Genomic DNA, 106,711 nt, shown 5'->3' with positions numbered 1-106,711 from the left:
CCTGCTTAGACTTGTTAGATTAAACAATTTAATTATTGAATACCTCAGGAGTCAATTTATTATAGTTTTTTATTATAGCACTATGAATGACTTTACAAATCATAGGCTGGCGCCACCAACCGTAAAAGTTAGTGGCATCAGTAACACCAGGGGAAATGTTAGTGTAGAGCCCTGTAATAGTAATTAACACCTAGGGTAAGTGTTGATTCAGGGGAGCACATATGACAGCCATTAATTTGCAATGGAGCCTAAGTCGTTAGGTTTAATTTTAGAACGTGTATGGCTTAAGCGTACAGACAGAGAACAAGAAGACGTGTGGCTAAAATGCCAGGGCCAAATTCTTGTCCAAGTCCGCCCATGCCTCCTGTACAGTTAAGGTGGTTGTTTCTAGTGAGGGGATGATTGATACATACAGGAGCTCCTCCTCCTTCTTCTTCCATGGTGCTTTATAGGTGCTTGATGCCACCTACTGTATGGGCTGTGTCTTGCCTACTGTCCTGGAGTGTAAATTCATTACACTATGTGACACAAAAAGTGGAGGGAAAAAGGAAAGAAAAATTGCCCTACCAACTAACTCTACACCCATTAAAACATCACCACTATTCCACTACTTGGCCCTATTTGATCCTACACCAGACCTGCACACTATCATTTAACACACCTTGTAACTCTTCTGCAGTAAAATCTTGTACACTCAAGTATTTCTCTGCAGCTGCCACCACAAAATCTATTTTCTATCATTTACGTTCCATTTCTGCAGTACAGTTGATAACCATGACTTTGAACGCTAAGAAGCCAACCTTACTGAATCACATTATTATTCCTATCACTCTCTATTGGCCTCTGCCTACTCACAGGGAGCCTCTTAGGATCCCCTACGCTGGACCCATCTCCCTCTACTACTCTCTTCACTGCCTCAGCATACAATATATTCTGTACTACTCTGATCCTTGCAACCTCAACCTGCTTTTCCCTCACCGGACACTTCTGATCTCCAGCAACATGGGTACCCCTACAGTTAACACACACAGCTTTTTCCACCGATACTACACATTCCTTTGCATCATGTCTTCCTGCATACTTCTCACATCCAGGAATCTCCCTCCTACAAATTGCTGCAATATGCTTGGCACTTAAAACACTGTAATGGGTTCGGGACAAAGCTCTCACGGTATAACTGGCACATCCTAACTTGACTTTGTCAGGTAAAGACTCTGCTACAAAACTCAGCAGGACAGACAGTGTCTTCTCTGTTACACCACACTCTCCACCGGGTCTGCTTCGCACCAAATGGCGGGTGTCACAGACACAGGGAATCTTACATTTCAGTTGGTCCTTCTCAACACTTAACACCACCCCAGTTATCACTTCTTTCAATGGTGCCCTGCTCTGGAGAGCAAACCCAGCTAACATCAAATGTTCCCACAACATTACAGAACGTTCCCTTATTAAGAGTCTCATTAGGTCATAAACTAACATTTTCATAGGAATGTTTCCATGAATTCCAAGGAATGTTTCCAAGAGACCATTCACTTAATGCCAAATATAACTTACCCAGAATGTGGTTACCATGTTCTCAGAACTTAAGATACTCATGTTCTAGACACGTATTATGGTAACATTGCAAGAACATTCATGTGTCCAGTTTTTTGTGGGTTAGGAGAATATTCCATCAACGTCCCACCTAACATACACAGAACAAGTGTGTAGACATGTGTCATGGGAATGTTACAAGAATTCATTACACATCACATATTGTTACTGTTGACAAGCCAATCAAGGCCCTGATTGGTAAACCACTGATTCATTCATAGCTTTTTATCTATTGGCAAGGTTAGTGATACTCAACAACATTGTCTCAGAGCATTTCGTATTATTCTGTACGTAATTCCGATGACCCTTAATTTATAGTACTACGATATGTTACTCTTCATATGGTATGTATTAATTTGTGGATGTTCATCACCCATCTAGTTTGATATGTTACAAATTACAATTCGTATTATAAGTTACGAATTTGCAAACGTATGATATGTTATGAATTCTAGCTAGGTGGCTAACGTTAGCTAGGCTAGGGGTTAGGGTTAGGATTAAGGTTAGGGTTAAATTTATGAGTTAGGTTAAAGGGTTTTACGGTTAAAGGGTTAGAGGAAGGGTTAAGATTAGGGGAATGGTTAGCTAACATGCTAAGCACTTGCAAATTAGCTAAAAATAAGTAAGTAGTTGAAAAGTTGCTAATTAAACTAAAGTTGTCCGTAATGATTTTCTAACTCACAACCTTTGGGTTACTAGACATTTGTGATATACATCCACCCAACCACCCTACTTTTGTTTTTTTGCCTTAAGTAAGCATCTGTCTTATGTAACCATACCAAAATTTACATACTAATTTGAGTGTCCCTGGATTTACATTTACTATGTAACATCTAGTCTATGACGCCAGGTTGTACTCACACAGTGTTATCAACTTACACATTTGATACACATACATGATCACATTATGCATGTTCATTTATACAGTAATTATTTTTCAACATGTCCTCATCTGGGAGTTGAACTCACAACTTCTTGGTTCATGACATTCTGATGTTCACGCTACACCACCATGTAGCAGGTAGCAGAAAATCGGACTATTCTCATCATTGATTTCATTGACTTATTTCAGAAATTAAAGGGCTTTCTGTATAGTTGCCTAATGTTGGCGGGGCAAATAACCTGTCCTAATGATGTTCCTGAATCATTATGATCAATCAAATATTTTCTTGAGTGCACTTTTAACAGAGCTGAGATTTACTTCAAAGTGTATTCACCCTATTGCTTACATCTATCAAGTTGTTTCATAACTACACTAGCGCATAGGGAGGTGGGTTTATGGTTTCTTCTGGGCAGGGCCTAACTATACTGGCCCAATAAGCACATGCCCTAGAGATATCCCTTATTGGGACAATGGTTAGGGTGTTCACCACTTGTGGTGGCCTGGGTCTGAGACCAGCAAGGGGTGTCAGCCTACTCTCACATTTTTAGCAATATATGTTATTGTCGTTTTGAACTGCCTTTATCAGACATTTCGATTGTTGATATGGAACGTTATTTATAACACTTGGTAATATTATTTATGCATCTTTGTTTATAATCATAATCTGTGTTTAGATTACTCCTCTCACTCATTTCTGGAACTTTGTGTCTTTGTGCACGATCTCCAGATGCTTGTTCAGATTTGATGTGATGTTTCTGGATGAAGAGATCATTCAATGTTTGCATTTGACTAAAAATGTTATCTTTCTCCTCGATTAACTCAAAATAATAGGAGCATTTAGACAAAGAAAAGGTTACGCGGGGTAACAAAACAGCTGCCATTTTTCTTTGATTTTTGGCTTGATTATATCCTACTGGAAACGGGTTAGCCTACAGCATGAGTTAGTGTGAGACAAAACGTAAATATATATGTATAACACAACGGTAGAGATACGCTTCTGAAAGTAATATACGGGTTACTTGAAAAGATAACTGTAAAATACAACTATATTTGAAGACAGTACCTCATTATAGTACTCTGTTACTCATACAAGTAATATATACTGAACAAAATATAAAACGCAACATGCAACAATTTCAACATTTTTACTGAGTTACAGTTCATAAGGAAATAGGTTAATTGAAATAAATTCATTACGCCCTAATCTACAGATTTCACATCAGTGGGAATACAGATATGCATCTGTTGGTCACATATACCTTAAAAAAGGTATCAGACAACCAGTCAGTATCTGGTGTAACCACTATTTGCCTAACGCAGCACAACACATCTCCTTTGCATAGAGTTGATCTGGCTGTAGATTGTGGCCTGTGGAATATTGTCCCACTACTCTTCAATGAAGTTGTTGGATATTGGCAGGAACTGGAACACATTGACATAGACGTCGATCCAGAGCATTCCAAATATGCTCAATGGGTGACATGTCTGAAGAGTATGCAGGCCATGAAAGAACTGGGACATTTTCAGCTTCCAAGAGTTGTGTACAGATCTTTGAGACATGGGGCCGTGCATTATCATACTGAAACCTGAGGTGATGGCGGTGGATGAATGGGCCTCAGGATATCGCCACGGTATCTCTGTGCATTCAAATTGCCATCGATAAAATGCAATTGTCTTTGTTGTCCGTAGCTTATGTGCCAGCCCATACCATAACACCACCATCTCCATGGGGCACTCTGTTCACAATGTTGACATCAGCAAACAGCTCACCCACATGACGCCATACACGTGGTCTGCGGTTGTGAGGCCGGTTGTACACACTGCCAAATTCTCTAAAGCGATGTTGGAGGCAGCTTATGGTAGAGATATGAACATTAAGTTCTTTGGCAAAATCTCTGGTGGACATTCCTGCAGTCAGCATGCCAATTGCACGCTCCCTCAAAACATAAGGCATCTGTGGCATATTTTAGAGTGGCCTAATATTGTCCCCAGCACAAGGTGCATCTGATCATGCTGTTTAATCAGCTTCTTGATATGCCACACCTGTCAGGTGGATGGATTATCTCTTGGCTAAGGATAAATAATCACTAACAAGGATGTAAACAAATTTGTCCACAAAATTTGAGAGAAATAGCTTTTTGTGCATTTAGAATATGTCTGGGATATTTTATTTCATCTCATGAAACATGAGACCAACATTTTACATGTTGTGTTGATATTTTTGTTCAGTGTATTGCTATTTTTCCACATTAACACTTGGAGATGGAACTCTGTGTTGTGTATTATTTTATATAACTTGCATCATCATTGTTTAAATGATAAATGTGAGAATGTTCAGACATGCTACTGTAAATATAGACATTTTTCATATTCTGAGAATATGGCAACCATGTTCTGGGCATGTTTCTGAAGAAACACTACCACCTGGGCCATGTTTCAGCAACAAATTAGGAATGTTACAGATAGAAATGCAATTACAAGAGCTGATGTGATTCCTTATCAGAGACACATGTTTGTGCTACATGATATATGTGGTGAGGATTTCAAAAACAATAGAAAGTTCTCTTTGAGATGCTCAGCAACAGTGCCCTCCAAAAGTATTCACACCCCTTGAATTTTTCCACACTTTGTTGTGTTACAGCCTGAATTTGCGTGACAACAATGTCAAAGTGTAATTATGGTTTGAGAATTTTTTATAAAATAATTTACAATGAAAAGCTGAAATGTCTTGAGTCAGTAAGTATTCAACCCATTTGTTATGGCAAGCCTAAATCAGTTCAGGATTAAACATTTGCTTAACAAGTTTCATAATAAGTTGCACTCACTCGGTGTGCAATAATAGTGTTTAAGATTATATTTGAATGACTTCCTCATCTCTGTACCTCAGACATACAATTATCTGTAAGGTCCCTCAGCCGAGCAGTGAATTTCAAACACAGATTCAACCACAAAGACCAGGGAGGTTTTCTAATGCCTCGCAAAAAAGGGCACCTATTGGAAGATGGGTAAAGAAAAGGCAGACATTGAATATCCCTTTGAGCATAGTAAAGTTATTCATTACACTTTGGATGATGAATCAATACACCCATTCCATTAAAAAGATACAGGCGTCCTTCCTAACTCAGTTGCCAGAGAGGAAGGAAACCGCTCAAGGATTTCACCATGAGGCCAATGGTGACCTTAAAACAGTTAGAGTTTAATGGCTGTGATAGGACAAAACTGAGGATGGATCAACAACATTGTAGTTACTGCACAATACTAACCTAAATTACAGAGTGAAAAGAAGGAAGCCTGTACAGAATAAAAATGTATGTATCCTGTTTGCATTAAGGCACTAAACTACAACTGCAAAAAATTTGGCAAAGAACTTAATGTCCTGGATACAAAGGGTTATGTTTGGGGCAAATCCAAATAACACATCTCTGAGTGCCACTCTTCATATTTTCAAGCATGGTGGTGGCTGCATCGTGTTATGGGTATGCTTGTCATAGCAAACTGTTCAAAATGGTTCTTGTATCTTAAATTTGAGTCCATGTTGCTTCAACTCAGAAAGCTTACCAGCCTCCATTACTCCTCCATCACTGATTTGACACAATGGTCGAGTTTCCCTGCTCAGACGTTGCATGCATCAACCAATGGTCATGTGCTACCTCATCAACTGTGTCATCAACTGACAGATTGCTATAACATAATGATGTGCTTAGCTGATACTTCAAAAGGCACTCGCATATCTGAGCTATCATTTTTGCAGGTGCATGGTAACAGTTGAGAAAAAAGAAGAAACCCGCACACTGCTCTTGATAGTATCACTGCTCTTTAATAATCTTTACATATTAGCCTCACGGCCTTCGTCAGAGCTTTTAGCTTTTAGTTGATACGTAAAATACCTATCCAGGCATGTTAAGATATGGCATGGGTCAGCAAAGCCTTGGCAAAGGATCAATGCTTGTGTCAACATAACATTACGACGTGATCAATGACGCTTAGTTTGATCATGCGATTTATCAAACCGTGTGTTTTTTGTTTGTATCTTACCCTCTTTTTTTCCCCAATTCCGATCTTGTCTCATCGCTTCAACAACCCAATGGACTCACGTGCTATCTTCGAAGTTGCTTTCAAACGCCGATCTCTAGTGGACACCATACTTACAATGAAGTTAGGATTTTTTTCATGCAGTGTCACCTGAACTAGCTAAGCAGGTAATCGGGACCAAAGAACACTGACAAACAACAGGGAATGGTGTTGACTTCCGGCGATGGAATATTCTTTTGAAAATCATTTTAGGTGGAACCACACTTTCTGCACAAAGTGAGAACAATTTGTTCAGTCAACTTTCAAATCAAAACTAATAAGTCAAATAAACTAAAACAAGATCCCAGTTGTGTTGACAAAAAATGACATGTTATAATAACTACAAGTCATTGTCTTAACTTATAAAATCAAGTTGAATGAACTTTGTGTTCCTTCCTTCCTTCCTTCCTGAAATTAGATCCAATAAGTCAAATGAAGTAAATGAAGACAACAGTTGTCTTGACTTTAAATGTCAAGTCAGGATAACTACAAATCTGTACATTGACTTAACTTACAAAATTAAGTTAAATTGGCTAAGACCTATGTGTTTCTTTAACTTTTAAGTCAAAACCAAGAAGTCCAATCAGTGGTCTGTGCAACTGCCTCCAGTGCACATGTACTGTTGTGTGGGTTTGAGTCTGGGTTTGAGCTTCTTAATTATTGACCTAATAGTGAACCTATTGTTTAAAAGTGGAAACAATTTTTTTATTTTTGAATTTGTGAGTGTTTTTGCCTTTCCACATTGTGATTGGTGAAAAATGCTTTATTTTTATACCCCAGTTAAAGGGAGCCAAAGGAAGTGCATTTCTTCATAAGTAAGAATCCCTATGGGGTGCCAACAATTGTCACAATTGTCATTTTGTGGATCGGTTTGTTTTAAATGGAATTTGATGGGTGCAACTTTGCTGGAGTGACTTCCTCCATATTCCTTGCAGCCAATAAATTTATTTTTTTGTCTCTGTTGAATTTTACAAAAACAAAGATTACATGAAATAAGTCATGATTGGCTTGATTTAGTTACACAATTTTGATATGGACAATTCAGGGATGTTTGGTTTTGTCCTCTTGATCAGAAATAACCATAGTTAATAAGACAAGTTGTAATTAATGGACAACATCATATGCTATAACCTGTACAATTTATTGCCACAGTATAATTTCTAAACAAGAAAATGCTTTATTTTAGTTGCACTGAATTATTGTGAAATAGTTCAATCACCCCTTAGTCTGCTCGGTTTCCAGGTTTTATTTCTACCGAAGATAATAAATAGCCTGTCTTGGAAAATGTTTGAATAAAGCGAGGCTAAGTTAACACTGACGTCACATGTAGCTCGGCTTTTAGAGAACAGTACATTTTGGAAACAATTAAGATCAGCTGTGCGGGTGATCTTAGTGTGTATTGATAGTTTAATGAGAGATAAAATGGTGGCCAACAGTGGATGCAATAGGCCCATAGTGTTAATTTCCACCTCCCATATGATCTCAGGTAGACTGTATATCTTATAGAGGAGGCCTGTGGGGAGTGATGAGAGACTGTGTCTGGTATAGAAGGTTGTTAGTAGGAGAACAGTGACAGACAGAGTCAGTATCAGACTAGAGGAGGCTCTGGTTCTGCTCTCTGGTTGTGGCGGCATCCTGGTCCTGAAGGGCTGGGCTACACGCTCCCACTGGGTGAGGATGGCCTGTCGGGCTCCGTCCCACTGTCCTGGCCCTCTCAGACGGTACTGGTACGGGGTGCAGGGCCCCAGTAGCACACGCAGCCCTACACCAGGCTCCCTCAACAGGAGCCCTAGGAGATTAGGACGAACCCCCAACTCCTCTGCCATGGAGTCCATGTAGGGGATATGGTCCACCTGGAGAGGGTGACGCTCCAAACAGGCAAACCTGGAGGGAGAAGGAGGGTATACACACGCAGGTGTTTTGAAAGTGCTTATACCTGATTTAAAAAAAATAATTTACCTATTGGCAAACGAATTACAGTATGAGTGTAATAACACATGGATGTTGTCCCACCTGTTTTGCAGCGTGCTGGTATCTCTCTTTACGGCCTGCAGCATGGCTTCTTGTGAGGGCAGTGTTAGTAACCCTGGAGCAAGAAATCATGTAGTCCACACATTACTATTGACACAAACCTCAAATCTTCCATCGCTCGCATTCAAATACACTAGGCTACCCAACTTCAGACACAGAGCTCTGGGATGAATCAGGAAAAGGGGAGTTAGTGAGGGAGTTGTTATTTATTTATTTTACCTTTATTTCATCAGGTAAGCCAGTTGAGAACAAGTTCTCATTTACAACTGCAACTTGGCCAAGATAAAGCAAAGCAGTGTGACACAAACAACAACACAGTTACACATGGAATTAACAAACATACAGTCAATAACACAAAAGAAAAGTCTATATACAGTGTGTGCAAATTAAGTAAGATTAGGGAGGCAAGGCAATAAATAGTCCGTAGTGGCGAAATAATTACAATTTCACAAAAACACTGTGTTGATAGATTTGCAGAATATGCATGTGCAAGTGAAGATACTGGGGTGCAAAGGAGAAAAAACAAAAAACAAATATAAATATACAAAATAATATGGGGATGAGGTAGTTGGATGGGCTATGTACTGGTGCAATGATCTGTAAGCTGTTCTGATAGCTGATGTTTAAAGTTAGTGAGGGAGTCTCCAGCTTCAGTGATTTTTGCAATTCTTTCCAGTCATTGGCAGCAGAGAACTGGAAGGAAAGACGACCAAAGGAGGAATTGGCTTTGGGGGTGACCAGTGAAATATACCTGCTGGAGCGCACGCTACGGGTGGGGACTGCTATGGTAACCAGTGAGCTGAGATAAGGCGGGGCTTTACCTAGCAAGAACTTATAGATGACCTGGAGCCAGTGGGTTTGGCAACGAATTTGAAGCGAGGGCCAGCCAACGAGAGCATACAGGTCGCAGTTAGTTGTTACCTTTAAAGACCTGGGTGGCCCAGCGGGCCTGCATCTCAGCCAGAGGATTGATGGCTCCCAGGTTACAGATGAAGCCCACTACAGCCAGACTGGGCCGAGCCAGCCCCGGGGGGAACACATGACGGTACAGACACAGGCAGTGACCACCATTAGTCAGCAGACCCGAAGGCAGGAAAGTCATAGTTGTAGCCAGTGGCAAACACCACAACATCCACCTAGGGAAGAGAGGGATGGTAGGGTAGAGGGGATAAGGGAAGAGAGTGTGTGTGTGTGTGTGTGTGTGTGTGTGTGTGTGTGTGTGTGTGTGTGTGTGTGTGTGTGTGTGTGTGTCTTCACCTTTTCCACGACGCTCCCATCCTCAAACACCACACTGGAGCCTTTGATCTCCCTGATGTTAGGTTTGACCAGAACACGACCAGAGATGATTCGACCAAGTAGATCATCATTCACCACTGGGATCTGGGCAAAGAACCTGAAATAGATGGATGGATCAATGGATGGTTCAATCAATCGGTCAGTAAGTCAGTCAGATATGTAGAGATTTTACCTGTGTTTTGGTTGTAGGCCGTACAGTCTGTGGTCGAAGGTTCTGTTCAGTTTCTTCTCCATCATCATGGTAATCCAGGAGGGGAAGAGCTTCTGCACTAGCCTGTCCAATCTTGAAGTGCCCACCAGGTCACCTGGCAGTCCCCCCGCCCCCACCCTGCTGACCACCCATGCCCCTTTCCGCGTGCTGAGGTACACCTGTAGACCAGGAGAGAAAGGGTTAATAATCTTTGGCAGAGATGGCCAACTCTATTCCTGTTCATCTAGCTAGTAGTTTATCATACTTCCGTCAGGGTTTCTTCAAAGACGGGACAATCTCAACTTGGCTACGCCATTTCCTGGTTGCTAAAATTCGAATAGTTTGCCTAATTTATCTTTATGTGACAAAACAAGCAACTATAGTGTAGCTCAGGTATTCCCAAACTGGGGTACGCGCAATGCAGTCCGGGGTACGCCAAATAAAAATGTGATTCAGATTTAGTGTTCAGCGAAATAACAACACATTGTCAAATACAGGTAGCCTAGTCAAATAATTAACATCCAATCACATCAACTGTTACTCTCTCGCGGGAATTCCACTAACGGTCCGTAATGGATAAAAAGTAAGGCCTGCGTCCATAGAGACACATACCAGCTCTACTGGTATTACTGCTACTACCTGCAGTACTACACCTGCACCTGTCGGCGACACAAGTTGTTCTGCTTCTGTAACGGGTGTGAAACGCTAGCTTAGTTAGCGGTGGTGCGCGCTAAATTTATACCACTTAGCTAAGAATGATGTGAATAATCAAGTCAATAAACGTTGGGTAGTTAATTAGATGGCAAATAGTTAATATACTGCCTGGCAAGTTCAATGTAATAGTAGCCAACAAACATTAGGTAACTCGCTAACATACCAGTACATACTGCTGTAATGCTATGCGGTACGTAACTTATTTGAAAAGTCATTACTTTATTACATTGCTCAATATTTTCTTAACATTTGTCACAATTAGTTAAAGCATTGAATTTGTATTTGCTCTCGTCGGACTCCGGCTGCATATTTTCCGCAATTTTCTTCCAATCTGAAAAGTTATGAAGCCACACCCTTTTCAGAAGAATTGGATTATGGGCCCTAAAAGTACAACAGTGTCCACTGCATGTATACTTCGCATTTTGGCAAATTTAGTACGACATCCGGGAACTTTTGGCACGATAAGTATATATCCATACTATGACAAAAAAAACTTTTTTTTATTAACAACAAATCAATACATAAAGCACATGAGGGAACACAAGCAGTCCTACAAGTCCGGCAGTTCTACAATCTAAGCTAGATGCCCTCAATCTCACACAAATCATCAAGGAACCCACCAGGTACAACCCTAAATCTGTAAACAAGGGCACCCTCATAGACGTCATCCTGACCAACTGGCCCTCCAAATACACCTCCGCTGTCTTCAACCAGGATCTCAGCGATCACTGCCTCATTGCCTGTATCCGCTACGGATCCGCAGTCAAACGACCACCCCTCATCACTGTCAAACGCTCCCTAAAACACTTCTGTGAGCAGGCCTTTCTAATTGACCTGGCCCGGGTATCCTGGAAGGATATTGACCTCATCCCGTCAGTTGAGGATGCCTGGTCATTCTTTAAAAGTAACTTCCTCACCATTTTAGATAAGCATGCTCCGTTCAAAAAATGCAGAACTAGGAACAGATATAGCCCTTGGTTCACTCCAGACCTGACTGCCCTCGACCAGCACAAAAACATCCTGTGGCGGACTGCAATAACATCGAATAGTCCCCGCGATATGTAACTGTTCAGGGAAGTCAGGAACCAATACACGCAGTCAGTCAGGAAAGCCAAGGCCAGCTTCTTCAGGCAGAAATTTGCATCCTGTAGCTCTAACTCCCAAAAGTTCTGGGACACTGTAAAGTCCATGGAGAACAAGAGCACCTCCTCCCAGCTGCCCACTGCACTGAGGCTAGGTAACACGGTCACCACCGATAAATCCATAATTATCAAAAACTTCAACAAGCATTTCTCAATGGCTGGCCATGCCTTCCTCCTGGCTACTCCAACCTCGGCCAACAGCTCCCGCAGCTACTCGCCCAAGCTTCTCCAGGTTCTCCTTTACCCAAATCCAGATAGCAGATGTTCTGAAAGAACTGCAAAACCTGGACCCGTACAAATCAGCTGGGCTTGACAATCTGGACCCTCTATTTTTGAAACTATCCGCCGCCATTGTCGCAACTCCTATTACCAGCCTGTTCAACCTCTCTTTCATATCGTCTGAGATCCCCAAGGATTGGAAAGCTGCCGCAGTCATCCCCCTCTTCAAAGGGGGAGACACCCTGGACCCAAACTGTTACAGACCTATATCCATCCTGCCCTGCCTATCTAAGGTCTTCGAAAGCCAAGTCAACAAACAGGTCACTGACCATCTCAAATCCCACCGTGCCTTCTCGGCTGCGCAATCTGGTTTCCGAGCCGGTCACGGGTGCACCTCAGCCACGCTCAAGGTACTAAATGATATCATAACCGCCATCGATAAAAGACAGTACTGTGCAGCCGTCTTCATCGACCTGGCCAAGGCTTTCGACTCTGTCAATCACCATATTCTTATCGGCAGACTCAGTAGCCTCGGTTTTTCTAATGACTGCCTTGCCTGGTTCACCAACTACTTTGCAGACATAGTTCAGTGTGTCAAATCGGAGGGCATGTTGTCCGGTCCTCTGGCAGTCTCTATGGGGGTGCCACAGGGTTCAATTCTCGGGCCGACTCTTTTCTCTGTATATATCAATGATGTTGCTCTTGCTGCGGGCGATTCCCTGATCCACCTCTACGCAGACGACACCCTTCTGTATACTTCCGGCCCTTCCTTGGACACTGTGCGATCTAACCTCCAAACGAGCTTCAATGCCATACAACACTCCTTCCGTGGCCTCCAACTGCTCTTAAACGCTAGTAAAACCAAATGCATGCTTTTCAACCGTTCGCTGCCTGCACCCGCACGCCCGACTAGCATCACCACCCTGGATGGTTCCGACCTAGAATATGTGGACATCTATAAGTACCTAGGTGTCTGGCTAGACCGTAAACTCTCCTTCCAGACTCATATCAAACATCTCCAATCTAAAATCAAATCTAGAGTCGGCTTTCTATTCCGCAACAAAGCCTCCTTCACTCACGCCGCCAAACTTACCCTAGTAAAACTGACTATCCTACCGATCCTCGACTTCGGCGATGTCATCTACAAAATAGCTTCCAATACTCTACTCAGCAAACTGGATGCAGTTTATCACAGTGCCATCCGTTTTGTTACTAAAGCACCTTATACCACCCACCACTGCGACCTGTCTGCTCTAGTCGGCTGGCCCTCGCTACATATTCGTCGCCAGACCCACCGGCTCCAGGTCATCTACAAGTCCATGCTAGGTAAAGCTCTGCCTTATCTCAGTTCACTGGTCACGATGGCAACACCCGTAGCATGTGCTCCAGCAGGTGTATCTCACTGATCATCCCTAAAGCCAACACCTCATTTGGCCGCCTTTCGTTCCAGTTCTCTGCTGCCTGTGACTGGAACGAATTGCAAAAATCGCTGAAGTTGGAGACTTTTATCTCCCTCACCAACTTCAAACATCTGCTATCTGAGCAGCTAACCGATCGCTACAGCTGTACGTAGTCTATCGGTAAATAGCCCACCCAATTTATCTACCTCATCCCCATGCTGTTTATATTTACTTTTCTGCTCTTTTGCACACCAGTATCTCTACCTGTACATGACCATCTGATCATTTATCACTCCAGTGTTAATCTGCAAAATTGTAATTATTCGCCTACCTCATGCCTTTTGCACACATTGTATATAGACTCTCTTTTTTATTTTCTTTTTTCTACTGTGTTATTGACTTGTTTATTGTTTACTCCATGTGTAACTTTGTTGTCTGTTCACACTGCTTTGCTTTATCTTGGCCAGGTCACTGTTGTAAATGAGAACTTGTTCTCAACTAGCCTACCTGGTTAAATAAAGGTGAAATAAAAAAATTTAAGAAGCATACATAGATTACAAACAATGGACAATCGAGCTAGGGGGTACAATATCACATTAGAATTACACAAGGACCTTAAGGGACATACATATACTTACAATTCTAACAGCTTTTTGTTAGTAGAGCATTTAACCGTCTTAAAATACAGTTCAATTTCTTTTTGTAGGCTATGAAAAATGTACATTTGTGTATATGAAATTTGGCCAAAAGAATAACGAAATGAATTACATAAATGTTTCAGCTTATTTCTATTGTATGTAAAGAATCCAAACAGTACATCTCTCCACAATAGTGTAAAATCTTCATACATGTGTTCAATTATAAACCTACTGATGTCTTGCTACTACAAATAAGCATACTATACAGTGCCTTGCAAAGTATTCGGCCCCCTTGAACTTTGCGACCTTTTGACACATTTCAGGCTTCAAACATAAAGATATAAAACTGTATTTTTTTGTGAAGAATCAACAACAAGTGGGACACAATCATGAAGTGGAACGACATTTATTGGATATTTCAAACTTTTTTAACAAATCAAAAACTGAAAAATTGGGCGTGCAAAATGATTCAGCCCCCTTAAGTTAATACTTTGTAGCGCCACCTTTTGCTGCGAATACAGCTGTAAGGCGCTTGGGGTATGTCTCTATTAGTTTTGCACATCGAGAGACTGACATTTTTTCCCATTCCTCCTTGCAAAACAGCTCGAGCTCAGTGAGGTTGGATGGAGAGCATTTGTGAACAGCAGTTTTCAGTTCTTTCCACAGATTCTCGATTGGATTCAGGTCTGGACTTTGAATTCTAACACCTGGATATGTTTATTTTTGAACCATTCCATTGTAGATTTTGCTTTATGTTTTGGATCATTGTCTTGTTGGAAGACAAATCTCCGTCCCAGTCTCAGGTCTTTTGCAGACTCCATCAGGTTTTCTTCCAGAATGGTCCTGTATTTGGCTCCATCCATCCTTCCATCAATTTTAACCATCTTCCCTGTCCCTGCTGAAGAAAAGCAGGCCCAAACCATGATGCTGCCACCACCATGTTTGACAGTGGGGATGGTGTGTTCAGCTGTGTTGCTTTTACGCCAAACATAACGTTTTGCATTGTTGCCAAAAAGTTCCATTTTGGTTTCATCTGACCAGAGCACCTTCTTCCACATGTTTGGTGTGTCTCCCAGGTGGCTTGTGGCAAACTTTAAACGACACTTCTTATGGATATCTTTAAGAAATGGCTTTCTTCTTGCCACTCTTCCATAAAGGCCAGATTTGTGCAATATACGACTGATTGTTGTCCTATGGACAGAGTCTCCCTCCTCAGCTGTAGATCTCTGCAGTTCATCCAGAGTGATCATGGGCCTCTTGGCTGCATCTCTGATCAGTCTTCTCCTTGTATGAGCTGAAAGTTTAGAGGGACGGCCAGATCTTGGTAGATTTGCAGTGGTCTGATACTCCTTCCATTTCAATATTATCGCTTGACAGTGCTCCTTGGGATGTTTAAAGCTTGGGAAATATTTTTGTATCCAAATCCGGCTTTAAACTTCTTCACAACAGTATCTCGGACCTGCCTGGTGTGTTCCTTGTTCTTCATGATGCTCTCTGCGCTTTTAACGGACCTCTGAGACTATCACAGTGCAGGTGCATTTATACGGAGACTTGATTACACACAGGTGGATTGTATTTATCATCATTAGTCATTAGATCCTCACTGAACTTCTGGAGAGAGTTTGCTGCACTGAAAGTAAAGGGGCTGAATAATTTTGCACGCCCAATTTTTCAGTTTTTGATTTGTTAAAAAAGTTTGAAGTATCCAATAAATGTCGTTCCACTTCATGATTGTGTCCCACTTGTTGTTGATTCTTCACAAAAAAATTAAGTTTTATATCTTTATGTTTGAAGCCTGAAATGTGGCAAAAGGTCGCAAAGTTCAAGGGGGCCGAATACTTTCGCAAGGCACTGTATACTCAATTCACATCATAAATAGTATGGTTAAGTTTGAGTATTCGAACACAGCTATAGAGAAGGGGTCCTTATGGTATATCTGACCCTGCTCATTCCTGATTCATTTTAGACAAATCTGACGGAGTTGACCAACTCTTTGGGCATATTTTTTAGGATTCAATAATATTTTAAGCCACAGAGGGCTATTTCAAGAAACTACACAATATCCCTTTTTCAGTTAATATTATTGGCATAATTATATATTTTTTATTTTTTTATATGAGAGTTTGAAAACTGGATCCTTTGCGCTGAATAAGGGCATTTATGGGCATAGTGTTGACATGAAATTAATAATATTGAAAATATTTAAATTCCCAAAACAATTACTTTCCCTTATAAAATTATACTAAATTGAATGTTTAAGCTCAAATAAAGCAAAAAAAATGCAGATATTTTTACTATTAAAATGAAGTTTCCCTGCTGGTCATGGATTGTCCCAATTTTCAAGAAACCCTGCGCTGCATAATATCTGAAAGAATCACTTCCAGAAGAATCAGAGGATTTCCCACTCACCTGCTCCGCTACTCTGCTGGCATCCACAGCGATGCCACCTCCAGAATTCCCAATCCCAACCACCACCACCCTCTTCCCCTGCAACCCCTCAGCACTGAGGTATTCCCAACTGTGAAAGTACCTGCCCTCAAACTCTTCTATACCTGGGAGGATCAGATAATCAAATTATAAATAATGATACTTGTGGTAATTGATTGATGATGATGATTGAGCATGATATTCAAATTATACTTTGTGAGAGCTATGAATGGGATATACAGTGCCTTAAAAAATTATTCATACCCTTTGACTTTTTCCACATTTTGTTATGTTACAGCCTGAATTTGAAATGCATTAAAGTAATATGTTGTGTCACTCACCTCACCAATGTCAAAGTGGAATTATATTTGTAGAAATTTTTACAAATGAATAAAAATGAAAATCTGAAATTTCTGTATTGACTACCTCATCTCTGTACCCCACACATACAATTAACACGGGTACAACCACAAAGATCAAGGAGGTTTTCCAATGCTTCGTAAAGAAGGGCACCTAGTGGTAGATTTTTAAAAAAGAGCATAGAATATCCCTTAGAGCATGGCGAAGTTATTAATTACTCTTTGGGTGGTGTATCAATACATCCAATTTACCCATGACTCCCTGGAAAATAGTGGCAGTTGTTACTGAGTGAAGTATCCTGGCTAAATAAATTAAATGAGTCACTGCAAGATACAGGCATGTCATGTTATGGGTATGCTTGTCATCAACAAGGACCAGGCAGTGTTTTAGGATAAAAAGAAACAGAATAGAGCTGAGCTCAGGCAAAATCAGAGGAACACCTGGTTCACTCTTCTTCCCAATAGACACTGGGGAACAAATTCACCTTTCAGCAGGACAACAAGGCCAAATATACACTGCACTTAACTTACCAAGATGACATTGAAAGTTCTTGAGTGACCTAGTCACAGTTTTTACTTAAATTGGCTTGAAAATCTATGAGCAAAACTTGAAAATGGCTGTCTAGCAATGATTAACAACCAACTTGACGGTGTGAACACTTATTTCTGAGATATAGATATTTCTGTATTTCATTTTCAATAAACTTGCATTTCTAAAAACATGTTTTCACTTGTAAATGATGGGCTATTGTGTGTAGATCGCTGATAAAAACATTTTTTTAATCAATTTTGATTTGAGCCTGTAACAGAACAAAATGTGGAATAAGTCAATGAGTATGAATACTTTCTGAAGGCACTGTGCACATGATGTATGTATGTATGCATGATGTGAATAGGATTTGAGTCTATATATCTCCAGTGATAGTAGCATATAATCAAATACACAATGACAATGGGGACTATGATAGGGATAGCAAATTTAAAGTTACCTGGGAAGTCATTGAGAGGCAAGTGTGGTTGTGTAAAGTGACCGGTGCAGACCATCACAGCATCAAAGACCTGAATCTCCCTCTGACCTTCTCTCTGTCTCCACCTCCCACTGGCCTGACACTGGGAAGTCTGGCCTCTGACGCACACTCACCACAGTGGTCTGACACATGCAGGCACGCACGCACACACACATTAAATTAATCACTATTTACCGTTGAAAGGGATCCTAACATAAGATGTGACTGAATAAACATCCACTTCCTTCCTTCATGCCCTCTGACCTGGAATTAGATGTGCTTGAAGAGGTCAAAGGTCTGAGCGTAAAGTCGTAGGTAGCTCAGCAGCTGGGGGTGGTGCATGTTGTTGGGCAGGTGAGCAGGAGGAGGGAAATCGCTGTATGACATCATCTCCTTGGAGCTGTTGATGATGACAGACTGGTAGATGTTGACCCTTCCTGGGTCTGGATGCTCCTAAAGGACAAGGACAGACTGAGGATAAGCACTAATATGCCCAATACATTAGATATTGGAACAAAGCCAGAGTAATTTATACTGGATCAACTTTAGATATTGAAAGAGAGCCGGTGTCATTTAAATATGGATCTCCAGCAGTAGCGGACACACACTCTCCCAGTGACTGAGATGTTCTCCCTGTATCTTCTTACTGAGACGAACACTCTAATCCACTATACTGGTTAATCAGGCACCAGGTTCCTCAACCAGCTCCCTCACCTTGAACCTCCACAGTCCCCCGATGTCATCACTGCTCTCGAAACAGGTGGGCTCCATACCCTCATCCAGACAGCTCTTGATGCTGGTCAGACTTGAGGGACCCGCTACATACATACCAAGACAAGACAAGACAAGACAAGACAAGACAAGACAAGACAAGACAAGACAAGACAAGACAAGACAAGACAAGACAAGACAAGACAAGACAAGACAAGACAAGACAAGACAAGACAAGACAAGACAAGACAAGACAGACAGACATGGTTAGTACCAATGAAAGTGTCATTGGAATAACTACAACCAATAACGAATACATAAGTTACAATATCACTCTCACTTCTGTCCACGCACACCATCACACATGTCCACTTGTGACGAGATTGAGGAACCCTGGCCTGTACAGGCAGGGGAGGGTCATGGTCAGACCAAATCAGTGTCTTATTGGTTATTGGAGAGTGGCAGTGTCTCAGGGGGATGGTCATGAAAATGTTCAGCTAGGTGCCAAAGTCTTGACCCCTTGACAATAGGCCGTGGTGGGGGGAAGGGCATTGGAGTGAGGTGGGGATGAGAGAAGCACAGCACCACTGGAAGTGGAATTGTCAATGCTTTCTAATTAGTTGTATTTTAACCATGTCGTTATATTTTAACTGTGAAACAGAGAAACAGGGGAAAAAAATTGAAACAGTCATTTGCTTTTCTCTGAAGGGGCTGATTGGCTTTTCAACCCATACACAATTTTCAATCAATAAAGGATTGTCTTAGAGACCTACAGCTATTTAAGTGGGTTTGAGTAAATCTGTACTATAACTGTACTCACCCCTTTAACCTTCATCTGAGAGAATGTATACCTTAACATGTAGTTTATCTACAGAGAGAAGCAGCAGTTATGTGAATGTGAACTTTGGGCTATTTTCTTTTATAGCTTCTGTCCTGGTCTCCACTCCTTGAGGGCATGAGGCAGCGGGAGGTTAAGGGGCAGTCTCTATTGCACTCCACACTGCCCTCTCCCACCTGGACAAGAGGAACACCTGTGTGAAAATATTGTTTATTGACAACAGCTCAGCTTTCAACATCATAGTGCCCTCCAAGCTCATCACTAAGCTAAGCACCCTGGGACTGAACACCTCCCTCTGCAACTCTCTCACTTTATACACAGAAGATATCTGCTAAACAAAGAATCAACATGTTTATCTGTCTCTCTGTGACTTCTGGTAGCTTCACAATGAAGCTCACTACAAATAGAAAGTTGCCAATGTCTTTGCAATTATTACATTTTTTTATGAAAACTGAGAGATGACTGCATTAAAAGATAAATAGCCGGCCCTACAATATTGTCACGCCTACTCCCGCTCCGGCGCTCGACGTCACCGGTCTACTAACCATCGCCCCTGGCAACCATCATTAAGCACACCTGAACATCATTATTTCCATGATTAATCTCCCTTTATTTAGCCCTCAGTAGCCATCAGTCAATAGTTAATATTGTTTTTATTCACGCTCTGTACGCTTCTCGTGTTTTGTTTCTCTGCTTTTGTCATTATTAAACTCACCTTCTGCACCTGCTTCCTGACTCCCGGCATATACAGTACCAGTCAAAAGTTTGGACACACTTCCTCATTCAATAGTTCTTCTTAATTTTTTTGTATTTTCTACATTGTAGAATAATAGTGAAGACATCAAAACTATGAAATAACACATAATGGATCATGTAGTAACCAAAAAACTGTTGCACATATCAAAATGTATTTTATTTTTGAGGTTCTTCTAAGTAGCCACCCTTTGCCTTGATGACAGCTTTGCGCACTCTTGGCATTCTCTCAACCAGCTTCACCTGAAAAGCTTTTCCAACAGTCTTGAAGGATATGCTGAGCACTTGTTGACTGCTTTTCCTTCACTCTGCGGTCCAATCCATCCCAAACCGTCTCAATTGGGTTGAGATCGGGTGATTGTGGAGGTCAGGTCATCTGATGCAGCACTCCAGGGTAGCCTAGTGGTTAGAGCGTTGGACTAGTAACCGGAAGGTTGCAAGTTCAAACCCCCGAGCTGACAAGGTACAAATCTGTCGTTCTGCCCCTGAACAGGCAGTTAACCTGTTCCTAGGCCGTCATTGAAAATAAGAATTTGTTCTTAACTGACTTGCCAGGTTAAATAAAGGTAAAAAAAAATCTCCGTCTTGGTCAAATAGCCCTTACACAGCCTTGAGGTGTGTTGGGTCATTGTCGTGTTGAAAAACAAATGATAGTCCAGCTAAGCCCAAACAAGATAGGATGGCGTATCGCTGCAGAATGCTGTGGTAGCCATGCTGGTTAAGTGTGCCTTGAATTCTAAATAAATCACAGACAGTGTCATCAGCAAAGCACCCCCACACCACTTCCATGCTTCAAGGTGGGAACCACACATGCGTAGATAATCCGTTCACCTACTCTGCGTTTCACAAAGACACGGAGGTTGGAACCAAAAATCTCACATTTGAACTCCTCAGACCAAAGGACAGATTTCCACCAGTCTAATGTCCATTGCTCGTGTTTTTTGGCCCAAGCAAGTCTCTTCTTCTTATTGGTGTCCTTTAGTAGTGGTTTCTTTGCAGCAATTCGACCATGAAGGCCTGATTCATGCTGTCTCTGAACAGTTGATGTTGAGATGTGTCTGATACTTGAACTCTGTGTAGCATTTATTTGGGCTACAATCTGAGGTGCAGTTAACTCTAATGAACTTATCCTCTGCAGCAGAGGTAACTCAGCGTCTTCCTTTCCTGTGGGGGTCGTCATGAGAGCCAGTTTCATCATAGCACTTGATGGTTTTTGCAACTGCACTTGAAGAAATGTTCAACGTTCTTGAAATTTTCCGGATTGACTGACCTTCATGTCCTAAAATAATGATGGACTGTCATTTCTCTTTGCTTATTTGAGCTGTTCTTGCCTTAATATGGATTTGGTCTTTTACCAGATAGAGCTTTCTTCTGTATACCACCCCTACCTTGTCACAACACAACTGATTGGCTCAAATGCATTAAGAAGGAAATTAATTCCACAAATGAACTTTTAACAAGGGACACCTGTTAATTGAAATGCATTCCAGGTGACTACCTCATAATGCTGGTTGAGAGAATGCCAAGAGTATGCAAAGCTGTCATCAAGGCAAAGGGTGGCTACTTTGAAGAATCTCAAATATAAAATAGATTTTGATTTGTTTAACAATTGTTTGGTTACTACATTATTCCATATATTCATAGTTTATGTCTTCAGTATTATTCTACAATGTAGAAAATAGTAAGAATAAAGAAAAACCCTGGAATGAGTAGGTGTGTCCACACTTTTGATTGGTACTGTTCGTAACAAGTATAGGCTACATAAGCCTACGCTGTATAATTCAATAATATTGAAATCAATTTCATGTTCATTCCATGTAGTTATTATTTTGCTAATTGTAGGCTACTGTCTGTAATTTTGACTCATATATTGATGTGTAACAACACAATTATGTGCCAAATCTTGATTCAGTGCATCATTATAGGGTAAGCATTAGAATAACCTCCCTCAGTATTTGCAGCCATAGGTGATGATAGCTGTGATGATATCTTTAAAGGAGCTGATCCATCATCAGTATTGTAGAATAATTATAATGTTCATTCTTTGGAGTCTAAGACGTTGGGGGAGGGAGGAGGCAGTCCTAAGCTGACATTATTGTTTTAAGACAGTCATACCATGGATCCTTTAGCTATTTGATTTGGAATTTTATGACCCCTTTAGGTATAAAATGTGTCATTTAAACATTTTTATTTGTTAAAATATTGATTTAGGCTTTTACTACTAAAGCCCATAGTAATGCATTTAATAACACATTTATAAATGGAAAAAAGGACAGTCAAAACAATGTATCATAAGAAACAAGGTTTTGAAGTGTCTGTCCTAAATCTAGGAGATATTTTTTTATTTTTAAATCAGGAAATATACATTTTTGACACATATTACACCTTCATACCCCTTTCTTCATAGTTGTATGATTTTTTTTAAAAACGGTACCGGTTACCTTCAGAGGAGTCCTGTGACACGTGGGGGTCCTAGAGACAAAGGGAGAACACCATTTTGTTTGTGAGAATCTACCCTTTCCACAGTGCTGTCACAGTACTTTTGTAGCCCTAACAGTATGAACGTTACCAAAACAGAAGTTGGCACATCGACGGTACTGACTTCAGACGACTCTCCTGACACTTGTGGAGGTCGTATAGCAGAACAGAGAACACCACCATGTTCGCGAGTCTCTATTTCCATAATAATGTAGATCAAACCGTTTGGACGCTACAGACATTTGCATGAGAAGACCGATTGATTCCGTACAATTGTACAATTGATTGAGATGCACAATGCAAACCCCCGATATCTCTAGCTTAAACTTGACAGATTTTGATGGGGATTTTAATATTATGTAACTTACATTGACGCACCGGTGCGTCAATCGACTCTAAGGGATTTAAGGTAAGATTTGAATGGAGAAAGTTGATCCGAGATTCAGTAAGCGATCGACACATGCCTCAACGTTCCCTCTGTGTGGTGTTTTGGGAAACGCATGTTACATCTTCGGACGTCGTAACAAAGATGCATCCTTAAAAACACTGATAAGCCTAAATTCCGGCATGCACGGCATCAGGCATGCACGTCACATTATGTCACATGATGCTGGCTTGCAAGTGATGTGCTATTCCTATTGGAATTACAGCCAGAGTGAGGATATTGAACAATTGGAACTTACAATCACAGACAAACTGCATTTGGAATGGCTGCTAAGGTAGAAAGGATTGATAAATGAGACCTAAACTGGAACAACCATCTCAGTAACGGGTGCAATAAGTCCAACTTCTAACATTGGATGGAAACATTAGACAATTTTATGTTATTGTATGTTTGTGTAGCATAAAATCAATTAATGTAGATGTAAAGCACAGATTTTGAAACAAAAAAAAATGATCTACCTGAAATAGATCATAACGGTTATTAACACCAACACATGGGTTCTTATACACCACTAAGAGTTCATTTAACTTCTGAATCAACTCTAGAAATGTTATAATGAACATTCATCACTAGGTAACACTGGTCAATTTGTTGTGTACAAATATTCCCATTTTACAGTCAGGTCAAAAATTATTGGCAAAGATGAGCAAAAAAGCTTCAGTTTTCCCGATGTCAAACTCACTACTAGTGTGAGCGACCAAAGAGCATTTGACCTTAGCACTGCCTTTGGCCATGCACACCAGTGGCAGGTTTGGTGTCAAAAAACTGAAGCATATGCTGAAAGGTACCTCAGACCCACTGTAAGAAGATCCCTCCCAATGTGTTCTCCAATCTCATGACTAGAGTATTTAAAACAGGGGTGCCAAGAATGTTTACTCCTTCGTCTTTGAGATTTGTATTACTTATTAAACAAAATCTCTTTCTCTGAGCAATTGTATTAATATATAAAAAATATTCCCCAATTCTTTGGAGCACACAATATACCTCAGTATTTATATTATTTATTGTATAGTCTTTTTTACTCATCTTTATCAAGGGTAGCAATCATTTTGGACCTGACTGCAGGTACAGTTTAAAACATCTTTTAAAACATATAAAATTACTTCAACCTCTGATGTTGAAGTTAAACACAGAGATACACTAATCCCTAATGCTCGGTCACCATTTACAAAATGTGAAAAAATACAATGAAAACACATATTCAGATTCAGAAGGTGCCCTTGTCCTACATACAGACAGACAGGGATATGACACAGGAAGTTGCTATCGGGAGGACGGCTGATAATAATGTCTGGAACGAAGCAAATTACGTATTAGATTCCATTACACTTATTCCACTCCAGCCATTGGACTAGCCCTTCCTCCCTAATTAAGGTGCCACTTACCCCCTGTGGGATAGGATTATGCTGCCAAGAGAGAAGGGGGAGAGAGAGATGGCCAACGGAAACAAAAGCTGTTTTGCAGACAGACCAGAGATACTGGAGACTGTCGGTGTAAGCCGAAGAGAACATGGCACAGAGCCAAAACAACACACATTTCCTGGAAATCTTATATGGCAACTCAACTAGCAGTCTTTCAATCTTCTCGGTGAAACAGTTTGTATATTAGACCATTCCTCCATACAGAATCTTTCCAGATCCTTGATATCCTTCCTAAGCACTTATGGACTGCCCTCTTCAATTCAAAACACAGGTTTTCAATGGGGTTCAAGTAAGGAGACTGAGATCACCATTGCAAAATGTTGATTTTGTGGTCAATTAACCATTTCTAAAAATGTCCTGGTACTTGTTAAAGTTCATGACACCGTTGACCTTAATGCCCCCAGGATCAGTGGAAGCAAAATAACAACATAACAAAGATCCACCGCCATATCTTACAGCTAGCAGTCTTTCAATCTTCTCGGTGTAACAGTTTGTATAATAGGACAATTTAGAGTAAAACGCAGTTCTCATCCCTATATTGTGGTACGTTTTCAGAGCCATATCTCTCTCCATCTCCGCAGTCTTAATCTACACAGGAAGCCTGTCTCACCCTAGTACAACTCTTAGCAACCAGGTCGAATCTACTAATAAACATGCTTACCCAGAATATTTAAAAGGGAGAGTTGCTCTTGTTTGATTAGTCTTCAAGAGCAAGAAACACAATGGACAACAGAAATAACTTTGTCAAACAGTAAACATTGATGATTAAGAAGTTGTGCTTACCTCTCTATTCCAGTAGACAAAAGGGTGGAAATGAGCCAAAATACAAACCCCAGAGCTTCTTGCCTCTCAACCCCTCCCCCAAATCCTCCAGCTCTGTCACTCAAACCAGCACTGAATGGTTCATTTCACCAGCCGTGTGGTCAACTGTGTGAGACTGATTAGTCAACAGAGTGAATCAAGTCAAGAGATGAGACAAACCCCGAACTGTTTTACATTTCCTTTGTTGCTGTTTAAATGCCAAAGACATATCTTTCTAAACTGCAGCAATGCCTCCTTCAGTAGGACGTTGCTTTGGTTGAACGTTGAACAGGTACAGACAGAGGCTGGACATAGCTTCAAGAGTACAAACTAGAGGGTAAAGGCTAACAACTATGAAGGATGGTTTAATGTTATTTATTTTCATTTAACTTTTATTTAAGCAGGGAGTACCATTAATCTCAAATGTATCTTTCTCAAGGGAGCCCTGCATGACAAGATCAGCAGCAATTACACAAAAATGTTAGACACAGATAATACAATCAAGGGAGCACAAGAAACACACACATTGGCAGTGGAAGGCGAATAATAATAACTAGAAAAGTACATTTCCTGAAGAAAATATGTGTGCTTGCTAGCTTGTCTTGAAGTATTGAACGGTCCAAGAGTTACAATTGGTTATTTATGCTAATTTAGGCCGATTTTAATAGTCATCATTTATAAAGTTTGAAAATGTTAAAGTTGTGTTCATGTTTGCAGTGGAAATGGTTAAAGAGCTGTTTCATTTCAATTGTCTACCACTGTGTTCTTAAATTTGGAATAATACTGTGAAATTGTGAAAATGATGATAATGCCCTTTTAGTGTAAGAGCTGATTGAAAAATAAATGAGTTAATAGACCAATATGAAAGAGTGTTACAAACCTCTCTGCCAATAACAGCTACTTCATTTTTCCCCTCCCCACTGAGACCACTCCCAGACAGTCCAAACAAAATTCTAGCTATTTTTGTTTCTTTTTGACCATTTTCATTTACAACAATCACAGTAAGGTACTTAATTGTTACCCAGAAATAATTTGATACTGAGATAAAAAGAAAAAGGCATCATTGGACCCTTAAAAGGATGGAGGAATTAAATAATCTATGAATGTGTGAAGTGTTTCCATCATCCTGAAATTGGTTTTGGTGTTTCTTGCTTGAATGGTTAGAAAGCAGTGTTACTGTGAATATCTACATCTCATAGAAACCACTGACTGTAATGTAAATGATGCACATTTTAAATGATTATAGGTCAAAAAGTATATAAAGTATCAAAATGTAGTATGTAAACAATCTAAATTGGGTCAGTCTGCACATTTCAATGTTGGTTTGGAGTTGATGGTGGTTCCAGAATAGTAGCGTCTCCATTTTTATGATTTTTAACATTAAAGTCTATGGCCCCTTGATTGCCATTCAAATGCATTGTGGTTGATTTTAAATGTTGATGTAGTTAAATTATATATGGTAATTTCCATGTAAAATGACTCATGAGCACCAACATGTGAAGTTCACAGGAGCATATCAAATTGGGTGTCAAATGAAAGCTAAGAGTCTATATTTTTGGGAAATTAAGGCATTTCTATTTTAAAAATTAGGCATAAGTAATGGCCTTGATTTCTGGTCAAAAAGATGGAAAAGGGGTCTTAGAAAATATCTACCAGAAAAAGTCTTAAAAGGTATTAGAAATACATCAAAACCCAATAATGTTGAAGTAAAGACCCCTCACAACTAATATCAACACATTTCGTTTGAGAAATTATTTGCCTATACGTTTAAGAAACATTGCTTTGTGCCTTGTAATTCCATTACCAAAACCCTACATATCTATAAGATTTTTAATTTTTTCTCCCTCATGAGTTCACGGAAATAACATGTAAAGGTAGACCTACCAATTAGTAAATAGTGTTTTTACTGTTTCTTACCAAATCGGTCAGTCCACAGATGTCCTTTTTTGGGCTGGTCCAGAACCGCGTGGATTTTAATTACCACAAATGTAGATTTTTGGTCCGGTCCATACCGGCCTTAATTTGGCCCAAACATAGACATCCATGATTGGTGACCTGTTAATTGAAATGCATTCCATTCTCCAACCATGCTGGTTGAGAGAATGCCAAGTGTGTGCAAAGCTGTCATCAAGGCCAAGGGTGCCTACTTTGAAGAATCTCAAATATAAAATATATTTGGATTTGTTTAACACTTTTTTGGTTTCTACATGATTCCATATGTGTTATTTCATAGTCTTGATGTCTTCACTATTATTCTACAATGTAGAAATAATAAAAATAAAGATAAACCTTTGTATGAGTAGGTGTGTCCGAACTCTTGACTGGTACTGTATATATACAATCAACAAGATAAAAGCTAGACAATCAGGCCCTCGTTGATTTTTGAAATAATATTTGAGCATAAGAAAACAGCATTAGCCATGTCAAAATACTTAGAACTGCTAAATGTTCTTTCAGCTCCATTACAGGATATGTGGAATTGCAGGAGATTAGTTTTGAAATTGCAACATTTTCTCTCCGCTGCAAGGATGATATTGTTGACTTATTCTTTGGTCTGTGTATATTTCTTCACCACTCAACGCGTATGGTGGGTTGCTACTCAAAAGACACCTCAATTGGTGGGTCACAAAGCAAAAAAGTTTGGGAACCCCTGCAGTAGAGTATCGTACAGCAAAGACAAGTAAAGTTGAGTATAGTTCCATACAGTAGGCCTACAGTCGAGTAAAGTTCAGTATAGTACAGCAGAGAACCCTAGAGTCCACTATAATGTATTGTACTATACTCCACTGAACTATACTTGACAATACTATACTGTGCTGTGCTGTACTCTACTGTACTGTGATGTCCAAACTTGTGAAACATAGATGTCTATAATTGGTTCAGATTTGGTCTGGTCTAGACCAACCAAATATGGTATTGTTGTTAAGGGCGGAGCTCATTAGAATAATAGCCAGTGTGTAGAATAATACCCATATGATATTGCATATTTCTACCTTTATGTTCCTATTCAGGATACATCATTATCCATGTTGTATGTGTAGTACAGATCAGGGACCCATGATGTAATTCTGTTACCGGGTGTAAATCCACTTCTTACTGGAGTTCAATTATCAAAACAGTTTTGAAACTCAAGGTGTCATGTCATAGCTGACACCCCATTTTTTTCTGCAAACATTTTTGAATCTTAAGATATTTATTTATCAAAAATAATTTCTCAAGCACGCTAAGTCGGGTCTGTCTGCACATTTTAAAGTTGGTTTCATGTTAATAGCTCAAGCGGTTTAAGTGTTAGAGCTAACCAAAGAAATCAAATAAGAGTAAGAGTTTTAGAGAGGACTTCCTTTCAGCAAGCACACCTAATGAGTGTTTTTGTAAGACAACAAAAGCAGTCTGTTAGGTCAGATACAGCCTAACCTAACGTAGCAGGCGTAAAAGAAACGCTTGAAATCCCATACTGGTCTTGACGAGAAGAAAACAAACAAAGAGCCTGGTCGATAGTGGAGGCAATAGAGTATTAATGTAGATCCTAGATCTGTTGCTATATAGGATGCTTCTACTCCGAGCCTCACAGTAGTGCTGAGAACCAGTCCAGCAGGTGAGTTGAGTCCTGTAGTAGGTCCTGTAGACATAAGGTCAGTTTACACTGGGAGAAGACCACAGCTAGCATCACAGCTCCCACAGACAGCGTGATCAGCAAGGGGGACAGAAGGACCAAGGGCCTGGGGGGTTCTGGCTCCAGCCTGGAATAGAATGAATACATACAAAATAGGAGCTTATATTCTATTGATTCCCAAGGGGAAATTAATCTGCCTGTCTACCCTTTGGGCTACCTACCTGGTTCTGAAGGGCTGGGCTACGCGCTCCCACTGAGTGAGGATGGCCTGTCGGGCCCCGTCCCACTTTCCCGGCCCTCTTAGGCGGTACTGGTAAGGGGTGCAGGGCCCCAGCAGTACACGCAGCCCCACACTAGGCTCCCTCAGCAGCAGCCCTAGGATGTTTGGACGAACCCCCACCTGCTCAGCCAGGGAGTCCAGGTATGGTATATAATCCACATGGAGAGCTGCCTGTCTGGGACACAGGTAACTGAGAGAGAGAGAAGGGGAGAGAATGGATGAGAGGGAGAAAGAGAGAGAGAGAAATTGGGAGGAGAGAGAAGCTGTTTGTGACCTGTAGGCCTTCATTTCACTTTGAACAGCCTAGGCCCTAGATTTGGGAACTGACAAGTCTGCAGTTCACAGGCAAGGTAATCACTCATGACAAAGCAAGGCAAATGGCCACTGGTATTGAGGCAGATCTTCTTCATGTTGTTTACCTCTTCATGTTCCTCTTCGTCTCCGTCTCGATTTTGGAAAGCATTGTTTTCCGTGGTGGGAGCTGGGTCAACCCTTCAACAAACAATCATGAAGAATTGTAACTTTGCTGTGTTTGCCAGGTATGTATGTGTTTGCCAGGAATTAATTTTGAGACAGGTTTGTGTCATTCCAATGTGTGTGTGTGTTTAAACCTAATCTCTTGTGGACAGACTATGTAAAATAATTGGTATTGTAGTTTGTGAGATTTTAGGGTTTGGGTTGCCAAGATTAGTTTAGACCAGGTGTGTGTGTACCTGCGATGACCCTCGTGACCCAGCGGGCCTGCATCTCCACAGCAGGAAAGATGGGTCCTTTAGTCTGGAACAGACCCATGATGGCCAGCGTGGGGCGCTCGAGAGCTGGAGGGAACACCCGTCTCGAATAAAAGAAAACAACCCCTTTTACCTAAAGCAACGTCAAGTTAATTATACAGTATGACACCATTTCCTGCCTGGCATCTACTAAGTGTTGATCTATCTTCTGTATCTTAAAGGTGCAAATCCTAACATCCACTTAGGGATGGTTAGAAATGTACTGGGAGGGGAGAGAGGGGATAGGTAGGCTGGTCCAACTCGAAGTGTCATTAAAAAAAGTGTCATTAAAAAAAATATATACTCATGTGACCCTCCCATTGTACTGTAAAATAAATTCCCCCCTCATGCTCATTAAGCTCAGCGCTAGTTCATACAGGGAACGGGTGCATCAGCTGACGTTGCACCAATCATTTTCTACAAACACTTCCTACCTTCAAATGGCGGTCAATTTAGCTGATCAAGTTTTACTCACTCATTCTCTGCTACCTCTACTGCTGTTTGTTGATGGATAGTATGCAGTTGCATTTTCTTGCACCCACCCACCACCACCACAGCCTCCACCTGTTTGGTTCTGTGTTTCCTTCCTGCAGGGAGATTGGTACAGCGTAGCTTGCTCAGTGCCTGCAATTATTATTAACTTAACATGATTAATACTCTGGTGGTGAGCTATCACGAAGGAGTAGAGCCTATTGCCAAGACTAACGTATTGCATGTTATAATCTTTTTATAATAAATGGTTAAACAAATACGTGGTGTTTCCTATCTGAAATAGAATTAACTCAAAATGACGTTTATGACCACAAATAACAAACCCTGTGTTTATGAACGTGGATATCTACTTTGCCACTTCAGCATGTTTTCGTGGCCCAGTCGATGCCATTTTTTAAAATTGGAAATATATCACATTACGCATTTAGTGAAGACAGAATGCACTTTGAATTGTTACATTGTGTGAAGTTTTCGATAGGAGTATGAAAAAAGGTGCTTGTGCATTGGTAAGCACACCAAAGACGGCATTAACGATAAGTAATTAGATAAAGACGGCACTTCTGAAAGCATATTTCACACCATAGCTTGCTGAATTTGTAACTTTTCTTTCATTTTGGTACAAATGAAAATGTAGCACTGTCTCGCCCATGCACGTGCAGTTACAAGCTTGCTAGAGTTCAGTTAGAGGCAGGTGGACAAGCAATATCCACCGGCGTAGTACAGATAAGCCTGAGCTGGAATGTGAAACTAACTGAAGCTGGTTAACTTTAGAAAACCCTGAGTAGATATAGCTTGCTTCATTGGAATACCCCTCTTTACAAACTATCCACCTATACAACTATTGTCACTTTGAATGGTGGCTAGAGGGCAGGATAGAGAGACTGGTAGACTATATTGACCTGCGGTATAGTTAGCATGTGGAAGAGCGTAGTGTATATGGCAGGGCATTTCAACTATATTCTTACATGGGTGTCGTGTCTTTGGCTATGCCGGATTAAGTGATATGACATGCTATTCTATAAAATCCTTTTTCCGTAATTAATATTACCTGATTGAGCTAATCATGTAAATGTAAATAACTAGAGAGTCGGGCACCACAAAATATTATTTATAAAGCTGTTATCTTCCAAATAAACTCTTAAAGACCTAGTAATATTTTACACCAATAGCAGTCGATATTAATTGTCACCTTAATTCAGTCTCATCTGAAAGTTGTAAATTCTTGGTTATCTTCACGAACCCTGGCTAACAAGTTGAATCAGCAATACAAAATTGGGTTTAATTATTTATTTACTAAATAGCTAACTAATCACACAGAATTACATATACAAAGAATGAATCATACCTTGACTACAAATTGCGTTATAAAGGAAAACGTCCCGAGCGGGCGGAACAGATATGGCAGCTGGTTACACAAAAGAAAAGGGTCTGGGTTTGAGTGAAAGAGCGGGAAGACTGAGGGACAAAGAGAAGCTGTGCTATCGTAAATACAGTATCTTATGCATTCTAAATTACCTCCCATTTGGAAAAGGAAAATGCAATAAATATTTACTCTGAGCTGCGCTTCGGTAGGTTGGTGGTAGATGGAAGGTGTTGCCAAACTGAGTTCTTTGAAGAATGTCTCTGGTGGTCAATTGGATACGTTGTAGTAACGTCGTTGTGTGGTAGACGGGATACTCTGTCTGTTCTTTCCTAGCCCGCGTTTGCAGGTGCTGTGGCTAACTCAACGGCTAGGAGGTATCACTTCTGTAGTGAATAAGAGTTCAAAGTTCATACCATTCGCAACCAAAGCTCAAGCTGAGGTTGGCTTAGTTCTGTAGTTGACATGTTAGTACTTTTAACGCAGAGGCTGCAGACCTCACGTACTTGGAACAGGAGGTTATATTGTCGTCAAGGCTTTATATAGGAAGGGAGAGGAGAGCGTGTTTGAAAAGTTTTATAACCCATGTTTTTTCACAGGGGCAGGCCACTGATTGAGCAGAGCCCAAATCTGCTCACTGATTGAGCAGAGCCCTAACCTTATGAAAACCCAAATCTCTCATTTGGAAGCTAAAATTCCATTTCATCTCTTCACCAATAATTTCATATTCAAACATTTAAATTGAACAACAATTCCATGTGAATCCGATAACTACAATGTGCAGAGGAGTTGTAGAGTTTATGTCATCTTATCATTGATGAGAATGTCTCAGATGACAACCGAACTGACAGCATATTCATTAAGTACCACCGCATATGTTCAATTGGTCGGATTACCAGAATATAGTTCATTTCCCCCACCTTCTGATGTTCCCAGAATCTCTATGTTAACCAAGGGGTTTTCAAATGTCACATCAGTAGGGTAGAGAGAGGAAACAGGGGGAAGAGGTATTTATGACTGTCATAAACCTACCCCCCAGGCCAACGTCATGACAGGGGCCAGATGAATTGCAGGGGGGCCGGACATTTTCCACATGTGATTATTCTTCAGAAGAACTGTATAAAAAATCTATGCACACACACACACCAATAAAGCAGTTTTCTTACAATGAAATGATGCTAAAAGTAATTAGGAAGGAAGTGGAGGGCACTCAACCAGAGTCGAGGTGGGCACTCAACCAAAGTCGAGGTGCAACCCCAAAAATTGTTGTAGCTTTAAGGAATGGGGTCATAATATTTTGTTGCTTAATCCAGTCAAACACTAGAGCCAAATTAATATAAAGCAACAATTATCAACATGCCACATAGGCGCTAGAAACCACTAAAAACGACACTATAGACAACTACAATAGTGCTTGTCATTTTGGCACAGAAAGTCCGATTTTGGCGGGGATTTATTTGCAGATATTTTACTCAAGGGTCAGAATTTATCAAAGGGCTAGTCTAAATGAATGAACGAGCCAATCCTGGCACACAGGCCGCCAGTTGAATAGCCTGGGCATAAGGGAAGTACTAAAACACCTTGATATAGGGTGGGAGCATGCAAGCAGATGAGGAAATTTGGCTAGGATGGAAGACATTACATCGACAACCTGCAGAAGGGTGAATGCATTACCCTTCCCTGTGCCCGATAAAAAAAACACGCAACCCTCCCAAAAAGGTTTGACAACCCTGTCCTATGTTCGACCAAACCCCCCGCCCCACTAAATTTCAAACTGTACCTAAAGTTGAAATGTAACTTGCTCTATTGAGTGAAAATTTCACTTAAGTGGAAGTAAGGATTTGACGACCTGTTCAAGCCAGTATTATAAAAGGTACCTGTACAGGTTGAGATCCCCCCGAGGTCCTGAACATAGTGACGGGGGCAGGAAGGAGAAGGTGCCATTGTATCCAGTACAGAAGACCACTGCATCGATGTCCCCCTCCGTGGTTCCATCCTGGAACAGCAGTCCGGACCCCTGGAACCCTCTCAGGTCTGGCTTCAGCACTACTGCCCCCTGCAGGATACGGCCTGGAAGGTCATCGTTGATCAGCGGCTTCTGCTCTAGCAGCCTGGGAGGACAGAGAGAGAAATTAGTGATCTTTTTTTTTTGGCTTCGTTTTTTATATTTTCAAATGTTGCCATAGTGCAAACTCTCAAATCCAATCTGATATTTGTCACACCTATGTTTCGGGCTGTAGTAGGGTGCTGGTCACCTGTGTGTTGGCTGTAATAGGGTGCTGTGCACCTGTGTGCGGGCTGTAATAGGGTGCTGGTCACCTGTGTGTTGGCTGTAATAGGTAGCTGGTCACCTGTGTGTTGGCTGTAATAGGGTGCTGGGCACCTGTGTGCGGGCTGTAATAGGGTGCTGGACACCTGTGTGTTGGCTGTAATAGGGTGCTGGGCACCTGTGTGCGGGCTGTAATAGGGTGCTGGGCACCTGTGTGCGGGCTGTAATAGGGTGCTGGTCACCTGTGTGTTGGCTGTAATAGGGTGCTGGTCACCTGTGTGTTGGCTGTAATAGGGTGCTGGTCACCTGTGTGTTGGCTGTAATAGGGTGCTGGGCACCTGTGTGTGGGCTGTAATAGGGTGCTGGTCACCTGTGTGTTGGCTGTAATAGGGTGCTGGTCACCTGTGTGTTGGCTGTAATAGGGTGCTGGTCACCTGTGTGTTGGCTGTAATAGGGTGCTGGTCACCTGTGTGTTGGCTGTAGGCCATAGAGACGGTGGTCATATCGGTGATTAAGGGTTCTCTCTGCAGCCCAGTTGACCAGCGCTCTGGGCAGCAGGGAGGTTAGCAGGACCGTGAACCGTGAGATGGCCATCATGTCCAGTGGGAGACCGCTACTGGACATACGAGCTAACACCCACGCCCCCTTACGGGTACTCAGGAAGGTCTGGGATGTAAGAGAGAAAGGGTAGGGAGAACAGAGAAGTAGAGAGACAGACATGAATGGCCAAACTCTCTTTACAGTATGAGAACCACTGGGTTTGAACCTGGGTCGCTTTTGTACTTCAAGAAAGTATTAGCTTAAATATGTCCTCCTGTGACAGGTGAGCCCCACCTTCTCTGCAGCACGGCTGATCTCCACAGCGATATCTCCTCCAGAGTTCCCAATCCCCACTACCACCACCCTCTTCCCCCGGAACGCATCAGCATCCTTATACTCCCAGCTGTGTAGGCAGCGGCCAGGGAACGACTCATGGCCTGCATGGGAAAGAACACTCAGGTGGTTGAAGAGGTGTTGTACCTGTTGGCTACACACATCCAAAATACTTCACAGATGTAACAAAAAAAACCCACACACAGTATTGTCGAGGACCTTATGGTCAAAACGTTGACACATCTATGGGTTGTCATGACTTTGGCCTGGGGATAGGTTTATTACAGTCATAAATACCTCTTCCCCCCTTTTTCCTCTCTCTACCCTACTGATGTTACATTTGCAAACCCTTTGGTTAACATAGAGATTCTGGGAACATCAGAGGGGAGAAATGAACTATCCGACCAATTGAACATATGCGATGGTACTTAATGAATATTATGTCAGTTCGGTTGTCATCTGAGACATTCTCATCAATGATAAGATGACAAACTCTACAGTGTAAAGTCTACACATGAGAGTTATCAGATTCACATGGAATTGTTGTTCAATTTTAATGTTTGAATATGAAATTATTTGTAATGGGATGAAATGTGATTTTAGCTTCTAAAATGTGAGAATTTGGTTTTCATAAGGTTAGGGCTCTGCTCAATCAGTGGCCCGCCCCTGTGAAGGGACATGGGCTATAAAACTTTTCAAACACGGCCTCCTCTCCCTTCCTATATAAAGCCTTGACGACACTATAACCTCCTGTTCCGAGGATGTGAGGACGACGGTCCGATGTCAGAATGGTTCAGATAATAACTACAGAACGAAGCCAACATCAGCGTGAGCTTTGGTTGCGAATGGTATGAACTTTGAATTCTTATTCACTACAGAAGTGATACTCCTAACCTCCTAGCCGTTGAGTTAGCAACAGCAGATGCAAACGCAGGTTAGGAAGGAACAGACAGAGTATCCCGTCTACCACACAACGACGTTACTACAACGTATTCAATTTACCAGCAGAGACATTCTTCAAAGGACAAAGGACTCGGTTGGGCAACATGGCCTTCCATCTACCACCAACCTACCGAAGCGCAGCTCAGAGTAAATATTTATTGCATTTTCCTTTTCCAAATGGGCGGTAATTTAGAATGCATAACATACTGTATTTACGATAGCACAGCTTCGCCCTTTGTTCCTCAGTCTTCCCGCTCTTTCACTCAAACCCAGCCATTTTCTTTTGTGTAACCAGCTGTCATATCTGTTCCGCCCGCTCGGGACGTTTTCCTTTATGACCTCATTTGTAATCAAGGTATGATTTAAATATGTGTATTTCTGTGTGATTAGTTATGTATTTAGTAAATAAATAATTAAACCCAATTTTGTATTGCTGATTCAACTTGTTAACCAGGGTTCGTGCAGATAACCAAGAATGTACAACTTTCAGATGAGACTGAATTAAGATGACGATTAATATCGACTGCTATTGATGTAAAATATTACTAGGTCTTTAAGAGTTTATTCATAAGATAACAGCTCTATAAATATTATTTTGTGGTGCCCGACTCTCTATTTAATTACACTTACATGATTAGCTCAATCAGGTAATATTAATGACGGAGAAATTATTTTATAGAATAGCATGTCATATCTTGCAGACTTGTTTACGTGTTGCTGTGCGTTTTGTTGCCAACCTATTTTGCTACCTGACAACTTTACGGTTTTTACTTTTTAATTACCGTTTATATTTTTGTTTTTTCCCTCAACTTTTTCACTCCGGACGTTTTATCTGGACATGGTTCGTCAGGACCTCCGACAGCCGAAGCTAAGTAGTAACATTAACACGATACCTTCGAATTGCAGTCGCTGTACTCATAATATACAGGAGAACGATCGCCTTACGGCGAGGATAGCTGTGCTACAAGCCCAGCTTCAGACGCAATCGTTAGGCAAGGGTAATTTCAGTGTAGGAAAGGATGAAACAGCGTCTGTGCCACCAGTAAGTACAGATAGTAACGTTAGTATAAATCCCCTCGCACGGTCCCCGCAGCTGGACAACTTTCTCACGGTTTCTGGAAGGAAATGCTGTAGGAATGCTCAACCGGTGTCGCTCATTCAGCCGACAGAAACTTTCAACCTGTTTTCCCCATTAAGCAGCGAGTCGGAGTCAGAGGCCGAGCCTTCTCTTGTCTCTAGTCATTGGCGACTCTCTTACCCGCAGTATTAGACTTAAAACGAATCATCCTGCGATCATACACTGTTTACCAGGGGGCAGGGCTACCGCCGTTAAGGCTAATCTGAAGATGGTGCTGGCTAAAGCTAAAACTGGCGAGTGTAGAGAGTATAGAGATATTGTTATCCACGTCGGCACCAACGCTGTTAGGATGAAACAGTCAGAGATCACCAAGCGCAACATAGCTTCTGCGTGTAAATCAGCTAGAAAGATGTGTCGGCATCGAGTAATTGTCTCTGGCCCCCTCCCAATTAGGGGGAGTGATGAGCTCTACAGCAGAGTCTCACAACTCAATCGCTGGTTGAAAACTTTTCTGCCCCTCCCAAAAGATAGAATTTGTAGATAATTGGCCCTCTTTCTGGGACTCACCCACAAACAGGACCAAGCCTGACCGGCTGAGGAGTGACGGACTCCATCCTAGTTGGAGGGGTGCTCTCATCTTATCTACCAACATAGACAGGGCTCTAACTCCACAATGAAATAGGGTGCAGGCCAGGCAGTAGGCTGTTAGCCAGCCTGCCAGCATAGTGGAGTCTGCCACTAGCACAGTCAGTGTAGTCAGCTCAGCCAACCCCATTGAGACCGTGTCTGTGCCTCAACCTAGGTTGTGCAAAACTAAACATGGCGGTGTTCGCCTTAGCAATCTCACTAGGATAAAGACCTCCTCCATTCCTGTCATTATTGAAAGAGATCATGATACCTCACATCTCAAAATAGGGCTACTTAATGTTAGATCCCTTGCTTCAAAGGCAATTATAGTCAATGAACTAATCATTGATCATAATCTTGATGTGATTGGCCTGACTGAAACATGGCTTAAGCCTGATGAATTTACTGTGTTAAATGAGGCCTCACCTCCTGGCTACACTGGTGACCATATCCCCCGTGCATCCCGCAAAGGCGGAGGTGTTGCTAACATTTACGATAGCAAATTTCAATTTATAAAACAAAAAAAAAGACCTTTTCGTCTTTTGAGCTTCTAGTCATGAAATCTATGCAGCCCACTCAATCACTTTTTATAGCTACTGTTTACAGGCCTCCTGGGCCATATACAGCGTTCCTCACTGAGTTCCCTGAATTCCTATCAGACCTTGTAGTTAATGGTTGTACAGTCGTCTCAAATAAAACTGGGAAGGACCTCGGCGTTACTCTGGACCCTGATCTCTCTTTTGAAGAACACATCAAGACCATTTCAAGGACAGCTTTTTTCCATCTACGTAACATTGCAAAAATCAGAAACTTTCTGTCCAAAAATGATGCAGAAAAATTTATCCATGCTTTTGTCACTTCTAGGTTAGACTACTGCAATGCTCTACTTTCCAGCTACCCGGATAAAGCACTAAATAAACTTCAGTTAGTGCTAAATACGGCTGCTAGAATCCTGACTAGAACAAAAAAAAAAATGTCATATTACTCCAGTGCTAGCCTCTCTACACTGGCTTCCTGTCAAGGCAAGGGCTGATTTCAATGTTTTACTGCTAACCTACAAAGCATTACATGGGCTTGCTCCTACCTATCTCTCTGATTTGGTCCTGCCGTACATACCTACACGTACGCTACGGTCACAAGACGCAGGCCTCCTTATTGTCCCTAGAATTTCTAAGCAAACAGCTGGAGGCAGGGCTTTCTCCTATAGAGCTCCATTTTTATGGAATGGTCTGCCTACCCATGTAAGAGACGCAAACTCGGTCTCAACCTTTAAGTCTTTACTGAAGACTCATCTCATCAGTGGGTCATATGATTGAGTGTAGTCTGGCCCAGGAGTGGGAAGGTGAACGGAAAGGCTCTGGAGCAACGAACCGCCCTTGCTGTCTCTGCCTGGCCGGTTCCCCTCTTTCCACTGGGATTCTCTGCCTCTAACCCTATTACAGGGTCTGAGTCACTGGCTTACTGGGGCTTTTTCATACCGTCCCTGGGAGGGGTGCGTCACTTGAGTGGGTTGAGTCACTGATGTGATCTTCCTGTCTGGGTTGCCCCCCCCCCCCTTGGCTTGTGCCGTGGCGGAGATCTTTGTGGGCTATACTCGGCCTTGTCTCAGGATGGTAAGTTGGTGGTTGAAGATATCCCTCTAGTGGTGTGGGGGCTGTGCTTTGGCAAAGTGGGTGGAGTTATATCCTTTCTGTTTGGCCCTGTCCGGGGATGTCCTCGGATGGGGCCACAGTGTCTCCTGACCCCTCCTGTCTCAGCCTCCAGTATTTATGCTGCAGTAGTTTATGTGTCGGGGGCTAGGGTCAGTTTGTTATATCTGGAGTACTTCTCCTGTCCTATTCGGTGTCCTGTGTGAATTTAAGTGTGCTCTCTCTAATTCTCTAGGACCATGCCTCAGGACTACCTGACATGATGACTCCTTGCTGTCCCCAGTCCACCTGGCCGTGCTGCTGCTCCAGTTTCAACTGCTCTGCCTTATTATTATTGGACCATGCTGGTCATTTATGAACATTTGAACATCTTGGCCATGTTCTGTTATAATCTCCACCTGGCACAGCCAGAAGAGGACTGGCCACCCCTCATAGCCTGGTTCCTCTCTAGGTTTCTTCCTAGGTTTAGGCCTTTCTAGGGAGTTTTTCCTATCCACCGTGCTTCTACACCTGCATTGCTTGCTGTTTGGGGTTTTAGGCTGGGTTTCTGTACAGCACTTTGAGATATCAGCTGATGTACGAAGGGCTATATAAATACATTTGAATTGATTTGATATCACTTAATCCGGCATAGCCAAAGACACGACAGGGTGTATCAAAACTGTATATATAGTATAGTCTATAGATAGTGTATAGTGTTTAGATGCTTTAAACTGACCTGGGAACTGGTCTAGCGGTGAGACAGGCTGTGTGTAGTGTCCTGAACAAACCAGTACCCCGTCAAAGACGTGTCTCTGCTCCTGTCCCTCCCTGTTCTCTGTCACCACCTCCCACTGGCCTGAACGACTGAAGTCTGGCCTCTGTCTCACAGTCAGCACGCTGGTCTGAAACACAAACAGTAACAGATCATAGAAAGTCGTGTAGAGGCTAAATGACTGGGAGAGATCCATCAAGGTGAGGAGAAGAGAGGGGGAGAGAGAAAATACTAAAGAGAGTTGTGACCTGGAAGGTGATGTGTCTGAGGAGGTCAAAGTGTTGAGCATAAAGCCTGAAGTACTGCAGCAGCTGGGAGTGCAGCATGTAGTTGGGGTAGTCAGCTGGCATAGGGAAGTCACTGAAACACATCATCTCCTTGGAGGTGTTCACCACCAGAGAGCGGTAGATACTAGAGCGGCCCGGCTCAGGGGTTTCCTGTGGACACACAAATTACTTTAATTTCAATTAAAATGGCCTTTTCCCCCCCAAATAGGGCTCTGAGTAAGGTGTAATTTCAGGTGCAACCAGGAACACTGCTGGTGATGCAGTTATGAGGGGTGCATCTCTATAGTCCAAAGTGGGTTCCTTTCCTCATATCCTCACCTTGAACCTCCACAGCCCCCCGATGTCATCACTGCTCTCAAAGCAGGTGGGCTTCAGACCCTCATCCAGACAGCTCTTGATGCTGGTCAGACCTGATGGACCCGCCCCGATCACTGCCACACGTTGGGACATACTACCTGTGTGTCGGTCTGTCTTTCTGCAGAGGACTGGAGACACAATAGGAAGCTGATGTGACAGACGCTCTAATTCAGTTTCCACTGACTGAGCCTATTGAGAAACCATTGCATCACCCCATAGATCCCTGTTATCTTTCCTCTGTCTGCAGTGGCAGGTTAAACCAACAAATGTCCAACTCATTCTACCAACAGAATCACTACAGATTTTTTTGAATAAGAATGCAAACTCATCAAAATCAGTTGACTCTCAACCAGCGACTGTACTCACCTGATCCATAGACTCCCTCTCAGCTGGAGTAGTTCTAACTGGAACTGTGTATTAGCAGAGTAAAGTTCACAAATTAGGAAGTGAACCAAAAGCAGGGGAGTGTCCTATAGGTTAACCCTTTACTTGACACAGTTACATAAAACCTGAGAGTTTGTTACTAGCCCACAGAGCTCAATTGAATCTACCTGAGATTCATTAACATGACCTCATCTCACCATCCACAATGTTGCCTTTAACGTGTTTTGACAGAATAGTGCTGACAGCAGGGAGTTATCATTTATTTATTAATGTTTCTTTCCACACAGAAATATTGGGAAGATCTTTATGGGATTCAAAATGAGGTGAAGCAGCATTAAATACATGCTTCTTAGTTACTTTGGCAACTAAGAAAATATTTTCTAAACATCCCACTTTGGGCTGGATGTGTCAATGTGTAGTTCATACATGCATAATCTATGAGCAGAATTGCTGTTTTACATCAATTAGCCACAAAATTCCTAATTTGAAAGTGACTGTTTTCTTGAAGCTGTGCTGCATCATTTTACATAAATTTCCCCTGGGCCAACTCCCTAGCAATTTGAGTTCTAGCCTCGCATTTGAGTGACAGCTAGCAAGAGTCCACCCCAGCGTATCCAAAGAGGTTGCAGGGCGGGCCCAACGGCTCAGGGGACGGACGGACGGACAGACAGAGAGAGATAACATGGTGCACATATCTGCACATATGTCACATAGTATGCAATTTTCGGGGACCACTTTCAGCTCATGAGTACTACTTTCAGAACTACATGCTAAAAAGTATACAAAAGTACCGGAGAATCTCTTTAAAGGTTTGTCTTTCTACTTAGTTCTCATGTACAAATATCATACACACAGTCCATTTACATTACATTCGTTGACAGTCTTGACTCCAATATAAACTTCTCAGCAAAGGAATGACAGAATAATGTTTGCAGATCATGTAGTACAGGAGAGGAAGGGGGTGGTGTCCGGGTGGTATTCAGGCTCTCTGTGGGTTGCTGAGGAGAGGAGGGATGTGGGTGTACGGGTGAGAGGAGGGAGGTGTTCAGGCTGTCCTCGAGTGAGGTTGGAGATAAGGTAGATGAGGGAGAAGGAGGATAGAGGTTGAGGTAATAGGGTGAGAGTAGGCTTGGGCTGGAGACCGCAGCCAGGGACTTTTTTTTTTTAATACCATTGAAACTATTTATTTTATGTTTTTCAATTAATGTTAATATTAGTAGATACATTTTAAGTAAATACCTGCAGTCAACTACGGGTAATACGTTAGGAGATAAAGCAGATCACATTCTTAATTTCACCTGTCACATTATTTTATATCATGAAGCTTACCGTAGTTCCCCAAAACAGTTGAACCATGTGTTTGTTTGTAAATAGCACAACTGGAGAAAACGGGAACAGGTGAGTCAAGCTGTGTATTGACAGGGGTCGCATCCCCTGGTCTGCTCCCCTTCTCCAAGCAGAGCAGGTAGGCCAGTTGCCCTAGCGACTCCAGACTCCACAAGGACACAGCGTGTACACATGCTGCTCCAGAGCCAGTGCTGCTCTTCCTTCAGAAAAGCATGGGTCAAAACTTTGTTTATTTGCACAATGTCTCTCATTCACATTTGCTTGTAAATGTCCAAACTCACCAAAAATGACATTCGGTAGCGCCTACCTATATGTATAACTTATATGTATATATGTATAACTCAGCTGGATTGCCTGTCTTTGCAATTTCTTTATTTTCTTTTGCACTTGTTAGCATATTTAGCTACCTCTCACCATCATCCTACTACCTCCCTCCTCTCACCATCACCCTACTACCTCCACCTCTCACCAACACCCTGCTACCTCCACCTCCTCTCTACCTCTACCTCCTCACCAACACCCTGCTACCTCTACTTCCTCTCTCACCCTACTACCTCCACCTCCCTCCAACACCCTGATACTTCCAGTACTGGAGGTATCAGGGTGTTGGAGGGAGGTGGAGGTAGCAGGGTGTTGGTGAGAGGAGGGAGGTGGAGGTAGTAGGGTGATGGTGAGAGGAGGGAGGTAGTAGGATGATGGTGAGAGGAGGGAGGTAGTAGGATGATGGTGAGAGGAGGGAGGTAGTAGGATGATGGTGAGAGGAGGGAGGTAGTAGGATGATGGTGAGAGGAGGGAGGTAGTAGGATGATGGTGAGAGGAGGGAGGTAGAGGTAGTAGGATGATGGTGAGAGGTGGAGGTAGTAGGATGATGGTGAGAGGAGGGAGGTAGAGGTAGTAGGATGATGGTAGGAGGTGGAGGTAGTAGGATGATGGTGAGAGGTGGAGGTAGTAGGATGATGGTGAGAGGAGGGAGGTGGAGGTTGTAGGATGATGGTGAGAGGAGGGCGGTGGAGGTAGTAGGATGATGGTGAGAGGTGGAGGTAGTAGGGTGATGGTGAGAGGAGGGAGGTGGAGGTAGTAGGATGATGGTGAGAGGAGGGAGGTGGAGGTAGTAGGATGATGGTGAGAGGAGGGCGGTGGAGGTAGTAGGATGATGGTGAGAGGAGGGCGGTGGAGGTAGTAGGATGATGGTGAGAGGTGGAGGTAGTAGGATGATGGTGAGAGGTGGAGGTAGCAGGGTGATGAGGAGAGGAGGTGGAGGTAGTAGGGTGAGGGAAGGAGGTGTTCAGGAGTTCTGAAGGGTGAGTTTGGAGAGGAGGGAGGTGGAGGTAGTAAGGTGATGGTGAGAGGAGGGAGGTAGATGTAGTAGGGTGATGGTGAGAGGAGGGAGGTAGAGGTAGTAGGATGATGGTGAGAGGTGGAGGTAGTAGGATGATGGTGAGAGGAGGGAGGTAGAGGTAGTAGGATGATAGTGAGAGGTGGAGGTAGTAGGGTGATGGTGAGAGGAGGGAGGTGGAGGTAGTAGGGTGATGGTGAGAGGAGGGAGGTGGAGGTAGTAGGATGATGTTGAGAGGTGGAGGTAGTAGGATGGTGGTGAGAGGTGGAGGTAGTAGGGTGATGGTGAGAGGAGGGAGGTAGTAGGGTGATGGTGAGAGGAGGGAGGTGGAGGTAGTAGGATGATGTTGAGAGGTGGAGGTAGTAGGATGGTGGTGAGAGGTGGAGGTAGTAGGGTGATGGTGAGAGGTGGAGGTAGTAGGATGGTGGTGAGAGGTGGAGGTAGTAGGATGGTGGTGAGAGGTGGAGGTAGTAGGATGATGTTGAGAGGTGGAGGTAGTAGGGTGATGGTGAGAGGTGGAGGTAGTAGTGTGATGGTGAGAGGAGGGAGGTAGTAGGATGATGGTGAGAGGAGGGAGGTAGTAGGGTGAGAGGAGGGAGGTGGAGGTAGTAGGGTGATGGTGAGAGGTGGAGGTAGTAGGATGATGGTGAGAGGTGGAGGTAGTAGGATGATGGTGAGAGGTGGAGGTAGTAGGATGATGGTGAGAGGTGGATGTAGTAGGATGATGGTGAGAGGAGGTGGAGGTAGTAGGGTGATGGTGAGAGGTGGAGGTAGTAGGGTGATGGTGAGAGGAGGGAGGTGGAGGTAGTAGGGTGATGGTGAGGAGAGGGAGGTGGAGGTAGTAGGGTGATGGTGAGGAGAGGGAGGTGGAGGTAGTAGGGTGAGAGGAGATGAGGTAGAGGTAGTAGGGTGAGGAGAGGAGGTGTTCAGGAGTTATGAAGGGTGAGTTTGGAGAGGAGGGAGGTGGAGGTAGTAGGGTGAGGAGAGGAGGTGTTCAGGACTTCTTAAGGGTGAGTTTGGAGAGGAGGGAGGTGGAGGTAGTAGGGTGAGGAGAGGAGGTGTTCAGGAGTTCTGAAGGGTGAGTTTGGAGAGGAGGGAGGTGGAGGTAGTAGGGTGAGGAGAGGAGGTGTTCAGGAGTTCTGAAGGGTGAGTTTGGAGAGGAGGGAGATGGGTTGGTTGGTTGAGGAAGCAGTAGTATGAGGCTCCTTCTCCCACCATGGATGTGAGGCTGAGCTTCAGCAGACGCCACCCATGTCTTTCCTTCACCTAGGACAGGCATGGACAAACATAGCATAGTATAAGAACCTTTTCAAAATCAATAGAAAATGATATCTGCTTAGTATGATTATTAAATACACAGAAATATACACTACCGTTCAAAAGTTTGGGGTCACTTAGAAATGTCCTTGTTTTTGAAAGAAAAGCAAATTTTTTTGTGCATTAAAATAACATCAAATTGATCAGAAATACAGTGTAGACATTGTTAATGTTGTAAATGACTATTGTAGCTGGAAGCGGCTGATTTTTAATGGAATATCTACATAGGCGAAAATAGGCCCATTATCAGCAACCATCAAGCCTGTGTTCCAATGGCACGTTGTGTTAGCTAATCCGAGTTTATCATTTTAAAAGGCTAATTGATCATTAGAAAACTCTTTTGCAATTATGTTAGCACAGCTGAAAATTGTTGTCCTGATTAAAGAAGCAATACAACTGGCCTTCTTTAGACTAGTTGAGTATCTGGTGCATCAGCATTTGTGGGTTCGTTTACAGGCTCAAAATGGCCAGAAACAAATAACTTTCTTCTGAAACTCGTCAGTCTATCCTTGTTCGGAGAAATTAAGGCTATTCCATGAGAGAAATTGCCAAGAAACTGAAGAGCTCATACAACGCTGTGTACTACTCCCTTCACAGAAAAGCGCACACTGGCTCTAACCAGAATAGAAAGAGTGGGAGGCCCCGGTGCACAACTGAGCAAGAGGACAGGTACATTAGTGTCTCGTTTGAGAAACAGACGCCTCACATGTCCTCAACTGGCAGCTTCATTATATAGTACCCCCACAAAACACCCGTCTCAACGTCAACAGTGAAGAGGCTTTTCCGGGATGCTGGCCTTCTAGGCAGAGTTGCAAAGAAAAAGCCATATCGCTGTTCCATGTCAGTGTTCTTTTGCCCATCTTAATATTTTCTGGCCAGTCTGAGATATGGCTTTTTCTTTGCAACTCTGCCTAGAAGGCCAGCATCCCGGAGTCGCCTCTTCACTGTTGACGTTGAGACAGGTGTTTTGTGGGTACTATTTAACGAAGATGCCAGTTGAGGACTTGTGAGGCGTCTGTTACACATATATACTGTATTTATAAAAAATGTTTGCAATGCAATCATTCTGGAGTATACCTCCACAACCCATAGAATAAACAAACAGTCACATTTGCTACCATATACAGTCAACCCATTATAATATCAAGCGTTAGATGAACACAAAATGTACATACATTGACATTCCACTTCATTAATTTGACATTACAGATGAAGGATTACACAATAACACAACAGATTAAAGTTAGAATTCAGTGTATCAAGCTGGTGAGATCTTGTGAAGTAGCGTTTGAGTCTGCAGACTTTGTCTTTGAATGTACAGAGGCGGAGACGCCCAGACTAGTGGGCACAGTTCCAAACGGACTCCTAGCTCCAACCCCTGGGCCCATAGGGCTCTGATCAAAAGTAGAGCATTATGTAGGGAATATGGTGGCATTTGGGACACACATTTAGCCTATACTGTAGATCTGAAAAGTCTAAACTTTCCCTCTGATAGGGTGGAATGTCAGCCATATTGCTTTGATTGGGCATAACATGTCCAGACATTCCCTGGTGAGTAGATAGATAACAAAAAAACTGAAGAACAACAATGCGTTCTTCCTTATTGCGATGAGAACCATGATTGCTTTTGGCTGGGTACAGGAAGCAGTTTCTGGGGAAGCCATGCCATTGGTCAAATCGTACCAATTCAAGAACCACTGACTGGTTAGCTCTAGTCTCTACTACTGGATTATTGCAGAATAAATACAGTATGTATGAAATAGATCAGAGAGAGCTACTCAATGGATTATTTACAACAGTCAGAGAAATAGAGCTGCTACTGATGTAGACCATCCCTCAGAACAGTACTGAAGACTAATCAAGATCAGCTGATCATGTGTAGCTACACTCACTGCATGGCAACATATGACCAAATCCTCCTCAGCTAAAGACTTCAACAAATGCATGTTTGGTGTGGAGTCATACTTGAGCCTGGATGCTACAGAAGACTAGATGAGCGAGGGGAGGTAGAGTTCCAGGAAAGAGAGGGGCGGCTGAGTCCGGGGGAGTAGAGGGAGGAGGTAGTGGTTCACCAAAATGAAAGATCAACAGTGAATCGCAACTGAAGAACGGAGAAGAGGTAATTGAGTCTGACTCTTCTGTGAGCACAGAGAGAGAGGAAAAGACAGTAAAGAGAGAATGAGAAAAGAGAGACAGCGAGAAAAATATTAAATAGAGTGAGGATGAAAGAGAGAGACATGGCTAATAAGCTGCTCCTCCATATTTAATCAGAGCGGAGGTGTTTGAGTGGTTGGTCTCAACACACACCTCTTCCCAGTTTCTCTCAGCTACAGCATAATCCACTCATCTGAGAGGAGATGAGAGGAGGACAGGAGAGAGAGAGAGAACGAGGAGAGAGAGAGAAAACGAGAGAGAGAACAAGAAAGAGAGAACGAGAGAGAGAGAAAGACTATTTATTATTAATCCGAGTCAACAATAGACTGTTGATTAGTGTCTGTGCGGGATATTTACAATGTGCCATCAACAACAGCCAAACGTCAATACCTGCTATGGCATAAAATTGCTGCTGTCTGTGTAAACACACAGAAACACATTGTAAACACCCAGGACAGCTGAGAACTGGCTCACACGCACATTGCACCAGAGAATGTACATTCATAGAGATTGGAGGCCATGGTGCAGGTGCACCAGAAGTCAGAGCAGAGAGCAGTTTAGCAGTAGGGCAGTTAAGGACAGGGTGCAAAGTACTTCGCCACAAGATCCACCCCACACCCAACTTTTGTTCAGGGCACACAGCATGATTACACCATTACTACAGCTGGCCTCACTCAGTAAAATGTCTGTGTGTGTCAGTTACACCTGTAAACAAAACAGTACAGAAGAAAACAGCAAACCGTCTTTGACATTCACTGTGTGTTCTCTTCCTGAAAGGTAAAAAAGTCTATTCTACTTCAATCTCTGGGCAAGAACTAGAAAACCTGCCCGCTCTCCTGTCTTCCCTCCAACCTGTTCAACCGGTTGCAACCCTGGCCGTTGCACAACTAATCAGACAGTCACAATAAAGCTTCAACTCTCAATGCTGATATGAAGAGGATCACTATGTACCTCCAGGATGACGTCTCAGAGCCATGGATACGGAGAGATGACGTGGTCTGGTCAGCCTAGCCAGAGGTTTAACACATTAAAAGGTCATGGAATAATCAACTACAGGTTTGATGTCAGCGTTGCTGTTAAGTTGTTGGGGAACCTAATCTGGAGTGAAAACCATGCCTCCTGTCTCTGGTTAAACCATCCTCACCAGGTAATTATTATTGAGCATGCAGCAATCTGTAGAAAACTGGAATTATTTCTCAAGACCCGCAAAAACCCATTCAGGGTATATATACTGAACAAAAATAAAAATGCAACATGTAAAGTGTTGGTCCCATGTTTCACAAGCTGAAATAAAATATCCCAGAAATGTTCCATACACACAAAAAGCTTATTTCTCTCAAATTTTGTGCACAAATGTTTACATCCCAATTAGTGGGGATTTCTCCTTTGCCAAGATAATCCATCCACCTGTCAGGTGTGGCATATCAAGAAGCTGATTAAACAGAATGATCATTAAACAGGTGCACCTTGTGCTGGGGACAATAAATGGCCACTAAAATGTACAGTTGTGTCACACAACACATTGCCACAGATGTCTCAAGATGGAGCATGCAATTGGCATGATGATTGCAGGAATGTCCACCAGAGCTGTTGCCAGATAATTAAATGTTAATTTCTCTACCATAAGCCACCTCCAACATCATTTGAGAGAATTTGGCAGTACGTCCAACCGGCTTCACAACCGCAGACCATGTGGCCTGCCCAGGACCTCCACATTCAGCTTCTTCACCTGTGGAATCGTCAGAGAACAGTCACTGGACAGCTGATGAAACTGAGGAGTATTTCTGTCCATAATAAAGCACTTTCGTGGGGAAAAACATATTCTGATTGGCTAGGCCTGGCTCCCCAGTGAGTGGGCCTGGCTCCCTTGTGTGTGAGCCTATGCCAGGGTTCATCAATTAGATTTAGCCGGGGGTCGTTTTTTTTCCTGAAGCGAATGGTCGGCGGGCCGGAACACAATTACAAATCATTTGTAGACTGCAGATTGACTAAACAGATATGTTTGACTAAAACATAATGGTTTCAAACCTGGCTCACATTTGTATAACATCACGTCTCTCTATTATGCGTGGGAATACTTGGGAACAAATTTCTTCAATTAAAATCACTTGGGGCTGATTTCCTTTTTATTTTACACAGTCTTTTGTATCCAACCATGCAAATTCAAAAAAAATTTGCTCAGAAAACTTAGGGGATAAAATGTGTCCGCCTGCCGCCAGTTAAGGAACCCTGGCATATGCCCTCCCAGGCCCACCCATGGCTGCGCCCTTGCCTAGTCATGTGAAATCCATAGATTAGGGCCTAATGACTTTATTTCAATTGACTAACTTCCTTATATGAACTGTAACTCAGTAAAATCGCTGAAATTGTTGAGTTTATATTTTTGTTCAGTGTATATTTCACAGTGGGAAATAAAAAAGACATACCATTCAATTTTCATCCTTACACACCTTAACATTTTAAAATAGGTCAATACAAAATTAATCCTCCATAAAATATGCTCTTTTCAGAGCGACCCGCAGACACCATAATCAATTTAAGTTTTAATCTATTGCTGTCATTTTCCCCTCTAAAAGAACACGTCTCTCTCTCTCTCTCATATCACTGCAGAGCCCCAAACCTCCAAAGCTGGAAGAAGAACAGAAGACTGTATTGGGGGTAACACTACCCCCCCGGCTTATTACACCACATTAATATTCCACACACACTTTTTTTTTCAACAGCGAATTACAGTAGAGTGGAAAGTGTTCCAGGTCTTTGCAGCAGTGCTGTGATGCAGTGTAGAGGAGCATCCTGCTCCTACTGTAGGTGCTTCTGATTGCAGTTCCATGTGGATGGATGATTAGTGGGTGGCAGCCATTGTTGTTGCCGTTGTTAGTCTTGATATGATGAGTTACCACAGTGTCAGTATGGGGCAGGATCAGTCAATGTTTCAAACATATTGAGACAGGGTCTCCCACCAACCACACCCTCTTTAACCCTCCTCAATATCCACTCCTCCTCCTCATCCTCACCCCTGGATGAGTCCCAGCAGCCCCTGAAGGCCCAGTGATGACACCCAGAGCATTTCCACCAGGTTGTACTGCCAGTAGCCCATTAGGAAGCCAAACAGCACGTCGGTCACGTTGTGTCTGCCCAGCAGCACCCGGCTCAGCCCCACCAGACCAGACCACAAGAACACCAGCACCCTGAGGGGTGCGGCCAGGACCAGGTGGGCCAGCAAGAAGCGGGCACACATGGCTGCGCGGGTGGCGTGCCCCGAGGGGAAGGAGAAGCGGTCCACGGAGAAGGTGGCGAACATGTCCATGCGGTTGTGGGACGGGCGGCGCCGACGGACGACAGCTTTCACGATGCCAACCAGGATCAGGTCTATAACGAGAGCTGAGGGGAGGGAGGAGAGAGTTGGGGGGTAAGGGGTGGTTAAAAAGGGAGGTGAGGAGAGAGAGGATGCAGAGTGGGAAGGGAGATGAAAGAGAGATAGACAGTCAGCAAACAGTAGGCCTACACAGCACACAGTTGGAAAACAAACAAATGTATGCACACAGACACTAATGAATACACAGACATCCAGCATTAGCAGCAAAACACTTTGCACACACTAATAATATCCCATCATCTTTCCACCAAAATAAAAAAGAACTAGGACAACTATTTTTCCCCTGGGACAAGTGGATTGATTGAGTGTCATCTCTCTCCATCCTACAAACCGTAAAGGGATCATGAACAAGCTGTGGCTGATAATAAAGTAATCTTAATTCTAGCAGACATCATTGTGAGACACCATTAACCTCTACACCGGTTTGATTCTCACCTTTTCCCACACATCACGCTGTCTCACACACAGACACACATGCAGTCTCACACACACATTCTGTCACATACACACACAAGCTCAGTGACAGCTTTGGCCTTTTGCCAGAGAGAGGAGAGAGCTGCGGTCTTCATCTTAGAGGTGTCCTCCTCTGGGCTGTAAAGGAGCAGCTGTCTTTGGCTCCTGCAGCTCCTCTGGCTGCATCACACTACCACTGACTACCACTCAGTCGGCACACGCTGCTACTGTACTGATCAGACCCCGTATACTGCAGGGTCATTCCATGTCATTTCAGCACACCATGACACCCAGCATCTCAGATTGTTCTGAAATTGTTTCTATAGTTCGAAACAGATAAGATTAGCATTCCTGAAACAATATTTTGTTGAAATATAATTTGATCATTTGAAATATAGCTAATGGATTGGACCCAATTTGGCCATTTTAAATGATAGGACTCATATAATATTCAATAAGTATAGCACATAACATCCAATTTGGACAAAAACAATGAGTAAGACATGAGGATTCCAAAGAGTTGGTCAAAAGACACCCATGGACTCCCCATAACAATGCCAACAACAAGTATCACAATATCACTTCTCTGTGTTCTCTGAGTATTGTTTCTTCATCCTACGTGACACATTCTCAGTGAGTTTTATATTTTTCCCCCTGTTCAGAAAAATTAGTTGCTAGGTTTATGTCCCATCCTACATCCTGATATTTAAAGCATCCCCACAATGTTAAAGGGATAGTTCACCCAAATCCCAAAAGGGACATCAGCAACCCATGCTTTGGTTTTGTTTTCCTAGCTACTGTTTTAAATGCTGGTCCATGGTACCTATATCAGCATTTTCATTGGATTTGTGTCAAAAATTCTAAAAACGTTTGCATTTTAAAACAGTGGCAACGTAAACAAAACCATTTAAAGCATGGGTTGCTGTCGTACCTTGTCCATAGACTGCTGACAGGTTAAGGAAACCAATATGTAATTTGAGTCAACTATCCCTTTAACATTGAAGATGTGGGATTATTTTCTTTTATCCCTTAAAAGCAGGAACAGTACTATCTAGTGGTCTGAACTTGGTAATATTAGGATGCAGGAAGGAACATAAACCTGACAACTTGAATGACACATTTATCTGAACAGGAGGGGAAAAAAACATCTCAAATTCACTGAAAATGCATTACAGAAACAATACTCCAAGCCGCAGCTCCATACTACTTGTGAAACACAGAAAACTGATACTGTATACTCGTTGGCGGCTTTTGACTATTTCCTCATGTCTTACTCATTGTTGGAATTTTTGGGGGTCCAAATTGCAATTAATTAACGAATTAGAGATCTAATTATATTTCAACAAAATAATGTTTCAGGAATGCTAATCTTATCTGTTTCTAACTACAGAAATGATTTCAGAACAATCAGATGGTGATTGTCGAAATCCTCTTTCTTGTGCTTTTTGATATGGAACAACCCATGCACACTGCAGAGGACCTCTGGCTGTCTTTCTGGCTGGCTGTTTATTTTTCTGTCTGTCTTTCTCCCTCCCCACCACCACCACCACTACTACTACACAGCAACAGGGGAGATTGTCTGTCTCTTCAAGAGTGCCTGACTGTTTATAGAGCTGGAAAACGCCAGATGACAACTCTCTGCCTACTCTCCCCTGTGTGTGTGTGTGTGTGTGTGTGTACACGTGTATTTCTAGCATTAGCATTGTTAGTGTGTGTGCGTACACGTTTACTCAGTGTGTGTGCACGCATCTGGGATCAGAAGAGTGTGAGTGTGTTTACTGAAGTCCCTGAGTCAGACATCTGAGTTCTAGGTGTCTGTCTGGCTTGGCAACCAGTGTCTGCACCACAATCTACTGTACGACTCAGCTAGGCCTAATCCCAATAATCTCCTAAATATTGCCTCAAGAGGAGAGAAACAGTGGAGGAGAGAAACCAGTGGAGCCCAGGATGAACAGTGGGATGACAGTAACAGGTAAGAAGGAGCTGGCACCGAAGGAAGGAAAGGAAAAACAGAAAGAGATAAGACATAAAATATTGGAGGGAAGGATGAAATTGGTGTATAGTGGGTGTGTCAGCTGTAAGGCTGGACTGGGGTTGATGAGGGGACGGATGCATGCTAATTAGGATAAAGGAGGTGCGGGCCAAATCCTTTCCTTCCCTAATCACACCAGACTTCTCTGTACTGATATTCATCTGAAAGCACGAGATGGGTGAAAAACAACAGGGTGGATGCATTCCAAGGATGTGCATACATCTATCTACCTGTTCTAACATTTTTACAGAAAGACAAGAGAGGAAACCATTTCAGAATATTTCTGTAGACTACCCACAGATCTAATAAAAACACCAACATAGACATTCATTATTTAGAGGTTGAGTATCACGCCTTCCTGGCAGGGTGAGTCAGCGTTTGTGTGTGTGTGTGTGTGTGTGTGTGTGTGTGTGTGTGTGTGTGTGTGTGTGTGTGTGTGTGTGTGTGAGCAGTAAAAATGGCTGGGGATGGAGATGCATGACAATAAGAACAGGAGGAGGCATTCTATGGAGGCAACATAATAGGAGCATTCCGGCTATGTATGGGAGGCTTCCTGTTAGAATGAGGCCATTATGAATAATACAATTAATATGATATCATATTTACCCATGAAGAGGTTTAGCATAACCTCCTGTCCTGCTGCACTGTCAGCCTTGTACAGGCCGTAGGCTGTCCCGACCAGCCATGGTATTCCATGTCCAGAAATCTCTATCAGTTTCATCAATGGTCTAATGCTGCCCCAGGAGGAATCTTCACAGGCACACACCCCCAGCCGCTTGGAAAGCCACAGGTCTATAGCGAGGAGGGAGCTGAGGGCTATCCCGATAAATGAAGGGTTGAGCCGCATACAATCCTCTTCGGGCATGCCTGTGTTGGAGGAGGTGGAGGACCCGGAGCCCCTTCGCCGGGTAGGGCTCTCAGATGCCCGCAGTCTGGCTGCAGCGGTTGGGTCGGAACCCTGCCGTTGGAGGAGAGTGGGTGGAGGGGTTCGGTTCAGCGACATGAACTCGTAGCGTCCGTTGCCGTTGGTGCTGCCACTGAGACCTGCGCTTCCACCTGCGCTGCGATTTGCACTGTTTTTGGTTTTAGGAGAAGGCATTTTGTTTCGTTTCTGGTTATTAAAATCAGGTGTTAATAAATCGAAGGGGACGTTTATCAAAATAAAGGTTTTTGTGCCGCTCAACTCATCGAGTTACAGGTGACAATTTCTCTAACGTCCGCTAACAGTTTCCTGAATTGCCATCTTTGTTTTCTTCATCTTCTTCATCTTCTTCTTCGTCTTCTTTCTTCGTCTTCTTTCTTCTTCTTCTTTTTTATTTTTCTATGGTATATTCTCGATCGCACAATTTAATATACATCCTGCCACCTACTGTGCGGGATGATAGCAAATTATTATTTACAATGACGGCCTACCACAGTCAAACCCTCCCCTAACCGGGACGTCGCTGAGCCAATTCTGCACCGCCCTATGGGACTCCCGATCACAGCCGGTTGTGAAAGTGACAACAGGTTTTTTGAAATATCTTATTTACATAAGTATTCAGACCCTTTCCTATGAGACTCGAAATTGAGCTCAGGTGCATCCTATTTCCATTGATCATCCTTGAGATGTTTCTACAACTTGATTGGAGTCCACCTGTGTTAAATTCAATTGATTGGACATGATTCAGAAAGGCTCACACCTGTCTATACAAGGTCCCACAGTTGACAGTGCATGTCAGAGCAAAAACAAAGCCATGAGGTCTATTGAGTTCTGAGAATATGAAAATATACTTATTCATGTCACTGATGGAGTGCTAAGGTTTAGAGCATGGGTGTCAAACTCTGGCCCGGGGGCCAAATTTGGCCCGCGGGGTAATTATATTTGGCCCGCGAGACAATACCAAATTACTACTAGAGCTGGCCCGCCGGTATTATACAGCGCATTCACCACTAATACTACGAATCCCATAATGCTCTGCTGTTTTCGCGCGCCAATCAGGACAGGACCCAGAAACGCTCTCTCCTCTGTGACAGTAGTCATAGCAACATAGACACTACAACTGTCAGCGAGCTAACCCTTCCCAAAAATGGCGAAAAGAAAGGCAGAAAACAGGAGCTTTCTGGACAAGTGGGAGGCAGAATATCTGTTTACATATGTAAAAGACAAACCTGTTTGTCTTGTTTGTGGAGTCAACGTGGCTGTAAGTAAGGAGTACAACATTAGACGACACTATGAAACGAAACACCATGACAAATACAAGGACCTGGACATGACTCAAATGAGCCAGAAAGTAGAGGAGATGAAAATAAGTTTGGTTTCACAACAGAATATGTTTAAAAAAGCCACATCACAAAGCGAGACTGCTGTAAAGGCTAGTTATATAGTGGCAGCAGAGATCGCAAAATCAGCCCGGCTCTTTAATGAGCGAGAGTTCATGAAAAAGTGCATGATGAAGGTTTGTGACCTCGTATGCCCAGAGAAAAAACAAGCATTTTCAAACGTGAGCCTGAGCAGGAACACAGTAGCTGATCGCACATGTGATCTTGCCACCAATCTGTATGACCAGCTGATGGAAAAGGGAAAAGATTTTGTTGCGTTCTCCCTCGCTGTGGATGAGAGCTGCGACGCATCTGATACTGCTCAGCTGTCAGTCTTCATCCGTGGAGTGGACTCAAATCTGTGTGTTACGGAGGAGCTATTAGGATTCAAATCAATGCATAACACAACCACAGGAAATGAAATCTTTGAGGAGGTTTCCAAATGTGTAACTGAAATAAAGCTGCCGTGTGATAAACTCGTTGGATTAACGACAGATGGTGCGCCAGCGATGTGCGGTAAAAAGAGTGGACTGGTGGGCATGGTTCGGGAGAAGATGCGGGAAGAGAACTGTGCAGGTGAGCTAACTGTTTACCACTGCATCATACATCAGGAAGCACTGTGTGCCAAAGCCCTAAAGATGGAACATGTTATGACCACAGTAACACAGGTAGTTAACTTTATAAGAGCCAAATGTCTAAATCACCGCCAGTTTAAATCTTTTCTGGAGGAGTGTGGTTCGGAATACGCAGACGTGCCGTATCACACAGAGGTGAGATGGCTAAGCAGAGGAAAAGTACTGAACAGATGTTTCGAGCTGCGTGAGGAAATATGTCAATTCCTGGAAACCAAAGGGAAGGATACAGCAGAGCTCCGGGAGCAAAAGTTCCTGTGTGAGCTGGCCTTTCTCTGTGACATCTCGAGCCATCTCGATGCGCTGAACCTGCAGCTTCAGGGGCGGGGGCGCATCATCACAGACATGTACGCTGCAGTGAGGGCCTTCAAAACTAAACTGTGCCTGTGGGAGAATCAGATGCTGCAAGGAAACCCTTGCCATTTTCCTTGCTGCCAATCCATAAAAGCGCAGATCTCTACCGCCGTGTTCCCATGCGCACAGTTTGCTGAAAAACTCAGTGTTCTCGCCGCTGAGTTTAGCCGGCGATTTGCCAACTTCGATGCCCAGAAATGCAAGTTTGAACTGCTTAGTAATCCCTTCGCAGTTGATGTGGAAAATGCACCAACCAACATCCAAATGGAGCTGATTGAACTCCAGTGCAACGACACGCTGAAGTCAAAGTATGATGCTGTGGGCGCCGCACAGTTTCCACGGTTCATCCCTGACACAATGCCTCAGCTCCGCACCCAAGCTGCTCAGATGCTCTCCATGTTCGGCAGCACTTATCTATGCGAGCAACTTTTCTCCTCGATGAAGATGACCAAAACAACTCACAGGAGACGTCTGACTGATGAACATCTTCGCTCGATACTGAGGATTTCTTCAGCTCAGAGCTTGAGCCCAGACATTGATGAACTAGCATCCAAGAAGAGATGCCAGGTATCTGGCTTGGACACATCAGATTAGACCAGTGTGCAATAATTAACGTTTTCTTTATGCACTTTTTCTTGCTACAAGGCATGGGCTTGAATGGTTGATTGATTTATTATCATTTCATTTGTAAAATTATTAGCCAGTGGAAAAAGTTTATTTTGGTATTTAAATCAGAAGGCTGCAAATAGAAAAGAGGCATACAATTTTTATTTAAATTGTATTTATTTAATAAATGAATGCCATTGATGTGTTTTTTCATTTGAAATTCGATTTTGCATGTCTCCACTATTAAATTATATATTGTATGGTAATAAGCGATGCTTGTTCCATATTCAATGTTAAAGCAAAACTTGTTTGGGTCCATATTAAAAGGTTAATTTGTTCAATGTTGGCCCGTGACTTTGTTCAGGTTTTACATTTTGGCCCACTGGGTATTTGAGTTTGACACCCCTGGTTTAGAGGGTCTACACCAGAAGCTAATGGTTATAGGAGGAAGGTATATAGTGTGGGCAACTAAGCTTGGAATGTGTTGAGTGCAGGGAAGAGATTACACGTAGAAGGCATTTGATAAGGGGAGACGGGTGGAGATCTTAGAAACTAACAATGTCACTGAGGGAGAGAGGGTAATGTATAACGTTTACATTATGTCAGGATATGTTATTGTTAGCCATCAGGGATCCCCTGGGAGGAGAAGAGACACAGTCTGGTATCAATAACCATGACAGCCTTGAGTTCAGGACGAGCGAACACTGGGGTAGAGGTCAGGTTAGATGAAGTGAGGAAGAACAGATATCACTAAGGTTCTGTCTAGCAACACAGATGCATTGGCTGTTCAGTTGTGGAGGAAGAGACTCAGCCTAGGAGAAAGGGTTAAATATCAGTGCTTGTGTGAAATGTTTTTTGTCTGAATTACAGCTGTATCGACCCATTGGGAAAAATTCAACTTGGTTAAGTTGACTAGTGTCCGTGAGTTATTTACTCAAAATTAGAACCTAACAGGTCAAAGGAATTGTCCGTAGAGCTCAGAGACAGGGTTGTGTCGAGGCACAGATCTGGGGAAGGGTTCCCAAACATTTCTGGAGCATTGTAGGTCCCCAAAAACACAGTGGCCTCCATCATTCTTAAATGGAAGAAGTTTGGAACCACCAAGACTCTACCTAGAACTGGCCGCCCGGATAAACTGAGCAATCGGGGGAGAAGGGCCTTGGTCAAGTAGGTGACCAAGAACCCAATGGTCACCCTGACAGACCTCCAGAGTTCCTCTGTGGAGATAGGAGAACCTTCCAGAAGGACTTATGGTAGAATGGTGAGATGGAAGCCACTTCTCAGTAAAAGGCACATGACAGCCCGCTTGGAGTTTTCCAAAAGGCACCTAAAGGATTCTCTGCTCAGATGAAACCAAGATTGAAATATTTGGCCTGAATGCTAAGCATCATGTCGGAGGAAACCTGGCACCATCCCTACGATGAAGCATGGTGGTGGTAGCATCATGCTGTGAGGATGTTTTTCAGCGGCATGGACTGGGAGACTATTCAGGATCGAGGAAAATATGAATGGAGCAAAGTACAGTGTTCCTTGATGAAAACCTGCCCTGCTAGAGCTGCCCCAGTCAACTGTAAGTGCAGTTGTTGTGAAGTGGAAACATCTAGGAGCAACAACAGCTCAGCCGCGAAGTGGTAGGCCACACAAACTCACAGAAAGGTACCGCTGAGTGCAAAAGCGTGTAGCGTGTAAAAATCGTCTGCCCTCGGTTGCTTCACTCACCGAGTTCCAAACTAGCTCTGGAAGCAACGTCAGCACAATAACTGTTCGTCAGGAGCTTCATGAAATGAGTTTGCATGGCCAAACAGCCACACAAAAGCCTAAAATCACCATACGCAATGTCAAACGTCGGCTGGAGTAGTGTAAAGCCCTCTGCCGTTGGACTTTGGAGCAGTGGAAATGCGTTCTCTGGAGTGATGAATCACGCTTCACCATCTGGCAGTCCGACGGGCGAATCTGGGCTTGGCGGATGCCAGGAGAACGCTACCTGCCCGACTGCATAGTGGCAACTGTAAAGTTTGGTGGAGGAGGAATAATGGTCTGGGGCTGTTTTTCATGGTTCGGGCTACCACCTCAGTTCTAGTGAAGGGAAATCTTGGTGCTACAGCATACAATGACATTTTAGACAATTATGTGCTTCCAACTTTGTGGCAACAGTTTGGGGAATGCACGTTCCTGTTTCAGCATAACAATGCCCCCGTGCACAAAGCGAGGTTCATACAGAAATGGTTTGTCGAGATCAGTGTGGAAGAACTTGACTGGCTTGCACAGTGCTCTGACCTCAACTCCATCAAACACCTTGGGATGAATTGGAACACCGACTGCAAGCCAGGCCTAATCGCCCATCAGTGCCCGACCTCACTAACGCTCTTGTGGCTGAATGGAAGCAAGTCTCTGCAGAAATGTTCCAACTTCTGGTGGAAAGCCTTCCCAGAAGAGTGGAGGCTGTTATTGCAGCAAAGGCGGAACCAACTCCATTATAATGCCCATGATTTTGGAATTAGATGTTCGACGAGCAGGTGTCCACACACTTTAGGTCATGTAGTGTACATGTTGGCAAGTATCCGGCCAGCAACGTTCACCTGTCAGCGGCAACAGCTTTCACAGGCTCATCATTTGTACAAATACAGAAGGTAAAACACTTCATTATTTTGATAAATTGTTTCACAATTGGGTTATCAAATTTGTGTAAACTGACATTATTTTCTACTTCTTAGATGCATATAATGTCCAGGGCATAACCTATTCTGGTGGAACCAACCTGATCACTGTGTTCACCATTCTATTTCACTTCACATCTTATGATATCTTTTTGTGAAAAAGAAAGGTGAACGCAGTGATAAGGTTGGTTACACCAGGCTAATCATAACCTCCATTGGTAATGTAATCAGTGGTGTGTGTCTTTATGTGTGACAGACCAGTATCTTTGATGAGCGGCCAGGAGCTGATCCATGCTCATCAATGGGGCTCTGGCAAAGAGCCTTCATCCCCACCTCTTTCTTGCCTGCTCACCAACCGTTGTCCATGGAGAGAACAGAATTAGTTAAGTCTGACTTGTTCAAACTTCAACATAGTATATGTTAGTGTCAGATATCACTTATCCCTAACTGCCACTGGTAATAGAACAATGATGGTGTGTATGTGTTCACAGATACATGAGATGCAGAGAGGCCTGGCACTCAACACATCCACTCAACACATTCACAATGAGGTGATTACCAGTAGTACAGTACAACACACATGTCCAGTAATAGCAACACCCTTTTCATTCCATGTGTCACTGCTGAACTCTGCCTATTTCTACAGATGGACAGGAGGTGCTTTTGCCAGACGGCAGCCTCAGTCGTTTGATGGGGAGACCATAATTGAGTAGGTTTTATCTGACCTGTTTGAACTTCAGCATTGTGCCTGTTTGTGTGTCATATATTACCAATCCTAACTGCCATAGGTAGTCGAACAGTGACTATGTGTGTATGTGTTCACAGAAACATGCATGGGGCAAACCTTGTGTATTGTGCACCAGGATCAGGGAACATGGGGAAGGTAGCCCTACTACCACTAGACAAAATGCCAATAGGCACAGTATCTGTATCGGCTTGGAATAACAATGAAAGATGAAAGGTGCACATCAAATAAAATAAATGTTTTGTAACATATACATGGTTAGCATATGTTAATGTGAGTGTAGCGAAATGCTTGTGCTTCTAGTTCCGACCATGCAGTAATATCTAACGCGTAATCTAACAATTTCCCCAGAACTACCTTATGCACAAGTGTAAAGGAATGAATATGTACATAATGATATATACAGTGCCTTGCGAAAGTATTCGGCCCCCTTGAACTTTGCGACCTTTTGCCACATTTCAGGCTTCAAACATAAAGATATAAAACTGTATTTTTTTGTGAAGAATCAACAGCAAGTGGGACACAATCATGAATTGGAACGACATTTATTGGATATTTCAAACTTTTTTAACAAATCAAAAACTGAAAAATTGGGCGTGCAAAATTATTCAGCCCCTTTACTTTCAGTGCAGCAAACTCTATCCAGAAGTTCAGTGAGGTTCTCTGAATGATCCAATGTTGACCTAAATGACTAATGATGATAAATACAATCCACCTGTGTGTAATCAAGTCTCCGTATAAATGCACCTGCACTGTGATAGTCTCAGAGGTCCGTTAAAAGCGCAGAGAGCATCATGAAGAACAAGGAACACACCAGGCAGGTCCGAGATACTGTTGTGAAGAAGTTTAAAGCCGGATTTGGATACAAAAATATTTCCCAAGCTTTAAACATCCCAAGGAGCACTGTGCAAGCGATAATATTGAAATGGAAGGAGTATCAGACCACTGCAAATCTACCAAGACCTGGCCGTCCCTCTAAACTTTCAGCTCATACAAGGAGAAGACTGATCAGAGATGCAGCCAAGAGGCCCATGATCACTCTGGATGAACTGCAGAGATCTACAGCTGAGGTGGGAGACTCTGTCCATAGGACAACAATCAGTCGTATATTGCACAAATCTGGCCTTTATGGAAGAGTGGCAAGAAGAAAGCCATTTCTTAAAGATATCCATAAAAAGTGTTGGTTAAAGTTTGCCACAAGCCACCTGGGAGACACACCAAACATGTGGAAGAAGGTGCTCTGGTCAGATGAAACCAAAATTGAACTTTTTGGCAACAATGCAAAACGTTATGTTTGGCGTAAAAGCAACACAGCTGAACACACCATCCCCACTGTCAAACATGGTGGTGGCAGCATCATGGTTTGGGCCTGCTTTTCTTCAGCAGGGACAGGGAAGATGGTTAAAATTGATGGGAAGATGGATGGAGCCAAATACAGGACCATTCTGGAAGAAAACCTGATGGAGTCTGCAAAAGACCTGAGACTGGGACAGAGATTTGTCTTCCAACAAGACAATGATCCAAAACATAAAGCAAAATCTACAATGGAATGGTTCAAAAATAAACATATCCAGGTGTTAGAATGGCCAAGTCAAAGTCCAGACCTGAATCCAATCGAGAATCTGTGGAAAGAACTGAAAACTGCTGTTCACAAATGCTCTCCATCCAACCTCACTGAGCTCGAGCTGTTTTGCAAGGAGGAATGGGAAAAAATGTCAGTCTCTCGATGTGCAAAACTGATAGAGACATACCCCAAGCGACTTACAGCTGTAATCGCAGCAAAAGGTGGCGCTACAAAGTATTAACTTAAGGGGGCTGAATAATTTTGCACGCCCAATTTTAAAGTTTTTGATTTGTTAAAAAAGTTTGAAATACCCAATAAATGTCGTTCCACTTCATGATTGTGTCCCGCTTGTTGTTGATTCTTCACAAAAAAATACAGTTTTATATCTTTATGTTTGAAGCCTGAAATGTGGCAAAAGGTCGCAAAGTTCAAGGGGGCCGAATACTTTCGCAAGGCACTGTAAATGAGTGATGGCCGAATGGCAAAAACAAGACTCAGTAGATGCTAGAGTACAGTATATACATATGAGATGAGTAATGTAGGGTATGTAAACATTATATAAAGTCGCATTGTTTAAAGTGGCTAGTGATACATTTATGAGAGCGGGGTGAACAGACAGTGCCTGTGGTTGTTGTCCTTGATGATCTTTTTGGCCTTCCAATGACATTGGGTGGTGTAGGTATCCTGGAGGGCAGGTAGTTTGCCCCTGGTGATGTGTTATGCAGACCTCACTACCCTCTGGAGAGTCTTGCGGTTGTTGGCAGAGCAGTTGCCGTACCAGGCGGTGATAAAGCCCGACAGGATGCTCTCGATTGGGCAGCTGTAAAAGTTTGAGTGTTTCTGGTGACAAGCCAAATTTCTTCAGCCTCCTGGGGTTGAAGAGGCGCTGCTGCGCCTTCTTCACCACGCTGTCTGTGTGGGTGGACCATTTCAGGTTGTCCGGGATGTGTACCCCGAAGAACTTAACTTCCCACCTTCTCCACTACTATCCCCTCGATGTGGATAGGGGGCTGCTCCCTCTGCTGTTTCCTGAAGTCCACGATCATCTCCTTTGTTTAGTTGACATTGAGTGTGAGGTTATTTTCCTGACACCACACTCCGAGGGCCCTCACCTCCTCCCTGTAGGCCATTTTGTCGTTGTTTATTGTACATGGACTTGTTCCTACATTTGAAAGTTATCAAAACACTTAGTTTAGAATATATTTTTACTTATAACTCATTGTATTCCTTGTGTATTCTTTTTCAGTAATTTTTCTCTGCATTGTTGAAGGGCATTTCACTGTTAGTCTACACCAGTTGTTTACGAAGCACGTGACAAATAAAAAAAAATTGTTTTATTTGATCTACATAAATTCAGCAAATGCATTCTTATTTTACTCTGTAGGCTACTGACCTATTCAAAGCTTCATCTGACATCTCACCTTACATCTGCCTGTAGTTATTTAACTCAGCCTGCAGGAGGTTTGTTTGTTGGGATTGATTGTGGGAGGGGCAAGGTTCTGATAGATGGGTGTATCTTGGTGGTGGTAAGGACACCTAAGGAACACCCACATCAAACCACACTCCCAAGCCAACTCAGGTTTGGCTTCTGTCATTGCAGCCAGCATTTCTTGAGGAGCAAGCATAGAGAATGACAGAGGCCTCTAGTGGCCAAAAGGCCATTTAGCATGGGTAGCGCTATTGAGGGATTCCACCATTTTAATGTTAACAGAGGGGTCTTTCAACTTCATTGGCTGATCCCTCCTGGTGACCCTGCTGTAGTCATGTCCAACACCTCCTTTGGCCACATTTCCTTCCAGTTCGCTGCTGCCAATGACTGGAAGGCATTGCAAAAATAGCTGAAGTTGGAGACATTTTTCTCTCACTAACTTTAAACATCAGCTATCCGAGCAGCTAACCAATAGCTGCAGCTGTACATAGCCCATCTGTAAATAGCCCAACCAATCTACCTACCTCATCCCCATATTTTTTAAATTTACTTTTCTGCTCTTTTGCACACCAGTATTTCTACTTGCACACCATCATCTTCACATCTATCACTCCAGTGTTAATTTGCTAAATTGTAATTACTTCGCTACTATGGCCTATTTATTGCCTTACCTCCTAAAGCCATTTGCACACACTGTATATGGACTTATTTTTATTTATTTATTTATTTTCTATTGTGTTATTGACTGTACGCTTGTTTATCCCATGTGTAACTCTGTGTTGTTGTTTGTGTCGCACTGCTTTGCTTTATCTTGGCCAGGTCGCAGTTGTAATTAAGAACTTGTTCTCAGCTGGCCTACCTGGTTAAATAAAGGTGAAATAATAAAAAAATAAAAAACAGATAATCAGGAGGGATAAGCCAATCGTGAATAAGAAAATTGCCTACTTCAAAATGGAGATTGCCTTAATGGCGCTGCCCATGCTGCCACATATGCCATAATGGCACAGATACAACGATGAATCCTATATGAGTCCTATATCTATCTCTAGATAGAGCAAGCCCAAAAATGAAGCCAAATCAGAGGGTGCAGTTCCCCTTTAATTAGTTAAGTCCAGTGTTCCCTTCCAGCAATAATAATTATTCTCCTCTTTGACTGTGTATTTTTGTCAGTTCTTACTTTTGCCATTAGAGAGCGATCAAATTATTTCTGGGGTTCTGTACTCTGTATTCCCGAAGTTGTTGACTGTTTTTGTGCTTGCCAGTTAGCTCGCAGTTCTCAGCTGTTAGCAGCCAATTGCTAGCTAGCAGTTTCTTAGTGGCGCTAAAAAAGGGATGATAGACATAATTTTTTCCAGTCATTACTGAATTATTTAATGTAAGGAAGAAAACATTAAACGTCATAAACAATTCATGGTCATTGCTGGTAACCTCGTAAACAATTCATTTAGATCCTGTGTTAATTTGAAACAGTTTTATTTGCTAGAATGTGTGCTGTTGCCGGCTATTAAGGAGGCTATTTGAGACTGCGTACATTTGAAGTTTTACTGCATTGTAAATGTGTGTGGGCCTTATTATGAACAAAACTTATAGCCAGATGTTGGTTTTTCCTATACTATGTCGTCAGAGCCAATAATAGGCTAAGTTTGCAATACATTTTATATTAGGGCTATTAGCCTAATCTTAATAAAAATTTAACTATATAAAAATGAATTAGGGAAAATAAATAGTAAACTTTACACTTGTCACCTGTCACCTGTGCCTCGATAGGTGGGGATGATTTTATGTATGAAACGTTGAATGTTGTCCATTCATTCATGGTGGTGTGTAGCCAAATAAATTCCCCTTTTGAAGCTGGAACAAAAATAAAAATAAAAGGCTCAAGCGCAAGTCTCCACCATGTAATGGGAAAATGGGATTTAGGGGAGATTTGTTTTGAATGCAGCCTTGTGCCACAGATGAGACAGACATTTCACCGGATGTACAAATGTGAAACATCCGCTTGCCGTTTCAACTCGTTACCAAATATGGAAGCCCAGTGGCCGCCAGTGGTGGAAGACGGAAAGAGATTTTGGCCGATATTCTACATATTTTCTCATCTATTAAACATTTGATCTAGATACTGTTTTATATTCCTAAAACTACAATATGTTATAAACATAGTGGGCTAAGTTTTTAAATCCCGTTGTTTAGAAGGAGTGCAAAGGCGCACATCACAGAGTAGGCGTTCCCTAACGGAAACTGTAGATATATGATAGAAAGGGCCAATAGGATATCGCTAGTTCCTGCTTAGCTTCTGCCTAGCCTGGTTTAGTTTGCATACGTTTCCTAGTTTACCCCTGTACAGTTGTTGGCGGTAATGCACTATAAATATTGGATGCAACCCACCGTGAAACTCCACCGAAGAAGAAGAAAAAAAATACTCGTCACCTTGCCCTGGAAAGAGAACCATGCCTGGGATACTGCTAGGAGACGTGTTCCCTAACTTCGAAGCTGAGACAACCATCGGCAAGATCAAATTCCATGACTTCTTAGGAAACTCGTAAGTGCTACTTTTGTAGGCTGAACAAGTCGGTGTGATCATCTGCTATTACTTTGTATCTGCACTGTATCAGCGTACTCAATTGCAAACAGTAGCCTAATAATTTACTGATGGTGTATTTGTGTAACATTTTAATGTACAGAAAATAACAGACTTGGTTGAATGTCCATTGCCACGAGCTCAGCGTGAAATTAGTCATACATTGAAGACACAAGTGTCATATAACATGATGGTAATTATAGTCGCTAAGCACCGGTCCAGGACCAGTTTCATACGAAAAGCGAAGATCTGACCCCACATCAGATCGTAATAATTCGAACATCTACCGTAGGCGAGGCTTCACGCGGGCATCGTGGGTTTATAAACAACGGTTTGTTACAAATGTTGTCCAAAATCCACATTCAAACACTATTTCAGACACATTTGATTTGTATATAAATCCTTCCCGTTTTACATATACACTCTTGGCCTTGCCCAGGTTTCCAGATAGCAATGTTTAGTATTGTAAAATCTACCAAAAAAATGATGATAATTCTTAATTTTTTTTTATTTTAAGTACAAATGACATCACGTCAACATTGAAGAGGCGACTCCGGGATGCTGGTCTTCTAGGCAGTTGCAAAGAAAAAGCGATATCAGACTGGCCAATAAACAGAAAAGATTAAAATGGGCAAAAGAACACACACTGAACAGAGGAACTCTGCCTAGAAGGCCAGCATCCCGGAGTCGCCTCTTCACTGTTGACGTTGAGACCGGTGTTTTGCAGGTACTATTTAATGAAGCTGCAAGTTGAGGACTTGTGAGGCGTCTTGTTTCTCAAACTAGACACTAATGTACTTGTCCTTGCTCAGTTGTGCACCAGGGCCTCCCACTCTTTCTATTCTGGTTAGAGGCAGTTTGCGCTGTTCTGTGAAGGGAGTAGTACACAGCACTGTACGAGATCTTCAGTTTCTTGGAAATTTCTTGCATGGAATAGCCTTCATTTCTCAGAACAAGAATAAACAGAGTTTCAGAAGAAAAGTCTTTGTTTCTGGCCATTTTGAACCTGTAATCGAACCCACAAATGCTGATGCTCCAGATACTCAGCTAGTCTAAAGGCGGACAGTTTTATTGCTTCATTAATCAGAACAACAGTTTTCAGCTGTGATAACATAATTGCAAAAAGGTTTTCTAATGATCAATTAGCCTTTTAAAATGATCAACTTGGATTGGCTAACACAGCATGCCATTGGAACACAGGAGTGATGGTTGCTGATAATGGGCCTATGTAGATATTCTATTAAAATATCAGCTGTTTCTAGGTACAATAGTCATTATCAATGTCTACACTGTATTTCTGATTTAAAAAATAAAAAGTTTCTTTCAAAAACAAGGACATTTCTAAGTGACGCCAAACTTTTGAACAGTAGTGTACTTCTCATTCATGCGCACATCCAGACAAACAGTTGGATTGGTCAAAGGTTTGGCTGTTACATAAGCATGATCCAACACTCTTCCAAAGTGGAGGAGCAGTGCTAACAAAAGTTAACCTAACAAAGCAGAATTATACTTAATGTATTCCAGTGTTTTTATAGCTCAATCATTAACATGGGCCATGCTTTTACTTCAGTATTCATGGCTATAGTTAAATAATATAATATAACAGTTGGCACAGGGGAAGGCCCTCCAACATGGTAGATTGGGGGGGTGCTCTTTCTCACACACACAAATTGTTATATTGCATAACTTTGGCTTTGCAAAGCCACGTGTGTGGTGCAGCCAGAGGGGGGACTAGAGCATTTCCTGCTGCAGTTTTAAATGATCGTGCAGAACTAGAGAAGTTCAACTTCCCGAACAGAGCAAATGATTTGAGTTTTTCTACTGCCATTGCTGTGGTCCAGTATGGAGTGGTAGAGGAAAGAATATAACTTGAAACTATTACAAGTCTCAAGATAAGCTGGTTTACTGTGTTTTGTTAGGGTAGTTATTTCCTTTACTCTGTAGCTAAAAGCCTCTCATTTTGATGTTTTGGCACTCTGTACAGATTAGCCAGAGATTATTCTGTTATTGCAACACCCTAACAGTCCCCCACTCAAACACTGGTGGTTGCCACAGCTCTGTTTCTAGTGCAACGGTTTTAATACATTTTCTTATAAACTATTGCCATAATACAGAATGATGTGCAAATGATTGTGGTACTTCAGTAAAAACCATTCACAATAACTGTATTGTCCTACAGAAGAACACTTGTTGCTCTTCTTTGAAAAAAAAATGCTAACCTCCATGCTGTCCCAGTCTGACACAATGAGTGGTGGGGGGAAAGGAGGAGAGTTTATATTCCAGGACCACGTCTCTATTATTCGGATGTACTATGACGCTGAAAGGGTGTGGTTCTACAAAGCATTCGTTAACAGAACCTCTAGTTTTCCTGTTCTTTTCTTCACACTCTCTACCATGCATTGTTGCATCATTGGTCAACCACACATTCCAGAGACTAGTCACATGTTTTTCAGTCTTTCCTTCCACCTTCCCTCACATAGTCAGTTGGTGACACTCTGCTTCTCATTTAGTACAAGTTAACTGATTAAATAAAACTCACACTTGTCTAGCCTAATCTTTTCCTCAGCAAAGACTTACTCTCCTCCCTCTCTCCTCCAGATGGGGAATCCTGTTCTCCCACCCTCGGGACTTTACTCCAGTATGTACCACAGAGCTGGCCTGTGCTGCCAAGATCAGCAATGAGTTCAAGAAACGCGACGTCAAGATGATCGCGCTGTCCATCGACAGCGTGGCCGACCACCTCGCCTGGAGCAAGGTCTGTCTACCCCTCTCTCTGCATCCATTGCCTACGTGGTTCAAATGTAGAGAGCACATTCCCACACATTGCATAACTACCATATGGACAGCCTGTCTCACACAGGTTTACTACCATATCTAAATGCTGTCAGCCATGTCTAAATCAATATTGCATGCATACACATACCCCGTGTAATCCCCCTGAGACTGCTTTAGCCTGCACAGCTGTTACACTATCTCAACTCCATTCACCGATGGTCATTTCTCTACAGAAATATATTGTGTAGAACATATATGTTTGTCTGTCAAGTATAACAGGGAACAGCTTTTTATTCCATTTCTAACACTATCTGCAAGTACTGAATGTTTTACCTCCCTTAAAGGCCTCTCTTGGGTCCATCAGGGGAACGAGTTCCTCTGTACTGCCAAATTCTCAAGTCTTACACTGGAGCATTGGTGATTGGACAAATGGCTTGATTGCTAGGTTACAGAAGCACCACCCCCCTCCAAAGTTCTCAACAAGTTGTTTGGGATGAAAAGTTGATCCCTGAAGTTCACTGAACCAATTCATCCCACCCCCTTATATACACACACACACACCCACCTCTGTCTGAACCTGTGTGACTAATGGCAGCCTTCCTTCCCACAGTGAGGAGTATTAGTTTTGTCTGATGTCCAGTTTTTGATTAGACCACACCAGCCATTACACTGCTGTCTATACTTCTGTAATCTCGGTTAACCCAGAACTAAAGTGTCACATAATTGGTCAGCTGCTCGATTTAAGTTCTGGATCCATCCACGTTAAGAGAAGAGATCAAGAAATGCTAGAAAAAGGAGCGGAACTGGAACGAGGAGCTCCACCTTCGCTCTTTGCAAGTTACGGGCCGAATGTACTCTCCCCTTCCGGAATTCGAAAGATGCTAAAACCTGAGAAATCTGTCAAAATAACCACTGATAAACCCAAACACCGGAACTGCTGCTGCTCTTATTTTGCTCATCCATTCAGTCCCAACAGATTCTCTCTGTTTACACACACAATCTTTCCACAAGATTAACACTGCAGCTGTGAACACCAACTATCTCTACCGTTTTAACATTTCTTTATAACAGACATATAACTACCCAGACTAATGGCCCGTTTTTACAATAACATTCACTCTGGCCACAACCTGCTCTAGCCCAGTCACCCTGACTGTTGTCTGTGAAAGACCTGATCTGAGCCACTCAGCTCAGTGTCCGTGGTCGTCACAGGGTCAGGTTCTTTACAGATTATAGTTCTCATTGCTGTATGTTATACTACATACAGTCACTGATTCTGCTGTTTGTAGTCGACATCATGAAAACAGGACAGTGAGTTACTGAGCAAAGCAAGGACACATTTACTCTAATATCAGTTGTGAAGGCTAAAGGCGTCACTGTTGAAAATCACAGCCAGTAAAGGTGACACGGCCCCCTGCCCTTGCTGATCATCGCTGACCCCTGACCTCTCTCCCTCTGTCTGTAGGATGTGATGGCGTTTAACAGTGATGGTGCAGACTCTCCCCTGCCCTTCCCCATCATCGCTGATGATAAGAGGGTGCTTTCAGTTCAGCTGGGCATGCTGGACCCTGATGAGCTTGACAAGGATGGCATTCCCCTCACTGCACGCTGTGTGAGTATGAGGTCAGACACATCCAGGAGATGTAAACTGCAACCTTTTTGCTGTAGAAAATGAAGCTCAAATTGGTGTTTGTTTATAAGACCCCTCTCCTTCGGTCCCTCCCCCAGGTGTTTGTGATTGGTCCAGATAAGAAGATGAAACTTTCAATCTTGTACCCTGCCACCACTGGAAGGAACTTTGACGAGCTGCTCCGTGTCATCGACTCTCTGCAGCTCACCGCTCTCAAGAAGGTGGCCACACCTGTCGACTGGAAGGTACACACACACACCCCTGTTGATTGAAAGTTAGTCACATCTTGATATTAGACCACTTGAAAACATCTGACTAACTTAGATTTTGGAGAGAGTGGAGACTATATGTACCATATTGTTTTTTTACTTCATATTTTTCTCTTTCTCTCCCTCACTCTCTCAGCCTGGTGAGAAGTGTATGGTTATTCCCTCTCTCTCCGATGCAGAGGCTGCTGAACTTTTCCCCAATGGCGTCACCACCAAAGAGCTGCCTTCTGGAAAGAAATACCTCCGCTACACACAGCCCTGAGCCTCGGGGGGGCACAAAGTTGTCCCGGACACAACCCAAAGCCCAGATAGGCCCACTGCCAAAGTATCAGCACATAGAACTACTATCGTTAAAGGACTTATAGCGTAACCAATCATCCCTTCAAGAGTCTTGTAGGTTTTGATGCACTAATTAAAGTATCTCACAACTTACATATTCAGTAAGCATCCATTAATCCATTCATAGTAATGTCTTCTGAGGAGCAAGGCTTTGACATGAACTTAGCATTGTACAGTGTTACTACCCCAATAAACACACTTTTGGAAGACCACTGTGGGGGGTGTTTTTTTGTTGGTGGTTATGATTATATTTATTAGTTCTGCTTCAATACTTAGAAAATGCATCCTTCCTTCCAGTAACTGAATGTTAACTTTGCTTTCAATTGAATTATTTTGAGTTTTAAAAAACTTGCACCGATCACATCTAATCTACAGATCAGTGTTGACCTCACTGAAGGAAAGAAGCATGTGTTTGACCAGTATACAAACTGGAGGTAATTGCTTCCTGTAAGGATTCTGTGCATCAGATAAGAGCAGAGGCCTTAGAGAATAATGGACAGTGTTTTGGTTTAGTACTTGAGTCCCAAAAGCCAAGGGGCCTAATTTATAAACTGTAAGAAAACAAGTCTGTGCATAAACCATCAATGGGATAATTTCCACCCAAATTGTGAGATTTACCAATATGACTGTTTGCTTAAGTGTGCATAAATGTATGCATGGCCATCGTGCATATGCACAGTTCCAAGTGGTGGAATAAGGGAACTACTTGTCAAGCATAGCATTGAGTAATAATTCAAAATCATTTATCGATATCCATTGTGAATTCATACATCTTGACATGCTATATAATTCGACCACATTGTATTTAACAAAAATCTGTATAAAGTACAGTAATTTGTTAAATGAGAGGTATGTGTGAAAGTTTTACCAATGTTGAAATACTTTAGACTGAGAATGAGCGATTGCTCTGATTTGGTACACGTTACATTTCGCAGAGAGCGTGTCTTTTTTTTGAGACCGATGTGGCTTTATCTGCAGAAAGCATCAGATATAATTTCCAAAAACTACCTTATAGGATTTTTGCGAGGATTTAAGACCTACTTTCAAAAGGCAAACTCATGCCATTCCGCTGCACATCTAAGTGCTATCCCGCGGGGCTCAGTTTGTAAAGTGGTAGAGCACGGCACTTGCAATGCCAGGGTTGAGTTATATTCCCACGGGGGACCAGTACAAACAAAATTGAAAATGTACACACACTACTGTAAATCGCTCTGGATAAGAGCGTCTGCTAAAATGTCTTTCCACCCTCGGGTATTTGACAATAGGCAAGCTCCTGCTGAAAAGTGCCTATCGGCATCTCACAGCCCTCGATGAGCCAATGTTTTGGATGCAATCATCAGTAAAACGAACAGTAACGCACCATTGCACAACAAGTTGAAGTCAAGAGGGATTTATTTGCCATTATGCCATCAATGGGTTCCCAAATACGAACGGACCAATAGACGGACCCCACATCGACATACAATCACCATCCCAAAACGATTTCAATTATGTGAACAGAAAAGGCTTCCACTCTTTATGTACAGGTGATAGGTTATGTGATGAGCAAAAGACGCTACTGAATGTGGTGGCAATGGTCAGGTGGAACACATGACTAGTTCATTCTGCAGAACAGCAATGTTGGGAGCTGTTGAGGATGGATGGCTTAATGGTGAGTGTTGTCTACTCAGGTGAAGTATATTTGCCATTGTTAAAGTAACTTCATTGTCCTCATGGTCCTCTCTTTGTGGCTACAACTGAGCGATCCAAATAAAACCTTTTGGCTGTACTCAATCTCTGACACTTGCACCTCTATTTCAGTCTGAGTTTTTGGTAGCTTTGTTTTGTTGCGCCGTCTACGCAATTTTGATGTGGGTTCAAGCACCCCAAAAGGTAAGGAACATTGCTGAAGAGCTGTTGTTGACAGACACTGTGCTGAAACCCTCCAATGCTTTACTCTATTTTACCAACAGATGGCAGTACATCCACGGTAATGTAAACGAGGACTTCAGCGCCATGGGGAGATTCTCATTTGGCAAACCGTCCTCTCTTCGACTCCTCCATACTCTCCTCCGTGACCTGGAAGCAGATAAGTGGTCGAGTGGCCAAGGAGAGTATCAATTAGTAAGTAGGCGAACGCAGGTGTGTCCCTACCTCCTCCCACTGGGGAAGCAAATGCCCAGAGTCCATTGCAGAACAGTTTTGACATATGCCTCATCCTCTTTGAATCGGCTGTTGTTTACTTGGGGGAGAAAAGTATGCACATATATAAAAGGGATATGCTACTTATCCCTTTATCTATAAAATGTCTAGCACAACTAGCTAAATGTATTTTTACAACTACACATTTAATATGGGAGTCCACCCTTGTAAACATAATTTGCATGATGCCACATGAGTGAAGGAGTCTCAATTCAAACAAGTGCATTTGTTTCTATATTTTCTTTCCCCTCCTTCTCGGTTACCATTGACATTTTTCAAAAGGAGGCGAGGGTAGAACGGAGGAGTTGAGCAAACCAATTGAGAATCCTCCATAGATGGCTACAGTGTACTAGAGTTTGTCTTGGATTTAGTTTGAGATGTAAAATTGTAATTGTAATAAAAACATAGTTTAGAACTCAATGGCTTTGCTTTGTTTCCTGGGAAAATACTTTGTCTGGGACGGGGGAACTAGCTTTCAGTGTTGCTTGAGAGGAACTCTAGTTAATAATTGACATGTGAACCGGATCAAGTGTTTTAACTAGACCATGGTGTGCGTTACCTAACAGGTATTCAACCCACATAGCTGGGGATCATATACCACTGTAAAGGACCTCAAGGTATGAACACACTCACACCCACGTACGCACACACAGAGGACGCCTGCTACCAAGGACAAAGAGGGGATTCCCTTTGTGTGAAGAAAGATAGACTGTGTGAGTTAAGAATGTGTCTGGAATGTTTCTTTGAAGATTTAGACTACGCCCCTGACCCATTCTGTTTCCAGGATACTGCGAATCAGAGAGCACGGCATTCTTCCACAGTTCTACCCCACTAACCTCTTGTCTTATACCCACACATTTGACACGCAATACATTCCTCTGGTACTCTTGATAACTGTATGCTCTGGTTTAGTGCACACCGTTACAATAATCCCAAGTACCAGTAGATGCATGGAGTTGACCAAGTCAAATTGATCTGTGCTGGGGTATGGACAGTAAACTAGTCCTTACATGGTGTATCCTCTAGATGGCAATGCTGCTACAGCTGATTGACTGAGGCAACAGTCAATGGTACATCCCAAGGTTCAAGTGAAAGGTCGTCCAACAAGCTTGGAACAATCTTCCCTTTAATGAGATGAATGAAGTTTAGATTAGATCAAAGCAGTTAATTTATGTCACTGAGCAGGTACACTCACACACAGCAGTGGAGCTGCAAGACCCACATTCCCAGCCCCAACAACACCACCCCAATCAACAGCAGCAGATGTGTGTGTAATATAGCCCTTCTCCTGGGCATGTCACACTGGACAACTAATACACCACCAGCAGCTGCTAGTAACACACTTGCACACCTGATCCATATCCAATGCTGATTGTCACAACATAAAGTATATTTCCAGTGTATTCTCCGTGTTATTGTTACTCAATCATCAAGGGTGGTGTGTGTGTGTGAGTGTGGGAGTGAGTGAGTGAGTGAGTGAGTGAAAGTGTGTTTACTACAATCTCAGCTGCGGCTCAAACGTGGGAACAGAGGACAAATTGCAGAAGTTCTGGCTGGGGGAGCAGTGTGCGTCTGTGTGTGTGTGTGTGTGTGTGCGTGCTTGCGGGTTTGTGCATGTATGTGTGTGTAGGAGAATGTTATTCCCATGTTGTGCCAGAAATTGACTTCAGTAGTTTAACCCTATCCTAAATCGTACCCTTACCGCAACCATTTGGAATGAGTGCCTAAACTTAACCCTTAACTTCGAAGTTTAACGTTTGGAGAAATGAAACGATACAGAGCAGCAGGAGCAACAAAAACGCTTCAAAAGTTGACGTTTGAAGCAACTTCAAAATGTGGCGTTTGGAGAATGTGGATGAACATCTAATTCTGCAGTGAGACTTTGAGAGCTTGTTGCTCCATCACCTGAAGCTGCCAGTGACCCACAGGTTAGCAAGCCATAGACCATGGAGGGAAAACACACACACACACTGCTCTGATGCTTTCCAGACTCTCTCTCTCCCTTCCCGATTGCCTGGCACTCTCACCCCTTTCTCCCTCCCCCATCTCACTCTTACCACTCTTATCTGCCTACACCTCCCTCTACCTCCACTCTGCTCTCTCGTACTACAGAAACATACACGTTCAATCAGTTTTTTTCTCTGCCTACCACTCCTTAATTCTTCTTTCTTTTTAAAATCAACTTCATCCAAGCAGCTTGCAGACAAAAGGCCATTGTAGACACACTGTAGTACTCCTAGAAAATGCAAGGGCTGATGGTCATTTAGTTAGCTGTATGAACCCTGTGATAAATGTCAATGTAAGTGCTATTATTCACTCACTCTCTCTCCCTCACTCCTACACCCCCCCCCCCCCCCACACACACATAACCGGGACACGTACATAATCAGTAGTGGCGTATCACCTGAGTAATGTCTAAGGGTGTCTGGACTTTAAAACACCAGCCAGCACTAATGTCCAGGACTATATCACAGCCACAACGCAAATAGCTGTCACTGTGTGTGTGTGTGTGCCCTGCTGTCTGATCATAATAACGAGGAATTTGTCATTAAAAGGAGACATAAAACACAAGGTAGTAAGGCTCAGACAGGCCACAGAGCAGAGTGCCCTAGTGGAGCACTTTCTGGAAGGAGAGAGGGAGACCACCATGTCTGGCATACAGACATAGCCTACACATATGCATTAATATACATATTGTATAGACAGATAGATAGAGAGACAGACAGAGATTATATTTGTTGCTATGGTAACTGTTTGGGTGTAGTTGCTGGGTTGCTATGGTAACTGTTTGGGGTTTTGGCTCCAGTTCCAAACCATAAAGTCATTTTAGTTGGTACTGAAACCAGCATGGCTTTCTTGGCTCTTACACTAAGGTGGCTTTCACCGAACCAAAATAGTATTTTCCAAACTCTGGTGCGTTTACCACCTTAGTTCGGTTTGTTTGGACTGGTGTGAACACTCTATCTGCACATGGAGCTCACTAAACAGCGCACCTTGGTTCACTCAGAAAGGGTGGTCTGATTCCACTCATATCATGGTCTGGTGTGAAAGCAGTCCGGAACAAACAGAGAAAAAGAACCAAAGGCGCTGCAGGCCTGTTATTGGTGAAATGCACGCAGTAGCCTACCATAACTTGGTGAAATGCAGTAGCCTACCATAACTTGATAACTGTGAAACATTCTGTCAGTAGCAGCATATTTACACTGAGTGTACAAAACATTAAGAACACCTTCCTAATCTTGAGTTGCACCCCCCCCCCCCCCCCCTTTTTATTAGTCGGGGCATGGACTCTACAAGATGTCGAAGCGTTCCACAGGGATGCTGCCACATGTTGACTCCAATGCTTGCCTCAGCTGTGTCTAGTTGGCTGGATGTCCTTTGGGTGGTGGACCATTCTTGATACACATGGGAAACTGTAGATTGTGAAAATCCCAGCCGTGTTGCAGTTCTTGACACAAACCGGTGCAAACCGGTGCACCTACACATACCCCGTTCAAAGGCACTTAAATATTTTGTCTTGCCCATTCACCCTCTGAATGGCACACATACACAATCCCTGTCTCAATTGTATCAAGGCTTACAAATCCTTCTTTAACCTGTCTTCTCCCCTTCTTCTACACTGATTGATGTAGATTTAACAAGTGACATCAATAAGGGATCAGAACTTTCACCTGGATTCACCTGGGTAGACTATGTCATGGAAAAAATCGGTCAGTGGCCGTGGAGTTGACGTACCAGGCTGTGATGCAGCCCGACAGTATGCTCTCGATGGTGCTCCTGTAGAACACTGTGAGGGCCCTCTGGGACAGGCTGAATTTCTTCAGTTGAAGAGTTGCTGTCATCTCTTCTTCACCATGGTTTCTGTGTGGTTTTACCCTTTCAGCTCCTCTGAGATGTGTACGCCGACAAAAGTTTTTGACCGTCTCCACGGATGGGGGCGTGCCCAGTCTGGTTCCTCCTGAAGTCCACAATCAGCACTTTTATTTTGCTGATGTTGAGGGAGAGGTTGTTTACCTGGCACCAGGCCGTTAGAGTGCCTCCTCCTCTCTGTAGACCTTCTCGTCTTTGGTAATCAGGCCTGCTACTGTCGTGTCATCATTGAACTTGATGATGGAGTTGGAACTGTGTGAGGCCATGCAGTCATGGGTAGAGGGAGTGAAAAAAAGTTTTGTGGAAAAGTACTGTAAATGATTATGTGTGTGTGCAAAATATATCAGATAACGAGGGCCAGTCCTGGTTACCCGGATCCACTGGTGAAGACCAATCAAGTCAAATCTTATTGTCAAGTACTTGCAGGCTTCTCACACAATGAAACGGCGACAAAAATGACATAGTAATCAAATAAGTAACATAGGAAAGAGATCAAATAAGTGACTTTGTAAATATATAACAAACTAAATCAAGTACAAGAGGCATGCAGATACAGTAAAATAAGATAGAAATGTAAATAATTCAGAATATATAGTATGGCTATGGACATTGTTTACCCGTGTGCATAGTGAGTGGAATAAGTACGGTGCAGTTGCAGCATAGAATGATATGAAAGTATATACAGTGTATTCGTAAAGTATTCAGACCCTTTCCCCTTTTCCACATTTTGTTACGTTACAGCCTTATTCTAAAATTGAATACATAATTTGTTTTACTCATCAATCTACACAATACCCAATAATGACAAAGCGAAAACAGGTTGTTAGAATATTATAGAAATGTAAAAAAACAACAGAAACAGAAATACCTTATTTACATAAGCATTCAAACCTTTTGCTATGAGACTCGAAATTAAGGTCAGGTGCATCCTGTTTCCATTGATCATCTTTGAGATGTTTCTGCAACTTGATTGGAGTCCACCTGTGGTAAACTCAATTGATTGGCCATGATTTGGAAAGGCACACACCTGTCTATATAAGGTCGCACAGTTGACAGTGCACGTCAGAGTAAAAAACCAAGCCATGAGGTCGAAGAAATTATCCGTAGAGCTTCGAGACAGGGTTATGTCGAGGCACAGATCAGGGGAAGGGTACCAAAACATTTCTGCAGCATTGAAGGTCCCCAAGAACCACAGTGGACAAAGAAGTTTGGAACCACCAAGACTCTTCCTAGAGCTGGCCGCCCGGCCAGATTGAGCAATCGGGGGAACCCGATGGTCATTCTGACAGAGCTCCAGAGTTCCTCTGTGGAGATGGGAGAATCTTCCAGAAGGACAACCATCTCTGCAACACTCCACCAATCAGGCCTTTATGTTAGAGTGGCCAGACGGAAGCCACTCCTCAGTAAAAGGCACATGGCAGCCCGCTTGGAGTTTGCCAAAAGGCACCTAAAGGACTCAAGAGGAAACATGGTCTGATGAAACCAAGATTGAACTCTTTAGCCTGAATGCCAAGCATCACATCTTGAGGAAACCTGTCACCCTCCCTATGGTGAATCATGGTGGTGGCTGCAACATCATGCTGTGGGGATGTTTTTCAGCAGTAGGGACTGGGAGAATAGTCAGGATTGAGGGAAAGATGAAGGCCGCAAAGTACAGAGAGATCCTTGATGAAAACCTGCTCCAGAGCGCTCAGGACCTCAGACTGGGTCAAAAGTTCACCTTCTAACAGGACAATGACCCTAAGCACACAGCCAAGACAAAGCAGGAGTGGCTGCGAGACAAGTTTCTGAAAGTCCTTGAGTGGCGCAGCCAGAGCCCGGACTTGAACCCGATTTAACATCTCTGGAGAGACCTGAAAATAGCTGTGCAGCGATGCTCCCCATCCACCCTGACAGAGCTTGACAGGATCTGCAGAGAAGACTATAAGAAACTCCCCAAATACAGGTTTGCTAAGCTTGTAGTGTCATACCCAAGAAGACTCAAGGCTGTAATCGCTGCCAAATGTATTTCAACAAAGTACTGAGTAAAGGGTCTAAATACTTATGTAAATGAGATATTTCTGTTTTTTATTTTTAATTTGCAAACATTTCTAAAAACCTGTTTGCTTTGTCATTATGCGGTATTGTGTGTAGATTGATGAGGGGAAAAAACAATTTATTCCATTTTAGAATAAGGCTGTAACGTTAACAAAATGTGGAAAAGTCAAGGGGTCTGAATATTTTCTGAATTTACTTTACATTTGTAGTGCAGTATGGGGACATGACTATTGCATTGGTCTGGTAGACAAAAGGGATTTCAGTGTTTGCAAAATATGAATAAATGTTAAGTGTGTGGTAGGGTGTAGTAGTCAGCCCAGGGTTCAGCTGTTCGAACAGTTTTGTGGTTTGGCTTTGAGACAGGTGGACTGAGACTTGATGTTGACCCTCACTGCAGCGGATCCCTCTCCCCTGCGCGCCCACGCCTCCCGCCTTCACAATTGGAGGCCCCTTTCAAGTAACTGGTGACCTGAATCTTGACCCCCTCATCCGCAGCGTCCTGGGATGCAGGGTTCATCTGAATGGCTCCTATACACAAAGAAAGAACATTGAGTTACATTTGACATTACACATGAGTTTAAGAAGTTACTTAAAAGTAGAGAAAACAAGTCAAATATTTAATAATTTCAAAACTTACTGTGATGCATGGTCTTCAGAAACAAGTCCCTGAAACAGGCCTTGGTTGTGCGACGGCAAGACGGTTTGACAGAATTCAAGGTAGCATTCACCACACTGTCGACTTTAGGTCCTTGGCACCCATTACAGACAGAAACCTAAGCTACAAAATGCAAGAGTATTAGAAATGGCACACTATGTTAACATATTTCCCACTCCACCCCAATATTTTATAAACATTTATTGTGACATTCTGTAAAGACCGATGGCAGATATTTCCAATAAGTATTTATATTTAAGTTGGTAACAGTTTGTGTCTTCCTGTCTGCAGCCCAAACTTGGTACCATTGGCCTGTTGTTGTGCCTGGTCGTTACTAGTTAACACGGCCAGAAATGTATACGCCCTGTCTATTTCTACAATTTCTCTAATTAAAATGTGACTTAAAAAAAGCTATTTTTAAAATTCTTACAATATATCCAACATTTTGACTTTGTGGCAGTAGTAACTAGTGGAAACCATTGTGTCTGTTGTACACATGCGTACAGTATCTGCCCTCTCATTGGCTAGATTGGTCCCACCTGATCTTGCCTCCTCCCGACTGCCTTCCATTTTTGAATACACATATTTTCATTGTTAGAGCGGCCACTAAAGTATCTGGTTAATATAATGGATCATCTGTGGCTAAGTGAAGGTAATGTCAAACCGTCTATCACATCCACATAGTTCTGTGGTGAATACAATGCCGGGGCTGGCCATTGCTCTTCATGAAAGGCACACCAGATAATGCTACATGAATAAAGGGCCTTTTTTCTCCTCTGAATGTAGCTACATATAACATTTCTCAATGTTGTTAGCTAGCAAACCATGTAACGTTAGCAAGCTAGCTAGCTAAGTAACTTGGCTAGCAAGGGCACAATCAGATAGCAAACTAGCAAACTTGGTAACTACAGACTAAACCCTGTCTAAAACGGAGGGGTGTCATTTAGCTATTTGATTTTGAATTTTAAGACCCTTTGAAGTATAAAAAAATTATTCCATACATTTTTTTCAACTGGTACCGAGGGACCTTTAGACAAGTCTTGTGAGGCATGTGGGCATCCTAGAGAAAAACATGTACGTGGTCGGCAGAGTCTCACCTTTCCACAGAGGGCTCATATTAGTGTGTAGCCCAAACTGTTTGGACAATACAGATGGAAGTTGGCAGTTCGGCTGTATCGACTACAGACAAGTCCCATTTTGGGGATGTCTCATGGTCTGACAAACACCACTCTAGCTCTGTCACCTTTTTCAATGCAAAAGTGCGACATCAACGAATGCGGTTGATTGAGGTGCATCCAATTCAACCCCCCGATATCTCTAGCTTAAACTGACGGATTTTGATGGGGATTTCTTTATTTTGTTAATTCCATTTTCAAGGTGGTGTGGACATCAATTATAGGGGATTTTAAAAGCATTTACTATGTTTCCTGTTTCTCCTGTTTTCAAGATGTTGTTTTCTAGTCTTCCTGGTTCTGACCTTTCTACTTGTCCTGACCCCGAGCCTGCCTACCATCCTGTGCCTGCCTGCCGTTCTATACCTGCCTGGCTCTGACCTGGTTTACGAACCTTTGCCTGCCCTCGACCTGCCTTTTACCTGCCCCTTTGTCATATTAAATATGCTGAGAATCAAACTATCCGCCTCCTGTGTCTTCAGCTGGGCCATACCCAGAGTTGTGATAACAGCCTGAATTCAAAATGGATTAAATATGTTGTTTTTTTTGACCCATCAACCCACCATACACCATAATGACAAAGTGAAAACATGCTTTTATAGATTTTCTGGGGAAGACTTTAAGAGCTTCCACACCTGGATTGTGCTACATTTGCACATTTATTAATTTCAAAATTCTTTAAGCTCTGTCAAATTGGTTGTTGATCATTGCTGGGCAACCATTTTCAGGTATTGCCATAGATTTTCAAGTACTGTAACTAAACCACTCAGGAACATTCACTGTCTTATTGGTAAGCAATTCCATTGTAGATTTGGCCTTGTGTTTTAAGTTATTCTCCTGTTGAAAAGTTAATTAATCTCCCAGTGTCTGGTGGAAAGAAAAAGGAACCAGGTTCTCCTCTAGGATTTTGACTGTGCTTAGCTCCATTACGTTTATTTTTTATCCTGAAAAACCCCACCAGTCCTTAACGATTACAAGCATACCCATAACATGATGCAATCACCACTATGCTTGACAATATGGAGAGTGGTACTCAGTAATATGTTAGGGACAAGTTCAATACCACGCAACACTTTGTATTCAGGACAAAAAGTTAATTGCTCTGCCATGTTTTTTTTTTGCAGTATCTTGTGCCTTAGTGCCTTGTTGCAAACAGGATGCATGTTTTGGAATATTTGTATTCTGTACAGGCTTCCTTATTTTCACTCTGTCAGTAAGGTTAGTATTGTGGAGTAACTACAATGTTGTTGATCCATCCTCAGTGCTCTCCTATCTCAGCCATTAAACTATGTAACTGGTTTAAAGTCACTATTGGCCTCATGGTGGAATCCCTGAGAGATTTCTTTCCTCTCCTGCAACTGAGTTAGGAAGGACACCTGCATCTTTGCAGTGACTGGGTGTTTTTATACACTATTCAAAGTGTAATTAATAACTTCACCTAACTGGTCTTTGAGGTTGAATCTGTGTTTGAAGTTCACACCCCTTGCCGAAGGGACCTTACAGATAATTGTATACGTGGGGTACAGAGATGAGGTACTCATTCAAAATCATAATACGCACTATTATTGCACACAGAGTGAGTCCATGCAACTTATTATGTGACTTGTTTAGTACATTTTTACTCCTGAACTAATTTAGGCTTGCCATAGCAAAATGGTTGAATACTTATTGACTGAAGACATTTCAGCTTTCATTTGTAATACATTTAAACATTTCTAAAAACAGCATTCCACCTTGACATTATGGGGTATATAGGCCAGTGGCAATTATAGTTGTGTATAGGCCAGTGCCAAAATAACTCAATTAAATATATTTAAAATTCAGGCAATAACACAACAAAATATGGAAAAAGTCAAAGGGTGTGAATACTTTCTGAAGACACTGTAGCAGCTAGCTTGAAAATAAAAGAGAGCCGTACACTCTAGGAGCTCAGATGCAGATGAATTACCAACGTTTCGACAGCCAAGCTGTCTTCATCAGCAGCTAGCAACAGCCAAGTTCAAGTTTTGCTAACGTTAGCAAGCTAGCTAGCCAAGTAACATTAACTAGCTAGACTAGCTAGCTAACTTGTGTTATTGCCGTCATTGACATTAATGTTACACAAGTAAAACGACTCACAAATGAAGGAAACAGTAACATTATTTATTTGAGCAAATACACTTTACATTCCATATGGTGCATCAACAGATGAGAACTTGAATTGAAAAAAAAACTAGAAGTCTATTATCTCCATGCATGATTCAAAATCCAGGCTAGCGAGTTGGTGCTCCTTCTATTATATCAACTGAATGGGTGCCGCTAGTGTATTAGTGTTCGGTATCTCAAAACATTCGGTGGTGATAAATACAAACAATGAAACAGTTCTTTATGTAACAACAATATTGCAGTGGGGACACTAATGTGTGCAACACTCGTTCCTACCATGCTACTGCAGTGACCAGCACGCCTGTATTGATGCTGAGATGTTGACTGTTAATAAATAAAACTTAAGCAGCTGAAATGCCGTCTTTTGCCATCGGGAGACTGAGTAGCAAACTTGAAAGTGGCTTGCCAACAGTAAGCTATGTAGCTAGCTTGGAAGAAACCCACCGAAGCAGCTTATGGCAGAGAGAAACCACATTGCAAGATGGAGAGTGCACTTGGATTAAAACCACCATTGACATTATGCTTGGACACAAACAACCTGGCGAAGAGTTGGAAATCGTGCAAAGAGGAGTTTACATTACCTGGATCTTACACTAGCAGACGTGAAAGAGATCGTGAAAGTGAAACTTTTCTACTATCACATTGGAGAGATGTAGGGAGCTGTGTGAGATACTGATGTGTTCAACGTTGGCAAGGAGCTTATTGAGGCATTTGACGCGCATAGCAACCCAAGGTTGAATGAGATTGTTGAGAGGTATCGTTTCTTTGTAAGAAATCAAGAAACTGATGAAGGTATTGATGAATGTGGGACAGATCTTAGTCCTAGCCAGCACATGCCATTTCAGTGATATTAAAGACTCATTGATCTGTGATAGAATTATTTATGGCGCAACTCCCATCTTAGAAAGAGACTACTATTGGATAAATGTATGCAGATATGGAGAGCTGCTGAGTTGTCACGTGAGAACAGTAAAACAATTCAATGAAACAAAGTTGAGGAAGAACATGCAATGAAACATACAGCAAAGAAAGAAAAGGACAAAGATGCAATCTCATGCAAATTCTGTGGGAAACCAGATGAAAGGACTACATGCCCAGTTTTTGGAAGGCAATGTAAAAAGTGTGGGAAGTACAATCATTTTGCTGCAAAGTGCATGTCAAAGCAAAGGAGAGGATAACCAGTGAGGATAACCAAAGAGGATAACCAGAGAGGATAACTAGCATAACGTGACTGAGACAGATGAGAAATACGAGGAAATTCTGTGTGTTAATAATGAGACTGTAAATACAGTGAAAGGCAGTACAGACAGCAATGCTCATTGGCAAATAACTAATGATATTTCAGTTAGATTGTGGAGCAAGCTGTAATATTTTACTCCCTTTTTCTCCCCAATTTCGTGGTATCCAATTGTTTTAGTAGCTACTATCTTGTCTCATCGCAACAACTCCCGTATGGGCTCGGGAGAGACGAAGGTTGAAAGTCATGCGTCCTCTGATACACAACCCAACCAAGCCGCACTGCTTCTTAACACAGCACGCATCCAACCAGGAAGCCAGCCGCACCAATGTGTCGGAGGAAACACCGTGCACCTGGCAACCTTGGTTAGCGTGTACTGCGCCCGGCCCGCCACAGGAGTCGCTGGTGCGCGATGAGACAAGGATATCCCTACCGGCCAGGCCCTCTCTAACCCGGATGACGCTATGCCAATTGTGCGTCGCCCCACGGACCTCCCGGTCTCGGCCGGTTACTACAGAGCCTGGGCGCGAACAAACCAAGTCTTAGTGATTTACAACAAGAACACACTCCAACCACTTGGCAAATGCAAGACTAAACTGAGAAATCCACGAAACAAGAAACTGTACCGTCTAGAGTTTATGGTGGTTGATGAGGGCTCTACAGTGCCAATACTAGGCAGTATGGAGTTCAGGCCATGAACCTAGTGAAAGTGTAGTTTGTGAACATTCTTGCTGTGCATGGATAGCATTGCAACAGCGGGTATGGACACAGAGGGTCAATGGACTATGGAGAACAAAAAGAGATGCCTGGAGCCAGTGAAACAGAGCAGCCGTCAGGTCAGGAGTATTATTACACCTGTGGAGAAAAGCACCGACTGGATAAGCAGCCTTGTGATCGTAAAGAAACCAAATGGTAAGGTGAGAATATGTGTAGACTCCAGACCACTGAACAAAGCATTAAAGAGAAGTCACTTTCCTCTACCAACAATAAATGGCATCTTACCAGAACTGTATTTATAGTGTGTGATGTCAAGAATGATTTCTGGCATGTCCAGCTTGAAGAAGAGTTAAGCTATCTGACCACATTCTCTACACAGTGTGACAGACACAGATGGTCGAAGATGCTGATGGGGATTAGCCCAACACCTGACATTTTCCAAAGGAAATTGAGCCAAGCGCTCAAGGGCTTACACGGAATACACATCATCGCATATGATATTTTTATTACGGGAGAGGGTGATATAGAGATAGTGAACAGAAACCATAGCGAGAAACCGAGGCCATTCCTGAACATATGCAAGCTAAACGCGGACAAGTTCTGCCTGAGAAGAAAATAAGTTCCATACATTGGGCACCTACTGACATCAGACTGAAAATCGGCCTGGAGAAAGTTTGAGTAATATGAGAGATGCCAAGACCGACGGATGTGAAAGGAGTACAACGACTACTCGGAATGGTGACCGATCTGACAACTGTGTGTTACTGAGACAACTGACGCAAAAATGTAATCCTTGGGACTGGACTGAGATGCACAAACAGGTGTTCCTCAAGATCAAAGACACCATTGCCAAAGCACCAGTAGTGTAGTACTATGACCCTGAAGATGAACTGACACTACAGTGCCACGCCTCAGAGACAGAACTAGATGCTACCCTGATGCAAGGTGGGAAACCTATAGCATTTGGGAGTCGAGCACTGACACAGAGGGGGGCTACGACCGAATAGAAATATAATGTTTGGCAATTGTTTTCGGCATGGAGAAATTCCATCAGTATTCTTATGACCGGAGATTGAGTGTACATGAGAGAGAGCCTTTGCTCAGCACACCAAAGAGACCTCAAGGAATGTTTCTCAGACTACATAAATATGACATTGCTTGCCGATACTCTGAGCAGAACATACTTACCAGAAAGGACCACTGAAGGATCAGTTGAAGATGAAATCGAGAGCATTAATATGGTCTAATAACTACACATCTCAGAGCAGAGGCTCAAAGCTATTTGCTCTGAAACAGCAAAAGACAAGAAAATGCAGACACTGATACAGACCATTCAGTCGGGATGGCCAAAGAAGATTGTTTAGTGTATCTATGTCATACACTACTACTCGTTTCAAGATGAACTAAGTATTCAAGATGGAATCATATTCAGAGGAGAAAGAGCAGTTATTCCAGACACATTTGGAGGTGAGATAACTAAGCTGATTCACTCGTCTCACATTGGGATTGAAGGATGTCTCAGGAGGGCAAGAGTGTGTATACTGGCAAGGCATGAACGAACAGGTTAAGACATTCCTAGAAAAATGCGACATCTGCAGGTCAAGGGACACAAAACAACAAAAGGAGACCACATGAGCTGCCTAGCCGACCATGAGAAAAGGTAGGCAGAGACCTGTTACCTTTTGACAACAGAGATGATCTGATTACAGTGGATTACTTTTCAAACTTCCGGGAACTTTACTACCTAACTGACATAAAGTCCACCACCTTGATCCGCAAGCTTAAATCACACTTTGCAAGGCAAGGGATACCAGACGTCTGTTTCTCTGAAAATGGACCTTAGTTCGTTGAATCTTTTGCGAGGAATACTATGGGAATTCGAACAGAAGACCTCGTCACCTGGTTACCCTCAAAGTAATGGGAAAGCAGAATCCAAAACATCTGATGCGGAAAGCCCAAACAGAGACAAAGACCCTTACTTGGCTATACTGGACCATCGCAATACACCTTCACAAGGAAAGAACGTGAGCCCAGCTCAAAGACTTCTGAGTAAGAGAACTCAAACTCTTATACCCATATAGTCTTCTACAACCAGGGATAAAACAAACAAGCCAAGGTCAGATAGACTTTTTTTTAAAAATAACCTACTATGACAGATGCTAAGGACATGGGAACATTAAGAGAAGGTGAAAGTGTCAGAATCCAACCTGTAGAACCAAACACATTCTGGAGAAAAGCAACAGGGCTGAAATCTGTGGATGAGAGATCATACCAAGTTTAATTTGACACTGGAGGTATTCTGAGGAGGAATCGTCACCATCTCAATGGGGATCATAACCCAACCCCAGAGCAAAGTCAACCTGGGACTGTAGGGACAAACAGAGACTGTTTCGACTCCAGATAGTGCTACTGATGACACACAACATGCAGGTGAAAACGGAAAGACTTGGAAAACAAAACAGACAGAAAAGTCACTGTCAATAATACAAACAAAGAGAATAGAAAAGTGACAGCTGTTTTGTTTTATGTCGTTGGAAGTGAATATCTCGTTTTTCAGTATTAATTGAGTAATTCTGACAGTTTTGTGACACACTATACAGTTGTGTAATTACGCTATTATGGTAGGATTTCACACTTGTAACAAATCAAATAAAGGATGTAACAGTAGTATTGTTATGTGTTGCAGTGGGGACACTTTTCTTCAAGTGGGTGTGGCGGTTTAGGGATTGGCATTTATTGCTAGACAGGGACTATTTGTATTGCCTCAAAAAAATAGTATATTAAATCAATGGAATAAATGTAGGCTATCATTAATCTACTTAAACTGTAAATGATTAGGTGTATCACTTTGTGTCATTCTCAATTGTTGTAAATGCATTATGTCCACGTGTGGTTGTATTGTGTTTTTAAATGAGCAAATAAATCTAATCAAATTAAAGTCATAACAAATATAAGGTATTTATAGAAACAACAAAAACAGCTGTGGTTAGCTGGAAGAAGACATGTTGAATATCAGATTAGAGAAATTGCTTGCTATTGTCCTTAAAATGAACTCATGGCTAGATGGCTTGCCTTGGGCTCATAGCTGTCCTCTGAGTGGAGGCTAAACGCCAGAGATGCAAAAGCGGCCTGCTAAGGGCTTATAGCTGTCCTTTGGTGGGGGCTACCCGCCAGAGATGCAAATCATGTCCGCAAACTCATCTTACTGGCTGGCGATAGGAATTTATAGCCTTGGGCGTAGGGAAAGTGGAAAATAGCACACAGGAGGACATTTTGCTATCTGGATAAACAAGGTACCATGCATTGTTTGCTCAAAAAGGGTGGTTTCGGTACGATTGAATTCGTACCATGGTGCAGTTCGCTGCAGGTGAGAACGAAGTCCTGTCCAAATACAGGAAAATAACCAGAGTCGCACAGATGCTTGCAGCATCACCGGTGTTATACTGGTGATGCTGCAAGGCCACACACACACACACACACACACACACACACACACACACACACACACACACACACACACACACACACACACACAGCTGGAGGAGAAAGAAGCACATGTTTTGCTTTAGTAGTTGTTTATGTTCATGCAGCATTGTTGGAGGAGGTTGACAGGGAACCATCAATTAAAACCATGATCAAAAAACACGCACTGGTAAACAAACATCACAAAGTTGAGAGAGAAAGAGAGAGAGAGAGAAAGAGAGAGAGAGAGAGAAAGGGAAAGAGAGGAATGCTATAAAAGGAAAGAGTTCTTTATTGAATACAGGATCATGAGAGGCCTGTGGTAGGGCAGGATATCATAGTGTAACTGACACAGTGTACCTACGAGGGCATCAGCTCTCTATGGCTAGGACACAAGTCTCTGTTCTGAGAACTCAAATTACCAAGGCCCTCACTGCCAAAGGTGTGTGTGTGTAATAACTCAGCTTGTTAATGTCCTTAATGTCCCTTTTGTGTGGTTATAATGAGTTCCCCAGGGTCCCCCACCTTTCCCTTCCCCTCCTTCCATTCATCCCTCCCTCCCTCTCTCCCCAAACTTGGCCCCATTAACCCCCCGCTTCCATTCACATATTTATTTAGGTTGGTTTGTAGTTAGAGACGGGGAAGGGGGTGGGTGGTAAGGTGAGGTGGCTGCCTCTACACATGTTTATTTAGGTAGGACTTGTTGGGGGGGGGGGGGGGGGGGGGGGGGGTGAGGAGGGAAAGGGGTGAGTAAGCTGCTGTTTAGGTAGGAGTAGTTAGTGAGTTGATGGAGAAGAGGGTGGTATGGACCAGTGGGGCGAGGAGTGGGTGAGGAGAGAGTGTATTGGTGTCACTGTGCTGGCTACATTAGTTAATGACATCATGTCATGTTCCCTCCATCGACCCTGTGAGCCCTGTCAGAAACACACAACGCTCAGGTTCCAGGCACTCTTACCTCTCTGTGATGTCTGCCAGGTCTACAGTATACTGTAAGTCAGTGCTTTCACATCTCAGAGGCCAGGATGGAGCTCTCACACACACTTGAGGTTTTTGTAACATTTTCTCTGTGCACACAACCCTTACAATGTAAGTGCAGTAATGCTGAAGTCACTATCAGGTATAAGGTGATCAGACTTACTGTAAGCTCACATTCTCTGGCAGACTGTTCTACCTCTGGAAGCAATATAAATGCAAGAAGACAGAGAATGCCACAAATACCTCAGGATATTTCACATTTCAAAAAACTTGAACTGATTAGAGATATAATTTGGTTCATGTTTATTTTCAAATCCGTGTAAACATACACACAGTCAACAAATTTGTGTCAGTCTTGTGTTCACACACACACACACACACACACACACACACACACACACACACACACACACACACACACACACACACACACACACACACACACACACACACACACACACACACACACACACACACACACACACACACACACACAGGTTGTTTATCCCTGAGATTAATGAGGGCCATGCTACTCTGTGACTGATTCAAATCCAATTTTATTGGTCACATACACATGATTAGCAGATGTTATTGCGGGTGTAGCGAAATGCATGTGCTTCTAGCTCCGACAGTGCAGTAATATCTAACAAGTAATATCTAACAAATTACACAACATATACCCAATACACACAAATCTAAGTAGGAATGAATTAAGACTATATACATATGTATGAGCAATATCAGAGAGTAACGGACAAAATACAGTAGAATAGTATAGAAAACATATACATATGATATGAGCAATACTGTACTGACCTCACCTTCTGGATGATAGCAGGGTGAGCCACAGGCAGTGGCTCGGGTGGTTGATGTCCTTGATTATCCTTTTGGCTTTCCTATGGCATTGGGTGCTGTATGTGTCTTGGAGGGCAGGTAGTTTTCCCACGGTAATACGTTGGGCAGACCTCACCACTCTTTGGAGAGCCTTGCCGTTGCGGGCGGTGCAGTTGCCGCACCAGCCAATGATACAGCCCGACAGGAGGCTTTCAATTGTGTATATATAAAAATTTGTGAGGGTTTTAGGTGACAAGCCAAATTTCTTTAGCCTCCTGAGGTTGAAGAGGTTCTGTTGCGCCTTCTTCACCACACTGTCTGTGGGGAGGTCCATTTCAGTTTGCCAGTGATGTATACGCAGAGGAACTTGAAGCTTTCCACCTTCTCCTCTGCAGTCCTGTCAATGTAGATAGGGGGGTGCTCCCTATGCTGGTTCCTGAAGTCCACGATCATCTCCTTTGTTTTGTTGACGTTGAGTGATAGGTTGTTTTCTAGACACCACACTCCCAGAGCCCTCACCTCCTCCCTGTAGCCTGTCTCATCATTGTTGGTAATCGAGCCTACTATTGTTGTGTTGTCTGTAAACTTCATGATTGAGTTGGAGGCGTGCATGTCCAAGCAGTCATGGTTGTACAAGAGGGGGCTGAGCACGCACCCTTGTGGGGCCCCAGTGTTGAGGATCAGCGGCGGAGTGGAGGTGATGTTAGCTACCTTCACCACCTGGGGGCGGCCCGTCAGGAAGTCCAGGACCCAGTTGCACAGGGTGGGGTTCAGACCCAGGGCCTTGTGCTTAATTATGAGCTTGGGGGGTACTATGGTGTTAAATACTGAGCTGTAATCGATGAACAGCATTCTTTCATAGGTATTCCTCTTGCCCAGATGGGTTAGGACAGAGTGCAGTGTGATTGCGTCGTCTGTGGACCTATTGGGGCGGTAAGAAAATTGAAGTGGGTCTAGTGTGGCAGGTAATGTAGAGGTGATATGATTCTTGACTAGTCTCTCAAAGCACTTCATGATGACAGATGTGAGTGCTACGGGGCGATAGTCATTAAGTTCAGTTCTCTATGCCTTCTTGGGTACAGGAACAGAACAATGAATAACAACTATCCGAGACCCCCCCTCCCCCGAGAAATAATAATGCCATTCCCTACCTCCAAGACCCCATCCCCCAATGCACCAACAAAATGAACAAAAGAGAAACAATGAAAACAGAAAACAACAATGCAAAAACAAAAGACATCAAGGACAACTGAATATGTTTGAATACATTTATGGCACTATTTACATGTGTACGCTACAAACACCTGCGTGGCATCAGCATCAGGCAAACAAGCATTAGATGTAACAACGTTGCCCCTCAGAGTCATTCAAACAAACTTTTTTTTACTAATATTTGACAGTCATTCTATCCCCCTCCCAGTAGCTCCACTCCCACTTGTCTCCAATTCCACTTCCCAACCCTCAGCTTCCCTCAACCCATCCCACCTATTTCTGCTGGCCACCCTCTTCGGATTTCTACGCGCCATATATCTTTCAACTATGCTGATGTTTAACATACAATTTGAGGCTACAGGCAGCGGAGGTTAATAAACCCACCGAAATGAACTAATCAGACACAGGTGATAACAACAACAGACAGACACAAACGAAAAGGAAAAATGGATCGGTGGCAGCTAGTAGGCTGGCGACGACGATCGCCGAGCACTGCCTTAACAGGGAGAGGAGCCAGCTTCAGTGGAAGTCGTGACACACGCTTTATCTTGTCTGGTTAAGCATCCCAGAAAATGCAAAATATTTTTTGCTCATATTATTTGAAAAAATAATCATCAGGAGTAGACAGTGCCATAAGTAAGTGAGTAAACTGAGATATGACTAATAGACAGGTATTTACCACTCCGTGGTTGCAGGATCTTTTCTATTTTTACTAGTTTTCTATTGAAATTCATTGTGTGGAGCTCATTTATATATTTTGTGATACCGTCAGCCCATTGTATAGGTAAACTGTTGGGTAATGTAAAAGTTGTATTTTTTTAAAGATCCAATACACTTATCATAATTACGTTTTAGTCCAGAGAGTCCAGAAAAGTTATCTAGATCTTCATTGAGACATTGCCGGGATATAGCTTGCGGGCTTAATATAAACCTTGAGTCCTCTAATGTTGTTAATTTATCTGATTTTAATAGCTAGCACTTCGATGGCCATAACCAATAGATAGGGTGACAGCTGACACCCTTGTTTAACTCCTCTTGACAATTCAAAACTCTCTGAGAAGTAGCCGCTATCCACTATTTTACACCTGGGGTTGCTATTCAGTACTTTTACTCATTTTATAAGAGACTCACCAATTTTTTTTAATCCAGACATTTATAAATAAAACCCAGTCTTACTTTATCAAAGGCCCTTTCAAAATCTGCTAGAAATACCAAGCCTGGCTTCTTAGATATTTAATGTTGTTCTATTACTTCTAGTAGTTGTCGTATTTGTGACCGACTGCCTTGATTTGGTCTTATGTATCAAAATTTGAAATTGTGTTTTTTACATTGGATAAAAACAGAGACCCAGATCTAAAAAATGGTATATCATACACTGCATCATCATACGTTCACACCTTTTTAAGCTTTAGCCCTCATACAAACTTTGACCATTTTACTCACCCTGCAGAGCTGGTTAGGCTGTTTTCATGTTATCCAGAGCGTTGGTGACTGTGACTGTGCTGCTGGCAACAATTGAATTATGCTTTTTTGCTGACGTTTACTGACACCGGCCATATTCAACGGGTGTTGAGCGTACGTAAATTCCTCAGTTATTCTGCACTCTGGCACACTCAGACAAGAGTGCTCTGAAATCAGAGTAGATGGCCAGACTGAATTTACGAACGCACCTGAAATGGTTACTTGCATAGTGGAGTCTTTTATTAAGACATGTAGCTAAACCATGAACCATAATCCCAAATCATTATAATAGTACCCTGCAAGAGTTTGCAGGTATTTAACCAATCCAGGTTCAATGTTAGTTAGCTAACATTAGGCTATAACTAGCAATGCAAATGGCTCTGAGATATGAATAATAAGATCATACACATAACATTAGCTAGTGAGCCAGCCAGCTAACATTAGCTGGCTAACAGTACACTTTAACTTGAATAGAAACCACTTTCTGTCAAAATGAGAAAAATATCATATCTGAAAATGTAGCTAGCTAGACTATCTTACCCGTATGCATGGATGGACGCGTCTCCCAGTCATGGAGACAGGTGTTTTCTCCATCTGCTTAGCTATCATACTCGAATTCCACTGATTTCAAAACTCGGTCCTCCAGAAAGTGGAGAGAAACACTTACGCAGTTCTACTACGCGATACATTTAATAAAAAGCCGCATTAGACATGATTACCTACACATACTGACTGGCTCAAATAGACAGAAGTGTGCTATATGGCAGATCAATCCAAACTCATCTCTCGGCGTGTTCAGCCCACTCATTGTCTCAGCCAATCATGGCTTGCGCGAAGGTTGCTGACTTTTTCTGTGGCTAAACCAACTAGGCTCGTCATTTTATTTGTATTTACAGATTGCATACACGTTTGTTATTAAGGCACATGAAAGTTCACATGTTTGAAAAGGCATTTCTGGCAAAAAAAACTCATTTTGCTAAAAAAAAAAAAAAAGATTACATTCAAACGGCTCTCCTGTGAAGTAGTGACCCGCGACATCCGCCTAGTTTCCTGAAACGGCTCACATATTTTCCCCAGTGTATCTTCCATTTAAAAACCAGTCTGATCAGAATGAACAATGCCTGGTTAACCCTTCTTAATTCAGAGTGCTATGCATTTTGCTAGTATTTTTTTAGATGGACTGGATCTTTGTATTTGCCATCTGGGTCTTGTTTAATTAATAGTGAAATCAGACCTTCTTGCTGAGTATCTGACAGACTGCCATTTCTATAGGAGTAGTTAAAACACGCAAAAAATGGAGCTTTGAGTATATCTAGAAAGTATTGATATACCTCTACTGGTATGTCATCAAGCCCTGGGGTTTTCCAGACTGAAAGGATTTAATAGCCTCAAAGTTATTCTGCTGTAAAAAAACTCTTGAGTTTTTATTGTTAGTGGATTTTACCCTGTATTCATTGTTTGTAGTTTTCCTCTGGACATGTAGGATAATCTTACATGCAGGGTTTAAATGAGGTGTTTGTCCGTAATATTATCATTACACGGGCCAACTTCCTATACAGACTGCTCAGAGCAGTGACTATCTAGGAAGTGAAGGCCAACTTGTCGGAGGAATTTAAAAGCTACTGTTTTTGTAAACACTGAATGTGGACGACTGACAGTTAACAGCAATCAAGGGTGTACATGATTCTCAAGGAATGTGATTCTTTAGCTACTGTGGGCAAATCTAGGCATTGTAATTGCACACATAATTTAATGTTAAAACACAGTTGTTGTGTTTTAGTACAACATGATCAAACCCCTTACTCTCTCCCCTTTTCCTCTGGAGACAGAGATAAGGAGACAATACGTGTCTTTGAGCTCAGACACACGCATGCAGAAACAGAAATACACATGCCCAAGGAAGTTTTGAAGTGTTAGTGACAGATAGGGAGATCCTTTATCTTAATGACATCTGAGCAGGAAACTCTAAATTACATGTCTCTCTCGCTTTCTTTCTCTCTCTCTGTTACAGAACAATTCTGCTCTTCAACTCTTCGGTTGCACAACATTACCAGGATGAAAGGTTCTCCTTTGACAGTTTATGACCGTTTCTGAGCATAAGACAAGTCAATGCAGGCATGTTAACACACACACACACATGAATGCACAAGCACGCCCACAACACCAGGCCTGTTTTAAGAGACAAGATGTTTTTGATGGAAAGGCTTTTTAACAAACAGGTAGCAGGCAGCTGGAAGAGCACTTTGCCACATGGCATGCTGCCATTTTCCATTTAAACTCTGTTTTCCTCCTCCTCTCCCACTCCTCTCCTCCCCTACTCTCCTTTCCTCCTCTCCTCCACTACTCTCCACAGGTGCCCTTATGTTCCTGTGTGGTCAGGTTTCAGTGGTATAAAACTAAGCTGTTCAGTAATCATCACATCAGAAATGAGAGGTATGCTCCTAGAGACACCATTATCTACAGGTTACCATAGAGGACAGAACGGAGCGGCAGGGTTTGTGTGTGTGTGTGTGATTACCTGTGTGAACAGACAGTAGACAACAGGAGATAACAATCAGCAGAACAAACACACCATTTATACTAGACTCCCTGTCAGACAGGCAGAAGACAAGACGGGAGGGAGGGAAGGAGAGGACTCTGGGAAAACTGACTGACCCAGCTGCAGCCTGCCCGGAACTGTCAAGAACTCTGGAATTGGCAAGATCGCTCTCGCTCTCTCTCGCTCTCGCTCTCTCTCGCTCTCGCTCTCTCTGATTATTGTGTAGTACCTGCCCAGTGGACCCCAGCCAGTTTAAACAGCCTTCATCCCTCCCCTCCCTTTTCATGTTGTTCCATTAGAGTGTGTGTTGTGGTTTTGGCTAGCAACAGTTAGAGAGAGGGGGAGGGAGGAGAAAAGAGGGATGAGAGAGAGCGAGGGGGATAGTACAAGATGGGATAAACAATGTTTGCTCTGTTGCTAGCTCCGAGCCAACTTTGCCAACATATCCCAACCAGAAACCGTGGGTAAATAGCAATATCAGCAAAAAAACTGAGGGTGCATGTGGTGAGACACGTGGCAAGGACGACAAATCATCACAGACTACAAAGGGAAAACTAGCTGCGCGGTAAACACCAATGAATCTTTCCCAGATGAGCTACACACAATACTCGCAAAGCAGCCGGCCCACACGAAATCCCTGGTCGTGTCCTCAGAGCTTGTGCAGACCAGCTGGCTGTTCACGGACATATTCAAACTATCCCTGTCCCAGTCTGATGCCCACATGCTTCAACATGTCCACCAATGTCCCTGTACGCAAGCAAACCAAGGTAAGCTGCCTAAATGACTATCGCCCTGTAGCACTCACTTCTGTCATCATTAAGTGCATCAACAGGCTGGTCAATGACCACATCAGCTCCACCTTACCCGACACCCTGGACCCACTTCAATTTGTATACTGCCCCAACAGATCCACGGATGATGCAATTGCCATTGCTCTACACACTGCCTTATACCACCTGGACAAGAGGAACACCTATGTGAGAATGCTGTTCATCAACTACAGCACGACACTAAGCTCAAGGCCCTGTGCGTGAACATCTCCCTCTGCAGCTGAATCCAGGACTTCCTGACAGGCACACCCCAGGTGGTGAGGGTAGGCAACAACACCTCCGCAACGTTGACCCTCTGCATGAAGGCCCCCCAGGGGTGCATGCTCAGCCACGTCCTGTACTCCATGTACACCCACAACTGCGTGGCCACGCACGACTCCAACACCAGCATTAAGTTTGCTGACGACATGACGGTGGTGGGTCTGATCACCAACGGTGACAAGACAGCCTACAGGGAGGAGGTTAGAGCCCTGGCAGAGTGGTGCCAGGAAAACAGCCTCTCCCCTAACGTCAACAAAACCAAGGAGACGATCGTGGACTACAGGAAACAGGGGGGAAGCATGCCCCTATTGTCATCGACGGGGCTGCTGTGGAGAGGGTCAAAAGCTTGTTCCTCAGTGTGCACATCACAGATGACTTGACATGGTCCAATCACACCACCAACAATGCCTCTTCAACTTCAGGTGCCTGAAAAACGTTGGCCTGGGCCCTTGGGTCCTCAAGAAGTTCTACAGCTGCATAATCAAGCGCATCTTGACCAGCTGCATCACCGTCTGGTAGGGCAATTGCACTGACATCAACCGGAAGGCTCTACAGAGAGTGGTACAGAGAGTTGTGCGGACGGCCCAGAACATCTCCTCCAGGCAGTGTCTGAGGAAGGCCCGAAAGATCATCAAGGATTCCAGTCACACGAACCACGGACTGTTCACGCTGTTACCATCTGCCAAGCGGTATCAGAGCATCGGATCTCGGACTCACAGACTCCGAGACAGCTACTACCACCAGGCCAGCAGACCGTTGAAGACCTGCACAGACATGCACCTTAGAGACTATATGCACCTCAGAGACTATCTGCACCTTAGAGATTATTTGCACTACCCACATATTCAACCCTTACACACAAACACCGATAAACACACAACACACACAAGCAACCACGCGCACTCAGAACTCACACACACGTACACACACACACACAGTAAACGTTGCTGTTCTATCATATGTATTCCACTACCTACTTTATATTTGTTAATACAGTGTAATACAGTCCCTTATTACTATGCATACTACCTCTTAATACTTCTATTACTTGTTATTTTTGACTTGACTGTTTCTATTGTTATTATAGTTATTGACTGATACACTGCATTGTTGTGGAAGCTAGCACATAGCATTTCGCTGCACCTTTTATACCTGCTGTAATCTGTGTATGTGACAAATAACATTTGATTTGAAAGGTTATCCCCTTTAAAGATGCTAACTAATCTGAGCAAACAGCTATTCTGACCTCTTTTCATAACTTCAGTTCCCCTCATCTGTTTTAGAGTAACTGGTGAGTGAGAGCACAGGGAGGGGCGTGGTGTATACAGAGTGTTCTATATAGCCTTTGACCTCTCCTCTAACTGCTTCCCTGTGTGTGTGTGTGTGTGTGTGTGTGTGTGTGTGTGTGTGTCCTCTCCCCTCCCTGTTGTACAGTAGATCAGCAGTCTCAGAGTACCTCAGTGACAGTTATTACTAAATCAATCGAACCCTCAGCCGAACATTCACAAGCATCTGGTGACATGAAACATGACACCTGGTTCAATGGCAGAATACGCAGCATAATCCATCTTTTTCTGTGTATGTCTGTGTGAGTGTCTGATCACCTGCAGTTTTCACAAATATCTCTTTATTTGAAAAATAACTTGTCCTTTCTATGCTCCCAACTCCATCCCCAGGACTCTGCAAACCCTCCTCGTTTCCCCTCGAGACAGATGTGTCTGTCAGGAGATGAAGGGGTTCCACCGAGCAACACACCCTCTGCCCCTCTCCTCTCGGAGACCCCCGTTACCCCCCCCCCCCCCCCCCCCCCACTTGAGGAAACCCGATCCCCTTCATATGTACAGTTCAAACACAAAGAGAAATCTGCCTCAGAAATGCAATCTAACCCAGGCCTGACACCTCAAACAACATTAAGAGGAAAATGAAATGAACTATGTGGGAAATGATGAAAAGAAATTAGCAGCCTAGCATGTGCTGTGTGTATGAATGTACCCTGGTGTGGGTTCCCAAAGCTGAACCTGACCTATTGATAGCTGGAGGCTTTACTCTGCAAGGGAGCCCTGAAGCAGTTACACACAGCAATCAGTGTGTGTGTGTTTATGCACACAGCAATCATGACTTATCATCGCACATAATGAGCCAGTAACAGTCATTACAGTTACAAATAGGTGATTATAATAGCTTTGTAATAGTGCGTTTACACATGGAGAGCAAAGGAAGGCCAACGAGGGTGAGTATAAAACTCAACTGCCAGGATGAATATAGCAGCCCATTCGTTCCCATGAACAAAGACACTGAGAAGTGCTCTACTAAAGCCATAGTAATTTGCAAACATCCACTCTCCTATACAGTTGAAGTCGGAAGTTTACATACACTTAGGTTGGAGTCATTAAAATTCTTGTTACCAAACTATAGTTTTGGCAAGTCAGTTAGGACATCTACTTTCCAACAATTGTTTACAGACAGATTATTTCACTTATAAATCACTGTATCACAATTCCAGTGGGTCAGAAGTTTACATACATTAAGTTGACTGTGCCTTTAAACAGCTTGGAAAATCCCTGAACATTTTGTCATGGCTTTAGAAGCTTCTGATAGGCTAATTGACATCATTTGAGTCAATTGGAGGTGTACCTGTAGATGTATTTCAAGGCCTACTTTCAAACTCAGTGCCTCTTTGCTTGACATCATGGGAAAATCTAAAGAAATCAGACATTTTTATTAGACCTCCACAAGTCTGGTTCATCCTTGGGAGCAATTTCCAAATGCCTGAAGGTACCTTGTTCATCTGTACAAACAATAGTACGCCAGTATAAACACCATGGGACCACGCAGCCGTCATACCGCTCAGGAAGTTCTGTCTCCTAGAGATGAACGTACTTCGGTGCGAAAAGTGCAAATCAATCCCAGAACAACAGCAAATGACCTTGTGAAGATGCTGGAGGAAACAGGTAAAAGTATCTATATCCACAGTAAAATGAGTCCTATATCGACATAACCTGAAAGGTCGCTCAGCAAGGAAGAAGCCACTGCTCCAAAACCGCCATAAATAAAACAGACTACGGTTTGCAACTGCACATGGGGACAAAGATCATACTTTTTGGAGAAATATCCTCTGGTCTGATGAAACAAAAATAGAACCATTTGGCTATAATGACCATTGTTATGTTTGGAGGAAAAAGGTGGGGCTTGCAAGCCAAAGAACATCATCCCGACCGTGAAGCACAGAGGTGGCAGCATCATGTTGTGGGGGTCCTTTGCTGCAGGAGGGACTGGTGCACTTCACAAAATTGATGGCATCATGAGGTTGGAAAATTCTGTGAATATATTGAAGCAACATCTCAAGACATCAGTCAGGAAGTTAAAGTTTGGTCACAAATGTGTCTTCCAAATGGACAATGACCCCAAGCATACTTCCAAAGTTGTGGCAAAATGGCTTAAGGGCAACAAAGTCAACGTATTGGAATGGCCATCACAAAGCCCTGACCTCAATCCTATAGAACATTGTGGATCAGAACTGAAAAAGCGTGTGTGAGCAAGGAGGCCTACAAACCTGACTCAGTTACACCAGCTCTGTCAGGAGGAATGGGCCACAATTCACCCAACTTATTGTGGGAAGCTTGTGGAAGGCTACGCAAAATGTTTGACCCAAGTTAAACAATTTAAAGGCAACTCTACCAAATACTAATTGAGTGTATTTAAACTTCTGACCCACTGGGAATGTGATGAAAGAAATAAAAGCTGAAATAAATCATTCTCTCTACTATTATTCTGACATTTCACATTCTTAAAATAAAGTGGTGATCCTAACTGACCTAAGAAATAGCTCACATAGAACAGATCTACCTCTTCTTAGACTTGCCTTCAATGAGAATGACGGATATGTAACACATTTTGCAGCTTTAAACATTTAAGTCAATTTTAACACAGGAATACATGTCTCGGACTAACTGTCACATTGGTCGTTTTCAACCAGAGAATTCGTTTTTTTAGATCAGTTTCACCTAAAGGCCGTTAAGGTGGGGAAACACCAGGGCAGTATGGGGCCCGGTCACCAACGGCTACGTAACATCATTAGGGGTTATGGGTTTAGTAGACCATAGAGACCACAACCAACCAGCATTAGCAGGAGGGCTGGAAATGAAGAAGGGGGGGGGGGGGGGGGTGGCAGAGAGGGGGCAGACAACAAACCAAAGTGCCCAACTAATCTCTTGTCAAGATTGTGGTGAAATGTTATATTCCTGATGTAAAATAAAGTGCATACTAGTATCCATGAGTTTTTTTCTCCTTCCATCAGATGAATGGCTGTGTGCATGCCAGGTCAGTCAGGGCCAGGCAGGCTGCCTCTCATCTGAACAGTGTGGGTGAGGCTGAGCCAAGCTATAAACCCCAGAGCCAGGCTGCCATAAAACTCCCAGAACCTCCCGAACCCACTAGCTAGCTGCTCACATGCTGCCCAGATGGGCTTAACAGGGACACAGTACAATGAACCCCACAGCTACACCCCTCTCTTTTGTTCTGTCTCTCTCTCTTGCTCCCTCTCTGTCTCTCTCTTTCCCTTTTTCACATGGATGTGTAATTTTTTTTTTATGTCAATGTGAAAGTGTGCCAACAATGATTTATCTGTTTCTCTCCTCCCCCCATGCTTCTCTCTCTCTCCTCCTCTCTTTCTTTTTCGTTCTCTCTCCCCCCTTTCTCTCTCTCTCTGTTTTAGAAGCATTTGAAATTAGTGTATCAAATCAAATCAGTCGCATAAACACAATTAGCAGATGTTATTGCTGGTGTAGCGAAATGCTTGTGTTCCTAGCTTCAATAGTGAAGAAATATCTAACAATACACAGCAATAAATACAAATCTGAAAGTAAAAGAATGGAATTAAGAAAAACAGAAATATCTAGAGATTAGTCACATACGGTGGTGGTTTTGCTGCCAGTGTGTTCAAATATATAGACTACATGTGTGTACCAGGGCGAGGGAGGGTCTATGGGTGTGTGCCATTTCTCAGGCAGTGTCAAAACCCAGATACGAACCACAAGAAATACACATCTAGCACATCTCTTTCTTTCACTAGCTGTTTTCTCTCGCTTTTTTTGTCTCCCCACCCCCACTCTCTCTGGCTTTCTGTAACCCTTCTAACAGTTTCTCTCTCTCTCTCTCTCTCTCACACTCTCTCGCTCTCTTTCTACCTCCTTTCTCACATTCTGTCAAAAGTTCTCCCTCTGTCTCTCTGCCCCCACGTGTCTTTTGAGATGGATCAGTAAGAGGGACCCTAACGTACCTATCTCTGCTAATGGCTCTCTCCCCTGGGCCTCCATCAGGTCTACTGTTGGCCCCAGCCCTGTCATAAACCCTAGGTGGAACACACCTGTTGCTGTTTCCCAATTGTATTCATAGCACTATATTTTCAGACTGTGTTTTGCTCCATTACTATTGTTGGTTTCTGTCAATATATCATTCTCTGTTATCAAAGAAGCTGAGTAAACACCACAATAGACAGAAAATATGTCATTCCAACAAAGTCCAGCTCCTAAAATTGTGAGGACTGCCATTGTACATCTGAGTCCCAACGAGTGTGTAACTCTACACCCAGATCCTGAGTCCCGTCCCCTTGTAGAGGGCCATCTGCCAAGGCGGTCTCTCCTCAGGACCTTGTAGAGGGCCACCTGCCAAGGCGGTCTCTCCTCAGGACCTTGTAGAGGGCCACCTGCCAAGGCGGTCTCTCCTCAGGACCTTGTAGAGGGCCACCTGCCAAGGCGGTCTCTCCTCAGGACCTTGTAGAGGGCCACCTGCCAAGGCGGTCTCTCCTCAGGACCTTGTAGAGGGCCACCTGCCAAGGCGGTCTCTCCTCAGGACCTTGTAGAGGGCCATCTGCCATGGCGGTCTCTCCTCAGGACCTTGTAGAGGGCCATCTGCTAAGGCGGTCTCTCCTCAGGACCTTGTAGAGGGCCATCTGCCATGGCGGTCTCTCCTCAGGACCTTGTAGAGGGCCATCTGCTAAGGCGGTCTCTCCTCAGGACCTTGTAGAGGGCCATCTGCTAAGGCGGTCTCTCCTCAGGACCTTGTAGAGGGCCATCTGCTAAGGCGGTCTCTCCTCAGGACCTTGTAGAGGGCCATCTGCCATGGCGGTCTCTCCTCAGGACCTTGTAGAGGGCCATCTGCTAAGGCGGTCTCTCCTCAGGACCTTGTAGAGGGCCACCTGCCATGGCGGTCTCTCCTCAGGACCTTGTAGAGGGCCATCTGCTAAGCCGGTCTCTCCTCAGGACCTTGTAGAGGGCCATCTGCTAAGGCGGTCTCTCCTCAGGACCTTTTGGAGGGCCATCTGCCATGGCGGTCTCTCCTCAGGACCTTGTAGAGGGCCATCTGCCAAGGCGGTCTCTCCTCAGGACCTTGTAGAGGGCCATCTGCTAAGGCGGTCTCTCCTCAGGAGGTAAGGAGGGAGGGGGGGGGGGGGGGGGAGGTTGGTAATGTAGATGCCTGTGGCAGAATGCTGGGGTGTGTGTGTGTGTGTGAGCGTAAATGTAAGAGTGGGGTAAGTTGAACCATCCTTGCTTCTAGGAAACCATATACAAAATGTATAATTTGACCGACTATTTAGGAAGAGGTGATCATTTCATGGAGTCTGTGAAGGATGAAACCACATGGAAAATGTGATAAGGTTATTAGGTCCTAAAGATGGATTTTCACGAAGTCAAAGAAATATATAATATGATAAGATCTACTTTATTAGTCCACTCGAGATGGAAATTTGTCTTCTGCTTTTATCCAACCCCCCCCCGATATGCACACACACATACACAAACACACCTTAGGTTGGAGAGGCTGGAGCAGAGGGCAGCCGCAGTGCAGCGCCCAATGAGCAGTTTAGGGGGTTCAGTTCTTGCTCAAGGTAACATCTGCGGTAGGTGGCTACTGCTGCGGTTTCATGAAGCTTGTATCTAAACCAAAGTAGATCATTTTAAGATTGTTCTATACATCAGTTGGGGTCTTTATAAGCTTCAATATGAGGTTCTAAATCTAGCATGAAAGTGCATCCTTGTAGCTGTGTGGGCTAATATAGTCTAAATGTTTGCCTTGGGGTAAGTTGAGCCAATGGTCATGGGGTAAGTTGAGACAATGGTCATGGGGTAAGTTGAGACAATGGTCATGGGGTAAGTTGAGACAAAGGTCATGGGGTAAGTTGAGACAATGGTCATGGGGTAAGTTGAGACAATGGTCATGGGGTAAGTTGAGACAATGGTCATGGGGTAAGTTGAGACAATGGTCATGGGGTAAGTTGAGCCAATGGCCATGGGGTAAGTTGAGCCAATGGCCATGGGGTAAGTTGAGACAATGGTCATGGGGTAAGTTGAGACAATGGTCATGGGGTAAGTTGAGACAATGGCCATGGGGTAAGTTGAGACAATGGTCATGGGGTAAGTTGAGACAATGGCCATGGGGTAAGTTGAGACAATGGCCATGGGGTAAGTTGAGACAATGGCCATGGGGTAAGTTGAGACAATGGTCATGGGGTAAGTTGAGACAATGGTCATGGGGTAAGTTGAGACAATGGCCATGGGGTAATTTGAGACAATGGCCATGGGGTAAGTTGAGACAATGTTGAGCCAATGGCAAGTTGAGCCTATGGCAAGATGAGCAAATGGAAGTTTCTTCCCAAACGTAATGCAAGGCATTATCGCTGGGATATGAGGTAACAACAGGGCCTGGCCTATGTTAAAAGTGTGAAGTGTTAGGTGTTAAGCCTGTTTTAAAAGATACTTTTTCAAATTATTAAAAGATAAACCGCGAACGTGATTATGTTGAACTGTGTTTGGGATATAAAGATAGATATAGTTTTAAAAAGGTAGAGGTAATATTTCATTCAGTACAACAATGTGTAGGCTGCTTAACTTACCAAGATACCACTTTTTTTGGACAAGCTATGTTTTCAAAACTGTAATGTTTACATTAATTCTGATTATTTCCAGGGATACATAACATCCTGAAATATATGTAGATATATTTGTTAGAACTAATAGTAGTTTTCCCCTGATTGAGTAATGCTGAATGTAAAAACAAAATCTCAATTTACCCCACTCTCCTCTAAGTATGTCAGTGGTAGTTGTGTTGGGGTTGTTGTAGATGTCTGTGGCAGTGTGGCTGTATCTGGGGTGGGCCTGGGGAGGGAAGTTAGTGCTGTATTAGTGTGTGTGCATGTGTGTGGGTGCACGTGTGTGTGTGTGTGTGTGTGTGTGTGTGTGTGTGTGTGTGTGTGTGTGTGTGTGTGTGTGTGTGTGTGTGTGTGTGTGTGTGTGTGTGTGAGACAGTGAAAGGGGGGTTGGCTGTCTGCCATGCTAACGAGTGGAGCTAAAAGCCTGGAGTTACGGCCCTATTAGACACTAATGGTGCCAGAGACAGCTGAGACACATGCCACACAAGGCTCCGTACCGCTCCACCCCACCCAGCACCACCACACCCCAACCTGTATAACCTCTCTCTCCCTCCCACCATCCGCCTTCCCTTGCAGTTGAAGGTCGTAATAATAGAGGTGGTTGGTTAGGGGTAGGTGGCTGACAGTGGAGCTTGCAGCGGCATGCTAAGTATTCAATGGGGAACCAGTGGAGAGCATCTATTTATCTGGAGGATAAAGACTAACCTGTTGGACTGGTGTTGGGGGTGGTGAAAGGGGGAGGTGGGTGATGATCCGGTTGTGTATGAGAGAAGGGGTGTGGGGGGCAGCTTTTGGAGAGGGGTGGAGTGGGGTAGACAAAGTGTGGGTGGGAGTGATTATCACTTCTAAGAGGCTCTGTGATTAACCCTGTAACCTTCTTGTTCCCATACTTAACCCTCCACAGGGGTCAGGGGTCAGGGGTAACAGGCTGTAAGTGGTTCCTATCTCTCTCTGTCTGTCTGTCTCTCTCTCTTTTCTCACTCTCTCTTTCTCCTTCATTCTCTCGCTCTGCCCCCCCCCCCCCCCCCCCACATATCTTCGTAAGAACAGACAACTTCTACCAAAGTCACCACATTGAGCAGATTTTCCTAATATAACGCCCACAGAGAGAGGATGATGGATGATTACTCACTGTTTGATTCCCCTGGTGATCATAAAACATGTGATTCTCCTCTTCCACCATACCAAGACAATGAGTGTCCTCTTACCCCAGGGAAGGAATCACTGCTTGGGCCTGCCCCTCACTGTGAACTCCTGGTGAGGCCTACTGGTGCCAGGCCAGACCACACTGGGCTCTAGACTGGCTGAGTGGGTTGTCAGTGGGCAGGAAGAAGGCAAGTAAGGAAGATTGGGTGAATAGAGCCAAGCCACAGGTCAACTCGTCCACTGGTTAAATGAACCACATGGAGGGGGGGCACGTGATTAATGGATTGGCATAGTGTGATAGCAGGGTTCATTGTGTAGTTCATCATGACCCATAGAACATTAGGAAAACAACCTATTGTGTATGTATGTATAGAAGCTCAAAATACACCATACTGTGATATATACAGTACATTGTATTGTTTGGAGACATACGTTTTGACAGCTCAGCTCAAAGTGAACAATGGTCAAAGAAACCATGAAAGAAAACCACACGTGACGTTTGGAAAGGTTATGTCAACACTTATTCTGAAATGAAAAGAGAGAAAAGTAGGGAAAAACTACAAAAACACAGCTGGGAGAGAGAGATGAGAGAGCACTTCTCAGGTTTGAGCTATGAAAACAGAGAGGGAGGGAGAGCCTTGGCCTGTGTCTCTCTCTTTCTCTCTCTCTCTCTTTTTTAAACAATTTTCTCACTATCTATTACCAGAGTGTGCATCTGTCTGGCAGTGTTCGGCGGCGTGACACAAGATACTCGCGAATGAGTTTAGAATTTTGGAAAATTGACAAGTGGCATTTGGGATGCAAGTGTGTGACCCTCTCTCTTTCTCTCCCTCTCCCTCTCTTTCTCTCTCGCTTCCTCTCTCTCTCTTTGTCTGTTTCTCTCTCACTTTCTCCTGCTTATTTAATTCTCTTTAATTCTATAAAAATATAGCTCAATCAGGTAACCTATACAGCTGTACAACTCAGCTGCCTCCTCCAACTGCTAGTAACGTTGGTAGGAGAGT

At 43.0% G+C, this 106,711-nt stretch overlaps 3 protein-coding genes and 1 pseudogene across 5 annotated transcripts; 1 reads left to right on the top strand and 3 right to left on the bottom strand.

Moving 5' to 3' along the window:
- Nucleotides 1-6,524: 6,524 nt before the first annotated feature.
- LOC110521621 lies at nt 6,525-25,439 on the bottom strand (annotated as a pseudogene).
- Nucleotides 25,440-28,604: 3,165 nt separating this feature from the next.
- On the bottom strand, nt 28,605-42,902 carry si:dkey-239i20.4 (flavin-containing monooxygenase 5). 3 transcript variants are annotated; one of them, XM_021599300.2, is made up of 11 exons: nt 41,135-42,901; nt 40,730-40,896; nt 40,373-40,561; nt 40,089-40,254; nt 35,036-35,178; nt 34,668-34,867; nt 33,810-34,043; nt 30,024-30,145; nt 29,730-29,802; nt 29,252-29,500; nt 28,605-29,157 (listed from the first exon to the last, which is right to left on the bottom strand). In XM_021599300.2, exons 2-11 carry the CDS (start codon nt 40,859-40,861, stop codon nt 28,983-28,985), a joined length of 1,683 nt encoding a protein of 560 aa, XP_021454975.1. In that variant the 5' UTR covers nt 40,862-40,896; nt 41,135-42,901; the 3' UTR covers nt 28,605-28,982. The 3 variants fall into 3 exon arrangements, with proteins under 3 accessions (XP_021454975.1, XP_021454977.1, XP_021454976.1); XM_021599302.2 differs by lacking the exons at nt 28,605-29,157; nt 29,252-29,500; nt 29,730-29,802 and adding an exon at nt 30,556-30,667 and having other exon boundaries at nt 30,044-30,145; nt 41,135-42,902; XM_021599301.2 differs by lacking the exons at nt 28,605-29,157; nt 29,252-29,500; nt 29,730-29,802 and having other exon boundaries at nt 30,105-30,667.
- A 6,082-nt stretch (nt 42,903-48,984) lies between these two features.
- LOC110521618 (phospholipid phosphatase 6) lies at nt 48,985-54,638 on the bottom strand. Its single transcript, XM_021599299.2, has 2 exons — nt 53,774-54,638; nt 48,985-50,687 (listed from the first exon to the last, which is right to left on the bottom strand). The coding sequence occupies exons 1-2, from the start codon at nt 54,264-54,266 to the stop codon at nt 50,317-50,319; spliced, it is 864 nt and encodes a 287-aa protein (XP_021454974.1). The 5' UTR covers nt 54,267-54,638; the 3' UTR covers nt 48,985-50,316.
- An 11,211-nt stretch (nt 54,639-65,849) lies between these two features.
- LOC100305228 (peroxiredoxin 6) lies at nt 65,850-71,251 on the top strand. Its single transcript, NM_001165132.2, is given in 5 exon segments — nt 65,850-65,994; nt 68,632-68,788; nt 70,274-70,420; nt 70,537-70,683; nt 70,844-71,251. Coding segments are annotated over 5 exon segments (669 nt in total). The 5' UTR covers nt 65,850-65,902; the 3' UTR covers nt 70,970-71,251.
- Nucleotides 71,252-106,711: the final 35,460 nt, after the last annotated feature.

Source organism: Oncorhynchus mykiss, chromosome 30 (assembly GCF_013265735.2).
Source record: "Oncorhynchus mykiss isolate Arlee chromosome 30, USDA_OmykA_1.1, whole genome shotgun sequence".
Lineage (NCBI taxonomy): Eukaryota > Metazoa > Chordata > Actinopteri > Salmoniformes > Salmonidae > Oncorhynchus > Oncorhynchus mykiss.
The sequence above is the reverse complement of the archived record's forward strand: the minus strand, read 5'-3'. Positions and strand labels throughout refer to the sequence as shown.

Coding starts and splice junctions, on each gene's coding strand:
- si:dkey-239i20.4 (XM_021599300.2), bottom strand. CDS start 40,861: ATGTCCCAACGTGTGGCAGTGATCGGGGCGGGTCCATCAGGTCTGACC. Junction 34,044..34,667: donor GGCCTACAGCCAACACACAG/GTGACCAGCACC, acceptor CTGTCCTCCCAG/GCTGCTAGAGCAGAAGCCGC. Junction 30,146..33,809: donor GGGGATCTCAACCTGTACAG/GTACCTTTTATA, acceptor CTTTTATTCGAG/ACGGGTGTTCCCTCCAGCTC.
- LOC110521618 (XM_021599299.2), bottom strand. CDS start 54,266: ATGCCTTCTCCTAAAACCAAAAACAGTGCAAATCGCAGCGCAGGTGGA. Junction 50,688..53,773: donor TATGCTAAACCTCTTCATGG/GTAAATATGATA, acceptor CCCTCCCCTCAG/CTCTCGTTATAGACCTGATC.